General features: G+C 41.4%; 1 protein-coding gene and 1 pseudogene across 1 annotated transcript; both read right to left on the bottom strand.

Moving 5' to 3' along the window:
* Positions 1–76,004: 76,004 nt before the first annotated feature.
* Positions 76,005–76,978, bottom strand: LOC140310328 (uncharacterized; annotated as a pseudogene).
* Positions 76,979–79,186: 2,208 nt separating this feature from the next.
* Positions 79,187–137,512, bottom strand: pdzd2 (PDZ domain containing 2). Its single transcript, XM_072388601.1, has 21 exons — positions 137,166–137,512; positions 119,196–119,550; positions 117,907–118,376; positions 114,305–114,746; positions 113,950–114,095; positions 112,851–112,989; positions 111,244–111,366; positions 110,525–110,624; positions 104,359–104,513; positions 102,429–102,548; positions 98,718–98,832; positions 95,428–95,501; positions 94,935–95,157; positions 93,433–93,550; positions 93,206–93,338; positions 87,114–87,201; positions 86,811–86,914; positions 85,815–85,980; positions 85,219–85,697; positions 84,928–85,072; positions 79,187–80,736 (listed from the first exon to the last, which is right to left on the bottom strand). The coding sequence occupies exons 2-21, from the start codon at positions 119,346–119,348 to the stop codon at positions 80,657–80,659; spliced, it is 3,573 nt and encodes a 1,190-aa protein (XP_072244702.1). The 5' UTR covers positions 119,349–119,550; positions 137,166–137,512; the 3' UTR covers positions 79,187–80,656.
* Positions 137,513–144,179: the final 6,667 nt, after the last annotated feature.

Raw genomic sequence — 144,179 nt, 5'->3', positions numbered from 1 at the left:
CAACAGGACAACGATCCAAAACACACAGCCAAAAACACCCAAGAACGGCTGAGAGAAAAGCGTTGGACTTGGAGGTAAATGGATTATGTGGAAATGAAAAATTGCCATTGATTCAAAACAGCGGAGATGAACAAGCTAACACACAGCTAAGGAGCACAGATAACACAACCAAGAAAGTAGACTCTGTGCATTATAATAAATCAGCTAATAATAATCCTCCCTGGAACTGTCTCGGTGCTAAACCAAAGAGTAAATCATGTCTCCTGAAAGTGGGAGGACGAGAAACCGACTGGCCTTCACTCCCTATGAGACAGAGGAGCTCTTCTACCCCTGTACATAGGAGGAAACAGGACTGGACATCTGTGAATGGGAAGGTTAACAACAAACCTCCAAAACAACAGAGTGTGAAACTGCAGAACAGATTTGCTCCACTATCGAAGGACTCTGGATCTCTATTGGATGACCATCCATCCCAAAGCAGCAAGGCAAGGACTGAAAACCAGTTGGAAAGTAAAAGGCCACAGGGAAAGCTAAAGGCTGGGCCTCAAACTCTGATTGTGGGTGACTCTGCTGTTCAAAGGATGTGCGGTAAGAACACTAAAGTCCTCTGCTTTCCTCGGGATATGGTTAACGATCTAAAGGAGAGAATTCTTGGAATTGCACATGAATATCCAACTGTGACAAACATCGTTCTACATACAGGGTCAAACGATGTGTCCAAGCAACAATCCGAGGTTCTGAAACGGGACTTCATTGGATTATTAAACACAGTGAGCTTGCTGAATGCAGCTGTATTCATCAGTGGACCTGTACCACCAGTCCGAGGAGGAGAGGAAAGATTCAGCAGGTTGCTGGCACTGAATAAATGGCTTTTATTGGCATGTGCTGACCACTCAGTGCATTTTATTAATAATTTTAAAATTTTTTGGGAACGCAGGCATCTTTTTAAGGCAAATGGATTTAATTTTAACAAGTCAGGGGTGAAACTGTTCACCTCCAACATGTTTTATTTCCTACGTCATCCATCTGTGCTCGGGGCCAAGGCTGAGATAAACAAGGAGTTATCTCATAGAGAGGAACAAACAAATCCCTGCAGAAACCTTGAGGAGGAACTCCATCTGCCCCCACCCAAGAGGAACTTTGGAAAGGAGAGACATCAGAGGCAAGAAGAAAGGTCTTTATTTGCCCCAAACCCTCTCAACAGCACTAATGACCAGGACCAGGGACCAGGACCAGGACCTTCCCCAGCCCCCCAAACCCCTGACAGGTCATTGTGCTCCTCACCCTCCCTTTCTCCCTCCTCCTCCCCTCACCTGAAATTCACTGAGGAGATGATGGAACGGGTCAATGCTGGGCTTAGATCTACCCCCCAGCCCAATCCCTTTTCATCCCCCATAAACCCCCCACCAAAGCGGCCAAAGGTTCCCCACTGAGCCCCGCCCCTACTAGAGCAGCCGAAGCGACGGAGCCCAGCCCCACCCCCTTCTGTCCCTTCACGCTGCCACCATGTACTGTCTCCGCAGTCTGATGTGTGAGGGGTCCAGGCTGTGTGGATTCTGACAGTCGTGACTTTTCCCAGGACAAGCTTGGACCTTGTTCATTAGAAGATTTTAAAATTTCTGTACTTTTAGGTGACAGAAGGAGAAATGTGACCCAGTCAAAACACAGAGAGTTGCACTCAAAAAGATCTTTAAATAAAGTAAACATACCTTGTGTGCCACAGACTGCTCCCAAACACGAGGGGGCAAATAATACCTCTAAAACACTTAAGTTGGCTTTATTAAATGTTAGGTCTTTAGCTGGGAAAACATTCTTAATTAATGATTTTATCACTGAGCACACACTGGATTTTATGTTTTTAACTGAAACTTGGTTGGAACAAAATAACAGTGCTGCTGTTCTTATTGAGTCAACCCCTCCTGGTTACAGTTTTATCAGCGAGGCCAGAGTGAGCAGGAGAGGAGGAGGGGTCGCAGTCTTATTCAATGAATCATTTCAATGTAAGCAGTTATCTCCTGGAAGTTTTCAGTCCTTTGAATATATGGCTATACAGCTGAAGGCCCCACCCAGAGTCCTGTTTCTGAATATTTACAGGCCCCCGAAATACTGTGCAGATTTTTCTGAAGACCTCAGTGAACTGCTGTCTATGATCTGTGTTGATTTTGACTGTGTAATTATTGTTGGTGATTTTAATATCCATGTGGACAACCCTCAGGACAGAGGGACTAAAGACCTGAGTAACACTCTGGACAACTTTGGGCTGACTCAGCATATAACAGAGCCCACGCACAATAGGGGGCACACTCTAGACTTAGTGATCTCCAAGGGTCTAAGCATTTCAAAGATTACTGTGTCTGATGTGGGCCTGTCTGACCATTCCTGTGTTTTCTTTGAGAGTACGATTTCAGTGCACACAAATGTCTCAACAGCAGTGATCTCAAAACGGTGTATAACTGAAAACAGTAGTGAGATCTTTAACCAGGTCTTCTCTTTAACACCTGCCCTGTCCGGGGGTTCAGTCAGTGAGCTCGTCAGTAGCTTTAATACTAAAATGTTAAATGTTATGGATACTATTGCTCCCATTAAGGTGAAGGTTATCTCTGGAAGGAAGAAGTCTCCATGGCGAAATTCCACACTGGTGAAAAATGGGAAAAGATAGTGTCGGAAAGCTGAGCGCAGATGGAGAAAAACAAATCTCCAGGTTCATTATGACATCTATAAAGAGAAACTTCACTCTTATAATTTACAACTGAGGAATGCAAGGAAATCCTACTTCTCTGACATCATCACCAAAAACAGTCATAATGCTCGGGCCTTATTTGCTACAGTTGACAGGCTAACAAACCCTCCTGTGTCAGTGGCAAATGAACTCCATTCCACCATGGCCTGCAATGACTTTGCCAAATTCTTCATAGACAAAGTCCAAAATATTAGACAAGCAGTTGGTACATCAGCAGCAGGTTCAGCATATGTACCGTGTCCACCGAAAACCGGTTTAAACACCATGACACTATTTCAACCCATTCACAGTAAAGACCTGGAGGATATCTTACGTCACCTGAAGTCCTCCTCTTGCTGTTTAGACATCCTACCAACAGGTTTTTTCAAAGGGGTCTCAAAGACTTTGGAGTCAGACCTGTTACTGATTGTGAACCTGTCCTTAACGTCAGGTGTGTTTCCAGAGCCACTAAAAACAGCTGTAATTAAACCTCTGCTGAAAAAGGACAATCTTGACAAGACGCAAATGAACAACTACAGGCCCATCTCAAATCTCCCATTTTTAAGTAAGATCATTGAAAAAGCGTTTTTTCAACAGCTTAATTACTTTTTAACGCAAAATAACTGCTATGATACCTTCCAGTCAGGCTTTAGACAGCACCACAGCACTGAGACTGCTCTGACCAAAGTGTTTAATGACATATGTCTGAATACAGACAGTGGAAAAATGTCAGTCTTAGTTTTACTGGATCTCAGTGCTGCCTTTGATACAGTTGACCACAATATATTACTCAAACAACTGGAGAACTGGGCTGGTCTTTCCGGAACTGTACTAAACTGGTTCAAAACATACTTAGAGAACAGGAAGTACTTTGTGTCAATAGGTAACTTTACATCTGAGCAGACAAGAATCACATGTGGAGTTCCCCAAGGTTCCATCCTGGGACCTCTTCTGTTTAACATCTACATGCTCCCACTGGCACAGATTATAAAAAACAACCAAATAAACTACCATAGCTATGCAGATGATACACAGATGTATATAACAATGTCACCAGGAGACAGAGGGCCTGTACAGGCCCTTGGTAAATGCATTGAGGAGATTAATAACTGGATGTGCCACAACTTCCTCCAGCTAAACAAAAACAAAACTGAGGTAATTGTCTTTGGAGCCAAAGATAAACGATTGAAAGTCACCACAGAGCTTCAATCTATAAATCTAAAAACGACCAACCAGGCCAGAAATCTGGGTGTAGTGATGGGCTCAGACCTAAATTTGGACAAACACATTAAGGCAATAACAAAGTCAGCCTACAATCACCTTAAGAATATATCAAGGCTAAAAGATCTGATGTCTCAGTAGGACCTGGAAAAACTAGTCCATGCATTCATCTTTAGTAGGCTTGATTATTGTAACAGCATCTTTACAGGTCTGCCTAAAAAGTCAGTTAGACAACTGCAGCTCATCCAGAATTCAGCTGCTCGAGTCCTCACTAAGACCAAAAAAGTGGAGCACATCAGTCCAGCTCTGAAGTCTTTACACTGGCTGCCTGTCCATCAGAGGATAGACTTTAAAGTTCTGATGCTGGTCTATAAAGCTCTGAATGGTCAAGGACCAAAATACATCAGTGACCTCCTGACCCACTATGAACCTTCCAGACCCCTCAGGTCATCTGGATCCGGTTTTTTATCAGTTCCCAGAGTCAGAACCAGACATGGAGAAGCTGCATTCAGCTTCTATGCTCCACATGTCTGGAACAAACTCCCAGAAAGCCTCAGATCAGCTGAAACACTCAGTGTATTTAAGTCCAGGTTGAAGACACACCTATTTTCAGCTGCATTTGAATAAGCTTGAGTTTCAAAACGGAATCATGTTTTAACTCCTGATTTTATCTTTCATATATATATTTTTTTTTCTGATTTTATCTATTGTTCTTATTTCCTTCTTTTGTTTAAATTTTAAATCATGCTTTTTATTTCTTCTGTTTTAATGTCTCTGTAAAGCACTTTGAATCACCTTGTTGTTGAATTGTGCTATACAAATAAACTTGCCTTGCCTTGCCTATTCTAAAGTGGCCTTCCATGAGCCCAGATCTGAATCCGATTGAACATCTGTGGAAGGAGCTGAAACATGCCATTTGGAGAAGACACCCATCAAACCTGAAACAACTGGAGCAGTTTGCTCATGAGGAGTGGGCCAAAATACCTGTTGACAGCTGCAGAATGCTCATTGACAAATACAGAAATGGTTTAATTGCAGTGATTGCCTCAAAAGGTTGTGCAACAAAATATTAAGTTATGGGTACCATCATTTTTGTCCAGCCCTATTTCATTAGTTTTTTTTTTAATAATTATGTTAATCAACAATTCAAAAGTAATGTCTGATTTTGATTATTTAATTTTCAATAAATTTTCATTTATTGTTACTTTTGTAGGTTTCAAGTGCTTTCAGTGAGAATTGTGGGTTTTTCCTTCTTTAACTGAGGGGTACCAACAATTTTGTCCACGTGTGTAGATAAAATGAATTAGATGTTTCATTTACGATGAAATGAAAAGAGCCATTGAAAATACAAGAAGGAGTGCACCAGGCAAAGATGGGATATGTTACACTATGATCAAACATTTAAATGAGGGCGGGGATTAACAAAGATATTAACATTATTTAATAAAGTCTGGAAAGAGGGGAAAGTACCACAAAGTTGGAAGGAGGCAATAATAGTACCAATTAGGAAACAGGGGAAAAATCATAGTAAAACAATAAATTACAGGCCCATAGCACTAACATCACATATAGGTAAGATAATGGAAATGATAAATGAAAGGCTGATGTATTATATACAAAAAAGGGGATTGGTGACAAGATATCAGAATGGGTTTAGAAGAGGTCGGAACACTATGGATTCAGTAGTGTGCCTTGAAGATGATATAAGAAAAGCTCAAGTAAATAAAGAAAGCAGCAGTGGCAGCAGTGTTTTATATATTATATTTTTATATTGAAAAGGCATATAACATGTTGTGGAGAGAGGGATTGCTAATTAAAATGCATCGAATGGGAATTGAGGGAAACATGTTTAATTGGTCGATCCCTGCCTGGGGCCTTTCTGTGTGGAGTTTGCATGTTCTCCCCGTGTATGCGTGGGTTCTCTCCAGGTACTCTGGCTTCCTCCCACCATCCAAAAACATGCATGTCAGGTTAATTGGTGACTCCAAATTGTCCGCAGGAGTGAGTGTGCATGGTTGTTTGTCTCGTTTGTCTCTGTGTGGCCCTGTGATGGACTGGCGACGTGTCCAGGGTGTACCCCGCCTTTCGCCCGATGACTGCTGGGATAGGCTCCAGCCCCCCCGCTACCCGATTAACGGACTGTCGGTATAGAAAATGGATGGATGTTTAATTGGACTGTTGGATTTTTTTTAAAGGTCGGAGGTGTTGGAGAGCTATATGGTAGAGAATGGTACGCCGCAGGAAAGTGTGATAAGTCCAACATTATTTACAATAAATGATAAATTACATATTCGGCAGTATATCAGCTGAAATACAGTTTAAAATATCCAGGTTAACGCTACAGGGGAGATAAATAGTGTTCATGTGGGTACCAGCTCATGTAGGAATAGATAGTAGAATCTGGTAAATCTAAAGAAGGCAGGAAAATAATTATAGGATTCCTGGTGTCAACTGGAATAATTAAAAGAATATAGAAAAGAAGAGCTATAAACAAGTCTAGTCCAGTAGATGGTGGCATATGCATTAAAAATCAAAGAGGAAGAAGTCTTGGAGTTACATTGTGTTATTTAGGTGTTCCCTTAATTTTTTTGAGCAGTCTATGAAAGAAAAAAAACACTCAAACACTGGAGAAGAAGACACTTCCACAGAAGGTGAGTGTGATGCCAGCATGTTTTCAGCTGAATTTAATCATCTCTTCTTTGCATTCTAGAACTGATTAGTCCAGTTTGGGAACCAGATGATTACTTTTTTTTAGCTGCATAAAAGGTTTCAGTTTGGGACCCTCCTTGTATTTTCGGTTTTATAGTGCAGCAAATGTTCTAAGAGGGTCACATGTCTGGACTGCATGCAGATCAGTTTCTTATAACTTTTGCATCTGAATGCATACACAATGTGATTTGGGATTGTTGATGAAATAAGTAAGCTCTTCCCTAAAAAATGTTAATGTGAAAATGTTGTGTGCACTAATGCATTCTCATATCACTCAAATACTACAAGGAATGAAATATGGCTTCCAAAATAATTTTGGATTTGCCACACTACAAAACAAATTTGGTGAGCTCTAACAGACATGGTAGGAGCATTTTTGGATATTGTTTCTACTTTGTATGGCAGAGTCAACCAAACTATCCCTTTGAAGTTGCATTAGCCAGGTCTTCTAACACCAGTAGGGCAGTTATCCTTTCGTAGGAACATTACACGGGTCTGTTAAATGACAATATACCACAACAACTTAACAAAAAAAAATCAGTATCATACTATTCTATTTAAATAGTTTAGTATTCTGCTTCAGTCAGGAATTACTGTAACAAATACAGAAAAGCAATAAGTTAAATATCTGTAGATAACAAAATATCTGGATCCAGACTGGGAGATAATCACGGGAAACAACCACGATAGGCATAGCATTCAATTTCTAATTCCTATCTCACCAAACCTCATATACCCTTTGAACCCAAATGTGACGCTTTGTTTTGAAATTTTATCTTTGAGTTGTGAGAGACACAAATTTAGTCTCTGTGAGATTTTTCTGATGGTGCAATACCCTTTAATATAACTAGATGGCAGCAAAACACTTGGCAGTTGATCAGACCTGGTCTCTCTTGTCTTTCTCTGATGAGGAGGCAATGCATCAACTTTGTAAAATTATATTTACTGAGTTCACAAATAATTTTATATAATGGCAATTTTTTTAAATGCCAGCAGAAAAACTGAAATCAAACGTAATAATGTGGGAGTTTAAAAAATAATATGGGACATGCTCACATTTTTTGTTGATTGTGTGAAGAACACGGTCAATACGTCGCTGTGTATAGTAACGCTGTGTCTGCCAGTTCTATTCGATGCGGTTGTGTGCTCAGGACCTACAACACAATCTCACATGAGACAGATTAAAGCAGCAAAAAAAGGTTGCAGTTTCCCAATTAAAGCTCAAAAATTGTACAGTTTCTGTGTTATCCACACTCTGTTCCCCACTCAGTTCCAATATGTGACCCTTTTAGGTCCTCACAGAGGAAAAAAATGGAATGGAAAAGTAATGGAAAAGTGTTTATTTGCATTTATTGGAACCATAATAAAAATAATCAATGCTTTAACAAATGGTTGAGATGTCTTTTTATAGTTCAAGTTTGAAAATTTGAAGAAGTCTCATCACATTTACTCTCTTTAGGCATGACATACTCAATGGAGTGATAGAGATGGCTAAGGCAGCTTCACTTACGCACTTCTGTAATGGTCTGGTATGGTCACTGAAAGATGTGCCCTTACAAACATTAGAACAGGACATTAAATATTTGCATGTTTATCAGCTCATCAATGTCCTGCCTCCATATGTCTACTTTCTATACTTATAAGGAGGCAGACCAGAGGAAATGGCAGAGGGTAATCTACATTTGTGGCTTAGTGCGTAAAAGCTTGCTGGTACAAGGCTTGTCCTTGTATGATTTCCATGTGTCCCTGTTCCCATATGCCAGATTTTGATAAATGGTTCTTCATCAGTCTTCTTCAGAACTTAGAGAGCTTACCCATTTGTTTAAATCAGGTGAGTTAGAGAAAGAACACATGGAAAACCTGTAGGGCTGTGTGACCTAAGGACCACGGATAGGAAAACACTGCACAAGAGAATTTAAAGGTTGAATATGTAGAATTTTTATGAAAAGCTATATTTTTTCTTAAAAATAATACATCCACGAGTCATTTAGAGGGTTGCAGAATGACAGTGTAGCGTTTCCTTAAAAAAATATATATTTAGTCTGAATTAAATATTTAAGACATTTTGACAGGTTCGACAATGACTTTGTGTTTACATCGTACCAGCCAATAGTGGCCCATCATTGTGGGTTGCCAAGTACGGTCTGGTCTCTACGTCCGACACAGCTGGCTGACACTGGGTAAAATGGCAGAGACTTGGCGACCAGTGCATTATCCATCCCAGCAGCAGAGTGACCGGAGAAGAGCCAAAACGAGTAAATATCGGCAACGCCTACACTAGATGAACGCAGGTAAAATATTTCCACGGCATCAAGACCCACGCAGTTGTAAATTAAAACGTGACACTCACCATCCGGACAAAAGACAGACTCTTGTTGGAAATAAGGGAAAGCTTCAGAGCCAATTGCAGATGGATTAATGAATCTGTTACCAATATGCCTCATAATTATTACTGACTGTGAAATATGAAAAAGGACAGCTCAAGCATAATTTTAAGACTTTCCACGACGCTGTACGTAAAACACCAGGAAAGTAATTATTCCGCCTAGGTCCCGACTGGCGTGCCGTGGAACCAAAGCACCATCGAGAGATCGTGACAGCGACTCTTGGAATTAGAATCATTCTGTATTTTATACTCCTGTGACTGCAGCATTAGTGCAAATTAAATGTGTTTGTGTTACAATGAACCGGAGGTCCAACCGACGGAATACCGACCGGTCAGTCAATGAACCGTGTGTATAATACATTGTCATTTTAATTGGTCACTCACCATAATCCATCGTCATCTCTTATTTGAACATATATTCAAATAATGTATTCTTTGAATGTGCTTTGGGATGCCGGGATAAGAGAGATGAACTTTTCTTTTATAAAAAGTTAATTTAAAAATGAAGCCCCTCTGTGACGCCCAAAAGCAAACCCACCATCTCATTGGTTGGAAACCAGTGACGAAACTCCGCCCTCGCCCCTGAAAGCGCAGCGTGCAGCCATTCAAAGTTAGATTAAGTTTTTAGTTAGTTTCACGTTTCAAGTTAGAGTTTCTTTGATGTTTTCAGACTCTAGACTCTTTTAGTCACTTTTATTTACCCTCTACTTAGACTATATCACTTACTTTTACTTTTCAGTTGCCTTTTTATTATTATACTATCTCTGCCTTATATTAAGCATTCATCCTTCGATGATTTTTTTTTAACTTCTCCCTGAATCTGTTTATCTCATTTTTGTTACCTTTTTCGGACGCTCATTTCCTAAGCAAAATCCGCGGGGCAGACTTAACCAATAATTCCCCTTTTGACCAAGTTTACTTGAAAACCCAATTTTTGTTGGCGTTATTTTGACTCGACCCCGCTCAAAATCCACTCAGCCACCGGGCCCGCATTCTTCGGCCAAAAGGGGAGACGAGCATCGGGTAGTGTTGGGCAGTTCGACTCTTTTACTCTCGAACAGTAAATTGAACGAATCTTTGAACGAGTCATTTCATTCATTTTTCCAGCAGGTGCCACTGTAGCCCTACTGTGGGCGTTGCACAAAAAGGCCACAGTTCTAAACACTTAACACTGAAGGCAACATAGTTTGCATCAGCTGAGCTGACAAAATACAATACACATAATGCCACAAACAATTCAAACCATGTGAAAACCTGGGAAAGCAAATACAGAGTAAGGTGACTTGTGTATGTATCCTCCCTGCCATTGTTGTACGACAATGCACAACAGTGACTCGGTAGATGACAAATTAACGAACGAGAACGATCCGTTCAGCCCTGTCACGTGACAGCTGGTAGAGGACAAGTAAATGTGAAACTCATTGATTTTGACAATTAGTAACACAATTAAGTGAGAAATAAAGTAACAATAAGTTTCTTAAAATGTGACATGGTGCATTTATTGTGTCTTATCATTATCATATTATTATTGCCTTTATTATTATTAACATTATTATATTATTATTGTCTTTATTATATTATCATTAAGGCATTCAAGAAAGATGGCGAACGAAGAGATAGATTAAACTACGTCCCTGTACATTTCGTTTATGATGAGCTTGGTTATGGCACAAACGCGATGCACACCCCGTGGTGATCTCATCTAGAGAGCCCTGTGGGGAGCCAGTGCTGAGGTTCAGGGCCGTGGATGTCTACGACCAGACGGGAAGCTCCTAATCCATGTACAAGTGGAGTGTGGAACACCCAAGTCCATCAATTTGCCCACCAGTTCATGGGGAAGGATGGTGTTATATGCAGATCTGAAGTCCATGAAGAGCAGCTGCTCGTAGGTCCCATGATACTCCAGATAGGACAACACAGTGTGGAGGGCCGTGGATATTGCATTTTCCGTGGATCTGTTTGGACTGTACGCAAACTGGTGTGGGCCAAAAGTTGGTGGGAGGGGTGAGGTGACATGATCCTGTACCAGTTTTTCAAAGCACTTCATCACCACTGGGGTTAGTGCAACTGGCCGGTAGTCATTGAGACTAGGAGTACTTCAGGAAGGATGGGACAGTGGACTGGGAGAGAGACTGGTTGAAAATCCTGGTGAAGAGTTAGCACATAGTGCCTGTAACTGGTAATCACTACAACCTGATGTACCCACCCCCAGTCTTCATCTGACACTCCACATTGTGGGAACCACCTATGTACAAAGAGTCCCTCCTGCAAAAGATAAACCGGCTTGTCTTTCTTGGCACTATCCCCTGCAAGCACAACAGCTGCAAAACACTTTGCTAAAGACGGGTCTGACTTTTGAGCCCGCGCCAATGCATCCCGGTCAACGGGAGCGTAAGATTGGGAGTTTGATCAACCTTCTCTGCATCCTTAGGCTTTTAGTCCTCACCCTTCTTACACACGTAGCCAAATTATATATAGCCGGCACACGAGGCACCAACATTATAAATACATATATATAGCGGACACACGTAGCGTGATGTAATAACATATAAGGAAAGTTCCCACTATCTGAATAAGCCTTATTTTACCTCGTTTTAGGGCACCACCTTCAATCGAAGGAAAAAGACAGAATCTTACGATTATGGTATGTTAAATCAATAATCAATTATTAATTAATAAATTCCAGTCTCATATAGTCGCTACTCGTGAATTCTTGTTTTGTTGGACTCAGACATACTTAAAGAACACATACACAAAAAACGATTGATTTTATATATGTATATATATGAACCATTCATTAAAATGACATGACCAAAGACATGAACCTTAAGACAACAGGAGAAATGCTTTGAATATGGATGATTATATAAGAAACACTTAGTGAATTGAAAAGAACTAAGGGGAGGGGATGGATGGATCCCGGAATAATTCAAATAGTCTAGGTTTGTCACTATGTGAATTTAAAAGCTAACAACTTGGGTTAATTTATCATTTTAACAGTGAATTCTCTCGATACCCACCACATACCGTCTTAAATGTAAGAACAGGGCAGATCTTACTGTTAGGTTAGCTCCGAACCACAGGTAATCGCCAGCGGGTCCCACTGGGTCTCTCTCGGTTCCGTGTCTCGCGGCGTTCGTTGTGGTTGACTTTCAGGGACTGGACTGATCGCTTTCCTGCGCCGGAGAATGGCTTCCTTCTGGTAGCTCGGAAGACGAACGGGGTGGTGTGTCGGAATTCACTGCAAATAATGATAAAACTGTCCAAGGGTCGAATTGGTTTTGGTTGCTGACCAACTCTGATGAGGTGAACTTAAATTCACCAAAGATTGACAAAAAGGTTGACAAGCTTAACGCTGGCTCCTTTTGGTGATCAAAAATAGGTGAGGAGGCGTATAGCAGCAGAGTTTAAAACGTGCTATAGAGAGGAGACAAGATGACGGACCAACAAAAACGCAAAATGTATCTTTCTACTACATTCTTCCCTTTCTGTCTTTGTTCGGACCTTCTTCTTCCATCTCATCTTCCTCTCCTGCCATTTCCAAAGACTCTCGTTCCATCAATTAGAACTCTATGCTCTTCATCTTCTCATCTGATCTGGACCTTCAATATTCTCAAAACAATATTTTATTCAATATACTGACTTTTCCTTGCGGTCTCCGGAGTTTGATTCGCAGAGGCGGGGCATGACGTAGGCCTACGCTACACTTTCAGCCAATGGTATAACATGATGGTTATGAGTCTCAAAATTCAGATGGATATCTGTAAAGTTATGACGTATGAATAACGAACCAACCAATGTTATTTTCCTGTGTCGGAAAGGGTCGGAAGGGTCCTGTTCTGGTTTTCCCCAATACTCCCCAGAAAGGGTCCATTGTTTGTTCAGCTTCATTAGCACTAAGCTATTAATACATTTACCTAAATTTATGGCACAGGTCTGTGGAAAGAGGCGCTGAGAAAACTCCCCCAAAATGCTTTCGTGGGCAAAGGTTGTTGTAAATTTCTTTTCTTTGATGTAGAGATTCCCCATCTGGTATTTACACACTTACCAGCTCCACAAAAGAATGTTGCAGTCATTTAAAATCTTAAGTTTGCATTAAATTCCACACTTGAGTTCGCTACACACATCAGACGACAGCTTGTCTTCAGAAAAGACCCCAAACACATGTGGACTCTCTTTGGTTGCATTGTTGGGCTCAGAGTCAGGGATGGGCATGCTCACCACCTCTGGTGTGGGATACACTTTCCCACCAGCCAGATCATTTCCCATTATGAAATCAATCCAAAGAATAAATGATTGTGAACCACCTGTGTCCCGCAGCACACTGACTGGATGCTCGTCATGAGCATTTCCAGTGAGTGACACAAACTCTTTAAAAGTGAAAGGTTTAAAACAATCCTCAGACTCATCAAATGGAAAGTGACCATTAGGGTGCACTGTTTCAATTGATCCGACATCATTTGGTTTGTTTGGAGGCGCTGGCAGTTGTTTTTGTTTCAGCATTTTACACACAGCAACCAAGTGGCCTGGTTTAAAACAGTAAGAACATTTCCTTTCAGCATTTGGGAATTTGTGGAGAACCAGTGGTGCGCACACCATGCTGTGATTCCTCAAACTCTGTCAAGATTATGGGTCGGAGAAGATCTTCGTCTATTAAAATTGCCTTTATGGGTTCATCTGCAAGTACAGCAACCTGGTGAAGAGTAACTGCCTTCTCTTAATTTAAATGGGTTACTATTTGCTCAGGGATGAAGTTCTTAAACACTTCAACTAGCAGAAGTTCACATAAAGCAGAGAAGTTGCCCACTTCATCGGCTGAACACCACCGATCAAGCACATGCTTTCCTATCTTGCAAAATCAACATGTCTGATGGGATCATTTTCTAAGATCACGGAGACGTTGTATGTAGGCTTCCGGTACCAATTCATAACCATGAACAACAGCACTTTTAAGCTCCTCATAGCTCAAACTTCAATGGAAAGCGAAGTGCATGCTTCCTGAGCCTTACCCGTCTTGCACTGTAAAAGAATAGCCTTTTGGCCAGCGCAGAGCACTCGCAATGAACTCAGATGCGCTGAAGTAAGACTCTACTTCAGCCTCACGGAAGACAGGGACTAATGCGATGTATTTGCTTACCTCAATCGCTTGCTCAGAGTTGGACTCTTTCTGAAAGTGGACAGATTTGTCTGAAGGATTTCCTGAACCTCCCGATTGCAACTCCAACTGATGAAGTCGAATCACAGTCTCTGCTTCCTACCTTTTGAGTTCCAATCTCTCCCGGAGTTGGAGCTCCCGTTCTGGCTCCTCTTTTTCAATTTCGAGGCGAGCTAAACGGATATTTACACGCGCATCAAATTGTGATCCAATGGAAGATTCCACAGAAAATTGCTCAAATGGTGGCAAAGTAACTTCAGTAACCTTCATCCACACCGCTGGCTTCAGCACCAGGGGAAGCAAATGGCAACACCCATGGCTCAGTGACACTCTCACTGGAGGATGCAGCAGTTTTAATCCCAACCTGCGAGTCAACAAGCTGTCCAACCTCTGGCAAGGTAAGGGAGAGAATAATGGCATCAACCAATGCCTTAAAAATAATCCCTTTTAACGTTACGTAACAGTTACGCTATCAACACATGTTCCACTGTCTCCTTCTCCCCACAGCTACACTGCCCAGTTGGATGTTTCCCCATTATCTTAAGTGTATTATTCAGTTTACAATGACCTATTCTTATCCTGCTAATAATGACTTGTTCTGTTCTGTTCTGTCCATAACACCCTGCCTCTCCTGCTACACTTTGTAATTTATATAAATGTCTTCCTTTTTCCTGATTCTTCCAATATTGATTCCACTGATTGTTTATTTCTTTCCATACTAAACTTTTCCCTTCTGTTTTTGATCATTTTTACTTTCATTTCCACCACCTCTTTCTTTACTGCATCCTTAGCAGCTTTGTCTGCTTTTTCATTTCCTTTTATTCCTACATGCGCTGGTATCCTGTTCTTTGGACCCATCTGTATATATATATACACATATTCTCCATATTTTTCCTCCACATAGTTATAAAATTCCTGCACTATATCTGCTGTTTTATTTATTTCCTTGATGTTCCACATGTTTAAGTCTTGTTTCTCGTAGCATCCATTTTGGTATTACTGTCCACAGAACTGTTGGGCTGAATTCCATATGTTGTATTTTTAGTTGTTCTGCTAAACCCTCACTGACCCACCCAAAACTCGTTTTTTCCTCCTTCCCCTTTTCCCAGCACATCTCCAGAACTGTCTTTGCTGGATGTTCATCTTTGTGTCCTTTTAAATTTATCCAGTAGTTGGTTATGAGCTGTTTTCTTCTGAGCCATAGTGGAATTTCTCCTGCTTCAACCTGTAGTGAACATATTGGTGCTGTTTTTATTGCTCCGAGACAAGTTCTTGATGCTCTGGCTTGGATTTTATCTAATTGCGAGAGGACTGATTTTGCTGCCGATCCATATCCCACACAACCGTAATCTATTCTAGACCTTATTAATGCTATGTATATATATTTTAATGCTGTAAAATCCGCACCCCACTCTAACCCAGCCAAACACCTCATAATATTCAATACTCTCTTACCTCTCTCTACAATTCCCTTCACATGCTCCCTCCATGTTAATCTAGAATCCATTATCATTCCTAAGAATCGAAAGCTGCTTACTCTCTCTAAGTTCTTTCTGTACAAGTTTAACTTTTTATTTTCACCAATTTTCTTTTTTGAGAAGAACATTACTTTACTTTTCTCGACTGAAAATTCAAAACCCCACTCTTCTCCCCATTTCTCCACTTGATCTATCCCTTCCTGTAGTTTCTTAACTATATGATCTATGTTGCCTCCCCTCTTCCATAACGCCCCATCATCTGCAAACAAAGATCTTCCCATTCCTGCTGGTATACTGTCGAATATATCGTTTATCATTATTGTAAATAGCGTTGGACTTATCACACTCCCCTGGGGTGTACCATTCTCTACCACATAGCTCTCTGACACCTCCGACCCTATTTTAACTTGTATAACTCTTTCATTTAAAAAATCCATCGTCCAGTTAAACATGTTTCCCTCAATTCCCATTCGATGCATTTTAATTAGCAATCCCTCTCTCCACACCATGTCATATGCCTTTTCCACATCAAAAAACACTGCTGCCACTGTTTCTCTATTTACTTGTGCTTTTCTTATATCATCTTCAATGCATACTACTGGATCAATAGTGCTCCGACCTCTTCTAAACCCACTCTGATATCTAGTTACCAATCCCCTTATTTCTATATAATACATCATTCTTTCAATTATCTTACCTATATGGGATGTTAGTGCTATGGGCCTGTAATTTATTGTCTTATTATGATCTTTCCCCAGCTTCCTAATTGGTACTATTATTGCCTCCTTCCAACTTCGTGGTACTTTCCCCTCTTTCCAGACTTTATTGAATAATGATAATATCTTTGTTAATCCCCCCTCACTTAAATGTTTGATCATAGTGTAACATATCCCATCTTTGCCTGGCGCACTCCTTCTTGTATTCTCTATTGCTCGTTTCATTTCTCTAATTGTAAATGGTACATCTAATTTGTTTTCTCTACTTTCCTTTCTTTTTAACACCTCCCTGTTTTCGTCTCTTTTTCTTCCTTCCATTTCTTCCCTCCTCAGTTAAATTATTTTAACTGTGCACCGCAACAAAAGTTTTAACCATTAATTCCGCCTTTTCTTTATTAGTTATAGCCACTTCCTCTCCAGAACTCAGGACCAGATAAGTCCAATCCTTCCTCTCCCCACCCATTTTCCTCAACATTCCCCATACTTCTCCTATCTTAGTTTTGCTCCAAATCGATCCAAACAATTTCCTCCAATACGACCTCTTTGCTTGTCTTATTGTTTTCCTTACCATTGCTTGCGCTTGCTTATATTGAATCATGTGTTGTAAGTTATGGTATCTTTTTGCCAACTCACCTAAAATGGCCACCTGGTTTCAAAAGGCTCACATGGGCTGCTTCTCCTTCTCCTTCTTTGGTTTTTAATGGCAGATGGCATCCTTGGTGTTACATATGCCGCCATCTACTGGACTAGATTTATTTTTCTATTTCTTCTTTTCTGTATTCTTTTAATTATTCCAGTAGTTACCAGGAATTCTATTGTTATTATCCTCCCTTCTTTAGACTTAGCAGATTCTACTATATTTTTCAAATTACATTCTCTTATTCCTGCCTTCTGCAGCCCTATCTTCATTATTTCCCTCTCCCTTCCATATTTGGGAAATGCTATCATCACATGTTCCACTGCCTCCCTCTCCCCACAGCTACACTGCCCAGTTGGATGTTTCCCCATTATCTAAAGTGTATTATTCAATTTACAGTGTCCTATTCTTATCCTGCTAATAATGACTTGTTATGTTCTGTCCATAACAGCCTGCTTCTTCTGCTATACTGTGTAATTTATACAAATGTCTTCCTTTTTCCTGATTCTTCCAATATTGATTCCACTGATTTATTTCTTTCCATACTAAACTTTTCCTTTCTGACTCACATGGGCTACACCCTCCACTTAAATATAGCCTGGATTTCTTCCTTCCTTCTTTCAAGAGTCTGTTTACCCTAAGTGCTCCCCCTGCTGGGCCCCCAGCTACTATTGTTTCTCCTAATCCAAATCCACTGACTGGACCTTACTGACTCATCTGACACGTCCTTCACTATTTTCCTCACATTCTGTCCACTTATACCCAACTCCCTCAACAATGAGTCAACAGACTTTGCAACAAATCTTCTACATCCTACTTCCACTGGACATATCCTAACTTTCCATCCTTACTGCTCTGCTTCTGCCCCCAACTCCACATACCTAAGCTTTTTCCTTGCATATGCTTCTATCACTACTTCCTCCCAAAGAACAGTCAGCTCTATGAAATAGACTCTCATTCTACTCCTAGACCACAAGACTATATCAGGCTTTAGATTTGTAGAGGCTATTTCCCGGGGAACAAGAAGCTTTCCTCCTAAATCTACCTGCATCACCCAATCACAAGAATCCTCTAAGCTACATTGCCTCCTTATTGTCTTATTAACTTTCTCCCCCTCTTGAACAAATTGTATTGCCACTCTCTTCACCTTAGACCCTCCTAAATTTAACTGCCTTCGTTTATCTTCAATACCTGCAGCTAAGCTTCTTAATACTTGGTTATGTTGCCACATACACCGGTCTTGTGACAGACAGTAACCTTACAACCTGACAAAATGTGCCCTCGAGTTGCAGTACCTGAACATAACGAACATAGCGGGTCTCCAGTTACCCAGAGTTTTAGGTTCCGGGTAGTTGGCAATACATCACATGTTTCCCTTATCAAAAATCTAATACTCCTTTCCTCCATACTCCACAGAACTAAGCTTTTTCTTCTCTACACCTTCCTAATTCAACCACTGTCCCTGCTTAGCCTGAGCCACTGCCTTTGTACCCCTCAACATTTCCTCCTGTCTACAAACCTGCTCAACAACTAGCTTTCTCTTCTCCTTGGGACCTGCTCTACTCCACACCGTTTTGCCTGGGCTAAGCCCCAAACCTCCCCTGACTATTTGAACATTACCCACAATCTCTGTATGTCTAAGAGTTGCTTCTGCCTCCTGAGCTGTCATTCTTGTATTCCAATTCCTCACCTACCCTTCAACAAAATCCAAATGAAAACCACAGTCCTAACCGAACCTGTTGAGAAAATCAGGAACCTAAATGATAAACAGAACAACCAAAACCAGATGCAAACAATCATTCTCCCTCCAATGAAAGAGTTACGCTCTCCGATTTCAACACACTGCACAAGCTACTGCAAACACACCAATAATAGCTGGCCCCACTGGCACTCATTTGGCATCTTCCTCCTACTTTTAAAAGGTAGCTGATTAGGCCTACTCAGCCACAGCTGGGACAACTCACCTTTTTGCAGCACTAAGAGGAACACACACACAAAATACACTATACGACCCACGAACCGTAACGGGTCATTATTTTTAACTAAATCAATGGACAAATATAACTATAGCTATAAAACTATGAATCAAATATTACTAAAATTCTCAAGCACACTGTAAAACCACACATAGGCTGCTGACTTACTGGCATCCAACCAAGAGAAGACATTTTCCATTTAAAACAAACAAAAAAATATATACATGCTGCTCCTTTGCCCTATGGAGGGTCCTTGTGGAGTCAAACCGGTTGCTATGTATGGGGAAGATTGCAATATAGTCAACAACGGAATTAAAAACCTCAAATATAGACTGACAAAACTTACAGCCCTCCAACTTATCTGGTCTGTTAGCAACTTCTCTCAATAGCTCCGGGGCAGAGTGTCTTCCTGTTGCTTCCATAATTAAACTTTGTCGACCAAAAGCAGGAAGGGCAGGCATGTTTCATACTGTTTCAGTAAGAGACAGGGCATTCTGTTAGAGTTTACATCTGGCTCTCTCTGACTGGCCAACTTATACTGTGAAGGTAAATGGCCAGGGGCCGCATGAATGCGGTAAACTGTGAGGAATGAGGGAGAGCAGACAGTTAATAATGAATATAAGAGCGTCAACAATCCTGCTTTGTTACTGGTTCAGTAACAGAACAGACACCTAGTTTAGGTTTACATTAGGTTATATCAGACTGACCAACTCATACCATGAGGCTGAACTGCCAGGGGTCACAAGAATGCACCATACTGTGACACTGAATGGAGGATGGGGTATTTATAGCAAATAGGGGTAGGTTTAAAATACACAAAAAGGTTTCCCTCTTAGTTTGCACTCATGATGCATTTGGTATCAAGGGCTGATCTACAGAGAATTCATTGTTACCTGTTCACTAATAGACCAGGTTGCCCATAAAGTTTACATCTGGCTATATCAGACTGAATGAGGAGTGAATGAGAAGCCTGAGGCCCTGTGAATGCATATCGAGAGCAATGGCGGGGGTGAAACAGATAAGTAAGAGACAGGGCATGCTGTGATGAGGAGTCTGGGGCCCTGTGAATGCAGTATAGTGTCAGAAACAGATTAATATGGTTTTCATATGGTTCTATGAGACTGCCTCAAGGGTCACAGGAATACACCATACAATGGCAGTCTCTTTTCATGCTCAGGAGAAGCTGTGTAAGGTGATTATTGATCTGATCCAATAATCTCTAACTAATTGTAGGATGCAGCTAAGGTAAGTGTGGAGAAAAAATTAATTGAAATTACCACTTCAAGAAATTTTTAAAACACTCCCTTATTTCTATGGTGGGGGATGTAAAGGACTATATAAAATGGTTCAGGCATTTACTTCGAGGACTCAACCATGACAGGGCTGTAATCATGGACTCTGGTACGCAAAATTCAATTCCATCCATCCATCCATCATCTGCCGCTTATCCGGGGGTCGGGTCGCGGGGGCAGCAGCTTGAGCAGAGAAACCCAGACGTCTCTGTCCCCGGCCACTTCCTCCAGCTCTTCCGGGGGGACCCCAAGGCGTTCCCAGGCCAGCCGAGAGACATAGTCTCTCCAACGTGTCCTGGGTCTTCCCCGGGGTCTCCTCCCAGTGGGACGTGCCTGGAACACCTCCCCAGGGAGGCGTCCAGGGGGCATCTTAACCAGATGCCCGAGCCACCTCATCTGACTCCTCTCAATGCGGAGGAGCAGCGGTTCTACTCCGAGCCCCTCCCGGATGACTGAGCTTCTCACCCTATCTCTAAGGGAGAGCCCAGACACCCTGCGGAGGAAACCCATTTCGGCCGCTTGTATTCGCGATCTCGTTCTTTCGGTCACTACCCACAACTCGTGACCATAGGTGAGGATGGGAACGTAGATTGACCAGTAAATAGAGAGCTTCGCCTTCTGGCTCAGCTCCCTCTTCACAACGACGGGTCGGTGCAGAGCCCGCAATACTGCAGACGCCGCACCGATCCGCCCGTCAATCTCCCGCTCCATTCGTCCCTCACTCGTGAACAAGACCCCGAGATACTTGAACTCCTCCACTTGGGGAAGGATCTCATTCCCGACCCGGTGAGAGCATTCCACCCTTTTCCGGCTGAGAACCATGGTCTCGGATTTGGAGGAGCTGATTCTCATCCCAGCCGCTTCACACTCGGCTGCGAATCGCTCCAGTGAGAGCTGGCTCCGCCTAGAAATTCTGTCCATAAAAGTTAGGAAAAGAATCGCTGACAAAGGGCAGCCCTGACGGAGTCCAACTCTCACCGGAAACGTATCCGACTTACTGCCGGCAATGCGGACCAAACTCTGGCACCGGTCATACAGAGACCGAACGGCCCCTATCAAGGGGTCCGGCACTCCATATTCCCGGAGCACCCCCCACAGGACTCCACGAGGGACACGGTCGAACGCTTTCTCCAAGTCCACAAAACACATGTAGACTGGTTGGGCGAACTCCCATGCACCCTCCAAGATCCTGCCGAGGGTATAGAGCTGGTCCACTGTTCCACGGCCAGGACGAAAGCCACACTGCATCTCCTGAATCCGAGGCTCGATTATCCGACGATCCTCCTCTCCAATACCCCCAAATAGACCTTACCAGGGAGGCTGAGGAGTGTGATACCCCTATAGTTGGAACACACCCTCCGGTCCCCCTTTTTAAAGAGGGGGACCACCACCCCAATCTGCCAGTCCAGAGGCACTGTCCCCGATGTCCACGCGATGCTGCAGAGGCGTGTCAGCCAAGACAGCCCTACAACATCCAGAGCCTTGAGAAACTCAGGACGGACCTCATCCAACCCCAGGGCCTTGCCACCGAGGAGCTTTTTGACCACCTCGGCAACCTCAGCCCCAGAAATGGGAGGCCCCGTCTCCGAGCTCTCCGACTCTGCCTCTTCCGAGCACGTGTTGGTAGGATTGAGGAGTTCCTCGAAGTACTCCCCCCACCGACTCACAACATCCCTAGTTGAGGTCAGCAAAGCTCCGTCCCCACTGTAAACAGTGTTGACTGTGAGCCGCTTCGCCCCCCTGAGACGCCGGATGGTGGACCAGAATCTCTTCGAGGCCGTCCGGAAATCGTTCTCCATGGTCTCACCGAACTCCTCCCAGGCCCGAGTTTTTGCCTCAGCAACCGCCGAAGCCGCGGCCCGTCTGGCCTGTCGGTACCTATCAGCTGCTTCCAGGGTCCCACTGGCCAAAAAGGCTCGATAGGACTCCTTCTTCAGCTTGACGGCTTCCCTCACCACTGGTGTCTACCAGCAGGTTCGAGGGTTGCCGCCACGACAGGCACCGACCACCTTACGGCCACAGCTCCGATCAGCTGCCTCGGCAATGGAGTCACGGAACATGGCCCATTCAGACTGAATGTCCCCCACCTCCCCCGGGATATGGTTGAAGCTCTGCCGGTGGTGGGAGTTAAAGCTCCTTCTGACGGGGGATTCTGACAAACGCTCCCAGCAGACCCTCACAATACGTTTGGGCCTGCCAGGTCTGATCGGCATCCTCCCCCACCAGCGGAGCCAACTCACCACCAGGTGGTGATCAGTTGACAGCTCCGCCCCTCTCTTCACCCGAGTGTCCAGGACATACGGCCGCAAGTCCGATGATACAACCACAAAGTCGATCATCGAACTGCGGCCAAGGGTGTCCTGGTGCCAAGTGCACATATGGACACCCTTATGCCTGAACATGGTGTTCGTTATGGACAGTCCATGACTGGCACAGAAGTCCAACAACATAACACCACTCTGGTTCAGATTGGGGGGGCCGTTCCTCCCAATCACACCCCTCCAGGTCTCACTGTCATTGCCCACGTGAGCATTGAAGTCCCCCAGCAGAACGAGGGAGTCTCCTGAAGGAGCACTCTCCAGTGCCTCCCCCAGAGACTCCAAAAAGGGTGGGTACTCTGAACTGCTGTTTGGCGCATAGGCACAAACAACAGTCAGGACTCGTCCCCCCACCCGAAGGCGGAGGGAGGCTACCCTCTCGTTCACTGGGGTAAACCCCAATGTACTGGCACACAGCCGGGGGGCAATAAGTATGCCCACACATGCTCTGCGCCTCTCACCACGGGCAACTCCAGAGTGGAAGAGAGTCCAACCCCTCTCAAGAGGACTGGTTCCAGAGCCCAAGCTGTGCGTCGAGGTGAGTCCGACTATATCTAGCCGGAACCGCTCAGCCTCGCGCACCAGCTCCGGCTCCTTCCCCAACAGAGAGGTGACATTCCACGTCCCAAGAGCTAGCTTCAGTAGCCGAGGATCAGACCACCAAGGCCTCCGCCTTTGGCTGCTACCCAGCTCACATAGCACCCGACCCCCTTGGCCCCTCCCACGGGTGGTGAGCCCGTCGGAAGGGGGACCCACGTCATCGTTTCGGGCTATGCCCGACCGAACCCCATGGGCACAGGCCCGGCCACCAGGCGCCCGCTGCCGGGCCCCACCCCCGGGCCTGGCTCCGGGGGGGAGGCCCCGGTGTCCCATATCCGGGCAAGGGATCACGAGGTCCAAATTTTTTGTTCATCATGGGGGGTCTTTTGAGCTGTTCTTTGTCTGGTCCCTCATCTAGGATCTGTTTGCCTTGGGTGACCCTACCAGGGGCTTTAAGCCCCGGGCAACATAGCTCCCAGACTCATTGGGGCACGCAAACTCCCCCACCACGATAAGGTGACAGCTCAGGGGGGAGAAAATTCAAAATTCAATTCAATTTTATTTATATAGCGCCAGATTACAACAATTGTCATCTCAAGGCACTTAAGTAATATAGTCCAATTCAAGCCAATTGGAATTCAATTCATTGTAATCATAATCCAATTAATTCATATAGAGCCAATTAAAAAAAATAATATCCTAGCTAAGGAAACCAACAGATTGCACCGAAACGTGTCTTCAGTCCAATCTCCCGTCCTGAGCGTGCCTGTGGCGACTTTGGAAAGGAACGACTCCCTTTTAACAGGAAGAAACCTCTGGCAGAACCAGACTCAGGAAGGGTGGCCATCCGCCTCGACCAGCTGGGGTTTGAGAAGACAGAAAAGAGGGAAAAGAGGGGGGAAAAACACCATAACGCCATTCAAAGGATATCTGTTGGAACAGGGAAACATAGGTTAATAATCACAATAATGTCACATGTACATAAAATCAATTTTGAAATTAAACAGGGGGAAAAAAGAGAGCAAAGTGAGGAAAGGTGTGACAGATGAGGCCCCCCAGCAGTCTAAGCCTATAGCAGCTTAACTATGGGATGTTTCAGGATTACCTGAGCCATCCCTAACTATAAGCTTTATCGAAAAGAAAGGTTTTAAGCCTAATCTTAAAAGTGGAAAGGGTGTCTGCTTCCCGGACATTTACTGGCAGCTTATTCCACAAGAGAGGGGCCTGATAACTGAAGGCTCTGCCTCCCATTCTACTTTTAGAAACTCTGGGAACAACAAGTAAACCTGCAGTTTGGGAGCGAAGTGCTCTGTTAGGAAAATATCTTACAATGAGATCTTTAAGATATGATGGAGCTCGGTCATTAAGAACTTTATATGTGAGAAGAAGAATCTTAAATTCTATTCTGAATTTAACAGGGAGCCAATGAAGAGAAGCTAAAACTGGAGAAACATGATCTCTCCTGTTAGTTCTCATCAGAACTCTGGCTGCAGCATTTTGGATCAGCTGGAGGCTTTTCAGAGAATATGTGGGACAGTCCAATAATAAGGAATTACAGTAGTCCAATCTTGAAGTAACAAATGCATGAACTAGTTTCTCTGCATCACCCTGAAACAGGATGTTCCTGATTTTAGCAATATTACGAAGGTGAAAGAAGGCAGTCCTAGAAACCAGTTTTATATGTGCGTCAAATGATAAATTCTGGTCAAAAATAACTCCAAGGGTCCTCACTGTAGAACTAGAAGCCAAGGAAATACCATCTAGAGTAACTATATAACTAGACAATTTCTCCCTGAAGCGCTCAGGTCCAAAGAAAACAACTTCGGTTTTGTCTGAATTTAAAAGCAGACAGTTCTGAGTCATCCAGGTCTTTATGTCTTTAAGACAGGCTTGTAGTCTGACCAACCTGTAGGTTTCATCTGGTTTCATAGATAAGTACAGCTGAGTATCATCAGCATAACAATGGAAATTTATGCCATGCTGTCTGATAATGTTACCTAATGGAAGCATGTATAAAGTAAAAAGAATCGGTCCAAGCACAGAACCCTGAGGAACTCCATGACTTACTCCAACGTGTGAGGAAGATTCTTCATTTACAAGAACAAACTGGAATCTATCAGATAAATATGACTTAAACCAGCCTAATGCAGTTCCTTTAATCCCAATAACATGTTCAAGTCTCTGTAACAGAATGCTGTGATCGATCGTATCAAATGCAGCACTGAGATCCAACAGGACAAGCACAGAAACAAGTCCGCTATCAGAAGCTAACAGGAGATCATTGGTAACTTTCACCAGTGCCGTTTCTGTGCTATGATGCACTCTGAATCCTGACTGAAACTCTTCAAACAGATTATTTCTATGTAAATGATCACAAAGTTGAACTGCAACTATTTTTTCAAGAACTTTGGACAAAAAAGGGAGATTGGATATAGGTCGATAATTAGCCAACACTTCTGAATCAAGAGTAGGTTTTTTAAGTAAAGGTTTAATTACAGCAACCTTAAAAGTCTGAGGTACATATCCTATCAACAAAGACCGATTGATCAAATCCAATATGGAATTGTCAATTAAGGGGAAAACCTCCTTGAACAGTCTGGTTGGGATTGGGTCTAACATACAAGTTGATGGTTTAGAAGAGACTATTGCTGTTGTTAGCTCAGAAAGATCAACTGGACAGAAGCTGTCTAAATACAATTCAGGTTCGAAAGATACTTCTAAAGCTGCTCTACTTGATGATACATCAGTGATAATAATGGGAAGGATTCCATTAATCTTCTCTCTGATAGAAACAATTTTATTGATGAAGAATCTCATGAAATCATCACTGCTGAGAGTTAAAGGAATAAATGGCTCAACAGAGCTCGGACTCTTTGTCAGCCTGGCAACAGTGCTGAAAAGAAACCTGGGATTATTCTTATTCTCTTATATCAATAATGAATAATAAGCAGTTCTAGCTTTACGAAGTGCTTTCTTATACGTTATGAAACTATCTTTCCAGACTAATTGAGACTCTTCTAAATTAGAGGAACGTCACTGTCTCTCCAGCTTTCTTGCAGTCTGCTTTAACGCACGCAGCTGTGAATTATACCAAGGAGCCAACCTCTTCTGACTGATTACCTTCCTTTTCAGAGGGGCAACATTGTCCAGTGTTGTACGCATTGAAGCTGTAGTGCTGTCAACAAGAGAGTCAAGTTCTACTGGAGTAAAATTTAGGTAGCCGTCCTCTGTCATATCAGCACATGGCAGTGAAGAAAAGGATGATGAAATCAACTCTTTAAATCTGGTTACAGCATTCTCTGACAGACACCTTCTATATGTAGAATTCTTCTCAGAAACCGTGTAGTCAAGTAATGTAAATTCAAAAGTTATTAAAAAATGGTCAGACAAGACAGGATTATGAGGGAACACTGTTAACTGTTCACTCTCAATGCCATAAGTCAGCACAAGGTCAAGGGTATGATTAAGGCAGTGAGTAGGTCTGTGAACACTTTGAGAAAATCCAATAGAGTCTAATATAGAATTAAAGTTAATATTTAGGCTGTCATTTTCAACATCTACATGAATATTAAAGTCACCCACTACAATGACTTTATCTGTACTCAGCACTAACTGGGATAAAAACTCTGAGAATTCAGATAGAAACTCAGAATAAGGGCCAGGTGGACGATACACAACAACAAACACAAGAGGTTTTTGTGATTTCCACTTTGGGTGGGAAAAACTGAGAATCAGAGATTTTTTAACGTAAATGTTAAAGTCTCCTTTAAATCTTTAAATCTCTTAGGTCAGTACTTGTAATAGTAAAAACAACTTTTTTAGGACGGAAAACAAGAGTTGACATCCATACACAACCACCCGGCGGTTCTTCGGGTCTCTTTGGACTATTCAACAGTGAGTAAAAAGATCTGATGATAAACATATGAATGCATGTATACTTAAACTTATACTTATATCACCCATCATGACAGAGTGTTATTTTCCAGAGCCGGATGCCGACGACCTGGACGATTTCATATTGACACAAGCCGATTATGGTACTGTTTCTTCAAACTCCAAGAACCTACAAGTGAAATGTTTCAATGAAATAACATCAGATGTAACTGTTTACAGATTTATTAAACAGCGCGGAGCAAGGGTTTCCCTGAAAGAAGAACCCAGCTGTGTTTGAGGGAGACTTGACTTCCATCGTGTCAAGCGGGGAAAACGGACTTTCCCTGAATAAATCTCGGCTACGACGAAGACTGCTCCCTGTTCGGAACAATCAGTTTTCAGGGGGGCTCCGGGTGCCACTACCCCGCGTGAGGTTTCCAAGACAGAGGACGGGCAGTTGGAATCATCGGTGTTACACACACCACCGAGCATACGTTTCTCCCCTCGAATACGACCGGCTTCAACCCTGAGGCGGCGGCGGCTGAAGGGACACAAGCCATCGGGACACAGGCCGTCGGTGTACTAGGCTGCATATCAGCGCAACTATTCGGGGCACCGGGCCCTGTTCGTGGAGAAGAGGGGGATAAAGTATTTGAAATAAACCTGGACAGCCCCGAACCCCTCGATAAACAGCCTGATCTGCGGGGTAAGTTAAAAAACTCATCATTCTTTGTTGTTGTTTTCTCACGTCTCATTTCTCACTGCATAAGCCAGCAACCGCGGTGAAAAACATTTGAATGTAAAAAACGTGTGGACTTCCTACATGTGCGCGTAAGCGTCATACGTCATCAATACGGATGTGACGCATAGGGAGAGAGTGAGGGTGGGAGGGCTAGTGGTTAAAAAAGCGCAGCATTTTCAGTAGAACTCATGTGAAGTGGAATTTGTAATCCTCTGTAAAATAATTACTGCTCTGTTCACTTTTCCGTGCTGCTTTCAACGGGAGCATTACATGGTAACATCTATGCATATTTCACATAGTGTATACTTAAGCAAGGTTATTTGTTTGTTTGTTTATTTATTTATTTATTTATTTATTTATTTATTTATTTATTTATTTATTTATTTATTTATTTATTTATTTATTTAATGCTATTAAACTGTGTTTCAATTTGACAGAATCTGTGAGGTCCTGTGAGGTCCTGTGAGGTCCATGGTAAAGAATCAACGGAGCATTAGAGTGCGCTCAAGGCTGTCACTCGTCCGAGGATTAATCAGAGGTGCAATTTCTTTCTCTACATTTTTAAAAATTTATTATTATTTTTTTTTGTTTTTGTTAACATTCACAATCACGGAACCAGGTATATTGGTTGGAAAAGAAATGCCACCATCCGACGTGAAAAATCAAGAGCTCAGGCATTCATGAGTAGTGAGATTCTTATACAGAAAATTAACCGTGACTTGAAGGTGATTTCAAAGTAAAGTAAATGTGTATATATATAAGTAAATATATTTTCCCCTCTTAACCATTCTCAATTCTGTGTAAAGATGGATAATCAAGCAGGCGGAGTTGTTCCGGGTGAATTATCTGAGGCCGTGGAAAACTTGCAACACATACCCATACCGGTTCATGTGTGGAATTACTTTACACCACTGCAGTATGCGCTCCTTAATGTAGATTATCTACGGATGTTGAAGAAGATGAAAATGATGAAACCGGCGTGTTACATGAATTAGAACCACCAATCCAAAATTTAAACGGGCCTCCGTCACCCACCCTGAGTTTGCAAAATGAGTTTGAATCACCGAATACTGTTTCACGAAATCCAGCTCCTCGTGCCATATCACTTGATACAGCCTAGGCAAATAGTGCTTCTCAAGCTTTAGCATCAGATACTGTCTCATGAAATCTTATTTCAATACCTTCTCCAGCTGCAGCAGAACAAACTTGGCAGCATGGTAGGGGCTTGACTCAGGAGAATGTAGCCGTCCCTGAACAGAATCAGAGAGATACACCTGATAATAATCCTGAAAGCCTTTCTGGACTTTTTAGAAGAGTTAACTCAATCGAACGCAGAGATTGCCTCTGTTACTAACCTGGAGTCAATCCTCCAGGTAGTAAGAAACCCCACAGGGGGCGCAAAACGGAAGGCTTCAAAAACCTTAAAATGCAAATTAATCCATAAGAAAAAACGTCACTTGTACGTTACAGATAATTGTGACAACTCCGACCATAAATTTACCGATAGTCCGGCTTTGGTACAAGGGAGAGAGTGGCAGCGTCTGGCAGGTCTGACTGATCAGACGCCTGTATCTTTCAGTGATTTTGGAAAATTTGAAAAAATCCTAAACAGAAAAATTGTGGTGTTTCAAAGAACCAAGGATGACCGAGTTCTGTGTAAATTTGAGACTGATTTCATAGATCGATCAAGCCCTCTCTTTCTGTTATTACTCCAAAACCATTACTATGGAATAAAAAACCTCAAAGGTTTTATAGGGTCGAGATACATTTGTGAACAATGCTACACCAGTTACAATGAGCCCCACTCACACTACTGCCCTCTGTGTGTTACAACCCTTCTTGTACCACTCAGAACTTCAGCCCTGTATTTTGTGGTGATTGCAACAGAAGCTGTCGTAACTCGTTGTGCATCAACAGACACAAAGAACCTTGTGAGAGACCCCAAGCCAGAATGCAAGTGAGTGATTGTGATCTGATTAAAAGGTGTCCGACGTATAAGAGATTTTATCGCGTTGCGATGACTAAGGTAAAAAAAACCCACGTGTGTGAAGGTTTAAAATGTACAATCTGTGGTGAGAAACTGACCCCCGGTTCTACAGCAACTCTCAGTGGACACCAGTGCTACATTCAACCTAACAGCGTTGATGAACGGCTTGATGAAAAACTGATCTTTTATGATTTTGAATCCTTAGTCGGTCAGAATGATGTGCATGTCCCCTTTCTGGTCTGTGCAAAAACGCTGAAAGGTGTCGAGTGGTCTGCCTATGGATTGGATTGTGTCAGGCAATTCCTCCTCCATTTCAGGAGACCATGCTACTGAGGATACACGTTTATTGCTACACAGACGAGGATATGATAGTTATCTTATCCTTAACGTTATGGTGCAACTAGGTATGAAGCCCTCTCTCATCACACAGGGGAGTAAAATCCTCTGTTTTACAGACTGTGATTATGGTTTGAGATTCATCGATAGTCTGTCATTCCTGGCTATGAAACTGAGTATGATGCCGAAAGCATTAGGTTTCAGTGATCATACCAAAGGTTTTTTTCCTCACAGATTCTCTTCAGAACAGAATTTGAAATATGTGGGGCCTTTTCCTTCACCGAGTTACTACTCTGTAGAACTCATGAGCCCCAGTGAGCAGGGAGAGTTCTACAGATGATACGGAGGAGTGTGTAAAGGTATCTTTAACTTTCGTGAACAGAGCATGCTTTACTGTAAAAATTATGTTGACATACTCTTCAGGGGGTGTGTCAAATTCCGCGAGCAATTCTTTAACGAGACGCGCATGGACCCCCTGAAATGCATCACGATCGCATCGGCCTGTATGAAGGTTTTTACCGCCAACTTTCTGCAGCCTAAAACCCTGGCTATACCTTCACCCGTTGATTACAGTCAGCGGAGTAAGACCTTCTCAAACACATCCATCCAGTGGCTGGAATGGTTAGCATTTAGCAGAGGGATTGAGATTAGCCACGCGTTAAACACAGGGGAAAAGGGAATCGGCCCTTATCACGTAGATGGGTATGCGGAAATTGATGGTGTGAGGGTAGCTTTTGAGTTTTACGGTTGTTTCTTTCACGGTTGCCCCATCTGCTATCTGCCTCAGGACACGTCCATTGAGGAAGGCGCCATTTGAACAGTTCTATGCAGAGACCTGTGAGAGAGAGAGAGTGCTTCAGTCTGTGTATGGTTTTCGCCTGCAGGTCATGTGGGAACACGAGTGGACTGAGATGAAAAAGTCCCATCCGGAGGTGATTGAATTTCTCAAGAGCTTTAACGCCCCTGAACCTCTCTCTCCCAGACAAGCACCGTACGGTGGTCGGACCTGCGCACTCAGGTTGAGGTACACTGCGGGGGTAGATGAAACTGTGCACTATGCTGACTTTACATCTCTTTATCCCTATGTAAATTGCAGCTTTCCTTACCCCCTCGGCCATCCCAGAATTATCTGCAAAGATTTTGATGACCCTGACAGCTAATTTGGTTTCATAAGACCTGTTGTTTACCCTCCGTGCGGGCTGTTTTTCCCAGTTTTACCTTACAAGTCATCTCACGGAAAACTTGTATTCACTCTCTGTCGCACCTGTGCTGAAATGAATAGCCAGGCAGGTGCATGCAACCACAGCGATGAGGAGAGAGGACTAACAGTTGTGTGGGTGAGTGTGGAGTTTATCAAGGCGTTAAAGTTTGGTTATCGTCTTGCTAAAATCACAGAGGTGTGGCACTTTGAAAGAAGCAGTAGCTCAATCTTTGTAGACTACATACACACATTTCTTAAGGGTAAACAAGAGGCTTCAGGATATCCAGCAGATGCACTTGATGAGGAGAGTAAGTTGAGGTACGTCAGAGATTACAAACTCCATCAAGGTGTTCAGTTGGATACCAGCAAAATAGAGGTGAACCCTGCAAAAAGACAGGTGGCTAAACTGTGTCTGAACAGTTTCTGGGGGAAATTTGCGCAGAGGAACGACCTCCATCAGACAACCATCATCACTGACCCGAATTCATTTTTTAATTTCATGTTCTTGGGTAAATACAAGATCGCCATTCCACTTTCTAAACCCTGATATGTGCATGTTGCAGTGGACTTACAACAAACGATGCATCGCTCCTCCCAACAAGGTAAACAATGTATTCATTGTAGCATTTATCACCGCATATGCATGTTTAAAACTGTATAGCTGTCTGGAAGTAATGCAGTACAAAATTCTCTACATAGACACAGACAGTCTGATCTATGTGGTGAAAAAGGGTGAGACTCCTCTGAAACTGGGAAACTATCTGGGGGATTTGACCGATGAGCTGGGGGGGTGACACAATTCAGGAATTTGTTGTAGCAGGACCCAAGAGTTACGCCTACCAGACCAGAAATCAGAAAAAAGTATCAATGCGCGTGACGCATGAATGCTGAGAGAAGGTCAACTTTGACAGCGTCAAAGAGTTAGTGGAGGGACACTTGGCTGACTCCAGAGAAATGGTGATCGAGACCCCTCAGCATACCATCAGAAGAGATAAAAAGGGGTTTCTGTTAAAAAATGCGACATTCCTGAAAAAGTTCCAGATGGTGTATGACAAGAGACGCCTTTTTCCTGACGGTACAACTCTGCCTTTCGGTTATTAAGGTATTAAGGTGATTAAGAGGAGAAAAAAAAATCATGAAGAAATGTGAAGGAGATTGATTTTGACCCCAGACTAAAGACTCCTTTTTCATGTCTGATTGTGGGGCCCAGTGGATGTGCGAAATCGTTTGTTGTTAAAAGTGTTTTAAAAAAGTGTAACCATGTGATGGATGATGTACCTGATAATATTGTTTGGATTTATACCTATTTCCAACCATTGTATGCTGAACTGCAGTGGCTGAATAAAAACATCAAATTTGTGGAAGGATTGCCTCATTCTTTTGAAGATGAAAATCGGTTCCCTCCTGATCGTAAGCACTTGGTTATTCTGGACGATGTTATTTTTCAGGCTTCAGACCATCCTGAAGTGGTAAAAATTTTCACACAGTACAGACATCACAGAAATATGAGTGTCATGATGTTGACTCAAAATGTATTTCATCAAGGGAAATACAGTCGCACCATCAGTCTGAACAGTAATTACCTGGTGCTGTTTAAGAATCCCAGAGACAGATTGCAGGTGAATATACTAGCCCATCAAATCTTCCCCTCAGAGAAAGCTATTTTCCTGGAGAGCTTTGAGGACGCCACCAGAGAGCCGCACGGGTATTTAATCGTCGACCTGACCCACTCATGCCCAGAACAATATAGACTGAGAACGGGCTTACTTCCTAGTCAGTGGCCAGTTGTCTATGTTCCGAAAGCATAGTAATTTATCATGTCAGCCCGTATAAAAAGGAATGCTCCGTTACTCAGAGCTCTGTACCACGCCACACCTCAGAAACGTAAGGACATTCTCAGCCATTGTTCACCCGACTTTCTTAAAGCTTTGTGTGAGATTGCTCTGAATATTTTAAAGGGTAACATTAAGCTATCCCCTTCCCAGTATCGGAGTTTGAAAAAGCAAAAGAAAGTTATTAGACTGCTGGCTGATAAGAGAACCGGTTTAAAACGTAAACAGTTGGTTCTCAAAAGTCAAGGAGGTGGGTTTATTCTCCCCATCCTAACGGCTCTTGCACCCATAATTGGGGATCTAGTGGCTGGAATCGTTAGGAGATAAGAACCATGTCGCTCAGGACAGCACAAAAGATGTTTCTCATCTCACCTCATCAGTTCAAACACTTGAGTCAGTCAGAGACTTCTATCAGACAGACGGCGGAGGATGATTTGGAGAATAAAATGAGAGCGATACTCGACGAGTCAGGAATGACCTCTTATGAAAAAATTAAGAAATACAACGCCCTGCTGCAAAGATACCTCACCCCAAACATGCAAGGTCAGATGGAGGAGCTACGGGTGACTGTGACTCTTCAGCGAAACACTCTTAATGATCCAATACCTGAATCAGATTCCCGTGAGACGGACCGTGTTCATGAACCCGATCAGTTAGAATTGGATGCAACGGCGAGTGAGGTATTAAAAACCCTTCCAAAGTGCGATCGCAGAAATGGTGAATACATCTTGAGGAAATTATCTGAGAGAAATGGCTGGACCACCAGAGGAGAATTTGTTTATCAGGGGCAGTTTGTGAGAGGATCACATTTGGTTGATTTACTTAAAAACCTTCTGCTCCCTTTTAAAAGAAAAGCCCAAACCATGCAACCAATAGGTTGGACAAGTTTTCTCAATGTCCTGAATGAACTGAACATACCTTTATCCTTACCTTTAGCCCGTGAACAATACCGTCGTCTAAAAACAGAACCGAGCGGAATGGAGAAAATACCATCTGTAAAACTGAAGAAGAAGATAACCCTCTCCCCACATTTTTTAAGATCTGGACATGGTGAGCGAGATGAGGCTGCAGATGAACAAAGTTTGCGTAAAAAGATAAAACCTCCACTCTGGGTCACCTTTTCACCATAAATTTCTGTAAGAAATGAATAAAATGATACCATCATTTGTTCTCCATAAAATTTTTTATTGATCCCAATTTTCAGACTCTACAGAGTCATCACTTTCATTCATTCACAATTTGTAACACTCTTTGAACATCTGTAAAGAACAGGCTCCGTGATGAAATGAGGTAGCACTGTGCTTTCTGATGCATCTCTGATATTTTTGACAATGAGGGTAGTGGTATGAGGTAGCGGTACTCTAAACCTCATCTCCAATCTTAAATTCCCATTGGAAAAAGGTGGCAAGGCGTCGGTATCCTCACCAGGATTGAGATTAAAGACAAACAGCGAGTAACCGTTGTTAAATTCTTCACGTGTGATACTCAAAGGGAGATCTTTTAAATGACGACCGGTAGCTGTAAACACATTGTAAAATTCCCGGACTGAAATGCCTTGGTTGAACTGAGGCTGGAATGCCTTGGCGGGAACTTGTTTACCATCTTGACAAAGAGCTAGATATTCTATATCAATATGTTTAAAGTTGAAGGGTGATAAGTCCCTTCTTCCTGTGAATGCCTCGTGGTGCACCATGCCTAAGACAATATATTTAGGCATCGCTCCCAAAAAGAGATTCTCCTGATTACATATCCTCGAATTTTCAGGGATGGAGTATGTTTTTACATTCACACGTGACAGTGGGTAGAGAGCGTTTCCTCTTATTAAGGCCGATGTGTGGCCTAAACGAACAGCGGGGGAGACGGAAACTTTTTTGATAAAAAGAGAGGCGCCTAATATCATTAATCGGAAAGTCGAGTCTCTGGTTCCCATGAGATAGAAAGCCTCACTGGCCCTGGTTAGTTTAACTCTCATATCCACAGAGTTCAGCAGGAGCCTTTCGCAGAAAAAAATATCCCCATGGAGGGGGCCCATTAGGTGTACTTCTCTGGAATTAGCTGTACAGAGAGCCCTCTGGTTTAGCCCTCTGTTTGGCCCATTATTGGTTACTATAGAGTCTATGGCGCCGGCTGTATCTTTATAATAAAGACCAGCGCTGAACTGACTCTTTAACACGTCTTCAGAAAAGTTTAGCAGAGTCTCGATCATAGTTCTATATGGGTGGGTGGCACTAGACTGTGAAATTAATCTGTCCCCCAGAGTAACATCGCATTGACTGAATAGTATATTGAGAGGATAATTGATGAAACCCACAGGTGCATCGTTCGCCAAGTTTGTGCCGTCTGCATTGGTGATCTTCACGTGTTGATGTAACAAGGTATTGTTGAGATCCTCATACTTTTCACCATCTCCCGGTATAAAAAACTCAATCGGACCATTCTCAGTAATAGCGGATAGAGGCATAATTTCTGTGTAGATCTTATCCTCGATAGAAAGCTGGGTCATAGGGACTGAAAATAAGTCCAGTTCTGCCAGGGTGCACTCAGGGGATTTATGATGCAAAAGAGCCATGTTTTACTCTCTTTCTCTCTCTATTTATGATTCAGTGAAATATATCCCTGCTCCGTGCAGACTTCCTCCCTTTAGGCTTGATCCTTCCAACTGACTTCTTTCTTTTGAGCGACCTCAGTATTTGTGACCCCCTCACACGTTCACCAGGCGGCCGTTTTCTTGGTCTTTGTGACAGAACCATAATACCCGATCTTTCTTGTCCTCCCGTCTCTGCAGGACCAGAGATCCTTCTCATGGCTTTGCCTATGACATCTGAGGCAATGTTTGTAGCTGCTGTTTTCAGATGAGGCTGAGCTATAGCAAAACCTTTTTTAACTAGGGGGGCTACGAAGCGAAATAATTTTTAAAATATAGAGCCTATTCCACGACCGTACATTACAGGTGTTCTGTAAAAGCCAGGCAGGGTTCCTCCGACCTGGTTTTGGTAATAGTTTACGAAGCGATGAGGGTCATCCCTCATGTTTATCTGAACCATGTTGCTTTGTTTTGTTATCCTCCTCCTGACACAGGCGTCACCTCTGACTGAACGTTTGCTTGATAGTGACTAATGAGCCTGTGATCAACCCGTTTTTATATATATATATATATTTACTTCTGATCAGAGCTTATCGGGAGACATAGAATCACAATTCCCACTTACTCTCTCCGTGATATAAGAGTGAATGACCATTTTATTACGCGTTGTGATATCACGGGTCGGAAGCGTAGTCTCACAACGGTTTTCCCATAAGTAAAATTTACCGGAGTGTTTTGATCCGTTTTAATCTCTATTTGAATGTTTTCAATATGCCTCTTTGCTACAGGTAGATAGTTGACCGGGTTAAAAGTATGCGTAATTATATCGCCAAACTTACCCTCTACTCTAACTGTTCGCAAGAGCGGGGCATAAGCATCGCCGACTATCTGAGGAGCAACCACATCGCTGTAACAGTAAAGCTGGTAGAAACCTGATTTTAAATCCATCGGGTAAGGTATCTTGTATCAAATACGATCCATTTACCAGGCTCCACACCTAGCATGTAGCTCAGTGGTGGATAAAAACGCAGGTGGTACTGAGCACCTGACTGATACATGAGTCTATTTTCCACCGTGTCCACAACTAAATAAATATCAGAACCTATTTTTCTAAGGTGACCATCTCGGCTTTGAGCTGATTCAAATCCTTGAAATGTCCGCATCCTATATTCTGGCGGTAGAACTTTTCCAGCCCCGCTTTCCTCCATTCAAAAAAAGCCTGGTCCCTAGGGGCATTATGCCATGTGTACGGATAAGAAATCTCCGTCAAGGCAACCTGCCACGAACTTTCCAAATCGATATGCTGGGCTAAATCCACACGGAAACTGGAACTGGTATTATTCTTAAAGACATTGAGACTAGCGTTAGAGGGCAGGGTGATATAAAACCCCTCATCCTCTACCCTTCGGTTCACAGTCTTATGTTGCTGGCTAGGAGTAGCGATGGCCCCCTTTATACCTCGTGAAGGTCACTGGCTCTGACCCAGCTGTTGAATTTCTCAGGCCAGTTTTTCCAACGGACAAAAACCTGTTTTACACCCCTGATGCTGCATCGTTTTAATATCTTCTCCACTTGATACATCTTGTCTTTATTCAGTTTAACTTTTTGAAGCTCCTCCACGTAAAAGGAACCTTCGATAGGTTCTCCATCAAAATCTTTGAGTTTGTTTACAGGGGGAGATCGTGCAAGCTGCTCGGTCACTATAAACACTTCATCTGTAAAACTTTGTTCATATTTCTTGTCAAACACGCCTCACAGTTTAGATATTCTTACAAGATCTCCTTTTTTAAACTTTATCCTTGAGTCCTTGCAGCGTCGATCGCGTGCAGAGCCATACAGGTTCTGAAAAACTTGAAAGGTGTTTTCTAGAGTCACCTCTACAGGCTTCATTTTGATGCTCGTGTGGTAACTGTGGTTGTAACTTTCCACGAGATCCTGCAGGACGTCGAGGTATCGACGTGTGTTATTAGCAGTAAAATATCTCCACATCCTGGTTTTTAACGTGCGGTTAAACCTCTCAATCACAGACGCCTTTACCTCGCTCGGCGTAGCAAAATGCACAACTCCGTGGTTCTCTAATAATGTCTTAAATTTTTTGTTAAAAAATTCTTTCCCCGCATCAGTTTGAAGTTTTTTAGGGGTCTCGCTTTCTCTAAAAACAGATTCAAAAGCCTTTACCACCTCTGCGGCTGTTTTTCTCTTCATAGTGCGAACGTAGGCCTTTTTTGAAAACACGTCAATGACGGTTAAAAGATAATTATACCTGTCATTGTACTCAGCCATGGCCTGCATGTCACAGAGATCTTCCTGGAATTGTTTTAAGGGGCTGGTGACAAAACCTCTGTTTCTCGGAAAATGTATTTTTGCAGGTTTATGTAGAGTATATGCATCTTGCTCTTATAAGAAGTCTTGCACTTTTTCGCACGCGACTTTCTTACCCGTTTCGTCCCGTACAGCTTTACGCAACCTCTCTACTCCCCCAAAACTACCAGGGTGGTTAGGATCGTAGAAAACCTTTTTCATTAATCTCGTTTCAGCCATCTTACCTTATACGAACTCAGGCTTGTAATTACAGAAAACACAAAACGCAAGTATATTTCAACCTTTTATTTTTTCTCTAATGTATTATTATACATACACATACATGTGATCACAAAAAGCAGGAATGCTAGTAATATAGGATTTAAGAAAAGTTAAATGTTATAACAACATCACATGATTACAATATTAGTCTAAACACATCTAACTGATGGAAAGAAGGAATGTTACACCCTTCTTTTAACCCTCCCAAAACTTAACCTAACCCTTTCTCTTATTTAAACATTCAACAAATATATCTGTCACCTCTGACAGAGTCGGACTAGTGAGTTCCTTCGATGTAGTTTATTGTTAGCTTTTTATATAGCTTGTTATATCTTCATTTGTAAGTTGCTTTGGATAAAAGCGTCTGCTAAATACATAAACATAAGCATAAACATAGACCCGCTGGCGTTTACCTGTGGTTTAGAGCTGACTTAACGGGACAAAAGTCTGTCAAGTAAGACCTACTCTGTTCTTACATTTCAGACGGTATGCGGTGGGTGTTGAGAGAATTCACTGTTAGATTAATCCAACCTTTAATTTCAAATAGCAACAAACCCAACTATTTGAATAATTCCGGTATCCATCCATTCTCTCCCCTTGTTTCGTATATATAATCATTCATATTCAAAGCATTTCTACTGTTATCTTAAGGTTCAAGTCTTTGGTCATATCATTTTAATAAATGGTTCATATATATATACATATATACAATAAACCGGTTTTGTGTATGTTTTCTTTACATATTTGTAAGTCCAACCAAACGAGAATTCACGAGTAGCGACAATGAGATTAATCAATAATTAATTATTCATTTTAACATACCAGAATCGTAAGATTCTGTCTTTTTCCTTCGATTGAAGGTGGTGCCCAAAATGAGGTCAAATAAGGCTTATTCAGATAGTGAGAACTTTTGGATAAATCCGTATAATTTATGACATCACGCTACATGTGTCACTATAACAATCTATGCAGGAGTGCTGAATTTAAGGTAACACCCATGTCAGTTAATTTTAGTTAACATTTATGTTAAATTAGTGTAACAGTGTAATTAGTAAATAGTGTTAAATTAATTTAAATGCTTTTAGACTTCCTACACTGTAAAATCCAATAGCTGCCCTGACATACATTCATTAGTTAACTTTACTAGGTTATCAACAATATGCACTTACAACTGGTATTTATGAAGTAACAGCTACTTGCATGATGAAAAACGCAAAATACTCAGTGTTTAGAGTGAAGATTACTTTGTTTAGAGTTAAGCTCACTCACAATAATAAGTAACCAACACAGTCTCACTCCCACTGCGTATTCAAAGAAGAAGAAGAAGTGTTCATGCGCTGCATCAGTATTCAGTCTCTCCCGCTCATCAACGCACCAACACACTGGAGGCCGGGGCACTGAGAGCAACCTGCTGACTCAAGTTTTGTGCCGTCTTCTTTATTCTTTTGAAAAAATTAAGGTAAGTTATCAAGCAAGTTTTTCTGTGAATATGTTTTAATCACTACTACGCTGTTAGCGTTCGCTAGCTAATGCTAGCGTCTGTTAGCTAGCCAACAAACCAAACGGGCATAGTTAGCATGTTCAGGCCATGGCAGAGATGGGGGACTCGACTCAAGTCAGTCTTTAGTCGGGAGATTGAGGACTTGTGACTTGCTTGATTAACAGTGATAAAATACTTTACTTGACTTTGACTTGCTATCCATGACTTGAGACTTGACTTCGAGGAGGGAGAGGAGAAATAAAAGCGAACTGGCGGCTCAAGGGACAAAATGTGTAGTCAATTGAGGGGCTGTATATTTAATGAGAAATTAGAGATGACAGTTTAGTAGAGAAGCATGGACAACATTTTCAAATGTTAACAATTTTGATTGATTTAGATTAAAAACTATTTTAATTGTGATGTTACCAATGTATTTAATGGAATACTATGGAATGATAACATAAGCCAAAGACGTAGACATTTTGGGGTGCTTCTTATTCGGTTTGGCCTGTGCTTACCACACATCTATTGTTTGGAAAAAATACAGGAAGTTGTTTCACCGTGGAGCTCCAGCAGTGCTAAGAGGGCTAAAATACCTTCACCTGACATCTTATCAGCAAGGGGGTGAGTAGATGATGACCGTATTTTAATTTTTGGGGGAAATATTCCTTTAAGGATTTATAACCACAAGCAGTAGAACTGTTTTTGACAAAGTACTGCACCTTAATTAGATTAAACTGAGAGACCTTTCATACTTAAAATGTCCTTTGAAAATATTTCTTGCAGATGCATTGGAACTGTAAGCAGTGCCTCTTTTCCGCAGACAAAAGAGGACAGTTGTTAAAACACTGTCACCTGAAACATGGAGGTTTTTCTCTGCAACAACCAATACCATGTCTTTATATGGATTGTTTGTACGTTTTTAAATCTTTTAATGCACTCAAAGTTCATTTATCTGTTTGGCATTCTCAATCAGACATTGGACAAGCAAGTAAGCCCAGAGTTGAGTATCATTGCCAGTTATGGGAATTTATGGAGCCCTGCACTGAAGATGAGTTTTTCAAACATTTTCGCAGCCATTTAAAGCTTAAACAAAGAGTTCTATGTCCATATGAAGGCTGCAATTTTCAGAGCAGTGTATATGCAACATTTAATGCACATTAAAGTAGAGTACACTGTGGGAGTGCTACCTCACAGTTTAAAACTGGAATAATGTCAAACATTGAAGGCCCAGATCAGCTGACTGAAGTAGAGGAAGAAAACTCTTTACAGGATGACATTGAGGATGAGTTTGAGTCTGTAGATGACATACAAGACTTTGAAATCCAACTGGAACGTAACCTGGCTGCACTTTTTTTGAAAATGCATGCAATCTTGCACATAACTGAACGTGCTGCACAAGAAGTAATTCAGCAGATCAACCAGATTCATTTACTTTCACAGCCATTACTACAAAGTGCAGTCCAGAGAATTATCAGTCAGCATTGTGGTGATGTGGACAATTCCATATTGAGTGAGATTTTAGGTGTAGTTTCACAAAGTAATGTCCTGCTGAAGCACACCAAGAAAGGAGGATCCCTATATCAACAGCTGCCAGGAGAGCATCTTATATACTGCGAGAATTTCCAGTTGTAATGCCAGTTGAGTTTCTTCTTGACAGAGATAGTCAGTCTGTTGTATATGTCCCCATACTGAAAATGTTACAGGCTTTGTTAAGTAATAAGGATATTTTGGACAAGGCACTGTGTGAAGAGATCAATTCATCAGAAGGATACCAGTCATTCAGAGATGGCTCTCATTTCAAAGAAAATGTTCTTTCGAATGTGGAAGAATTCAGGATTGCTCTTGGGCTTTATATTGGCTAATCCACTGGGAACTTCCAAGAAAAAACAAACTATGTGCCATATATTGGGTACTTGCTAATCTTGACTCCAAATATCGATCAGCTTTTCTCTCCATTCAACTTGCACTTTTGTGTAAGGTCAACACTGTGACAGAACATGGCTGTGCAGAGGTTCTTCGTCCACTCCTTCAGGATCTTGCAACTCTTGAGGAACATGGTGTTTATGTTCATTCTGCCTTGTGACTAAATACTAAATTGCAGTCTGCCAATTACTGTTGTATGTGTGCAGTTTAAATTATTAACAGTTGTGAATGTATTTTTCCACACTGGCCCAACCCTATTTAGTCACGATGCTTTTTGTTGTGTGTTGCAGGTGTTTGCAGAGTTCAATAGGGTAGTCACCAAGAACCTACAGGTGGACTTCTTTGAGGCCCTGGACCGCCACACACCACGCTTTGTCGAGATCTTCAAGGCAAAGAAAGGAAGAGTGGGACAGACCCTGACAGAGTTGGTGCAACACATTGATGCCGGGGTGAGTCTCTTTTTTTGCAGCAGCAGCAACAGTTGTTAGGCGGAAGAAGATGGGAGGACATGGCTAGAGGGGCACCAGTAGTATTGTTGTTTTAAATTCATTAGCAACATATTTCAAATTCATGTCACAACTCAAACGGGACCAAAAGATAATATTTTTCTCCTCAGTCACTGCCATTCATATTTTTTTCTGATCGAAGGTCACATGAGGTCCACCGGAAAGGGTGTGACTGAGGCACTCTATAATGCTATTATGTGAACAGTTGTAATGAATTTGAGTGGGTTGGGATTAGGGAGTCAAACTATTTATTAATATTTTATTAATGTAATGCTGATTAACTGTCGTGTCTACGATGTTATGCAGCCACCCACCACTAGCCGGTGCTACGACCCCCTCCCCAGCCACACTTGCCAGAAACATCTCGTCAGGGTGTATTCTAATGGTATGAAGCTAGTTTTTGGCATTTAATTAATTCTCCAATCAGTAACTTGTTTGCTGCACTGTCAAATAATGCAGTGACACTTGTTTTCGTATAGACCCGCAGACATTTTTGTACTGTAGCTTTTGAATGCTGCTTAATTTGTTCATCATCCACTTCTAGAAACCAGATGTGACAGGAGTACACACTGTTGTACTCCGAGGCCTCCCTGTTCTACTTGGTGATGACCCCAGTGACTTCTACAACACCTGCTTTGTAAGTTCTCATAGGAGCATCTTAAAGGAGCACACACAGTTATGGGGAAATTTGATTTGTATTTACCAGTGTCTCAATGAGAGTGAGATAAAAAAAACGTGATCCAGTAAATCCAGTGGGAGAGTGAGGGGATGACATGCATCAAATGGCCCAGGACGGATTCAAACCTGGGGTCGCTGTGGTAAGGACACAGTCTCAATATGTGATACATGCTCTACCAGGTGAGCTGACAGACCCCACGACCTTGCCTATTTGACTGAGAAAAAAAAGTATTATGTTTTAAATGCAGATGCATTTGGTTTGTCTGGTAGTTCACCTGGTAGAGATGTATCGCATATCAAGGCTCCAAACCACAGCATCTGGAGTTTGATTTGGAAGGAGTGCTTTGGTGCATGTTTCCTCCTCTCTCCCCATGCTATTTGTTTATCTTTACTGGCAAGGCAGTTTTATTTTTATAGCCCATTTTACTAACAGTTTGTCTCAAAGAGCTTTACATAGCTGGCTCAGCCCTTAGACCCTCACATCACCAGAGGAGATGGGGAGAGGAGAGGGCTCTGTGTAACCTGAAGCAGTAGCCGGCAGTCTAAGCCCAAAGCACCGTAGCTATAAAATGGTTCAAAGCTACCTGAACCAGCCCTAACTAAAAGCTCTGTCATCGAGGAAGGTTTTAAGTGGACTTAAATGTATAGAGAGCGTCTGCCTCTCTGACTCATGGAGAGAGCTGGTTCCACAGTCACTATCAAATAAAGCAGAAATGCCTTAAAAAAATAATGTAGGTGTTAATTTAAATGTTTCCTAGATTGATATATTCCAGTGGCTGGCTTCCAGCTGTTAGCATCACAACTTAGCTTAGCGCAAATGATGGCAGTGAATATTTCGTTCACTTTTACCGAGTATGCCACTGACTTTTTTCCACTGCCGTTTGCGCTGAGCTAAGCCGTGATGTTAAGAGCTGAAATCCAGCTACTGGACTTACAGACACAAAAAAGGTATTGATCTTGTCCTTGGGCAAGACACTGAACCCCACGTTGCTCCCCCAGTGTATCATTGGGGGTATGAATGTGTGTGAATGATTAGAAAAAGCACGTAGTTATATCTTAAGACGTGCTGTATGAATTTGTGTGAGTGGGGTGAATGGTGGTCAGCTAGACTAGAAAAGCGCTATACAAGTACAAGTCCATGTTAAGAGCTGAAATCCAGCTACTGGACTTACAGACACAAAAAAGGTATTGATCTTGTTGTCTCACTATAAAAATGAAAGGGTTAACTCCCAAATCGTTGGAGTATTCCTTTAATGCATAAGGCTGGAGGGCAGTGTCGAGCAGGACACAATTGCCAACAACATTTCCCTGTTGTAATGTAATGTTTTTGTTTGGTTTCATCACAGGATTGTGATGCTAATGACACCTGGGCACAAGTATCTGTCGGGGTGCTGACTGTCCTACGTGAAGATGTGCAACTCCTTCCAAATCAGCTCCACCTTCACCCAATGTCTACGGCCATCATTGTTGAGGGAAGTATTGTAATGGAAGATCTCCAGAACCTACCTGAGGGACTTTGCCTTTTGTTTGGACTCTTATATGCTTTGCATTTAGACTACCCTAAAGCCATGAAAAACACTTTCTGCTTCATTCAAAGAGTGATGCTTGGCTTGGGAGAGAACAAACTCCCACCAAAATTGCAAAGTCTGTTGAGTTAAATGCAAATGTTCAAGTGGATTGAGTTGTTTTTTATTGTTCACTAAATTAACACACTCCACTCAAATTGTCAGCCCATAGGTTCATCAGCAAGTTACTAGAGGCTGAACATATATGAGATCCATTGCCAGTTATTACCCTGTCAGGTTTTGGCTCTCATTGAATAAAGCCACTTTGCACTTTTTCTTTGTTTTATATACTTTTATTTAGTGATTTTTGAGTAACATTATTTAGGAATACAAAAGTGCACTTGTCAGCTTGTTGCAGCTTTCCCATGGGTGGGCTATAAACCGTTAGTTATTACAGTTTTAAGGCTATGTTTACTGTATTACTGTATATTACGATATTAAAGCTGTGTTTGTGGATGTCTTTCAAGATAGTCTTTAAAAAAAAAGCTGATATAAATGAAAGAAAAAGAAAAATTGTAAAATTGTACTTTCAACTGTGTTATTACCTTGATTTATTTAGCTGAATTGTAATTCAGATTATTTTAGGAGATTTTAACCTGTTTTCTACTCCTGTATAGATATTTGAGCCACTTAGATTGCTGAAGTAACACTTACTTGCTTTTTTCAAGGCATTCGGTTTACATGGTTTTAGCAAGTAAGTCAGATTGCTGTTCAAGTGAATATAACTTAAAAATGCTAAGTTAGTCCAACTTAGACAAGTGTGTTATATGGACTAAACAGAGTGAATTTAACATGCACTGCCTTAGTAGATTGAAATAGTAATTCTGAGTAGTCTTAACTTAGTCGAGAGTACATCTAAAGTAAGTTATCAAGTACACTTGATTGTTTTAGTTGCTTAAACTCATGTATAAATGTACTCTACGAAAGAAGCACTAGTTAGTACAACTTAAAGTACCTAGTTCTCTTTACTTGTTTTTTTAAGTGCAATCGGTTTGCATGCTTTTTTTAAGTAATGATAACTAATTGGATTTTACAGTATATTTTTTGGAGAGAAGCTGCCAGCATTTGGGGCGGCTGTAGCTCAGGAGGAAGAGCAGTCACCCACCAATCGGAAGGTCTGTGGTTCGACTCTGGCTTCCCCCCCAGGATACATGTCGAAGCGTCCTTGGGCAAGACACTGAACCCCACGTTGCTCCCCCAGTGTATCATTGGGGGTATGAATGTGTGTGAATGATTAGAAAAAGCACGTAGTTATATCTTAAGACGTGCTGTATGAATTTGTGTGAGTGGGGTGAATGGTGGTCAGCTAGACTAGAAAAGCGCTATACAAGTACAAGTCCATTTAAGTATCGTATGAGTCAGGGCCAGGAAATGACAAAAAATCGTCAATCCCTGTAAAGTAAAGATGAGAAAACAATTAGATGTGGGGAAAACCACTGAGAGGGGTTTTAGTAATGGATAAAACCCAGAGAGAAGCCATGTGCGGAGAACAACGCACAGTGTGAAAGATAGCTGGTTCAAGATGGCTAGGACAAGAAGCAGAGTGCGGCTAGAAGAAGAGAAATCTACACAGACAATGGAGAGGGTATGGACTCCTCGGTCTGTCATTTGCGAGACTCCAGTAACGATACATCAAGATCCTCCTCTGATACTAAATGGTCCTAAGAAGAGTATGGTGTTTCTGTGCAGAACACAGCAACCACTGCCTGGATCTCTCCAGGAAGAATGGTCACTGGAGCCCTATGGAATGCGTGGAAGATGGAGCTATGTGTTCAAGTATGTATCAGCTCGACGAGGAAGATGAGAAGCTGATTGGAGGTTCCTCTGAATGACATGGAGCTGGCCAAGAGAAGGGTAGTTTTCACTGCTGTGTGGCAGTCGAGAACAGGTGTTACTTCTGCCGTGCTGGCTACCGGAAATCTAATGAAAAGACGCATGGGGATCTTTTTGTTCTCGAATGCTTTAACTCTGACTGCGGAATGTTTAGAATCTTGCTAGCGATACCTAAAACAGAGTGGGTGGAGAAGATGAATGAAATAGCGGATCGGGTTTCCCAACTCTTCCACGGCTGCCAGAGCTGGGTTGAAATTCTAGCAGTCAAAAAAACACTGGCTTTGTAAACCCGTTTACTGCGAGGTTGCTCCTCCTCCCAGACATTAACCACACCCCTGCAAGTTTAAAAGGAGGCATTCCAAGACCACCACCGACAGGACCGGGGTATTGGAGGAAGCAGAGTCTGATGAGATGGAGGACTCTCAGCTTCCGTCAGGTCAAGGGACCCCGACAGGATCTCGGGATGACAGAGGAGAGGAGGGAGAGGATGAATTTGATGGGATGATACCTTCAGGTTTTATCAAAGTTGTAAAAACTGCAGTGATACACCTCATGAATGAGACCATTAAAAAGTTTATGGTAGAATGCTGCAATGGTTGTATGGTGGACCACCCCAGTTTACGTCAACATCAGTACAAAGACATGCTTGAGGACGAATTCTTTCATAAACATTACTGCGGTCTGATGCGGAAACTTTATAATCAATGATTTGATCTTCTGACTGCACGCAACATTCGTGAGGATGACAGCAGAGTCAGGGCTGTGGTGGAAGCTTACTTGTATGAACTGACAACGATGAAACAAATCAACATTCCTATTCACGACATGTATGAGCAGTTGATTGGAGAAGATGTAAAGAAATTGCAGCAGCTTCAAACCATGACAAAGTTCTGGGAGGGATAAAGGAGGGATGTAACATTTTTTATATATATATATTCCTCTTTAGATTGATATTTGTGTTTAGACTAATATTGTAATCATGGGTGATGCTGTTATAATGTTGAACTAGGTTATTGAAAAAGACTTACTACGATCCTGCTCACCTGGGTAGTTTCGGAGGAGTAGAGAGGTTACATAAAGCTGTGCAGGATGAAAGTGGTAAGAAGGTTATGATCGAGAAAGTGCAAGAGTTTTTATCAGAGCAGGATACATACAAGCTGCATAAACCTGCGAGAATACGTTTTCCAAGAAACGTTTTTGTCACGAGTTTTTGTCACCAGACCTTTAAATCAATTCCAAGCAGATCACTGATCTCAGATGCAAGCCCTGGCGGACCACAATGATGGGTATAATTATCTATTAACCAGCATTGACATATTTTCGAAAAAGGACTACGTTCGTGCTCTGAAGAGAAAAACTGCCACAGAGGTGGTAAAGGCTTTTGAATCTATTTTTAGAGAAAGTGAGACCCCTAAAAAGCTTCAAACTGATGCCGGTAAAGAATTTTTTTACAAAAAATGTAAGGTTTTACTGGAGAACCACAGCATTGACCATTTTGCTACGCCGAGCGAAGTGAAGGCTTCTGTGATTGACTGGTTTAACCGCACGTTAAAAACCAGGATGTGGAGATATTTTACTGCTAATAACACGTCGATACCTCAACGTCCTGCAGGATCTAGTGAGAAGCTACAACCACAGTTACCACTCCAGCATAAAAATGATGCCGATGGAAGTGACTTCAGAAAATGCCTTTCAAGTGTTTCGAAACCTGTAAACGCTGCAAGGGGTCAAGGATAAGGTTAAAAAAAGGAGACCTTGTAAGAATATCTAAGCTGTGAGGTGTATTTGACAAAAAATATTAACAAAGTTTTACAGATCAAGTGTTTACAGTGACCGAGCAAATTACTCGATCTCCTCCTGTAAACAAACTCAAAGATTTTGATGGAGAACCTATCGAAGGTTCCTTTTATGCGGAGGAGCTCCGAAAAGTTCAACTGAATAAAGACAAGATGTATCAACTGGAGAAGATTTTAAAGCGCTGCACCAGGGGTGTAAAACAGGCCTTTGTCCGTTGGAAAAACTGGCCTGAGAAATTCAACAGTTGGGTCAGAGTCAATGACTTTCGCGGAGTATAACAGAACCCTACACCCTGCCAGCGACATCACACCATGAACCGAACGGTAGAGGACGAGGGGTTTTACATCACCCTACCCTCTAACGCCAGCCTCAATGTCTTTAAGAATAATAATAGTTACAGTTTCCGCGTGGATTTAGCTCAGCATATTAATTTGGAAGGTTCGTGGCAAGTTGCCTTGACAGAGATTTCTTATCCATACACGTGGCACAATACCCCGAGGAATCTGGCTTATTTTGAGTGGAGGAAGAAGGGGGAGGAAAAGTTATACCGCCAGAATATAGGGTGCAGACACTTCAAGGATTTTAATCAGCTCAAGGTGGAGACTGGGGGACAGCTTAGAAAAATAGTTTCTGATATTTATTTAATCCTGAAAATAGACTTGTGTACCAGGCAGTCGACCAGTATCAGCTGCGTTTTTATCCACCGTGCTAGGTGTGGAGAGTGGTGAATGGATTGCGTTTGATGCAAGGAAGGCCCCTTATCCGATGGATTTAAAATCAGGCTTCTTCCAGCTTTATTGGTACAGCGACGTGGTTGCACCACAAATAGTTGGTGATGCTTATGCCCCTCTCTTGTGGACGGTTAGAGTAGAGGGGAAGTTTGGCGATATAACCACACGTACCTTTAGCCCGCTACGATGTACCTGTAGCGACGAGACACATTGAAAACATCTACATTGAGATTAAAACGCTCCGGTAAATTTTACTTATGGGAAAACCATTGTGAGACTACATTTCCAACCCGTGATATCGCGACGTGCAATGAAATGATGGTCATTCAGTCTGATATCACAGAGAGAGTAAGAAGGAATTGTGATTCTACATAAATAGAATATATATATAAAAGAGCTAACCACAGGGACACCGGTCAGTATCAAGTAAACATTTAGTCAGAGGTGAAGCCTGTGTCAGGAAGAGGATAACAAAACAAAGCAGCATGGTTCAGATAAACATGAGGGACGACCCTCATCGCTTTGTGAACTATTACCAAAACCAGGTCCGAGATACCTTGCCAGGTTTTTATGGAGCACCTGTAATGTACGGCCGCGGAATAGGATCTATATTTTCTAAATTATTTAGTTTCATCGCACCCTTAGTTAAAAAAGGTTTTGCTATAGCCAAGCCACATCTGAAAACAGCAACGAACATTGCCTCAGATGTCATAGGCAAAGCCATGAGGAGAATCTCGGGTCCTGCGGAGATGGAAGGTCAAGAAGGATAAGGGATTATGGTTCTGTCACGGAGACCGATGAAACGACCGCCTGGCGAACGTGTATTAAACAGTGCGTTTATTACCTCTGCCAGCAAGCCTGTGGTCTATCCCTACAGCAAGTATTATCTTCCTACGATGACGATGTTTATAAAAATGATGCGATGGTATCTAACTTTGTGAAAAAATACATCAAGATGCATCAAAAAGTATAGTGGTACCTCTTTCCATCACGGAGCTTGCTCTTTACAGATGTTCAATGACTGTTACAAATTGTGAATGCATGAAAGTGATCATTCTCCCTCTTTTGTATTTTTTATTATTATTATTATAATTTTTTTAATGATTTTTTTATTTTAAAAAAATTGGGATCAATAAATGATTTATTGAGAACAGAAAATGGTGTCTTTTGATTAATTTCTTTACACACGTCTATTATGAGGAAAAGGTGAACCATCATGGAGGTTTTGTCCTTCTACGTGAGCTCTGTTCGTCTGCAACCTCATCTCGCTCACCCTGCTCCGGTGCAAGAACTGTTAGGATGGGGAGAATAAATCCGCCTCCTTGACTTTTGAGACTAAACTGCTTACGTTTTAAATCGCTTCTCTTATCAGCCAGCAGCCTGATAACTTTCTTTTGCTTTTTCAATTTCCGATATTGAGAAGGGGTCAGCTTAATGTTACCCTTTAAAATATTCAGAGCAATCTCCCACAAAGCTTGAAGAAAGTCTGGCGAGCAGTGATTGAGGATGTCTTTACGTTTCTGAGGTGTGGCGTGGTACAGAGCTCTGAGTAAGAGAGCATTCCTTTTTATACGGGCTGACGTGATGACTACCTTACATTGCTTTAGGGATGTAGACAACCGTCCAGTGACGGAAGTAGGGAAGTAGACCCGATCTGGGTCTGTACTGTTCTGGGCAAGAGTGAGTGAGATCAACGATTAAATACCCATGCGGACCTCTGGTGGCATCTTCAAAACTCTCCAGGAAGAGAGCTTTCTCTGAGGGGAAGATTTGACGGGCTAGTATATTCACCTGCAATTTGTCTCTGGGATTCTTAAACAGCACCAGGTAATTACTGTTCAGACTGATGGTGCGACTGTATTTCCCTTGATGAAATACATTTTGAGTCAACATCATAACGCTCATATTTCTGTGATGTCTGTACTGTGTGAAGATTTCGGGATGGTCCGAGGCTTGAAAAATAACATCATCCAAAATAACTTCGATTTCGATCAGGAGGACACAGATTTTCATCTTCAAAAGAATGAGGCAGTCCTTTCACAAACTTAATCTTTTTATTCCTTTTCTGAAGTTCAGCATACAAGGGTTGGAAGGAAGTGTAAATCCATACAATATTATCAGGTACAACATCCATCGCATGTTTACAATTCTGTAAAACACTCTTAACGAAATCAGTCAAAATCAGTCTCCTTCACATCAGTGAAGCGCGACATTTTCTTTTTCTACTTCTTCCTCTTAATCACTCTAATGCTTTAATAACCAAAAGGCAGAGTTTTCCCGTCAGGAAAAAGGCGTCTCTTGTCATACACCACCCAGAACTTTTTCAGGAATGTTGCATTTTTTAACAGAAACCTCTTTTTTTATCTCTTCTGATGGTACGCTGAGGGGTCTCGATCGCAGTTTCTCCAGAAAGAAATTTCACCCAATTAACCCTCCACTAACTCTTTGATGCTGTCAAAGTTGACCTTCTCGCAGCATTCGTGTGTCTGAGTGACGCCTTTAATGCGCATCAATACCTTTTTGTGGTTTTTGGTCTGGCAGGCTTAACTCTTGGGTCCTGCTGCAACAAAATTCCTGAATTGTGTCACCTTCCAGCTCGTCGGTCAAATCCCCCAGATACTTTCCCAGTTTCAGAGGAGTCTCACCCTTTTTCACCACATAGATCAGACTGTCTGTGTCTATGTAGAGAATTTTGTTTTGCATTACTTCCAGACAGCTGTACAGCTTTAAATGTGCATAAGCACTGGTGAATGCTGCAATGAATACATTGTTTACCTTGTTGGGAGGAGCAATGCATTGTTTTTTGTAACTCCACTGCACCATGCATGCATCTTGGTTGAGGAAGTGGAAGTATTTGATCGTGTATTTACCCGAGAACATGAGATTAAAAAATGAATTTGGGTCAGCAACGATGGTAGTCTGAGCTAGATCATTCCTCTGTGCGAATTTCCCCCAAAAACTGTTCAGACACAATTTAGCCACCTGTCTTTTAGCAGGGTTCACCTCTATTTTGCTGACATTGAGCTGGATACCTTGATGGAGTTTGTAGTCTCTGACATACCTTACCTTGCTCTCCTCATCACCAGCCTCAGTGGGGTAACCTGACGCCTCCTGTTTCCCCTTAAGAAAAGTGTGTATGTACCCTTCTATCAAAGTGCCACACCTCTGTGATTTTAGCAATGCGATAACCAAGTTTCAACGCCTTGCTAAACTCCACACTCACCCACACACCCGTTAGTGCTCTCTCCTCATCACTGTGGCTGCACGTACCTGCCTGATTATTCATTTCCGCACAGGTGCGACAGAGAGTGAACATTAGTTTACCTCCAAATGACTTGTAAGGTAGAACAGGGAAGAAGAGACCACGTGGTGGATAAACAATGGCTCTAATGCAAACAAAGTATTTGTCAGGGTCATCAAAATATTTGCAGATAATCTCAGGGTGGCCCAAAGGGTATGGAAAACTCATTCGGCACTCCGCTAGGGACCCCAATGTTGTCCAAGTACACTCTGTTGTCAAATGGACCTCCAGGCACAGTTGAACGTTTTAGACGTTGCAGTCCCTCTGCAGAGAGCTTCTTACTCAATGCCTTGAAATCCTCCAGAGCTAACAGATGGAAAGGCATCAGTAGTTGGGCCACTGCACAGCTGCCTTGCCAGTTGGGCAGAAGGACTGGCCTCAGTTTCATATCCCCACACAGCCACCAGAGGTCTGTTCTCATGATAGTCTGGTTCCGAAACCAAGATGCTGAGTAGTTACCTGTGTCCTGAGTGACATTGATGGATTCTTGACAATAATTTGACATGAATGTACCCACATTCTTACCTGTACCCCTGTGAATGAAACATGTATAATTACCCTTATAAGCCAACGCTAAGGGCGGTACATCTCTTTTCTTAACTGCTGGGAACAACAAAGAGAGAGTTTTACATTGCTTTGTGTTAGGTACAAAAGATTCATTATACAATTGTAATACACATTGTAAACTAGTGGGGTCAGAATGATGATGATCGCTTAAGTTAAATGGTACAGTTCCCAAGTATGGTCTAGCTTTAGCACATGTAATGCAATTAGATTGATTGTTTTGTCGTGCTGTATACACCATCCATTCCAGCCATTCATTTCGAGCTGTATAACCTGTTTCCAAAGCCAATTTGTCCTCATAAGTTAGATCAGTGAGATTTTTGACAAGGGGAAAAGGAGAGGGCTCAAGGGGTGGTGTATTAATGAAGATGCTTGCATGGTTGTAGGATTTGTTATTATCAGTTCCTGTCTCGATGTCTGTGACTGTAATCATGAAGTTTCCTCTTGGATCAAAACCTTTTTCATGTGAGCCTAACACATAAAGACCTGTGTCACTAGAATTAGGTCTTTTTAAAGTGATTATGAGAGGATTGCATCCGTCAATCTTACAATTTGGATCAAATTGCCCCTTGATGATAGATAAACGATCAGAAAGGGGGTCCGGGCCTGCTGATGCTTTTCAGGGTTTATAATTCCAAAGATGTGGTCCACTATTCGTTATTACAAAATTCCAACTGTCACATTGGCGATCTCCTGGAAATCTGGTACCTGCATAAGTTTCACAAATGTATTTTTCAGAGAATACATGGGCTTTTTGGTTGTCCTTACAGTTAATAACCGAGCAGAAGTCGATCTCAGCCACTCCATCCATTCCTGTAACAAAAAATATATTGACAACTCATCTGTCGAATCTCATGGACCTTGTCTCTCTGTGGCTCATCTGTGTGAAGGAGGTGGGAGGCAGAACAGTGATATTTTCATATGATACGTCTTCTTCAGTTTTATTAATTTGTTTTTCATACCATATGATCGGGAGTACTACAATGAGAGCAATAACTAAAAATACGCAGCTGGTTCCTCTTAATCCATATAATCCCTGTAATCTGAATGGATGCCACGGCCGCTGTCTGTCCATTTCCCCGTTTTATTTTAGCCACACCCTATGTTCTCGTTTTAGCCGTTGTTTTCTTCACTGAGGTTTGTAATCAGATTTCTGCCTCAGAGAACGGTGGTGGTTAACTAATTTTTTCCTACTTCTGCAGGTCATGGCCTTACTAGTTTACAGTGGGATAAGTGAATCCGGGAAGTCCTTTCTGCTATTTTAGCTGCTGTGGGTTTTGTAAGTAATACCTGATACGCCCTTCCCACCTTGGAGTTGACCAGTTATTTTTCTTTATCACTTTGATGAGGATCCAGTCTCCGGGTTTTACTGTCTTCGGAGATTCCTCCACAGGTTCACCTGGAACAGAATTGACAGAAGAGATCTCTCTGCTTGTTAACATTTTCACCATGTAATCTGCTAAAGTTTCTTCTCTTTCTTCAACATGTCTGCAGAATGGTTTTAATTGTAGAAGTAGAAATGGTCTACCATACATAATTTCAAATGGAGTTACTCCTGTGTTAGTTGGAGTAATATGCATGTTTAGGACTACTAGTGGTAAACAGTAAACCCAGTTCTTCTTAGTTTCTTCCATGATTTTCTTCAGTCTCGATTTAATTATTCCATTGTTACTCTCCACCAAACCTGCTGACTGTGGATGATATGCACAGTAGTTTCTGAGATCGGTTAGTTCTTTCTGAGGGTTCTGAGGGTTAGTTCTTTGCCATCAGAGAGATGACATTGTTTACAAAGTGCGTCCCATTATCACTACACATTTTTTCAGGAATTCCAAATCTAGGCATTATTTTATTTACCAATGCTTTTGCTACTGAGAATACATCTGCCTGTGCACATGGAAATACTTCAACCCATTTGGAAAAAACATCGATTATCACCAAGCAGAATTGTTTCCCTTCAAATGTGTTGAAAAGGGTACGTTGGTTTTGGGAATTGTCCTCTCCTTGGTCTTAGATTGCCCTGTGGATTGTGTTTTGCACAGATTAGACATGTTAGACAAAAATTCCTTGAATAATTAATGAAGCCATACGCTGTAAAAACTTTGTTTATTGTTGCAGCCATCCCTCCTGCAGAGACATGACATGGTCTGTTAGAAAAGTTATATAGTTATACTATGAGAAAAGCTACAAGAATAAGAGTTTCTGTGATGTGGGGAGGCCTCCTCCCATACTGGCGACGAGACAAGGGAAACGCAGACTATTTGAACACATGAGGGACCAAGGGGAACAGGTGGAAACACTTGGGAATCAGGGAAGACCATGAGACGCTTGACACGGGAGGAAGGGCAAGATACCTGAAACGAGAGGACAAAATCAGTGAGTTTCAAAATAAGACAGGAAATGACAAGACAAGACATGAAACAGAACGTAGATCGTGACATTAAGTGGATCTTGTCTTTGATGTGGCCTGAAAGAAGAGAGGGGAGTTATACAGACAGGTTTAACATTTTTTATTAGTCCCACATCTGCTGTTCCTTTCGACCACGAGTGTTCTGGTACCCCTTTTATTTCTGCTTCTTCACTTTCAGTGAGTGTAAAAATGGATCAGAATCTGCTTTGCTGTTGCCATATCTGTCCTTGTAAGTGTACATATGGTTTTGCATGCGTGGTCCAATTTAATGGACTAGTATATGCATCCAGTTTCTCAGAATATTCTATTCCTGGTTTCACTTCCTCCCAATCTGAGGCTTCTTCACATGCAGTCACAAACACACCTAAACGCCTCCAGTGGTCGTCTGCGGGTTTGGAGAGTGACACATGAGGTGCATTACATGATCTTAAAAACTTTCTCATGCTGGAGGAGAATGAGCAGCTAGCTGCACAACAACCCTCTGTATGCCAGTATAAGTGTTCTAACTTTAACATGGTCTGTTTTTCTTTGAAGAAATGTTTCTCATATGTTTGTGTCAGGCCCTTGAGTGTATTTGTAATACATAGTGCAGTGTAATTCATCTGGTGACCTGAAGGTGAGCTCTCCTGAGACGTGTTCTTTTGCTTTTTTAAGGAGCGGAAGCGTGATAGAGCTGGGGCCTGTAGAGACAAGATCCAAACTATACCTGTATGAAGGTGGTCTCGCATCATGCTGAATCATTGTTTGAGCAGATTTCATTCGAACTACAGTTAACCCTTATTCTTCTGGAACTATTCCGGGTTTCAATAAATGAAGTATATCTCTTCCCAGCAAATTACAGGGACACAGAGTGGACAAGACAACTTGACAATCAGCACTCACTCCAGTCCGTGTATCAGTTGCTGTCAGGAGTTTTGATAAGCGCTCAGGATGGCTCTTACCATTTGCTGAATTGACCCAAATAATTTATCTGGATTCCTCAACTCCAGGAATGTCATCAGGATGAATTACAGTTCGTGTTGCACCTGTGTCGCATAGAAAAGTTACCTCCACCCCAGAAACATTCAGTGTAATCTCAGGTTTGACATCATACTGCAACATTAGTTCAATTCCCTCTAGTTTTAGCACTTCTTTTCTGCTTCTATCCTGATTACATGCTCAGCTCCTGTTGTTTCCATATCTAGTTATAACTGACTCCCAAACTCTTCCTCTATCTTACTCTTGCTCCTGCAGTCCCTCACCTAATGTCCCCTCCTTCCACACAGCCGACATGTATTTATTCCTTTATTTCTCCTTCTACCTCCTCTATCATTTCTCTTGTATTGGTCTGTGTTTTCGCTTTCCCTCATCACATACATAGTTGTTTCACTCCCTTCCAACAAAAAGTTTTGTCCTTTCTTACTTTTCTTTTTGTTGTTAAAGTGATCCTCTGCATGTCTGACCCAGTCTTTCAGATTTTCTAACCTGGCTGTGCAGTAATCTACCATGTGTTTGGTCACAAAGCTGCTTATCTGTGGCAAACATCCCTTAAGACAGGCATTCTTCAACTGCTGTTTATAAGGAGAGTCAGTATCCCCATCATCTGGCGGACTTAGTCCACTGTGGATGTCAAACACCTCCTTGAGTCTGTGATTATATAGATCCACATCTTCCCCTTCCTTTTGCACACAATAGTTAATTTGGTTCCAATCAGCACGTTTCGTATATTTAATTTGGGTTCGTTTCAGCAAAGCCTCAAATCGGTCGGCTAGATCTCTTGAATCATACTGCAACACTGCTCCATGAGTCGTAATGGGACTCCAATCCCCACAGATCACACACCAATCCACTCTCATCACATTTCTCAATGATTTGTCCAACTCCAACCCATTCATTCTGTAGCTCTCATACATACATACACATACATAAATTCTTTATGCCATCCTCAAACCCCTTAAAATTTACTTTTGGGTGTGGAATGTCCTCGGTTGCTTTTCTCACATCCTCAGCTGTCCATGGTCGGTAAACATACATGAATTGACTTTCCTCCTCCCCATCTCTAGGATTCGGTACTTTGATCATGGGGAAAATTTCAGAGTCCTGTCCAGCTGGATCACGGTACACCTTCCATGCAGAACTAAAGTTTTTCCCTGACCTAGTTATCTGTGTCTTATCTCTCTTAAGGATCTTTTTTTAACTCTCCTGTTGGATACAAAGGATCCAAAGGTGGGGAGCTAGGTTGGGGTCTCAACCCACTTGTAGCTCCTGAGTTACTATAAACTGGTGGGTCTATCGCTGTTGAGTGGGGTTTTGGATGCCTACTCTTATAAACTGCACATCCTCTTCATCTATTAGCGTCAACACCTCCTTTTTGTTGCTTATCTTTCTCCTTTTTCTCTTTCTCTGATTTCCTCTTGTGTGCCTCAGTGAGCCAGGCCTTAGCCTGCACGAGGCCATTCTTTTTATTTTTATTTTTAATTTTTACGGCCTGCTCTCTCTATATCTTTTACTAATTCTGGGCATTTTACAACATTGAAATTCCCTTCAAAACCAAATTTCTTCTCCTATTTGTCTAAGTATTTAATATTATCTGGGTTTTTCTGAAACATGATTTTAGCACTCCCACTTAACTCCCAGTTAGCTTTAAAACAGATATTTCTCATACTGTCCTCTTGCAGCTAATCAATTTTCAGTGGAGTTAATCTGAGTACTACTGAATGAAACACTACTTCTGTAGTTATGTCACGAGCAACAACCAGACTCCAATGTTCACTTTAACTCAATTAAATGGTAAATGGACTTGTACTTGTATAGCGCTTTTCTAGTCTAACTGACCACTCAAAGCGCTTCACTACATGCCGCATTCACCCCACTCACACACACTCATACAGCACGTCTTTTTCTAACACACACATTCATACCCCCAATGATACACTGGGAGGCAACGTGGGGTTCAGTATCTTGCCCAAGGACGCTTCGACATGTATCCTGGCATGTAAGCTAGAGTCGAACCACCGACTTTCCGATTGGTGGGCGACTGCTCTTCCTCCTGAGCTACAGCCGTCAGTAATAACAACACTGCAGCAAAGAAAGAAATAAACAAACAAACAAAGATGGATTTCATTTTTGCGATCTCCCATTGCAAACCCTCTTAAGAAAGATTCCATCTCTAACGTGCAGAGTTATTTATTCCTGTAGTCTTCTCACACAGACTATGGACTGACTCACCTTTACTGTCTGCTTTTATTATGGGTTAATCCAACACCACTACTCAGTTTCCAGTTAAAGGCTAGGCTATGCCCTTATAGTCTTCTCTCACACAGACTATGGACTCACTCATCCTTACTGACTGCTTTTACTATGGGTTAATTCAACACAATCACCACTCAGTTCCCAGTTCCTGATACTAAGCTGCACTTGAAATAGTAACTTTTTTTTTAGGAAAATAGCAATTCCCCTACTTAGTTAAAGGCCTCTTGGTTCTAACAACTGTTTGTTAAATAATCACAAATTTTTCCCTAATACTGGGTTTGTTTCCTTAATAATCACACTATTTCTTGCCAACAATAGTAACACGGGTTAAGGGTTCCTTACCATAAATGCACTGGTAAGTCCAACAACGAAGAATCTAGCGAGTCTGGCCACTGATTCAAAAATAGATCCTGTCACCTTTCCCCCAGCCAGTGGCAGCCGGCCTCTATCAGAAATTCTGCTGAGAGGACTTCAGTTAGGTTTCCTGGACTCCCCCGTGCACGGTTTCAGCTCCGAACCTAGGAGGTGGAAAGGGTTTTTAGGATCCGGCTCGAAGGACCAAGATGTCAGAAAAATTCTCTCAAAATTAGGCTCAGAGTCGCTGGATGCAATTAACACAAAACATTTATTTCTTGCAAGAAAGAGACAAGTCCGCACAACCTGTCAGGAAGCTGGCTCAGAGTAGTCTAACTCACAAAATGGTACTATTGCTATTTATATTGTTTATGTTTGCTGGCCCCACAATATTATGGGAAAAGAACATTCTATGTTATGGTGAAAAGCATTACTAGCCATTTAATGTTATGGGAAGACAAGTTCAGACAGTCAAAATAATTCTGCTTGCTACATATTATTATGAGAACCAAAAGACAGGAGGAAGCCTCCCCCTACCACAGATTCATGCTCTTTTCTCATAGTATAACTACATAACTATATAATTTTTCTAACATTCTCATTGACAAAGCATTCAAAATCATAGAAGATTTTTTTTTCACCGAGTTGATCCTCACCGACGCGATGGTTGCATGTAGCATGTTCACCGAGTTATAGCAGCATCGGCAGGTCATTTCTCCCCACAGATGTGCATTTTAGCCCTTCACACACGTGCAGAGTTTTTTCTTTAGTCATCGCAACATGATAAAATCTCTTACACGACGGACACCTTTCAATCAGGTCACAATCACTCACACACATACCGGATCTGGGCCTCTTCCGAGGTTCTTTGTGTCTGGTGAAGCATGACGAGTTACGACAGCTCCTATTACAATCAGCACAAAACACAGGGTTGAACTGTTGGCTAGTACAAGAAGGATCGTAACAGACGGAGCAGTAACCTGGACAGTAATGTGTGTAGGGATGATTATAGCTGGTGTAGCAGTATCCGCAGATGTATTTTGACCCGATAAAACCTGTAAGATTTTTTATTCCATTCTCAAATCACGAGGTGTTTTATATGAACACGGAGAGAAGGCAGGGTGCCTTCTGGCACACCAGCTGCAAGGTAGACTAACCTCACAACTGATTACTTAGATAGAAGATGCCTCTGGTCAAATGAGAACTGACCCGTCTGGGATCAATAGCAAGTTCAAATCCTTCTTCTCTCAACTCTACAAATCAGTCACCAAACAACAAAGACGAAATGTTAAAAAAAAAAAATTCGAATCAAAACATCCGAAATCTATCAACTGAAGATAAAGATGGCCTGGATGGTCCAATTAATATAGCTGAAATAAGCCATTACATTGATGCACAGTTGAAAGTCACAAGGACCCGACGGCTTCTCTGTAGAATTTAAAATTTTCTTTTTTACAAACAACTTGCTCCTCTATTGTTGGATTTATACAATCTTTGCAACGAGGCACACTACCACCTACTTTCAAACAGGCTGCCATATCTTTAATACCTAAAAAGGGAAGAGATCCAGATAAATGTTCATCATACTGCCCAGTCTCACTTCTCAATGTGGATGTCAAAATACTTGCAAAAGTTTTAGCATGCAGACTTGAAAGTATTCAACCCATGGTCATTTCAGAGGACCAAACTGGGTTTATCAAAAACTGTCACTCATTTACAAATGTGCGGCAACTTCTTGATATAATTTCCACTTCAACCTCAACGGTCACTCCAGAAGGAGTCATCACTATGGATGCTGAAAAAGCTTTCGACCATGTGGAGTGGAACTATTTATTTTTTTCTCTTGAAAGATTTGGCTTTGGAGGGCACTTTATCTCTTGGGTATGTTTCCACTTCATGGCTGCGTGATACAGTGTCTTTTTTGGAGCTGGAAAAGATAAAACTCTCAATCCAGGGTTCTGTTATGGAAGTTTTCAATCGCTTCCTTCCTAATACCTCTGATGAGCAATGAAATAGAGAACTTTACTTTTTCTGCCGGCCGGCTAAGTTTTTATTCTTCGTTGCAAGGAAAAAGATCAGTCCACACCATTCAGCGGGAATGGTATGAAAAGATACAGACAAGGAATACAGAGCATTTATACCCGAGGAGGGGGCTTTGTTCTTTAGGTGTGTAACCACACCTCCAGGGGGGTAGGATGCAGTCTTGATGATTAAGAAACAGGAGGTTAAAACAATTATCTTGTCTGAGTGTTAATTAAGAAGTAAATGATTTTAAACAATTAGCGTGTCTAGGTGATACAAATGGTTAATGTGGATTGGAGGGTCTGTCAGTCCTGAGACATTAAAATTACCATCACAGTTCAACAGACAATTCTACACTTGCTGGCAACCTGTTATCTCTTACTTTAGTGGAACGGGTTCCCTTTCCCCAGACTGATTATTCGGGGAGACCGCAAATACTGACTGACTGATACTGACTGGCAGAACACTGAAAGTTTTATATGAACTTTCTGTACACCACTGAACTTCCCCATTGTTTGTCATTTAATTATTCACTGTTAATTTATTTATTTTGAATATTATTCATTTATCTATTTATTTTTAATTGTCATTTTATTTTTCAACACTAATGTATTTCAATGTGATCTACTAAATGAGGTTGCTATCCAAATGTTATCAGTACTGTCATAATTCCTCACTCAAGGATAAGGGGTCCCAGGTCTGGGGTTTATGCAATGTTTTGTGATGAAATGCTGTACAATATTGTGGTTAAAACAAATGGAATGCAGCCTCATATTAGACTTGTTCATCAACTTAAAATGGAGAAGGTAAAGAAGGATCTACATCAGATTGGACTGAAGAGCGCCTCAGAGTTTATATCACTTTAATTTTCACTTTAAAAAAAATATTTCACTTAAAAAAACAAAGGTCTCACATTGTGCAAAAAAACCCACAACATAAACAGTTTCAAAATGATTTGCAACTAAATTACAACATGAGTCTGATTAACTCTGGTGCTTTAGCAGTCAGTCATGCAGTGTGTCTAAGGAAACTTGGGGCTTGTCCTTCCACTTTCTCTCAGAATGTTTGCGCTGGCACCTGAGAGCATGGATGATGTCATTCATCCAGGGCTGAAAGGAAGTCGAGCAGCAGAGTTTAGTAGATCTGTACAAGTTGAATTGAAAAGGTTGATGAAATCCTTTATACTATGACCATAGCAGAACTGCAAGTTGCAGAGGGCAGTCTTTGAAAGCAGTGGAAAAGTGCATTGTCACTCAAGGGCCATTGTGAATTGCTGATTTCCACCATGCTGGAGACCACAGTAATACAAAATTGAAGACAAATGTTCTAATAGTGTGTCACATTTCCATAATTCCTACATTCAACACAAAAGACAGCACAAGATCAAGCGTGTGACCTTTTTCATAAATAGGTCAACAGGACTGAGGAAGTATTTTAATAACTATCATGTCTCACAGCATACATAAATATAAAATCAACAACAATTAAAAGTTAATCATGTTTTACCATAAGTACCACCAGCGGAATAGTAAAATTATGGATAAAGTGGGATATCCTGCTTGTTTTTTGAAGAAGTCACAACTAAGTCTCTAACCTTTTGGTGCTGAAACGTGAGACCAATTGATAGCTGTGATTTGCTTTACAAGAAAAGATTAACAAGGCAGAGCACTTGAAGAGACTGAATCTAAGCTGCTTTAAGCAGTAGCAGGGGAAACTTGTGATGAAAATGTGAGTTTTGGCAATGAGAGTTGATATAATGCCAGCTGAGGAAAAGAGTCTCCCTGAATTAGAGAAGGAAGCTGAAGGATGAATTGGAAGCAGACCCTGAAAAAGCCATGGATAAGCAGAACAATGTCACTGTAACAGGTATCATAGTCCGGGGCCAGTTGAGAGTAGATAGAGATGGAAAACAAAGGAGAAATGATCCCACAAGATACATGGTCTGTGCTCCTCCAATACTTCTCAGCTTATATTTATTAAACAAATCTCATCATGCTGTTGATACTATTCAATTTATCTTTGAGTATTTCACTGTACATGCTAATTGTCTCTGTAGACAATGTTCACAAACACAATAAAATATGAACCAGCATAACAAATCAATTCCAACATGTCTTTCTTTCTGTCACAATTCCATCATTTAACAAATGCTTTAATTACTTCTGCAATTGAAATGCACTTCTAACAGCATAACGGCTTATTTCAGTACACATTTTAACCCTTGATTTTTTTACTCATGCAATTAATCAGAATTTTAACCTTTTTTAACAATCATGTACAGAAATGCAAAAGATATAAATCAATTTACATTAACCCCAATACACAGGATGTGTGGCCCATTTGTGCTTACAAGTTACTGCTGGTTATAACTAAACAGTTTTACATGCATAATTTGCGTTTGCTTCTTAACTACTGCTAGCGAGCTGACCAGTGCAACTTCACATTTGCTACTTTCTTCGGCTGCTGTTCAGTCATGAAAACAATCTATTGAAACTCTCCCAACAGATTTCTACACACATACTTTTCCTCAAATCATCTATGGGCATTTATCAGCTAAATGCAGTGACTAAGTAGTTTTATAGTTGTTACTCTAACGAACAAATGATGCCATGGGAGACGTGGTCTGTGTCCCTTCAATATCTCTCAGTTTATGAGGGAAACGGCCTACTGGCAAATCATTGTTACTTCTTCTAATCTTTCTTTTTAAATGAAACCAATGTTAATTAGAAATTAAGCACATTTTAGAGAAACTTAAATAACGTTCCACACGAAGGTCATAAAGCATTTGCGAGCTTGCAAATTGCGGATTTTATGACTTGAAGCACAGGCGTTAATATGGCATCATTTCACCTTGGCCAGTAAGGTTTTACATTCCGCCTTTTACTTTTGGTTTGGTTGCACTGGTAAAGGTCAGATGCACCGTAGCAGCAACGTTCTGATGAGAGCGAAGCGCAGCTAACCTCGTGGTAAGATGACAAGCCAATATTTAGTGTAGTTTACATAGTGTAGCGTTCCTGCACCATGTTCAATTATGAATGTGTTAATGTTGAGAATGTTCTGTAGTTCATGTCTGTATGGGTTATATTGAATGCGTTTAGGGCTGAGGTGGGCCTGTGAGTTGAAGAGAGAGGCAAGGGTGCAAGAGCATGTGAGTGATGGGAGCCCGTGCATGAGGATGTGTGAGCGGAGCAAGAGCCCGGCAGAGGACGCACTGAGACTGACTACTGTTCTTGTTTTGATGGTTGCTGTTTGTTTTGGCGCGGTTACGGCCGACAGTAACCAGTTTTGTTTAATAAAGCAGCTGTGCACTGATATCCTTTTAACCTTTTCAACACCAGTAATGCGGACCTGGGAGAGATGCTGTTGCAGGCTCAGGCCCGATGGTGAGTCGGTGGTGGCGTACTTTAGCCAGGTCCTGAATAAGAGGGAGTGACCCTACATTGTCACATGGCGAGAGTTCCTGGCTGGGGTGATGGCGGTAAGACACTTTAAGTACTACCTGCGCGGCACACTGTTCATCATCAGGACCAACCATGCCGCTCTCCAGTGGCTGATGTTCATCAGACAGTCAGAGGGGCAGGTGGCTCTCTGGCTTGAGGAGCTCCAGGCCTTTAATATTACTGAGGTGGTAGGTTGTGGTGCTAAGGTCACTGAGGTCAGCTGTGCTTGAAGCCTGCCATGGAGGCATGGGCTCGAGCCATTTTGGTGTCTCCAAGACCCTGCACTGCTTCCACCAGGGCTACTACTGGGGTCAGCAGTGGATGGATGTGGAGGACTTCTGCCACAGCTGTGACTCCTGTCCCTCCCACCGGGGGTGGCTGGACCAGTCCCATGCTTAGCCGCAGCAGCAACCAGAGAGAGCACCAGTGGAACGAGTGAACATCATTGGCCCGTTTCGCTGCACAGATAGGGGAAACCATTATGTCCTTGCCACCATGGCCTATTTTACCAAGTGGCCTGAGACATAGGCCATCCCAGACTAGGAGGCAAAAACTGTGGCTGACTAGTGGAGGGGATGTTCAGCTGGTTTGGAACAGTGGAAAGCCTTCACAGTGATCAGGGCTGGAACTTTGAATCCACGGTGTTCGCTGCCATGTGCAAACATCTTGGGATTCAGAAAACCCGCACCACCCCACTCTTCCCCAGCATGATGGCCTGGTAGAGAGGTTTAACAGAACACTGGCCCAGCAGTTAGCTATCCTCACCTCAGAACACCAGGCTGGGACACCTATCTTCCCCTTATCCTCATAGTCCTACTGGTCAGCAGTCTAAGACTCAGAGAGAGAGCTGAGGACCCCTGCCGAGCTAGCTTTCAGAAAGCCCCCTGACGCACTGGAGGCACCACAAGGTCCAGACTACGTCAGGAAGCTGCAGGACCGGCTGGAGTCAGCACATTCCTACGACCAGGACAGGCTGGCAAAGGCTGAACTGTGCCAAAAGAGAAATTATGAAGTCACCTCTCTTCCTCGCTGGAGAGCTGTGTGGGTTTACAACCCAAAGAGAAGAAAAGGGCGGTGTCCTTAACTCGATAGCAACTGGGTGGGGCCCTGCAGTGTCCTGGAACAAATTGGGGAGGTGGTTTCCCTTGTCTTGTGCCAGTATGTTGTCTCCTTTTGAGCATCAGTACCAGCCTTCGTTTCAAGTCTTGAACCACAGTTCCACGAGCCTGCAGTGAGCGATTCTCCAGCAGTGCCATCTTGTTCCGTAAGTTGTCCATAGCCTTAGTTTATTTATTGTTACGGTAAGTTTCATAGCTTTGTTTTTCCTCCATTTTCAAGAAGTGATTTTTCGTTGTTACTATTCATAGTCGTCTCCGTTAAAGGAGAGCTTTTCGTTATCGCTAAAGTTTCATAGAGCCTCTGTTTTGTTAAGAGTGCGCCTTTTGTTTTATTCCGCCTCATTTTGAGAGCGTGTCTTTGCTTTGTTAAGTGTTCATAGCATTTCTGTTTTCCTCCCAGTTTGGAGAGATTTTATGTTTTGTAAATTTCATAGCTGCGCTCCTTCTCCACGATAGATACGGAGGAGAGCGCTTAGGAGTTTTATATTTTTTTTTTCTTTTGCGCTGCCGGGAGATCGCCCTGCAGTGCTGTGATCTGTCTTGTGTATTATTTAAATAAAACCATCTTGGAACCACACGACCCTGCATCTGTGTCCTGAGTCCCCTGGTAACTTGTCACTTTCATTACCTAGAAAATCAAAATATAGTATTTTATAGCCTTAAAATTGGGTTAGGGTTTATAGATTTTTTGCTTTTTTTTTTTAAAATTATGTCACATATCAGGTCAGGAAGGACTTATTAAATCCTTTTGTAAATATCTTCAGAATACTGCTATGTGTAGAACTGGAAAGTTTGGTGTGAATAGGTGCTACATGGGCTGAGATATTGATTCTGGAAAAATACAAACTGATTTTTGAGAAAACAGCATTTAAATAGGGGACTTTATAACATTTGTATTGGAAACAATTGCTCAAATACTGAATAAATGCTCAGACCATTAGTAATAATGATACAGAATAATAGAATAATATCAATATAGAATACAAACTCATAAATTGATTATTTAATAACATGGCAGGCATGTAAGGCCTCCAACTGCTGTAACTGAAATAACTAACATTGGCGTATCATGCAAGAAGTTGCCAACAAAAGTTGATAAACAGTATAAACACAGATGTCACATCTTTCTAATTCTCCATTCCAGCACCCTCTCTCTGACATCTCTTGCTGGTGCCTTTTCACTTTCTTGGCTGTGCTCACTGTGCTTGGCTGTTTCCTTTTTCTTTTTGCACTTGTGGACTGAATGGTGTTTGCTTTGGCCACCCTGAGCAGGCCTGCCTGTTTGATGGCATTAACTGTAATAAGTGTGCTCTCCAGCCATAAATTTGCCATCACATTGAGATTAGATTTTTCTTTTAGATTCAACTTTATTGTCATTGCACAAAGTACAGGTACTGATACAACGAAATGCAGTTAGCATCCAACCAGAAGTGCAAAACAGCAGATAAATTTTGCATTTGTTTGCGGTCAGTTTCCCCAAACCCTTCCCACCCAATTTGCGTTCCGCACTAAATTTTCTGAGCATTGTGCCCATTCGCTTGTGAGCATGATTTATACATTCCAGCTTTACAATGTCATGCCCAGGGTATGTATTCAGTGACAGCACTTCCTTAAAAGCAAAGCTATCCCCATCTGAGAGCATCTCTGTGTACCGCAGCTGGTGGCGACTGACTGATCTGGCCCACATCCTTTTTGCTGCCTCCGGCTCCATTGCTTTACTGGACCCTGTGAAATTCTTTGCACAGTCAGTGTGCATCTCCCTCCAGCTATCAAATTCCTCCACGGTAATCTTTCCCTCATTCTTGGCACCTTGCTTTAGGACACAAGCATGGCAGTATGTGGATAAGACCTCAAAATCAATGACCAGTCCTGTGAGAATGTCTATACAAATACCAATGCCATAATGGGAAGTGAACCGTCTTTTGCTAGGTGCCATCAAAAGATACACTGATGTTAACTACAGCGTCAGCATCCTCCCTCAACAACTGTCAACTCTGGATCGACATCTGTGTACGCCTGCCTGATCTGCTCCCTGGCCTGGTATAGTGACTCCAATCCTCTCTCAATTTCTGCCACTAAAAAAAAATGCATAAATTAAATGAAAATGTAAAAATGTTTTGTATATTATGCCAATAACTGTTCCTTTTCTTTAGTTTATTGATACAGTACATATGATTACACTTGAGTGACAAAAACCCAATTTCTTTTGGAAAATACCTCCAAAATCAACATCCCCGTTTCCATAGGCTACCAGTCACTCTCTTTTCATGCCTCTGGTATGTTTTCAGGTGAAGGGAAGGGATCCCCAACACCTTGCTGACCTTCCTCAGTGCAGCATATCCCATCCCTAATTCATGGGCCAAAAGCACCATGCGGAAAATTAACGTCAAATGCGACATCACCTCTCGTCTCGCTTTGCAGCCGTGTGGATGTATAAACGCTTCGTCTATACTGACTCTCTCCTTTGCAATTACTGCACTCTAAAAGCAGACTGCTACAAAAGCCATGGTTAACTGAATCAATGTTAATAAATAGATCCGATGCAGCACAATTGGGGCACAAGAGATCGCGTATCAACTCATTGAGACGTGCTACATGTATAATAAGCCACTGTTGTGTTGCACAGTCAGTGGCACTGTCATTAATTCCCCCTTGGTTTTCTAACGACAGTTTACGGTCAGATGTGCTGCTACTTGATGGCTTATCAGCTACTTGAATGGGTTTCCTTGAATTGCACCTTGCAAAGCGCAATTGTTGCTTTCTTTTCTTTGAAAGGGGCATTTTCTAGTGATGTGTCGTTCGCGAATGATTCGTTCAATATTAACTAATCGTTTATATGACTCGGGAGTAACGAGTAGTCTCAGTGAGTGATTCGTTCGTTTTCACGCAGTACCCTTCCTCCCCATATGACAGGCGGCTGCTGCATAAGCTCAGTCAGCAGGACAGGAAACAGTTTTGATTCGTTCCTCGCACAGGAAACAGTTTTGATTCGTTCACAACTCAACTGCTGCCGGCTAAAAACACTGTGAGATCGGGATGTAGCCTAGCGACAGGATGTCAATAAATGATGTGGAAAGGAAGCTCAAAGAAGGTCTTTACAGCACAAAGACAAAGCAAGGCAAGTGTGATATTTGGAGAAGTTTCTCAATTGTCCGTGAATCTCTTTATTAATAGCCTATAAAATGACGTGTTTTCTCCTGTGGGACGGGAGAAGACACAAAATCAATGCATTTCTTTTATTGTGCGGGCATAAATTCTCAAAGTTTTACGGCTGCGGCCGGGAGTGTAACACACACATTGCGGTGGTAATGGTCAGAAATTCAGCGGGAGCGGGGTGAAGAAAACAGTCCCGCACAGGGCTCTACTGTGGACTGAGAAACGAAGGAGGAAATGAATGATGTCTGATTTGTGATGTTCATTCATTTGTCATGAAATCATAATTAATTAGTGGTCTTCGGTTCTTGTAGATATGTATAGTGTTGTGTGTAAATAGATAAATGATAATATAATAATGTGAATAGATACTTTTGAAAATTATATCAACATATTGATTTTGTGTTATACTCTACCATAAAATAATATAATAATAATAATAATAATAATAATAATAATAATAATAATAAGACACAATAAATGCACTATTTAACATTTTAGGGAACTTATTGTTACTTTTTTTCTCACTTAATTGTGTTACTAATTGTCAAAATCAATGTGAGTTTTACATTCACTTGTTCTCTACCAGCTGTCACGTGACAGGGCTGAACGGATCGTTCTCGTTCGTTAATTTGTCACGTGACAGCTACTGAGTCAGTGTCTCCTTTAAACAACAATGGCAGGGAGGATACAGACACAAGTCACCTTATTGTGTATTTGCTTTCCCAGGTTTTCACATGGTTTGAATTGTTTGTGGCATTTTGTGTATTGTATTTTGTTAGCTCAGCTGAAGCAAACTATGTTGCCTTCAGTGTTAAGTGTTTAGAACCGTGGCCGTTTTGTGCAACGCCCACAGTAGGGCTACAGCGCCACCTTCTGGAAAAATGAATGAAATGATTCGTTCAAAGATTCGTTCAATTTACTGTTCGAGAGTAAATGATCCGATTCAGCCAAAAGACTCAACGTTCCCAACACTAGCATTTTCTGAGATACCGCGAAAAGCTAAATACAGAAGCGTCAGAGTCCACCACGTGATGCGTCTGAGCAAATCACGTTAGCAGAAACGAACAGTAGCCAATGAGATTTCACTATTAGCTATAAATCCGCCTTTAGGCATTCCCGATTGGTTATTGATAGAAAGGAAGTGCAATTATTTGGGTTACATATCATTGTGCAGGTCGTGTCTCACCTTAATGTCCTTGGTGACCCATGGCTTGCTGTAAGGGAAGCAGCGTACAGATTTCAGAAGCATAATGTTATCGACCCAGAAGTTGACGTAGTTTGTGGCGCAGTCCGTGAGACCATCGATGTCATCACCACGCAGCTGGTAAAGGGCCTCCCAGTCTGTCATATCAAGGAATACCTGCAGGGTGGCACAAGGGTCCTCTGACCACTCTCTCACAGCCTTGATAGTGGGTGGCTGCCTCTTCATAAATGGCTCATAACAAGAGAGGAGGTGGACCTGGTGGTCAAATCCGCCCAGGGTGGGATGGCTGTGCAGCTGTATGCCTCCTTGACACTGGCATACAGCAGTGTAGGGCAATTCACAAACTGAGTGAAAGTGTCTTATCCAGTAAAACATGATTAAAGTAGCCAGAGATAAGGATGAATTAAATTAAATTAAATTCAGTTTGATTTATATAGTGCCAAATTACAACCATTGTCATCTCAAGGCACTTAAATAATATAGTCCAATTCAAGCCAATTGGAATTACATTCATTAATTTCAAAATAATCCAATTCATTCATATAGAGCCAATTCAAAAACAATATCCAAGCAAAGGAAGCCTACAGATTGCACCTGAGCCGTCCCTAACTATAAGCTTTATCAAAAAGGAAAGTTTTAAGCCTAATCTTAAAAGTGGAAAGGGTGTCTGCTTCCCGGACATTTACTGGCAGCTTATTCCACAAGAGAGGGGCCTGATAACTGAAGGCTCTGCCTCCCATTCTACTTTTAGAAACTCTGGGAACAACAAGTAAACCTGCAGTTTGGGAGCAAAGTGCTCTGTTAGGAAAATATCTAACAATGAGATCTTTAAGATATGATGGAGCTCGGTCATTAAGAGCTTTATATGTGAGAAGAAGAATCTTAAATTCTATTCTGAATTTAACAGGGAGCCAATGAAGAGAAGCTAAAACTGGAGAAACATGATCTCTCCTGTTAGTTCTCATCAGAACTCTGGCTGCAGCATTTTGGATCAGCTGGAGGCTTTTCAGAGAATATGTGGGACAGTCCAATAATAAGGAATTACAGTAGTCCAATCTTGAAGTAACAAATGCATGAACTAGTTTCTCTGCATCACCCTGAGACAGGATGTTCCTGATTTTAGCAATATTACGAAGGTGAAAGAAGGCAGTCCTAGAAACCAGTTTTATATGTGCGTCAAATGATAAATTCTGGTCAAAAATAACTCCAAGGTTCCTCACTGTAGAACTAGAAGCCAAGGAAATACCATCTAGAGCAGTATAGGCTTAGACTGCTGGGGGACCTCATCTGTCACACCTTTCCTCACTTTTCTCTCTTTTTCCCCCTGTTTAATTTCTCAATTGATTTTATGTACATGTGACATTATTGTGGTTATTAACTTGTGTTTCCCTGTTCCAACAGATATCCTTTGAATGGTGTTATGGTGTTTTTTCCCCCTCTTTTCCCTCTTTTCTGTCCTCTCAAACCCCAGCTGGTCGAGGCGGATGGCCACCCTTCCTGAGTCTGGTTCTGCCAGAGGTTTCTTCCTGTTAAAAGGGAGTCGTTCCTTTCCACAGTCGCCACAGGGACGCCCAGGACGGGAGATTGGACTAAAGACAAGTTTCGGTCCAATATGTTGGTTTCCATAGCTAGGATATTATTTTTTGAATTGGCTCTATATGAATTAATTGGATTATGATTACAATGAATTGAATTCCAATTGGCTTGAATTGGACTATATTACTTAAGTGCCTTGAGATGACAATTGTTGTAATCTGGCGCTATATAAATAAAATTGAATTGAATTGAATTGAATATAGAATATTGAATATAGCACAGAGATTAATAGGGGCATATTTTGGGAAAAGGGCTGAATTTCATCATTGAAAAATGAAAATTTCATAAAAATGCTATAATCCAAGATGGCCGCCACCCCATGACGTCATAATATGCAAATGAGGTGTGTAGATTTGCTTCCTACATGAACTTTGTGTCATCCTTAACATTTCTCTAATTTACAGAAAGTCTCTATCTCTTATGAGTTTTAAGATAAAGCCTTTTGAAATTTATCTGTCAAAATCGAAGATTTTAGAAAAAAAACCTCGCCTGAAGGGTTAAGAAGGCCAGGTAGCCGGAAGTGGAAAGCAAGGAGAAGGCAAATAGATAAGAAGGAGCGTTTGGCCGGCGAAGACGCGGAGAAGTGAGAGGCGGCGGCGGCAGCAGGAGGGACTCGACCGCTGGCCAGAGACGCTGGAACAGTGCATTGGGAGCTGTTGGGACGCAGTCCATGATATACAAAGCACTGTTAGCTGTAGGCTCAGACCCACTGCGGAGGAGAGCGAGTGACCCTCCTGCCCGCACAGTTGTCTGCCGGTCATGTTCTTTGTCTCTTAGGTCCGCGTCCACTGCTGGGACCAGTGGGGAGCACCGGAGACTGGCTGAGCTGAGCAGCCAGGAGACGGTGTAGAGGACGGCTCGCGGGAGTAGCTGGCATGGCGGAGGACGTGGCAAGGACAAAGCTTAGACAATAGTCGTGGGCGCACGGACTGTGCAGTTTTAGTAAAGTTTTTACTTGTGTTTTTAAGGGGGAATCCCACCTCTCTTTTTAAAGAGCGGACATATTGTCTTATGTTTTTTTTTGTTTGTTTGTTTTCTAAATTGTACATCTCAGCTGTGGCTCATACCGCTCACCATCGTAGTTATAGAGAAGGAGCTGCAATTCGGTGGACGGGGTGGTTTGCAAGCCATTGGTGGATTATGGTGAGGGGATGACCACCCCCCTTCTCCCTGTGACAGCTGTCTAAATACAAATCAGGTTCTAAAGATACTTCTAAAGCTGCTGCACTTGATGATACAATTTTATTAATAAAGAATCTCATGAAATCATCACTGCTGAGAGTTAAAGGAATACATGGCTCAACAGAGCTCGGACTCTTTGTCAGCCTGGCAACAGTGCTGAAAAGAAACCTGGGATTATTCTTATTCTCTTCTATCAATGATGAATAATAAGCAGTTCTAGCTTTACGAAGGGCTTTCTTATACGTTATCAAACTATCTTTCCAGACTTGTAGAGACTCTAAATTAGAGGAACGCCACTGTCTCTCCAGCTTTCTTGCAGTCTGCTTTAAAGCACGCAACTGTGAATTATACCAAGGAGCCAACCTCTTCTAACTGATTACCAGTGACGGCTTGTGGTGACATTGAATGGGTCGGCTAATGTATTATAAAAGCCAAGTAGTTGTATTTCAACATAAAAGGTGTCCTGTTAGAATGTATGTTTAAACTATCTCAACAGCATGGGCCTTTTCAACAAACCACCAAAACACTATTTAGAAGAATGCACTGAAGGAAAATATACCATCTACCTATCTCTCTGTAAATACAAATACTTTCACACCATAAAAGGTTCTAAAAAAAGGTCAACCCAGACTTGTGCTAAAAAATTGGTTTCAACTACAGCCTATTGCAATTTGCTTTGGAACACAATAATCCAAACATCAGCACAAAACTAAAATAGTAACTCCAGAAAAACAATAGACGTTAAGAGAGCGTAAGTAAATAATCCACTTCCTTAATGCCGATGCCTGCCATTGTTAAAGTTTCGCCCTACACACGCAATCAAGTAGAGTCGTCTGTGATTGGCCCAAATCTGCTGGCTTTGGGCTGTACAGCTTTAGCCCAAATAAGCCGCAAATGGAAGGGGCGGTACTTGCAACCTGTCACTCAAATGTTGAAGAAAAGTCAAGTGAAACTGAGTTGCTGTAGATAATTAGGCCATTTTCACAGATTTCATGGGTTTCAGTTCAGATTTTGCGCCGCCTCTGATAAAAAATTTAAAAACAATTTGTGTAAAGTTTTTATTGAATTATTTATATATTATATTCTCATTTTTATTGAATAATGTAAGGAGGGCTCAGCCCTGTTAGCCCAATTATACCAGCCGTTCCTGCTGATTACCTTCCTTTTCAGAGGGGCAGCATTGTGCAGTGTTGTATGCATTGAAACTATAGTGATGTCAACAAGAGAGTCAAGTATTGCTGGAGTAAAATTTAGGTAGCCGTCCTCTGTCATATCTGCACATGGCAGTGAAGAAAAGGATGATGAAATCAACTCTTTAAATCTGGTTACAGCATTCTCTGATAGACACCTATATGTAAAATTCTTCTCAGAAGCCGTATAGTCAAATAAAGTCAATTCAAAAGTTATTAAAAATGGTCAGACAAGACAGGGTTATGAGGGAACACTGTTAACTGTTCACCCTCAATGCCATAAGTCAGAACAAGGTCAACGGTATGATTAAGGCAGTGAGTAGGTCTGTGAACACTTTGAGAAAATCCAATAGAGTCTAATATAGAATTAAAGTTAATATTCAGGCTGTCATTTTTAACATCTACATGAATATTAAAGTCACACACTACAATGACTTTATCTGTACTCAGCACTAACTGGGATAAAAACTCAGTTCAGACAGAAACTCAGAATAAGGGCCAGGTGGACGATACACAACAAGTAGAAGAAGTTTTTGTGATTTCCACTTTGGCTGGGAAAAACTGAGAATCAGAGATTCAAAAGAGCTTAAACTACAGTATTTTGTGCAGTATAAGGCTCACCTGATTATAAAGCGCACCCTCAATTATGGGGTGTTTAAGGTGTCAGGGAGAGTGGGGTCACGCCTGACCTGCTGGTTGCTGTCATTGTAGTCCGTCATGGTCCTGATGCCTTTCCACATGTTACGTGAATTGTTGTCGTTGAAGTGCTTCTCAATGCGCTTTGCCAGCTGGATGCCCTTTTTTAGTTCTCTCCAGGCCTTGCTATAAGCCAGCCCGTCTCCAGATCTGTAGGCAGCATCCCGGGCTTTAAGCAGGGCCCTCACTATACTATCTACCTATGGCTTCTCCTTGGGAAACACTATGATCGTGTTTGTGGGTAGGACAGCATCAGTGCAGAAGTTAATATAGGACAGCACAGATGATGTGAATTCCTCAAGATCTGTGCTCTCTTTGAACACTCCCCAGTCAGTGTGCTCAAAGTAGTCATGTAAGGCTGAAGAAGCCTCTTCAGTCCAAACCTGTATGGTTCTGGTAGTGGGTTTGGTCCTTCAGATCAGAGGTTTGTAGGCAGGGATCAGCTCCACAGAGATGTGATCAACATGCCGTTGATGAACTTGTGGAATTTGGGGAGCACAGCTTTTAATTCTACATGGTTTAAGTCTTCAGCCACGATCACAGCAGCCTCTGGATTTGCGTTAATGTTACTGCTTATCAGGCAGTAGAGCTCCTCCAGCGCTACCTTAGCATTAGCTCGCGGTGGTATGCAGGCCGCTACGATCATAACAGAGCTGAGTTCTCTAATCAGTTTGAACGGTCTGCACTTCACTGCCAGGTATTTCAAGTTGGGGGAGCAGAATGTTCCAATAGTGTTTTGTAGCTGTACACCACGAGTTATGAATGTACAGCACCAAACCTCTGCCTTTGGTCTTTCCAGAACCCCAGGCTGGCTGGATGATGGTCAGGTTGATGGTTCACCATCACGTTTCAAACAGATTTTCCTCTCTCAGCGACACACTTAGGGATAAAACTAATTGGTAATTGGCAGCTCTATAGTCAGAAACGTGGCATTAGAGACACCGGCGACCATAGTCAAATGCATTCCGGGGGCCAGAGCGGACGATGTAAAGCCCTATTTGAAATTCAGTTGTATATTCACTTCGGCGGTACTGACACCCGGTTACACCAATCGGAGGTCACTAAAATGAATGTTGCATTGGTGTGTAATTTTGCCAAATCAATGTCGGACTCCGTAGTTTTTGGCTCTCATTTCTAGAAATATGGACGAATTTATTAGTCATCCAAAAACATGACAACCCAGGGTTTTAGATCAGGATGCAGAGTGTAGTCTTACACACTTCTCTGCAGCTTCCCACCTGCTGCTAACCCCCAAAACACCATAATAACTGTCTGCTCCCACACCACCCAAATTAAATAAATCAATAAACACAAAAGGAGTAAATCCAGAAAACCAAGATTAGTTTTAGCTCTTTTGAATCTCTGATTCTGATTTTTTCCCACCTAAAGTGGAAATCACAAAAACCTCTTCTACTTGTTGCTGTGTATTGTCCACCTGACTTTCAGACTGCAAGTTTACTTGTTGTTCCCAGAGTTTCTAAAAGTAGAATGGGGCCCCTCTCTGTGGAACCAGCTGCCAGATTTCCACCTTCCGTGTGGGAGACCAGGGTTCAAATCTTGAAAGTTTCTACCTCCAGCAGGGGTCCTTAGGCAAGACCCCCTTACCTTATCTGCCTACCTGTAAGTTGCTTTGGATAAAAGCGTCTGCTAAATGCATAAACATAATGACTGACCCAGCATAATGACTTACTCCACTTCTGGAGAGAGACAGAGAGATACAAGTATTAAGTGAGCTTCCCACCTGATGGAGCAGGCTGGCTGTTTGGTCTCTGGTGTCCCCTGAAGATCCTCGTCAGTAGATCCAGGATCACAACAGATTACCCTGGTCTCATCCATTTTTATGTTGCAGATAGCGGAAAATGATAAGTCACTCTGGCTTTTGTAGGAACAGTTGAGTGGATGCCAGGATCCAATCTCATGACAGCTCTCTCATGTCCCCTGGTGAAGTCCACTGTGCATAGTTTTTCTAATTCAGGCATACTAAGAGCCCTGAGCTTCCGCAACCTGCTGGTGAGAAATCTGCCATGTTTCCTTTGCAGAACCAGGCTCAGGGTGTGTACCATGGAGGTGTGAGCAGGACGTGGCTGCAATTTGACAATCGTCTGAGATATAGTATTTCTTTGCTGGCTCTTGCAGTCAACAGAATTAACCAAGCCCATATAACCAGCAATTTTTTGGTTAAGAGAAGCTGTATGTGCCAGAGTATAAGAATGAACATCATTCCTTTTAGCCACGGGTTTGTCAAAGTAATCCAGGCTTTCAAATTACTTTATTTTATGTTGAACAGAGAAGGGATTGTAGTCTCCAGATAAGGCAATGTTGGGAGAAAACACAGATGCTAATCTTGTATTCTTGCAGTCTTTAGTGTCTTTTGAAATAAGTGTTTCATTGAATTTCATTACTGGTGATAAAATACCAGATGATGAAGACAGCTGAAGTTCTATGAATTTTCTCTGAATGACGGGTGGGTGTGATTTGGCTGTTGATTTGAAACCTAAATGGACATTCCTCTCCTTTGCCAGTTGTACAGTTTGTAATGTACTTCCTGAACATCCATTCTCGTCAGCAATTTGCCATCGATCACTCGGGTAATCCATGGTAACTGTTCCCATCAGTCTGGATACCAGCATTCAAAAAGCTATTCTCGGCAGCTGTTTGAAATTTTGTTGCCTTTTTCAATGAAAAGGGTTTTCACTCATGGATGTTTTTTGTGAGTCTCATCATGTGGTTGGCTTTTACTCTTAATACTTAAGCCCTTTAATTTTGCAGGACCCATTTTAACCTGAAGTTTAAATATACTACTCCAGACAGAACTGGAGTTGTTTTAGGCCAGATGTCTTCTTATGTAAGGCGCACACAACAGGGTTTAAATGACCTTTTTTCTTGTTTGTCATTGATGGAGAAACTCCTGTATCTGATCTGACACTTGAATTTAAGATGTCAGATCCAATCGAAGGTGTTTGTTTATTCAGATTCCTTGATGAATCTGAGCTCTGTAAGCCATTTGCATGCATATTTGCAGTAGTAGCCTGAAAGATGATGTTTGTATCTGGTTGAGATGTTAGGCTTTGGTTGCTGTATGCTTGGCATACATCAACTGTGGCACAGTTAACAGGGCACTCTGTAGCTGATACAGGTCCTATTCTGGTGGAAGTATGACAAGGTGGCTATGAAGAGGAAACCCCTTCTAACTGATAAAGCTGAGAGTACAAGGTTGTTGCAACAGGATTCTCTTTGTTTGTTAGTGAGACAATATGGGAAGACTCAGACAAAATGGAGGCCTGATTCAGGTTAATTTGATTGCTTACACACTAAAAAGGCAACTGGTTTAAATGAGACTGTCCACTAGCAGAAGGTTAGACCCATGGAGAGTACCATCAGCCATCTTGCTTAGCATTGGAATGCTTTCAATGTTAGAGTCACTCTTTTAATCACTGTCTCCATTTGTGGGATACATACTTTTAGAACCAGCATAGGGTCTTTCCAGACATTTCTCATTTCTTGCATGTAAGGTGGACTGGTCCAGGGAACTGGGTTGGACTTGAAAGGAATTGCCAGCTTCCTCAGACAGGGTTACTGTATGTTGACTTGAACAGGAGGATACAGGTTTGTTAGATAATGTTTTGAAAGGGAGTTTGATGTGTGCAGATGCATCACAACAGGTGCTCACTTCTGATAAAAAAAATGGTCAATATTTTTCATGGGTATTTGAAAGTCATGGTCTGTTTGTTTTGTGTTGTTGGAATTTTCTTGGTTTGCACATATTACTTCATCAGATAACTCCTGAAGAAATTGAGCTGTGTTCAGTCGGGTGGATCCGCCATGGCTCCCTGATGACATTATTAAACTGGATAGTTCATCTACAACTGGGACCAGATATAAAAAGCAAGCAATTTAGTCAAGACTGATTGAAGGGGTAATGATGATAAACAAATTATTTGATTTTATAATGTACTTTTTCACATTCTCAGTGCACAGTGAGGTTATATATAAGCAAATGTACAGTAGAACTTATAACTATGCAGAACTATAATTCATTATGCAGGGCAATGCATAACACTGATGCACTGAGCATCTGGTCAGTCTATTCTTCAATTAAAAGGTTTTTGTAGACTAAATTACACAGATAAGGTGCAGCCCCGGAAAAAATCTAAATCATAAAATATTGGTAAATAGGAGCAATAATAAACTTAGTTCATCACAGGGTGAAATGGGCTTTTATGGACAACTAACTAAGTTAAATGAGAGCCAAAGTCAACTACATTATCATTATCACATTATCAACGATGTTGTAAATTGCTACTATCAAATATTTAGCATGGAATGGACTAATGTATCTTATGGCCTCACTTTTTTAACACGAGATTCATTAAATAAGGAGATCATGCAGGCAAGCTGGAGAACACTAACTACATACTACATTATAAATTGCATCAGAGGTGCTTGATTTATATCACCCTACAGACAGAAAATAATGGTAAATGACTAGACATAGACAGACATTGCTGTTGCATGCTCCCCGAGGTCACATGGATGTGTCAAATAACATAAAAAAGTGGATGACAGGAATTATCCATCCATCCATTTCCTCTACTCCCTTAATACATTTCTGGGCTTGTGGGTGGGGCTGGATCCTATCCCAGCTGCCATTTGGCGAGTAGTGACGTACACCCTGAATGGGTTGGCCAGTATGACAGGAATTATGTGTTTATCAATTTTAAGTTTTCAGTATGGAGAAGGTAGAGTCTGAGAAATTGCCCATTTTCCTTTTATTATAACAACCTGTAACTGAATCCCTGTTCAATTATGTACAAGCTTTAAACAGCCATTTTCAACTGATAGGTAGGTATGGAAAAGTTTTTAAAAAATTTATAAGTAATAAAGTAATTAATAAGGAATAACAAGTTGTTATTGTTACCTCTATTGGTGACCAAGAAAATATAGCTCCACAGCAATGTTGATGTTGCATTAAGAACAACACTAGTGCAAAAAGATGACCGCAGTTGAGACATAGTTAGCATACATGGAGTGAAACTACAGGGTAAATCTAGTGTCAGTAAAATATAGTGCATAAGATAATCACCATGGATAGAAAGTCAGAGGCTTACAGATTACTTTGGGGGAGGGAATGAGGGAGGGTTGACCCTTCATCTTGGTCAGCATAAAAGGGACAGACATGAAATGATATTAAATTAAAATAAAATGGAAAAAAAGAATACTTTGATAATCGCAAAGGGAAAGTATGATGTTACCGTACGTAATTCTTTCTTTTATTAGTAATTAATGGTGAGTAACAGTCATAAGCAGTTGTTGCACATAGCTATTGCTGCTGGCAGAAATGACCTCCTGTACCATTGTTTATTGCAGAGGAGTTTGAAGAAAGCCTCTGACTGAACACATTGTTGTTTCATCATTATGTTTTATAGAGGGTGAGCAGTCTTCTTCCAGTCTCCAGTTGGCTCCAGAGCACTCCCCAGCACAGAGCCAGCCTTCTTTATCAGTTTGTTCAGTTTCTTTGAGTCTCTGGCTCTGATGCTGCTTTCTGTTGTGCTCTCCACAACAGACTTCTAGAAGATATGTAACATCTTGGTGTAGCTCCTTTAAGATTTACATTGTGTTATGTCCCTTCTTGTAGTCCCAGGTATCTGTAGACTTCTACCACCTTCACCTTTTTAACCTAGGATGGAGACACTCTTGTGCATCACTGATACGCCCAACAGCTGCAGATTCATCTGAGTATTTCTGGAGATGACAGGAGTCGTACTGGAAGCCTGAGATGTACAAAGTGAAGGGAAATGGTAAGAGTACAGTCCCCTGTGGTGCTCCTGTGCTGCTGACCACCTTCTCAGACACACACTCCTTCAGTCTCACAAACTGTGCTCTGTTTGTGAGGTATTCTATAATCCAGACGGTTGTTAGGGCATAGACCTATATTTTTTGCAGATTCTTAGATGACGAGCTGCAAGCTGAATTGCATTAAAAGCACTGGAGAAAACAAAGAACATGATCCTCATTGTGCTGCCTGCTTTGTTCAGATGAGAATGGGCTCACTGAACCAGGTAGATGATTATATCTTCATCACCAACCCTAGGATAATTAGCAAACTATAGCGGGTCCCAAGGCGTGTTTATCTGCCTACTGTAGTAAGCCACTAACAGTCTCTGCAGAACTTTCATGACATGGGATTTGAGGGCAACTGCTCTGTAGTCACTGAGGGCAGATGGATGAGATTTTTCAGGTACTGGAATGAGGCAGGATGTCTTCCACAGCACAGGAACATTCTCCTGACTCAGGTTTAGGTTGAAGAGGTGCTGTAGAATCCCATATAGCTGTTCTGTACAGGTCTGCCAGACCCTGGAGCTGACACCATCTGGACCCGCAGTCTTGTTCTGGTTCATTCTCTCAGCTCCCTCTTCACCAAACTGCTGGAGACAGACAGGCTGGAGGGGGAGACAGGGGATGTCTCAGCATGTCCTGATGTGGGGGAAGATGTTGGTGAGGCTGTGTTAACATCCATGACTGATGTGCATGGTGACATTATGGAGGTGTTTTAGGGAGGATGTGGGTACAGGTAGGGTGTGAGGTCTGTGTAGCTGGAGGCAGGAGAGGAGCAAGCTGAGTGTTGAGCTGAGCTGAACTTATTGAAAAACAGGTTTAGCTCTTTGGCTCTGTCATTGTTTAAGATTGTGTAAGTGGGCTTAATTTGTGTGACCAATTAACATTAACTACAAGCAACATTTTTTTTCATTTGGTTTTCAACCCACTATCATCTGTCCATTAATTGGAAACCCATAAGAGGCTAATACGCTTTCACCCACCTCATAATTATAGCTGAATTTAATTTGAGTTACTTGAATGGTGATTTTGTCAGATGAGACTGCGGTTATATAATCAGGATTTTATTATAGCAGATTGACAGTCTGGAAATGCTTTAAGTGATCATCAGTTGACACATAGTCTTAATGGGCTGATTTTCAGATGCTTTTTACAACATATTGCTTTTTTTTTTTTTTTACATAAAGATGGAACTTTGGAGCATGTACAGAGTGCCTTGGCCTATCCGAGTCTAATTTAGCATGCATATACATTAGGGCTGTGCAATTTGATCGATTCTGCTATATAAATCGATATTTTGTTTTCCAAGAAAGTATCGATTTGTAAGCCACGAGTATCGATACAAAAGTCCAATTCAAATCTCCGTGTTTACCCGTTTGCAGGAGGAGCAATTTGGTCAGCCAGCCATTAGTGTCGCTGTAGAGCAAGTTACCCGTTTAGATACTCTCTTTACAAACACGCTGAAGTCTACCTCCTCCTTTTTACGGAGTCAGAGCAAGTAGATTCAAGAAAATGGCAGCGAATATAAATCCAGCACCTTTATGCTTAAAAGCAGATGTGTGGGAACACTTTGGGTTTAAAAAGAAGAAGGAAAGTGACAACTTAGACAGGAGCATCGTGGTTAGCAAACTGTGTCATACAAACGTGAAATACTCAGGAAATACCACCAACCTACGAGCCCACCTAAAACGTCATCACCCGGACAAGGTAATGCTAAGGGAGGACCCCAAGAAGCTGCGGCGTGACCCAAAACAAACCATGCTGGATATTGATGGCAGTTGTTCCCACAAGTTTTCATTTGCTTCACCAAGGTCTATTTCCTACTTTATTTGTCAGGATTTGAGACCGTATTCGGTGATGGAAAACACCAGTAATCCAGTAATCGTCACTGACAATGCGTCAAATATGACAATTGCAGCTGAGAAGGCCACATTCACACTTCATTTCAAATACTATGCTCACACCCTAAATCTGGTTGCACAACGTGCCCTCAAAATCATAGCAGTCGCACGCCTGCTGGGAAGGGTGAGACGCATTGTGAATTTCTTCAGACGGAGCACCACAGCCAACCATATGCTGAAAGAGAAACAGAAGCTCCTACGACTACCAGAGCACAAGCTGAAGACGGATGTAGTTACCAGGTGAGTGTGTGGTTAATTTTCAATAGTTTATTTTATTTTTTATAACCAATTTGTTTTGTCATTTATGTAAAGCAGCATTCTGTGTATCTATGCTGTGATGTGTGAAGGGCACGATAGGTCTATAAATAAAGTTTATTTATTCTATTTAACTACAGGTGGAATAGTGCGCATGACAAAGATTCCTGGAGCAACAACCGGCCATCTGTGCAGCCCTGCTCTCGAGTGAAGTCAGGAAGACCGAGAAGGATCTGTGCACACTGACTGAGTCAGACGTGACAACAGCTGAAGAAGTAGTCAGCGCGCTGAAGCCCATGAAGGAGGCTACACATGTCCAAGGAGGCTACACATGTCCAAGGAGAAAACCCCCACAGTGTCAGTCATTGCTCCCCTCCAGGACACACTGATCAATGGACTGAAACCAACTGAAGGTGACTCTGCAGTCATAAAAGAGATGAAGGCTGCCATGGCTGGGGATCTTCAGAAGAGGTACACTGACCTCAAGGCAACTCTCCATGCATGTTCAGCGATGGATCCAAGATTCAAAAGTCTTCCCTTCCTGACTGAGAATGAAAGACAGGAAGTTTATGATGGACTGATTTTAGAGCCTGCAAGACTGAGCATGCAGTTATCAAAGGTAAGGCAGTGATGGATACTGCTAGGTTTAACCCTTGGCCTTGTACCCTATCTGCCATCTCTTAGTGAGAGAAAGCATAGGCCTAAATAATACAATGTTCAAAGTTTAAAAGGCAAATCTTACAACATTAACAGTTTAAAATAGATAAATATTAATTAGTTTAAAAAGCATAAATACTATCATTTTAAATGGGATCTCCAGTATTTTTAAACCTAGACCTTATTTCTGGCATGAAATACGTTTATTTACTCACCGAGAACAGTTTGGCGAAAGTCGGTGTCCTTCGAAAGCTATTTACAAAACTCGCGATCGGCGTATATCCATATAACGGAGTTAATGGGGCAAGGACGATGCGGCCTCTAAATAAGGCATCATCTGTCTTTATTTCAGTAGTAGTAGTAGTAGTAGATAAACGTATTTCATGCCAGAAATAAGGTCTAGGTTTAAAAATACCGGAGTTCCCCTTTAACAGGTGTAAATATAGTAATTAAAAGATTTATTACAGTAAAAGGTCATGAATTTCATTTCATGTTGACTTATTTAATTTAGTCACTTTGGAGTGTGGATGACGAAGGGACAGGAAATGCTTGCGCTGATGATCAGGGGATGGCATCTAAAGGAGAGGCTGTAGATGAAGGAGAGCAATTCATGGAAGGAGAGGAGTCACAGTCAGTATTACCTATTGTTATCCAGTGAAGCGCATTGTGTTGTATGAAACTCTGTGTAGGAATTATGGAATGTGCTTAACTATAAGTAATGTGTTTTTGTTTAATTATTTGAAGGTCAGCATCCTCCACCCAGGAATCCAAGTCTGTCTTGTCCACTGGCAAGAGTATTCACTCTTGTCACAGCTTGCTAAAAGGTACCTCTGTGTCCCTGGCACTAGTGTTTCCTCAGAGAGGGTCTTTTCCACTGCCGGGGTATCATCACTGCTCAGAGAAGTACACTTTACCCAGAGCACGTCGATCAGATTCTATTCCTGAACAAAAATCTGGAGAGAATGTAGATCACTTGGTCTGCAGTTATGTGGAGAGTAGAGTTTCTGTTTAGACGTTCACTTAAGGCCTTAAACTAATCTGCTAAGATGGGTACAATTTTAAATTGGCTTAATTGTTGCTCCTATAGACTTGAATTATTGACTACCATGGTTTATTTTTCTTTTCTGCTGGCTACCTCACATACTTGTAGGCCTACAGGCCTTAAACTACTCGGATAAGATGGGTACATTTGAAGTTAAATGTTTAAATAATCTTCTTAATTACTTGAATTAAAATTTGAGAATTTAAGGTACTATGTTTACTTACCTGGTGGCTAGACTGGCTACCTCATATGTTCATTGTCAAGCTAAAAAAGTTGTCAAATAATCTATTTGGAACAGGCCGCTTGCTGCACTTCTTAACTCTCCATTGTTAATTGTAATACTCCACTTTATTTACTTTTCAAAGGTTTGTAAGCTACAGTTTGCACTTTTTCAATAAATGGAACAAATTTTCTCAACACATCTTTGATTCATTTAGTCCAGCATTTGAAAGCTGTAGACTCCAATCAGACACATATATTGTGTAATTGATGTTTTTAGTTTTAAGTTCTATTAATTCAATCCAAGTAAATGTAACACTCAGAAGATGTAACCAACATCTCTCTGTCCCTTTTAAATCTTTCAGAAAATTCTGTAAGTGTATTGAATTATATCGTATCGAATTGTATCGTTGGCCAAATATCGTGTATCTTATCATATCGTGAGCTGAATATCGTGTATCGTATTGTGAGATAAGTGTATCGCTACAGCCCTAATATACCTGCAGGAATGATTCCCAAACTCAGTGAACCCCAAGCTCAGTCTCTGGGTGTAGTTATCTAGTTTGAGAAGCTTGATTTGTACATTTTGGGTGAACTGACATGTTTACATTAGCTTTGAAAGTCTGACGTTTTAGCAAAATATGTTTTTGTGTCATGTAGACATGCTTAACATCCTATAATGCAACCAGACCACCAAATTAACCCTTAAAATGGACCTCATCTCAGTTATTTTGAAAGTCTTAATCAAGGTCTTACCTGGGACTGATCTCCTGACTTCCAAGGACAGTGTCATTGGAAGATTTTCCATGAGCTCACAAATTTCCTGATAGCCAGAGGAGCACACTATTTTATCACAAATTTTGACAATCTCATCTCCAGGACAGAGTTTGCCTGTAGAGTCCTAGGAACAACAGCAATATACATCAAATTTAGTGATAGAGTGATAAACCCAGTACTGCTCAATTCTCAATTACCGTTATAATTTAAACAAATAAATAACGAAGAGATTTGGCATAATGGTGTGGATAAAGGATGAATCAAACGTACCCACTCTGCTGCACTGCCAGGCTTTAGCCCAGCAACAATAACTTTCAGAGGAGATGACATAATCTCTAGGTCAAGCCCAAATGATTCTTCCTCACTTCTTTTCAGGGTCACTGTGTCTATTGTGCACACACCCACAAGATCACAAGCATTTCCCTTCCCATAAAGCTGTTGGGGACTCAACCCTGCAGCAATACTTGGGTTTTCTCCACATAGTGTGGAATTGGAAAGGACCTGGAGCAAACTTGGAGCAAGTTCATCAACTTTGGACTTTAGTGGCTCGGGCTCACTGACTTCAGAGTCCTCATTATCATTGAGCTCATCTTCCAAACATATCACCTGTCGCTGGCAGAGCAGTGGGCTTCGTACTGAAGCAGGGCTAGAGGCAGTAATGATTGGGCAAAATGGTTCTACGTGCTGATTGGGAAGGACAGAAGTCTTGTCTTGTGATGAGTTGTACACAGGGTCTCTCTCCATTTCTGCTAGAGAATGAGTGAATGTTGAGAACAACATGCAGATTAAATGCTTATGTTGACAAAAACATTTAACAGATTTTTTTTTTGTCATTTACATGGCTCTATAAGAATAGAAAAATTTACTGTGTGGTCGTGATGAATTGTCATGCACTGAGGTACTGCAGCCCTGCTGGTGGAGCACTTCATCACAGATTGAGCTCTTCAGTATGGATTCAGACTGGAATGAGTGGCTGGAAAGATCCTGGGAGAAGTACTGGGACAACTCTGTCTCTGAGCTCAGGGACCCCTGCTCAATGTTTTGATAATGACAAGGATAAAAAGTGAAGCGAGGATTAAAACCACAATTTAACAGGTTTAAAGTACTTCTCAAAGATGACCATTGAGAATTTAGAAATATGAATAATTGTTTAATAACATAAAATAGTTATCCATCTAAACTGATGTTGTGATATATATAATGTTCTGGTTTTGGACCACAACCAGTGGGTGTGCAACCACTAGATAACTAACACTAGATCCATGTTTGAACATTGTTCTAAATGTCATATATTTTTTGGCATATAACAATACATATTTGTAAATAGTGAAATATATATGGATCCAGTAAAACAGTTTAATTTCCCCTTTTGAGAGTTACAAATACAAAAGTTACAAAAGTTGAAAGAGAAAACAAAAACCAAACCAAACAGATTTTGTTCTGTGACTGGCACTAGTCTGTATTTGGCTTTCAGTTTCCCAAGCTTATTTGAACCCACCTTGATCACTCTTGCTAATTGGAGGGCCAACTTTAAATTTTTTTAATTTTGCTTTATAATACACAGCAAAGCAGAACAAAATGGTTACAACTTATGTCTAATATATGAAAGAGTAAATGTAATTCAGTTTGACTTTGGTCTTTGATTAAAAACTGTCATGTAATCATAGAAAGCAGATAAGAATATTGTGAAGACAAGTTAAAAACACAGAAATAAATATTTTGTTTTGTGAACAAAGCGTGCTTCATCATGAGTCAAAGATATATTTCACTGGAAATGGAAATGGAAGAGTGCAAAGACTGCAAAGAATCAAGAGAAAGGAATTGTGTACTCTATAAAACATCAGTATTAAATGTATACTCACTCGAATGACAGGCTCAAGGAATCTCTTCATGGTCCAGCTGAGTGAAGGGGAGATGTTTCCCTGCCTGTCCTTCACAGTGGGCTGGGGGCTCTTATCGGACAAACCTATAGATTACAGCCAGAGGGGTTGAACCCTAATGAGATCACACACGCAAAGCATAGAAAATATTTTGTGCACCGTAGCCATGCTGCTGAACATTAAGCTGGTATTGTGAAACGGACATCTGTAAAATTACATTAAATGATTCAAGTGTGAGAATGAATAAAAAAGGAGTTTGTCAAAAAGTGTAGATAAAGATAAGACCTTGGGAATGAGATGAGTGTCTGTTTCGGTTCAATTTGTCCTTGTTTTTGGTTTGAGCAATAATGTGATCCATCTCATGCTCTGATACCTGAAAAATGACAAGACATAGGAGATTCATTGTATCACTGTAACAATGAAAAACTTTGGAAAACACCATCTTGGTAGCTACCAAAAGTTAAGATTAAAATCAGATTTATTATCATATAAAGAGCAATAGACAAAAGGTTGGCACCTGTTGAACACCAACGGATTCTCATATTATGGCATAATATGTACGACATCAATGTACATATTATATTATACTTATTATATTATCATCTGAAGAATGTTTTTTAAGCCCTAATTTCGTAACCCTGACCCTAACCTGGAAGCACAATATAAAAACTACAATTTATGAGCCATATGTTTTGTAGTTCGAATGTGTTTCCTCTAATATGTGAAATTGTGGACAGGAAACTTTCAGACTTATAATAGGTTTTGGGGTTGGGAAGCACATCTGTTTGGTCAGATTTGATCTTGCTTATAGTTAAAGGGGTGAAATCACATTTTTTCTGGGTTTTGACCCTATTTAGTGGCGCCCCCTACAGGTGCCCCACAGGTGATGGTAGTAAGAGCTTTCCAAAACTGTTTACAACTGGTCTGTAGCCCATTTTGTTGCTGCTCTGTAAGCCGTCAAAAGTGTCTCAGGTTCAAGGTTCAAAGGTCACCTTTGAGGAGCAGGAGCAGCCCACAATTTCCATACTGACATATGTTACCCCCTTGGTCAAGACCTTTCCAATGATGTCTTCACTTTTGTTCTACACCAAAGTTTAATCTTCATCTTGCTCCAAGGCAAGGCCCTTTGAGGTGTACTTTCTCAGACCATTAAGTTAAAGCTGGATGAAATAATTAAAACATGTCTGCTTAATACACTGTCAGACTTTTAAATTTGGACCAGTGTAGACCTGGTTTTCCCCATAATTTACAGTGATTTCACATTATATTTTCTAATGACCTAATATGGCCAGTTATATCTATAGTATCCCCTTCCCCAATTCATTGTAATCATAATCCAATTCATTCATATAGAGCCAATTCAAAAAATAATATCCTAGCTATGGAAACCAACAGATTGCATCGAAACTTGTCTTCAGTCCAATCTCCCGTCCTGAGCATGCCTGAGGCGACAGGAAAGGAAAGGAACGACTCCTTTTTAACAGGAAGAAACCTCTGGCAGAACCAGACTCAGGAAGGGTGGCCATCCAGGGAAACACAAGTTAATAACCACAATAATGTCACAGGTACATAAAATCATTTGAGAAATTAAACAGGGAGAAGAGAGCAAAGTGAGGAAAGGTGTGACAGATGAGGTCCCCCAGCAGTCTAAGCCTATAGCAGCTTAACTATGGGATGTTTCAGGATCACCTGAGCCATCCCTAACTATAAGCTTTATCAAAAAAGGAATGTTTTAAGCCTAATCTTAAAAGTGGAAAGGGTGTCTGCTTCCTGGACATTTACTGGCAGCTTATTCCACAAGAGAGGGGCCTGATAACTGAAGGCTCTACCTCCCATTCCACTTTATAAATTTAAGTATACAGAGGAAAGTAAAGTTATTGCACACCATATAGACCACATTAAACTAGTTCATGCATTTGTTACTTCAAGATTGGACTACTGTAATTCCTTATTATCGGGCTGTCCCACATATTCTCTGAAAAGCCTCCAGCTGATCCAAAATGCTGCAGCCAGAGTTTTGATGAGAACTAACAGGAGAGATCATGTTTCTCCAGTTTTAGCTTCTCTTCATTGGCTCCCTGTTAAATTAAGAACAGAATTTAAGATTCTTCTCCTCACATATAGGGAACAACTGAGGAAGCCCTGGCCCCGGAAGGCAGCAGGACCTGATGAGGTGTCTCCACGGCTCCTCAGGACCTGCGCTGCTGAACTCGGGGAGCCACTACAACAAGTCTTCAACCTGAGCCTATCCTTCTGTAACAGAAGGACAGAGGGACTGTAGGACGGGTGGCAGTCAGTCAGTCTGGCTAACCGACTGCAATAATCTATGTGGTCTATATGGTGTGCAATAACTTTATGTGAGCTGGGTAGCAGCCGAAGGCGGAGGCCTTGGCAGTCTGATCTTGGCTACTGAAGCTAGCTCTTGGGACGTGGAATGTCACCTCTCTGATGGGGAAGGAGCCAGAGCTGGTGCGCGAGGCTGAGCGGTTCCGGCTAGATATAGTCGGACTCACCTCGACGCACAGCTTGGGCTCTGGAACCAGTCCTCTTGAGAGGGGTTGGACTCTCTTCCACTCTGGAGTTGCCCGTGGTGAGAGGCGCAGAGCAGGTGTGGGCATACTTATTGCCCCCCGGCTGTGTGCCAGTACTTTGGGGTTTACCCCAGTGAACGAGAGGGTAGCCTTCCTCCGCCTTCGGGTGGGGGGACGGGTCCTGACTGTTGTTTGTGCCTATGCGCCAAACAGCAGTTCAGAGTACCCACCCTTTTTGGAGTCTCTGGGGGAGGCACTGGAGAATGCTTCTACCGGAGACTCCCTCGTTCTGCTGGGGGACTTCAATGCTCACGTGGGCAATGACAGTGAGACCTGGAGGGGTGTGATTGGGAAGAACGGCCCCCCCGATCTGAATCAGAGTGGTGTTATGTTGTTGGACTTCTGTGCTGGTCATGGACTGTCCATAACGAACACCATGTTCAGGCATAAGGGTGTCCATATGTGCACTTGGCACCAGGACACCCTTGGCCGCAGTTCGATGATCGACTTTGTGGTTGTATCATCGGACTTGCGGCCGTATGTCCTGGACACTCGGGTGAAGAGAGGGGCGGAGCTGTCAACTGATCACCACCTGATGGTGAGTTGGCTCCGCTGGTGGGGGAGGATGCCGATCAGACCTGGCAGGCCCGAACATATTGTGAGGGTCTGCTGGGAGCGTTTGTCAGAATCCCCCGTCAGGAGGAGCTTTAACTCTCACCTCCGGCAGAGCTTCAACCATATCCCGGGGGAGGTGGGGGACATTGAGTCCGAATGGGCCATGTTCCGTGACTCCATTGCCGAGGCAGCTGATCGGAGTTGTGGCCATAAGGTGGTCGGTGCCTGTCGTGGCGGCAACCCTCGAACCTGCTAGTGGACACCAGTGGTGAGGGAAGCCGTCAAGCTGAAGAAGGAGTCCTATCGAGCCTTTTTGGCCAGTGGGACCCTGGAAGCAGCTGATAGGTACCGGCAGGCCAGACGGGCTGCGGCGGTTGCTGACGCAAAAACTCGGGCCTGGGAGGAGTTCGGTGAGACCATGGAGAACGATTTCCAGACGGCCTCGAAGAGATTCTGGTCCACCATCCGGCGCCTCAGGGGGGGGAAGCGGCTCACAGTCAACACTGTGTACAGTGGGGACGGGGCTTTGCTGATCTCAACTAGGGATGTTGTGAGTCGGTGGGGGGAGTACTTTGAGGAACTCCTCAATCCTACCAACACGTGCTCGGAAGAGGCAGAGTCGGAGAGCTCGGAGACGGGGCCTCCCATTTCTGGGGCTGAGGTTGCCGAGGTGGTCAAAAAGCTCCTCGGTGGCAAGGCCCCAGGGGTGGATGAGGTCCGTCCTGAGTTTCTCAAGTCTCTGGATGTTGTAGGGCTGTCTTGGCTGACACGCCTCTGCAGCATCGCGTGGACATCGGGGACAGTGACTCTGGACTGGCAGATTGGGGTGGTGGTCCCCCTCTTTAAAAAGGGGGACCGGAGGGTGTGTTCCAACTATAGGGGTATCACACTCCTCAGCCTCCCTGGTAAGGTCTATTCGGGGGTATTGGAGAGGAGGATCCGTCGGATAATCGAGCCTCGGATTCAGGAGGTGCAGTGTGGCGTTCGTCCTGGCCGTGGAACAGTGGACCAGCTCTATACCCTCGGCAGGATCCTGGAGGGTATATGGGAGTTTGCCCAACCAGTCTACATGTGTTTTGTGGACTTGGAGAAAGCGTTCGACCGTGTCCCTCGTGGAGTCCTGTGGGGGGTGCTCCGGGAATATGGAGTGCTGGACCCCTTGATAGGGGCCGTTCGGTCTCTGTATGACCGGTGCCAGAGTTTGGTCCGCATTGCCGGCAGTAAGTCGGATACGTTTCCGGTGAGAGTTGGACTCCGTCAGGGCTGCCCTTTGTCACCGATTCTGTTCCTAACTTTTATGGACAGAATTTCTAGGCGGAGCCAGGGTGTTGAGGGTGTCCAATTTGGCGACCTCAGAATCGGGTCTCTGCTTTTTGCGGATGATGTGGTTCTGTTAGCTTCGTCAGGCCATGACCTTCAGCTCTCACTGGAGCGATTCGCAGCCGAGTGTGAAGCGGCTGGGATGAGAATCAGCACCTCCAAATCCGAGACTATGGTTCTCAGCCGGAAAAGGGTGGAATGCTCTCTCCGGGTCGGGAATGAGATCCTTCCCCAAGTGGAGGAGTTCAAGTATCTCGGGGTCTTGTTCACGAGTGAGGGACGAATGGAGCGGGAGATTGACGGGCGGATCGGTGCGGCGTCTGCAGTGTTGCGGGCTCTGCACCGACCCGTCGTTGTGAAGAAGGAGCTGAGCCAGAAGGCGAAGCTCTCTATTTACTGGTCAATCTACGTTCCCATCCTCACCTATGGTCACGAGTTGTGGGTAGTGACCGAAAGAACAAGATCGCGAATACAAGCGGCCGAAATGGGTCTCCTCCGCAGGGTGTCTGGGCTCTCCCTTAGAGATAGGGTGAGAAGCTCAGTCATCCGGGAGGGGCTCGGAGTAGAACCGCTGCTCCTCCACATTGAGAGGAGTCAGATGAGGTGGCTCGGGCATCTGGTTAGGATGCTCCCTGGACGCCTCCCTGGGGAGGTGTTCCGGGCACGTCCCACTGGGAGGAGACCCCGGGGAAGACCCAGGACACGTTGGAGAGACTATGTCTCTCGGCTGGCCTGGGAACGCCTCGGGGTCCCCCCGGAAGAGCTGAAGGAAGTGGCCGGGGACAGGGACCTCTGGGTTTCTTTGCTCAAGCTGCTGCCCCCGCGACCCGACCCCCGGATAAGCGGCAGATGATGGATGGATATTATTATCTTTCTTATCATCTTTCTGTTTATACGGGTGCTGGTGTTTTTCCACTTTCGTTTATTTTGTACATTTCCGTAACAGTGCTGTGAGCGTGAGTGAGATGGAGATTTCAATTTCCCGGAGGGAACCTCCTAAAGGGATTAATAAAGTAATCAATCAATCTATCTATCTATCTATCTATCTATCTATCTATCTATCTATCTATCTATCTATCTATCTATCTATCTATCTATCTATCTATCTATCTATCTATCTATCTATCTATCTATCTATCTATCTAGCTCTTAATGATCGAGCTCCATCATATCTTAAAGATTTAATTGTAAGATATTTTCCTAACAGAGCACTTCGCTCCCAAACTGCAGGTTTACTTGTTGTTCCCAGAGTTTCTAAAAGTAGAATGGGAGGCAGAGCCTTCAGTTATCAGGCCCCTCTCTTGTGGAATAATCTGCCAGTAGATGTCCAGGAAGCAGACACCCTTTCCACTGTTTGTGAGGTTAGGCTTAAAACTTTCCTTTTTGATAAAGTTTACATTTAGGGACGGCTCAGGTAAAACATCCCATAGTTAAGCTGCTATAGGCTTAGACTGCTGGGGGACCTCATCTGTCACACCTTTCCTCACTTTGCTCTCTTTTCCTCCTGTTTAATTTCTCAAATGATATTATGTATATGTGGCATTATTGTGGTTATTAACTTGTGTTTCCCTGTTCCAACAGGTATCCTTTGAATGGTGTTATTTCCCCCTCTTTTCTGTCCTCTTGTTTGTCTCTGTGTGTCCAGACACACAGAGACAAACAAGACAAACAACCATCCACGCTCACACTCACTTCCATACATGTTTTTTTGTGGTGAGAGGAAGTCCGAGTACCCGAAGAGAACCCACGCATACACGGGGAGAACATGCAAACTCCACACACAAAGGCCCCACTCGGGAGTCAAATCAGGAACCCTCTGGCTGTGCGGCAACGGTGCTAACCTTACAGCCCACTGAACATGAAAAAAGAGAGCAGATAACTCTTTCTTATCAGTAGCCGGCATGCTCTTACCTTGGGATCAGGGTGCCTGCCTATAATGAGACTGACTGGTCCTGGGCCACATTCACTGAGAATGGCATAGGCCTCACTAAGAGCAGTGTGACGAAGACTCACTGAGTCCACCTCCAGTATCTGATCTCCACGACTGCAAATAGTGTCAACACAAAACTGTTAAAATATACCAGAAATGCAACGCGCATCAGTTTCTAATAATTGAAATGTGACAGTGAGCTTCTTACCTAAGCTTGCCATCCATCTTGGCAACAGATCCCAGAGCCAAGCTATGGATGTATATACCAGGAGCTGAGTTCTCCAGGGTCAGATAACAAACCCCAATCCCCAAACCAACACCAGACTCTAAAATGATCAACAATCATATCACAATAAGTATTCACGTTAACCATTACATGGAAAGAGGGAATAGAATAAGATATCCTTAAAAGTATGACAACTGGGACAAATACGTGTTGTAATTTGTAAAGAGATGTTATTCCAACATTTCCCTGTGTCTCTGAGCACACAGCCAACATGATTTATAAAAAAAGATTGTCCCAGAGAAACAAGAGAAACAAGTGGAATACAAGAGCGTCTGTGCTCTGACCCCCATCCTTACCTTGACTACATTAACCAGCATAATTTCTTTGCGTCTGAATAGATGCAAACACCAGCAGACAGCTTCTAATGTCTGATTGATTTGTCAGTTCACTCCTCCTGGTGTTGTGATCACGTTTAAGGGGTGCATGCTCACAGGATGGAGTGGTAAGCTACCAATTGAAAGGTTGGTGGTTTGATTCCTGGCTTCTCTTGCTGTGTCTCTGAATTCAACATTGCCTTGATGCATTCAGGGGAGTGAGTGTATGAGTAGGTTATATATTTTTTTTAAAAGGACTGTATAGGCAAAAAAGAAAGTGTGTAGACTAGGGGGTTCTGTGCGGATTAAAGACTGTGTAGTGGTGTAGTGTAAAGTGATGTGAGTGGTCAACAAGAAGTGCTTCATAAATGCAGTCCACTTTACATACATGAAATTGACTGCGACATTAGGCTGAAATGTGAACATTTGTCTCAGCTCTGCTCCCCTTACACATGTGACTGAATTTAGCTGTGAACTGTGACATATCAGTCAGAAGTGTGCTTCTAGTTGTGTTTCATGGTGGTGTCTTTTTTTCTCTACAGCTGCTCCATTCTGCTCACGAGGAGCAAAAATGTAAAGTCAGAGAGGAACTGCCTCTGGTGCTACAGGAATATTTGTGCAGTGTTGCAACTGTTTGTGTGCTTTGCAAAAGAAGCAAGTTTGATGACTCCTAATTTCTACAATGATGGTGTTTGGTGTAATTTCTCCTTTCTGTTGTACTGTGGTAAACTTCTGCTTGTTGGGATTTTCTTTTGTAATTATTTATGATTTAGACTTCTACATATAAATCTACTTCCCTGAATCTTTACTACCTCCTTTCATAGTTAATTCCCTTAACTCTAACCATGTTACCAATCTGTGAGTGCTAAAGCAAATGCATCTAACACAAGAAGTTTGTCTATGAAACAGTAAATATGCTATTGTTGCATTCTAACTCACACAGCTGTGATTTCTCTCTTTCTTGCTCTCGACAACCCTTAGTAAGACAACAAAACAGAAGCACATTTACAGAGTTTTTTATGCCATCAGGACAAGACCAAAATGTACAATCAAAACCAAGGTGGTTATGGTATCTAATGTTTCTCTGAGTTCTCCTTGAACTGAGCTAACCTTTATTAAGTGTAACCTCCATAATGACGCAGTCTTTTGGACCTGGACCAGGGCACCTGTGGCTATATGCCTTTTCAAATCCTGATGGGACAGGTGTGCTCCCGCTGGTGTTAGAGTTGGGTGAGCTGGAGTGGCTAGTGGGGGTGGGGGTTGGACATGGTGTTAGGCTGGGACTGCGCAGACAGGTTCGAATTGTGAGGGTTATAACACCTTTTTTCAGTTGCTGTTGGAAAAGAATAAATTAGGTTAGTTGAGGAAGTGAAGATAAAAAAAGCTTAAATCAGTCATTCTACACTGAGCTTCAGATTTAGTGTTTTCCCAAAGCACCAAATCACATATCTTTGGTATGACATCAAGTTAGTTTATGAAAAAACAAAACACTTTAAAATAGGAAAAAGGAAAAAACGATTTTGCCATAAATTTGAGAAAATATAAAACAGTTTTAACATTCCAAACAATGCTATTGAAAACCCTCTGTAAACATGGAGTCCACCTTGAAAGTTTGGATGGCCTGTTGGTGTGTGAGTCCTTGCAGAGACTCTCCGTTTACCTCCAGAATCTCATCTCCTACACAGACAGGTACACAACAGAATGAGACCACATAAAATGCAAATGTAGAAATAAATTATCATTAGTGGTAAGGATTTGACTTTCTTTATATCCAGTACACTCACTTCATTAACAGTGGGTATGTTTACAGCAATATTCCAGAATCAACCCAATTAGATTCTATTCTGAGACAGAATACACAGAGTGGGGTAAGTGCTGATTGTCAAGTTGTCTTGTCCATTCTGTGTCGCTGTAACTTACTGGGAAGGGATTTACTCCATTTATTCCAGCTAAGAATAGTTCCAGAAGAAAAAGGGTTAACTGTAGTTCGAATGAAGTCCGCTCAAACAATGATTCAGCATGAGACCACCTTCATACAGGTATAGTTTGGATCTTGTGTCTACAGGCCCCAGCTCTATCACGCTTCCTCTCCTTCAGAAGGCAAAATAGCACGTCTCAGGAGAGCTCACCCTCAGGTCACCACATGAAGTACACTGCACTTGTCTTACGAATATACTCAAGGGGATGACATATTTTGTTTTTTAAACAAATGAGAAAGTTAAAACATGCTAAAGTTAGAACACTTATACTGGAATAAAGAGGGTTGTTGTGCAGTCAGCTGCTTACTCTCCCACAGCATGAGAAAGTTTTTAAGATCATGGAATGCACCCTATGTGTCACTCTCCAAACCCACAGATGACCACTGGAGGCGTTTAGGTGTGTTTGTGACTGCATGTGAAGAAGCCTCAGATTGGGAGAAGGTGGAGCCAGGAATAGAGTATTCTGAGAAACTAGATGCATATACTAGTCCATTAAATTGGACCATGGATGCAAAACCAAATGTACACTTACAAGGACAGATCTGGAAGAATGAAGGTGCCATTTACTATGAAATGTAGAACTTATACTGCCAAAGAGTTTGTTTAAATATGCTTCAGTATCGAGCCATGGAGCACGGCATGTCTCTACAGGAGGAATTAAATATTACCTAGATTTGGAATTCCTGAAAAAATCTACAGTGATAACAGGGACGCACTTTGTAAACAATATTATCTTCCTGATGGCGAAGAACTTAAAAAAATAAAATAAAAAATAAAAATAAATAAAAAATTTCTAACATAATGGTCCTTCGAGCCGGATTCTAAGTCCTTTCCACCTTCCAGAATCGGAGCTGAAACCGTGCACGGGGGAGTCCAGGACTCCTAACTGAAGTCCTCTCAGCAGAGTTTCTGATAGAGGCCGGCTGCCACTGGCTGGAGGAAAGGTGACAGAATCTATTTTTGAATCAGTGGACAGACTCGCTGGATTCTTCGTTGTTTAACTTACCAGTGGATTTATGGTAAGGAACCCTTTGTGTTACTATTGTTGCCGAGAAATAGTGTGATTATTAGGGAAAATTTTGATTAATTAACTAACAATTGGTTGAAACTGGAGGCCTTTAAATAAATTGGGGCGTTGCTATTTTCCTAAGAATATTACTATTTCGAATGCAACCTAGTAAAGAAGCCTTTTAACTGGTAATTGTGTATAAGTTATGTTGGATCACTCACAAATGAAGCAGTCAGAAAAAGTTAGCCTTTTAACTGGTAACCGTGTGTAGGTTGTGTTGGATTAACCCATAAAAGAAGCAGTCAGAAAAGGTCATCTTTTTAACTGGTAACTGTGTGTAAATTGTGCTGGATTAACCCATAAAAGAAGCAGTCAGAAAAGGTCAGCTTTTTAACTGGTAACTGTGTATAGGATTAACCCATGAAAACATAATAGCAGTCAGAAAAGGTGATGCAAAGGAAATAAGCCTTTTAACTGGTAACTGTATGTTGTGTTGGATTAACCCACAAATGAAACGGTCAGAAAAGGTCAGCCTTTTAACTGGTAACTGTGTATAGGATTAACCAAGGACAACAAAAATGCAGTCAGAAAAGGTTAGTCCATAGTCTGTGTGAGAAGACTACAGGAATAAATAACTCTGCGCCACGCGTTAGAAACAGAATCTTTCTTAAGAGAGTTTGCGATGAAAGATCGCAAGTTTTAAATCCATGTTAGTTTTTGTTAATGTTATACGTCTGATCGTTTGTTTGTTAAATGGCCTGATTGTTGGATCGTTTGATTGTGAAATTAATTTGTTTGTTTGTTAAAGGGGCTGGTTGTTGAATTGTTTGTTTGTTAAATTGTTTTTTTGCTTCTTTGCTGCAGTGTTGTTTTATTTGCTATGTATGTATAAGAGTGAAACAGCTGCTAGTGTGTGATGTTGCTGATGGTGACGACAGAAAAATGTGTTACTGACTAATTGAGTTGAAGTGAACATTGGAATCTGGTTGTTGCTCGTGACATAACGACAAAAGTAGTGTTTCATTCAGTAGTACTCACAATAACTCCACCTAAAATTGATTAGCTGCAAGAGGACAGTATGGGAAATATCTGTTTTAAAGCTAACCGGGAGTTAAGCGGGAGTGCTAAAATCATGTTTCAGAAAAAACCCGATAATATTGAATACTTAGAGAGATGAGAAAATAAATTTGGGTTTGAGGGAGAAGGTGGAGCCAGGAATAGAGTATTCTGAGAAACTGGATGCATATACTAGTCCATTAAATTGGACCATGGATGCAAAACTAAATGTACACTTACAAGGACAGATCTGGAAGAATAAAGGTGCCATTTATAAAAAGACACAGCCATGTAAAAAGCCAATTCTGATTCTATTAACCCGAATAAGGTCATATTCTGAGTGAGAAATTATCAAGTTAGACTACGTGGAGGATTCACATATCACTTTCGGATTATGGCAAAACAGTAGTCCTCATTAACCTGCTGCTGTTCCTCCTACATGTTTCCCACATACCAAAGTCAGCGTTGTATCAGTGTGTGCTTCTCTGTCTTCTCTGTGTCACAGAATCAGCTGAGTGATGATGGTGATGTAGGTTAGATTGTCATGGTCCAAGATGCCGGCTTGCTCTTTTACACATAACCTGATTTCTCCCCTCTTACTACCTTCCTTGCAGGCTAAGATCTATTTCCACATTTTTTACCCGAGTAAAGGTCGATGTTTGGAGGATATGTGGGTGTAAATCTGACTCTTTTCTTTAACATGTCATTGGGACTAAGAATGGAATATCCTTCCTGCAACTCAGGAATCACAAACAGCAGAAGAAGCAAGAATATAATTTTATATAGAGTGAACAGTGACAATATTGTGGTCTATAGTGGTGTAGCCAGTATGTGAAAAGAAATGATTACCCTCTTTCAGTCGTCCATCAGCTGCTGCAGCTCCATGAGGGAAAATCGTTTTGACAAAAATCCCCATCTGTCCACGTGCCGAGTCCTGCCCACCAACAATACTAAATCCAAGACCCTGTAGAAGTTGCATCTCAGTGAATGTCAAGAAAGACTTCATTGATTCATTATTTCATGCACTCATGTTGTCTATACATAAATAGACTTATTCTGCCTTCATTGCAGACCTCCTATTCCTGTCAGTTTAATCACCTGACCTACCTCCACTCTTCCTGTCTGACCTACCACTCCTCTGTACGCTCTCCAGTGAATAAACCATGTTCTGCTCCATCTTGAACTGTGCCAGATGACTAAATATGACTAAACTGTCTACTGCTCTGTTCTTTGCATGCCCATGTTGATCCCGACAGCATTCCTCCCCTCTATATTATCTGTTGCTCTATTCTTTGCGTGCCTGTTTAGATTCTGGTATCCCTGCTGTTCAAAGTAAAATCTCTACTTTTATATTTGCTTTCTGTGTGTAACTCTGGGCTCTCTTTCAAACTCATTTAGTTCAGTTTAGAACAGTCATTAACATTGAACTCAATTCATGCTGCCTCTTTAAAACAAATAGAGAAAACAGCTTTTCAAATATGGTCCTTCCTTCCTCTTGATGCAGAGTAATGCTGCCTTTGATGCACAACTTAGTGGGAAATTGGAACCTGAGAACAACATTTCCAGCTACCTCCCACCATCCAAAAACATGCATGTTAGGTTAATTGGTGACTCTAAATTGTCCCTAGGAGTAAGTGTGCCTGCATGGTTGTTTGTCTCGTTTGTCTCTGTGTGGCCCTGTGATGGACTAGCGGCCTGTCCAGGGTGTACCCTGCCTTCTGCCCAATGACATCTGAGATAGACTCCAGCCCCCCTGCAACCCTAAACTGGATTAAGCGGGTATAGAAAATGGATGTTTTGGGAAACTTTAATAACTTAAAGGAAATTTGACTCGAAAATATGACTTTTTGGGCCGTTTCCTAATTAAGTTTTTTTTTTCTCGTGTCAAACATCGGAAAATTCAAGTTCCCAGTTGCCATTGAATGCAAAATAACAACAGTAGTGTTTAAGGAAATGAAAGACGTGCTAAAATAAGTCACACACAAGGTTCTGTATTGGTGGATATTATGTGGAAAGTCCAGGTTTAGCTTATAGGAGTGTGAATATGTGAGGCTATTTTGAATAGTTCATCTTGTTTTTAAAGTCTTCACACCCACATGGGCTGGTGTCTACTGAACCATAAAAACTTGTAGTTTTGAAACATCAGCAGAGAGTTCTTTCTCTGAGAAAAATACACAAACCCACACTTCAACTAGGGCACCAGTTCTGACTGAGAGGGATTGCTTTGGTATGAATCCTGTGGTGGAAATTTTAGTAAGGCACAGAGTCAGTTATTTTCTGAGGAGATACAATGCTTCCAATAATATCTTGGAAGAGAGAACAACACAGTACGAAGTACAGAGCTGCACTGATCACTGAGGCAAAAACAATTAAGTTATAATGCAAAATGTTGCGTCATCGCTCCTTAGGTATAGTTGAGTGTTCTTATCCAGCTTTCCTTTCTAGCTACAGCCAAGGTTACACTGACACAGCTCCAAGTACCATCTTCCCTACCCATCCTCCTTAAAATGCAGTTTTATCATATAATGAGCACACGATGCCCTCAAGAATAAAGAGAAAAACAGGGCGGTATCTTGCAGGTAGTCATTACAGGTTATACACAGTAACATTCAATACAATGCATATAAGAATGAATTTTTTATTACAATTCATACATAATTTTAAGGAATATTCTGACGAGTGTGCTTTTGTTCTCACGGTGTGACAAACTGCAAACTTAAATACAACAAAAGTTCAAGTCCTTACATATGTGTTCCACTGTTTGTGAGAGGTGGAGGAATCTGCTGAGAAATCTATCCAGGAATCTACTCAGGAAAAGTAGGATCAGTTCAGTCAAAGATTTTATATATTTTATATCCTCTCTATATCAATCTCCAGGCAAATAAAAATCTACCCTGAGGCCTTCAGAATTCAAAATGAAGTAACCTTTGCTTTTGAAAAAAGTGGACACAATGTCATTTGTTTAAACTCAGACTTCAAATGTCATCTTTGATCATTCTTTAACACACTGGAGCCTTTGGCCTTCTGAACAGCCTGTGAGCAACGCAGCTCATGCTACACTGAATGTTGGTTTTTAGTTGTAGGCGAGGGAGGGGTTCTTTTTTTTAAAATAACTTTTCAAGAAAGCCTTGACATCATAGGGAAAGGTCAGCCAGTCCTGCAGCTAGCAGCCCATCTCAGCCAGAAAAAGCATTTTAATCAAGTAATTAGGAGAGGTGCACTCATCTGTACCAACAGGACTCTGTTAACACTTCATGAGCAACACTAGGTAACACAAGGAATTTTTTATGCATTTACTAACCATGTCCAGCACCTCAAGGGGTCTTGCATGTAATTATGTTTATGTTTATGCATTTAGCAGACGCTTTTATCTGACTTACAGATAGGGTAAGGGGGGCTTGCCTAAGGACGCAGGGGATTTGAACCCAGATCTCCCACACAAAAGGTGGCAATCATACCACTACACTATCCAGTCCACTGGATAGTTAGCATTTTGGTATTGACTTTTTGCCCAGTCATTATGGATCAATAGAAGAATGAATGGTCAGTATTCTTAATGTCATTGTGTGTCTTCCAGGTTCAGTGGAGGCGGGACTGTCATAAGTGAATGCGCAACACCTGGGCCCGGTGGAGCGTATTTATTCCCACGCTGACTGACCACTGGGGTCTCTCTCCTTTTCCATGCACGCCGTCTGAGGGGGATGCCGCGGCGCGGCTTTGCTCTTTTGTTTCGCACGCTCTCACACACACACACACACACACACACCTACACTACTGATTACAACCTCGTCTCCCCTCCCGTTCTTGGTTACAGTCCTAGAGCCGGGCTGTAACACATTTCTAATACTTGCTTTGTATTGTTGCAGTTGGTGTAAATGATTTGTTATTGAAATTCTGTGACATGGCTGTGGCCTTGAGTGTGTTCAGACTCAGAACCAGCAGGCTGGCTGGAATCTGCAGAAAAGCCACTGACTGTGTTGATAAGTTGACAGGTTTTGATTGCTTGGCGGTTACCTGAATAAATCTGATGTTTTTTTTCAATTTGTTTGTTTGGTAATAAAACTGGTACGGGATGTGTGAAACCGGTCAAAATTTTCTCCAAAGACATCCAACACTTCAGTCACATACTGTTATTTCAGGTTATTATGTTGACACTTTAGTTCTCTTTCAAAGAATTTATTATAGCGCCACAAAGTGTCTTGAAAGCCAACGAGTTAACATGCACATGATGCAATATACACCTCATTCTAGCTGCTGTATAATGGTCCAGCACCTTCTTTGGTTCAACCCTTTAACTTCTACTCTGAGAAAAACAAAAAACAAAGGAAGAATGTTTCTTCGGAGCATTAATAATCTAGAATCAATGTTTTTTATTTTCACAAATGGTTGGGTGCGTCTTTATGGTAACAATATGACATTTTGAAAGTTTATTTAGGTTCCATGAATCTCATGTTTCAAAAGAAAACACATGATTCAACTGTTATTAAATCATGTCAGGATACATTAAAACCAGACTCTTTGGACTTTATTTATGCATATGAGTCAAAGGAGTGTACTTACCTTTCCCTGGCCTTTCATCAGCACTATAGTGGAGATAATGGATGGCTGTGCCAGTCGCCATGGAGACTCTACTTGAACGGTGCTCAGGGAGCGGGCTGATTTCTTAATTATCTGATATTCCTACAAGGGAGACGAGTATGAAAAGAAATTAATAATAAAATCAAGGCATCTTTCTGACAAATTCATATTCACAAATTTATTTGCACCCTGACACTTTAGTCTTTTTTCAGTTTTATTCTTATGATGCACTTAAAGATGACTGTACCTTTGCCTCAGATTGCTGCCTTGTTAAGTTTGATGCTGCTACTATATCTATGTGTCTTCAATTTGATTTATCAGATATAATTGTTATTCTCTGTATATTATTCTGAATGTTATTCTGTTGGATTTTATTTCTTTTTCTCATTTAGCCCTTATTAACATGGCAATTATTACAGATCTTCTTGTGATTGTTGTCATGACAGTCTGTCTTTGAGGTTTTCTGTGTGTGTGTGTTTGTTCTTGTTTTTGTTACTCTATTAGGACTTTCTTGTATAATCGCTGACTTTTTAAGGACTAGTAGTCCTTAGTAGTCCTTAGTAGTCCTTAAAAAGTCCAGTCCCCCCCCCAAAAAAAGAAAAAAAGACCAGTCCCATTGCCCAATGTCACTTCTCAGGTCCTGGTTAGGGTTGGGGCAAAAGTGTGCAGGTTAGTAACTGGCTTTGGATTTGTGTTGGTTGGTTAGGCTGTACATACTGAATACAAGTTTATGCAGTGTAATTTTTTTGGATGGCTGTACAAGAATGTGTGTTTGAGTAATGGGGGAGGGGGTATCTATTCACATATCACATGTACATAAAATGTACCTTTAGTATATGTGTGAGGTAGTGCTACTTGAAATCCTTACATCAAACACTGTGCTCATATGTTCATCTCCCTCTTCATCCCTTTTCAGAAATATGTCTGAAATATGTCTGTACACTTGGCACATGTGGCAAACAGCTTTTTCATATTGGTGCCTTGTTTGCAACATAAGATCATTCGTTGTGATTCTTATTCATAAACAATTATTTTCCGATAATTTTTTTTCACAGACAACCAGTACAACCCCAAGACTTGATTCTAAAAATAATTAATGTTTCATTCATTTACTTATTTATTTAATGACTCAATAATTTACCTACTTATTTACTTAAGAAGATGAGTTTTCAAAGTCTGACTCATTTACAAAGACCAACGCAAATTAGTTTGTGGACTCATCCAAGCACACGCGTTGGATATCATCAGCTGAATATTGCCTCTGAAGTAATCTGAAATATTTGAGCTTAGCTGTCTGACTGTGTTCTTAAAAGACAAAATAAACAAATAAATTACATTAACTCCTATTTTCAAATTAGTCTCACAATTTTCAGTTTACCTACATTTAAATTTCTCATTATTTTTTATTATCACTTTGGAAGAAGCTCTTCTCATTTCAAGAAATATGGACGAATCTATTAGTCATCCAAAAACATGACAACCCAGGGTTGAGACCAGGATTCCAATCTGAGGTCTTACATAATGCTCTGCAGCTTCTTTAATGCTACCACCTTCCAAAAACCCATGAATGAACATGAAAAGTACACAAGACATCTGTTACATCTAAACTATTGAGAAGCATGACAATATTTTTCACAATTCTTATTCATTTGTAATTCTGATTAACTGAGATTCGTTTCTTAAAGACCTTAAGATCACCTTTTAGCCTCTAATAAATTCCGCTTAGTCAAATTATTCTTTTTGTCCTCATGATCTTCCTTGAAATAAGCCTTGCAGAGACAAATTTTAATGCACTCTAAATTCTGTCCCAATAGTATGTAATGTTTAGGGTACGTAGAGTGGAGCCCAATCATCTTTCTTCCGTATCATTTCATAATGAAAGAAAATTACCAGAGGTGAGGTATTCACTAACCTGTCTCAATCCAATAGTGTCTAGCTGCTGAGGTAAGGAGTGTTTACGACGGCCAGGCACAGGCTTCTCTGCCACTTCGCTGCTACTCACACCAGTCTCCAAGAACAGCTCACCATCCTCACCTACTGACTGCAAGCGACTGCTTCCCCATGAACCTGGACAAAGAATAAGTTAAAATCTTGTGCAATGAAGTTGTACTTTTTAAAAGATTTTTTTATGTTTTTCCCAAACAAACACTAAAAGCATAAACGTAACAATCTAAAACAAAATGTACAAGACACAGATAAGCTAGAGCACCATCTAGGCCCCTTCTATCCAATTCAGGAAACACACAGAGGGAAACAAGAGAAACAAACATACATGCTCACACTCACTCCCAGAGTCATCCCAGAATCACCAGACAGAAGCCGGAGAAAAAACACACACCCAGCTGAGATTTGAACCAGGAACCCTCTTGCTATGAGGCGACAGTGCTCACCACACCTCCCAATATTTCTGAGCTATGAGGGTTTTTTTTGTATAGGCTTTTATTATATTCCATTGTTTTATTTAAAGTGTTACAGGGTAAGCCTCAGTATATCACGCTCAAGTTAGCTCAGCCTACTGAGTTCTCTGTTCACTATTTGTCTGAGGGCTGAATACTAAAACAGAAATCCAAAAGGAAGAAAGACCTTCAACAACACATTTATTTGTCTTACAATTCAACAAAACAAAGTATCAAATGTCAGAAAAAAGCCTCTTAAAGTACTAAAATCACACAAACCTATCGGCATATGAACATCATGAAAACATAAGAATAGTAACAACAAAAAACTAATCTTTCCCATATGAACATAACGCAATTTAAAATGTTCACAGACTTGAGGGGAATTAGAAATGTAAGTAACATGATAAAAACAATATTCCACTTTCAGGCTCAATGCAGCCATCCCCTTTGAGCTATGCACCACACCCGTCCAACCTTGCCCAAGCATTTGATTTTTTCTTGTCTTCCAAATTGGCAGCTTTTCCATTCCAAACAGGAAAATAATCAAAATAGGAATTTTGCTTTTTTTTGAGTATTTAGGGCTTTAAGATAAAGACAGCTGAAGAAAAAAGCTCACCCAGGGCTTCGACCAGGTCTTGCAAAAAACTAAACAAGCCTTTTAACCTTGAACAAGAAATGAGCAAATGTTCCAGCGACTCCTGTTGATCACAAAAAGGACATCACTCACCAACAGTAGGGTCAAAGTGGGCCTTGTGCCTGTTTGTAGCTATCAATCCATGTAGAACTGTCACTTGAGGTCACCAACCCATTTTTCAACAGATGGCTTATACAGGATACAGCTCCCTCAGCAGACCACAGCACATTAGATGATATTCGCTACCACGCACTGGTAGATATCTCCAGCATTTTGCTGTGCACATTGAACAATCTGAGCTTCCTAAGGAAATAAAGTCTGCTCATCTCTTCCTTGTATTCAGCGTCCACATTGGTACTCCAGTCCAGTCTGTTGTTCAGGTGTACCTGTAAGTACTTTTAGTGCTCCACAGCTTCAATCTCCTTATTCATGATGTCAATAGGTTTGGACTGAGATCAGTTTCCCCTGACGTCAACCACTTTCTCTTTGGTCTTGGTGACAATTAGGGTCAGATGATTTCTGCAGGACCACCACCAAGTTGTCCACCAGTTCCCTGTACTCAGACTCTTGTCCATCTCTGATACACCCCACCACTGCAGAGTCATCGGAGAACTTCTGCAGGTGGTACAACTCAGAGTTTAACTAAAAACCTGAGATGTACGGAGTGAACAGGAAAGGAGACAACAGTCCCCTGTGGTGCACCTATGTTACTAACTGCAACATCAGACAGACAAACTCCTCAGACAAACAAACTGAGGCCTGTCTGACAAATAGTCTACAACCCAAGAGACAGTAGGCGCGCTGACACCCATCCTGAACAGCTTCTCACTCAACAGAAAAGGTTGGATGGTATTTAGGGCACTGGAGAAATCAAAAAACATGATTCTCACAGTGCCACCTCTACCATCCAGGCGAGAGTGATGCAGCAGGTAGATGACAGCAACATGCACCACCATAGTAGATTGATAGGCAAACGGAAGAGGCTTCAGAGAAGGTTTCATCTGTGGTCCAAGGTGGGTCACAGAACCTTCATGACATGTGACGTAAGGGCAACCGGCCTGAGGTTGATGAGGCCAAATGCAGTGGCTTTCTTTGGTAGCGGAACTTAACAGGATGTTTTTCAAAGCACTACTACTCTTTCCTGCATCAGGCGCAGGTTGAAGATGTGTTGCAGGATGCCAGACAGCTGGGAAGCACAGGACTTTAGGACCCTGTGGCTGATGTGATTGGGCCCCACAGCTTTGTTTTGGTGGAGTCTCTCCAGCTGTCTCCTCACCTGGCCTGTCGTCATGTGAGTGGTCATGGCCACTGTTGTGGAGGTTGCTGCTGGAGGATTGTGATTCAAAGAGCTCAGTGATAGTCGAAGTGTGGGATGATCCGGCAGGGGGTCCGGTGCTGACCCTGTTAAAGAACAGATTCAGCTCATTGACTCTGTCTCAGCTGCCCCCTGCTACTGTTGATCTTTGGTGTTGAAGTCTGAAAATGCTTTACTCCCACTGACAGGTCTTTGAAGTTTTCTGGAATTTGTACTCCAGCTTGCACCTGTATGAATCTTTACACCTCCTCAGCCCCACGTTATGTTCATGATGTGTCCTCTTCTCATCTTCGTCACCAGACCTGAGGGCTCTCTTGTTTCATTAAGAAAGAGCTCCAGGGTTTGTTACAGGAGAAACAGCATACAGTCCTGGTTGGGATTGGCATCCTCCCAGAAGTTGATCTAGTGATGCAGTCTGTGACTGAATTGATGTCCTCCCCATATGACATGCAAATCACATCTCAGTCTGTGGTGTCAAAGCAGTTCTACAGAGCCTTGCTGGCTTCCTGACTCCACCTCACAGACTTTGTGGTTACAGGTGCAATCAGCTCAGCAACACTTCAGGCTGACTGGTCCAAGTAGCATTTCGACTCTTAACTGCACAGTGCAGATGACGGACAGACAGCTGTCTTGACTTTCCATGCCGATATCTAATATCTGAATGGGATTATAATAGCTACTGCCCATATATACAGTTGGCTCGCTGCTAGTTCTCACTCACAGCACACTCGGGCACGTCTCTCATTGACTGGCTAAAAGCAACAAACAAAAGAACCAGTTTTTAACATGAAATTACGTACCTGAACGGGAATGCAAAAAGGTATTGGTCATATATACCGTTGGCTCGCTGCATGCAGATCACTCTCAGCACGCGATAAAGGAACCAGAAGTGTCTTAAGCAAAAAGGCCAGTTGGCTTGCTATTGTAGAAAGTGAATTTTGCTCATATTTGGACTATAAAACTGAAAATGGACAGCTAGGGTTAGACTCGTTAGATTTCTGAGAAGCAGTTCAAGAATTTACAATACACTTCAATTATTTATATCAGAGATAAAATTAATAGAATCCTTCCCACTATTGCCACTGATGTATCTTCAAGTACAGCAGTTTTAGAAGTATCTTTAGAACCTGATTTGTATTCAGATTGTTTTTGTTCAGTCAAACTCTCCGAGCTAACCAAAATGATAGCTTCTTCTTAATCACTTACTTGTATTTTTGACCCAATCCAACCAGGCTGTTCAAGGAAGTTTTCCCCTTAATTGACTCTTCCATATTGGATTTGATCAATCTGTCTTTGTTGACAGGATATGTACCTCAGACTTTTAAGGTTGCTGTAATTAAACCTTTACTTACAAAAGCTACTCTTGATTCAGAAGTGTTTGCTAATTATCGACCTATACCCAATCTCCCTGTTTTGTCTTAAGTTCTTGAAAAAATAGTTGCAGCTCAACTATGTGATCATTTACATAGAAATAATCTGTTTGAAGAGTTTAAGTCAGGATTCAGAGTGCATCATAGCATAGAAACAGCACTGATGAAAGTTACCAATGATCTCCTCTTAGCCTCTGATAGCGGACTTGTTTCTGTGCTTGTCCTGTTGGATCTCAGTGCTGCATTTGATACGATCGATCACAGCATTCTGTTACAGAGACTTGAACATGTTATTGGGATTAAAGGAACTGCATTAGGCTGGTTTAAGTAATATTTATCTGACAAATTCCAGTTTGTTCTTGTAAATGAAGAATCTTCCTCACACACCACAGTAAGTCATGGAGTTCCTCAGGGATCTGTGCTTGGACCGATTCTTTTCACTATCTTTTCAATCCATTAGCAAAAAACATTATGAGACGGCTTGGCATACATTTCCATTGTTATGCCGCTGACACTCAGCTGTTCTTATCTATGAAACCAGATGAAACCAATAGGTTGGTCAGACTACAAGCCTGTCTTAAAGACATAAAGACCTGGATGACTCAGAACTGTCTGCTCTAAATTCAGACAAAACTGACTCTGTGTACCTGAGCGCTTCAGGGAGAAACAGTGAAGAATATTGGAGTTATTTTTGACCAGAATTTATCATTTGACGGACATATAAAACAGGTTTCTAAGACTGCCTTCTTTCAGCTTCGTAATATTGCTAAAATCAGGAACATCCTGTCTCAGAGTGATGCAGAAAAACTGCTTGATGCATTTGTTACTTCAAGACTGGATTACTGTAATTCCTTATTATTGGGCTGTCCCACATATTCTCTGAAAAGCCTCCAGCTGATCCAAAATGCTGCAGCCAGAGTTCTGATGAGATCAGGCCCCTCTCCTGTGGAACTAGCTGTCAGTAAACACCCTCTCTAACTTTAAAATTAGACTTAAAACTTTCCTTTTTGATAAAGCTTATAGTTAGGGATGGCTCAGATGACCCTGAAACATCCCATAGTTAAGCTGCTATAAGCTTCAATTGCTACTCTTACGTCATATCTTTCCTCACTTTGCTCTCTTTTTACCCCTGTTTAATCTCTCAAATGATATTATGTACATGTGACATTATTGTGGTCATTAACTTGTGTTTCCCTGTCTCAACAGGTATCCTTTGAATGGTGTTGCGGCGTTTGTTATCCCCTCTTTTCTCTCTTCTCAAACCCCAGCTGGTCGAGGCGGATGGCCACCCTTCCTGAGTCTGGTTCTGCTAAAAGTTTCTTCCTGTTAAGAGGGAGTCGTTTCTTTCTACCATTGCCTTTTGCACGCTCAGGACGGAAGATAGGATTGAAGAGAAGTTTCAGTGCAGCCTGTTGATTTCCTTAGCTTTAAATGGCTCAGTAGGAACTTGACCAAACTGAAATTCAATTCATTTTATTTGATTGGTATATGATTGTATTACAGTGAATTGTATTCAATTGGCTTTAATTGGACTGTATCCTTGAAGTGCCTTGGGATGATGTTGAGATTTGGCACTATATAAATAAAACTGAACTGAACTTGTATTAATTCTGTACATATCAATCACAATAATACACAACTTTTGTACAGAGTGCTGCACTTGACAACCTACCTCAGGCATGTCTCTCATTAAGTGGCATTAAGTATTAGAATGACCAGTGCCATTTGTTTACTACCTCCGAGAGAGGGCACCCCAGAGCCAACAAGGGCTCAGAGGGCTGGAGCCTATCCCAGTGGTCATCGGGTGAGAGACGGGAGGACCCACTTATACACGGGGAGAACATGCAAACTCCATACAGAAAGGCCCCAGGTGGGGATCAAACCTGGAACCCTCTCGCTGTGAGGCAACACTGCTAACCACTTAATCACTGATTAAAGGGGAACTCCGGTATGTTTAAACCTAGACCATTTCTGGCATAAAATACGTTTATCTTCTCACCGAGAACAGTTTGGCGAAAGTCAGCGTCCTTCGGGAGCTATTTAGATAACTCGCGATAGACGTATATCCATACAACGGAGTGAATGGGGCAATGACGATGCAGCCTCTAAATAAGGCATTATCTGTCTTTATTTCACCAATACTGTAAGAAGAATGAATGAACACTGTCATTGCCCACGTGAGCATTGAAGTCCCCCAGCACAACGAGGGAGTCTCTTTCAGGAGCGCTCTCCAGTGGACTCCTCCAGGGACTACAAAAAGGGTGGGTAGTCTAAACTGCTGTTTGGTGCGTAAGCACAAAAAGTAAATAATCACAGGAAAAGCATTTGTTTTATAACATTTTTTTACATTAAGCACCAACCTTGGGATTGGCTGCACAGCTTCATGCTTGTGGAGCTGCAGCAGGATCTTTTGGGTTTCTCCCCCTGATTTAAATCCTCTCGTTTCTCCATGCGAGTCAACTGCAAAGGCACACAGAAAAGTTGTCTTAAACTATTTTTTCTTTAATCAACTAAGGACTGCCACTGACTATGAGTGTGCCTGGTTATTTGTCTCATTTGACTCTGTGTTAACTTTGCGATGAGCTGGTTTTCTTGCACTGTCAGAGGTGAACTTTACCTTTTCCTAAATCAATACTCAACCCTGACCCTGAACAAGATGAAGCGGGAATAAACAGTGGATGGACTGCTTGTTTTTTTTTTATATGCCATATTACGTCTATAAATACAGTTTGATCAAAATTCTGCCTCTAATTATAAGGACCTATTTCAGATTACGCTCCACTTTAAAAAGGACTGTTCTTATTTGTACACACTGACACTAAATAGAAAATGTCTCCACTTCTATTAATCATACCTCTTTTGTCACGGGGTAGTAACAGCAAAATTAAACATGGCAAATTACCTCAAACCTAACAATCTTTCTAGAATGGAAAATTTTATCCCAGACAAGCCCCCAACTGGAACAACTCTGCTTAAGGTAAGCTTTGTGAAAGTCATTGGTACTATAGATAGAAGCACACTAATATAAGGGCTATGAAGACATGCTCTCCAACATCCACAGCATAATATTTGTGTGTACCAGGTAGGGGTTCTGAAGACATGGGGGGAAAGTATGTGGCAGGGAGGAAGATGATCTGCAGTTGCTGATTAAGTCCGGCAGACTGGTGGACGGGAAGTGTTCAAAATCGACTTCTGACTCCTCCTGCAGGGACAGGAAGAGAAGGTGTTTGCATTTGAAGTGTCTGTCATTTTTATTTATGCATATTACATTTTCAACATACACTATATTGCCAAAAGTATTTGCTGATCTGTCTTTACACATAAACAAACTTAAGTGACAACCCATTCTTAATCCATAGGGTTTAATATGATGTTGGTCCATCCTTTGCAGCTATAACAGCATCAACTCTTCTGGGCAAGCTTTCCACAAGGTTTAGGAGTGTGTTTATTGGAATTTTTGACCATTCTTCCAGAAACGCATTTGTGAGGTCAGACACCGATGTTGGATGAGAAGGCTTGGCTTGCAGTCTCTGCTCTAATTCATCCCAAAGGTGTTCTATCAGGTTGAGGTCAGGACTCTGTGCAGGCCAGTCAAGTTCTTCCACACCAAACTCGCTCATCCAGTGCACTGGTGTGCAGTCATGTTGGAACAGGAAGGGGCCATCCCCAAACTGTTTCCACAAAGTTGGGAGTATGAAATTGTCCAAAATCTCTTGGCATGCTGAAGAACTCAGGGTTACTTTCACTAGAACTAAGGGGCCAATCTATGTGCTATCTATCTATGAGGTCTTTAGTCCAAAGAGGCTGTCATCATCAGATTTGGACATTTACAAATTCATGACACATTTATGTGATAATCAAAAGTCTGCACAAAGATCAAGACAATTAAATGATGCAGTTACTCATTGAGGAACATTGGTTGTGTGTTCTTTGGAACTGGAGGAGATAAAATAAATACTGAAAGAGAGCATCTACAGCTCTTTACAAAAAAGCCAACTGAAATTTAAAACTGCACAGACACCCTCACAGACACATTCAATCAACATGTCCTGAATCAAACATCAAGCAGTGCAATGATGCTTATCGTGTGCAAATTGGAGTACAAAGATGGAGAAATATCAAATGAGGAGTCACGACAATTCCCACTTCAAATTAAACATTCCAGTGGTACGTTGTGTCCATCTTTATGCACTGATTTTCACGGCCGCATATGAACATTCAAAAGTTAAGAATTATTATTCCATTTACAGTCCTGCGGATATGGAGTACCTCAGCTGTGACGATCAGCTTGCTTTCATTCAAGCTGATTCAATGACTGAACCTGTACTCAGTTTTTTTTTTTTTTTATGGTTAAGCTTGGGTTAAGTGAATGCATCGTGTGAGCTAGACTAGTTGTTCTTTTAGTGAAACAAGATGTGTGTGTTCTCGTACTTCAGTATTTGACTGGGAGCCCACTATACCTCTATGGTTTAATGGGTTTAATGGGAACCAAATGGTGGGTCCCACATATTTAAGGAAACTTGGATTTATGGTCAGTTTGAATTATGTTAAAGTTATGTTTAAGGTTAGAGTTAAGGGGTGAGGCATTCAGCTATAAGGTACGGTAAAGGGCGGGGGAATGCATTATTGCAATAACATATCACCATGAAGATAGAAAGATGTGTGCGTGCATGTGTGTGTATATACATTTACTGTGGTGGACACCACCAGCTGGACCAGACCAGTAGTGGAGCGGAGGATATCTACAGCCTCCTGATGTGTGAGACCCACCAGAGACTGACCATTAATCATCAGTAACTCATCACCAGCATGAAGACGTCCATCCCTGTAACACATACAACCATGCACATCAGGAAAAAAAACTTATCATACTGACCCAGAAAAAAATATTCTGAGTAATGCTTTAACAATTCAGATACCTGAACTATCTGAACATTTTTGCATCTCTGAGTTTTTGTGATTTGGTTTTACTCTGACTTTTGTTTCTTAGTTTCCCTATGTTATTTCCTGTTTTATTTTGATATATCCTGATCTTTAGTTCACTTCTGCAAGTTTTACAGCTGCCTTGTCACATCTAATTAACAAGGACATTGGTCCTTGTTTCTTATAGTCTTCTGTTTGAGGTTTTTTAATCCTCCCTCGGCAGTGCCTTCATTTAGTTAATTAAACCATTGTTCATCATCACCTGCCTTACCTGCTTGTATGGTAGTCCTGCATTTGTGTCCTTTATCTCCTTCTTCTCATTATGAACCGTGACAGAATGATCTGACCCAGACAGAAGCCAGGGGACTATTCTGTCCACAGCCACCAGACCTATCCATAGCTACAGTCAAAGGCTGACACTAGGAGAAGAGATTCTTTTTGAGTATTTCTGCTAGGTGGCGGCTCATCAGATCTTCTGCCTACAGTGCTTTACCCTTCAGCGCTCCAATCTTCGCTGCCTGCATTCCAGCCCTAGGCTATGCCGCCTTGTTGGCCCTTTAACCAGGTTCTGGACCTGTTTTTGCCGTTTCTTTTTTCTGTTTGGTCATTTTCCTGTTGTTATTCTGTCAGTCTGTGTTCAGTCCTTGTTTCTTGCAGTTTTATGATCCTGTATCAGCAGCACCTTTGTTTGGTTTTATTAAACCATCATTCATCTACCACCTGTCGCGCCTGCTTGTATGGTAGTCCTGCATTTTTATCCTCTTTCTACATCCTCACACTATGAACCATAACACACACACACACACACACACACACACACAAAAATGTGAACCGTACTGAAGCTAACTGGAATGAAACGTACCTGTGAATGGCCCCTCCCTCTTCTATATGAGCTATAATGATGCCATGAGGAGAGCGCTTGGAGCCACGTCCCCCTGTTATGTGTATGCCGAGACCCTCCTGACTCTTTACCATATGCATCTTCCATATGTGGCTACCCTCTCTGGGCTAAGAAAAAGAGCACAAACAAAAAAAAAAAAAATCAGGAAATATATGACACAGGATTGTTTGGCATATGTCACAACAGTATATATTTATTTACTGAAGTAGGCTGGTTTATTCTTTTGTCTTAACAATTAAAGCACAAGTGAGATTGTGAGTAACATAAATCCTTTTTAAATTAAATTCCCACCCTGTATGTCAGTAATGTGTCTTACTTGGCTTGATGGCTCACTGATGTAAGAATTCATTTTGCATTCTAACGGCTGACTGGACCCTCTTGCAGGTAATGTAGCAGCAACTCCCCTGTGCACATGAACAGTTCTTTCCTGAGGAAAAGAGTCTGAGCTTTTCTCTATAAGAACGCAACTATAGTTATTGTAACAACTCTTGACTTCTAAGTCAGTCCTGTCTTGATTAAATGATGATCGTGATATGACACCAAACTTGCGGGTGCGTTTGCAGATTGCAGAGCTGTTGGCAGCCTCAGAGGCAGCTCTTCCCTGCTGCTGGTCCTGTTTGTCCTCACAGTTGTCACTGCTGACAGGAATATTGAGACCTTCACTAACATCACAAGGAGGGAGGGGAGCCTTTCGCTTGACTCTCCGCAACAGGATCAGATAGATGCTTCCTCTGTTCCAGCACTGGTTAGCCAGGTAACTGTAAAAGAGTAACGTCTTGTCATTACATGGAGTACATTTCAGTGAAAAATATAATTCTTATTTCAGCTCTGTATTTTATTTAATAACTAAACTGGAATAAGAAATTGGATGACATGGATTTAGGAATTTGAAACTAAACACTTGTTGGGCTGGTGGCTTTCTCTTTACTGTTCACTGAAAACAACTTTTAGAGTGTTGTTTGTTTTGCTAAACTAACTAGAAAACAAGAGTAAATACGTGGGAATATTTGCACTATTTGCTGTTTTGTCTCAGAATAAATTCTACTTTGCATTTCTCTTTACAGTTTTTAGACAAACAAAGTAACATCCTTACTTAGGGTGATAAAACAAAGAATAAAATCCCACAGTACACAGTGAGGAGTCCCTCACAAAGGAGCAGTCGGTCCTAAATTTGTGACTGCTTTTCCTGTTCTTCCTTATGCAATTGATTGTGTTTTTGTTTAAACTTTGTCAGCCCATCTACGTTCCTGCATCCTGTCATGTGTTCTCACAGTATTCCTACATTGATTAATCTGAGTGATTTCTCCTTTCTTACCTTTCACACATTTGGACAGATTTGCCAACAGTTTGCTCCCAGGTAAATCCTGTTTGTGGATTTACCAAAGAGGTTCAGTGAGTAAGTTAGTGTGCCAATTTTTCCCACCTCTTAAAACGTCATTTGGCTCCTATTTAATGACACCCGGCATATATTAAATACTTTTACAGGCACCACTAGGTGTTAGAAAAGTGTAACACTACCAATGATGCATTTTATGTATTAGGTAGTGTGATGGTAAAATTTATGTCTCAGGACTGACAGACTCTCCAATCCACATTAACCATTTGTATCACCCAGACACGCTAATTGTTTTAAAATATTTACCTCTTAATTAACACTCAGACAAGATAATTGTTTTAACCTCCTGTTTCTTAATTACCATCAAGACTGCATCCTACCCCCCTGGAGGTGTGGTTACACACCTAAAGAACAAAGCCCCCTCCTCGGGTATAAATGCTCTGTATTCCTTGTCTGTATCTTTTCATACCATTCCCGCTGAATGGTGTGGACTGATCTTTTTCCTTGCAACGAAGAATAAAAACTTAGCCGGCCGGCAGAAAAAGTAAGTTTCTCTATTCCATTGCTCATCAGAGGTATTAGGAAGGAAGCGATTGAAAACTTCCATAACAGTAGTTGAAATCTGAGGTAACATCTTCTGTTTAAGGATTTTTCCTCAGACATGACCAACCTAGCACTTACAATGCAGTATCGTCACTCCACTCCAAGCGGTTTCACAACCATTCACATATTGCATCTTGTGACTAAAACTTGTTAATCAAGCACAGTAACAATGGCCTAAATGACTCACAGGAAGGGAAGGTGGATCAGCAACACACTGTTTAATAAACACCAGGTGTTACATTACATTTCTAATTCCAGATGGGGCTTATTTAATATCTAGTGCCACTAGATGCTCTTTTTAACAGATGACCACACCAGATGGCATCTGAATAGCGGGTAAAGTTTGTGAATTATAACCCTCTTGACTTTATATAAGGTAAGATAGTTTTTCAGTTGTTACTTTTGTCTTGTTATATAAAGCACTAAAAAGCATAAAATGAACATTCTGTCATGTTTATTTTAACGCTTCCAGTGGGAGTGATGGCCCAGCAGTTTGGGAGAATAGAACAAACTTAAATGCAGATTTATAAAGAATGATCAAAACCCATGAGTTAGTACAAGCTACGATACATTGCAACGTAAAAAGTAGCACTCAGAAATATTAATATATTAATGCAGCTCAGCAGAGCTCATTTGTTTGAATGAGTTAACATGCTGAGTGGACAGAAATAGAACAAATTTAACTTTAATTCCATCTTGAGGTCTCCAAAACCCTCCATGTCTCAATTGTTGGTTGTTACAGGACTTATCATTTATCTGACCTGAATTTTAAATACAATGGGCCTCATGCAAGAAAATTTTAGTACATTTATTCTAAACTTCTCTCACTTTTTTTGTAAGGTCTCGTACGAACACGCCATGTCAGATTCAACAAATGCTCTTAACTTCGAAAAAGTGTGTAAACGACATGTGTAATTGATGAATGCCACCTGTGCATATTTAAGTTCACGTGCACGAATATAGTAAATTTGCATACTCCAGGCCCAAAATAATGCCATATAAGGCTACGCTTCCTCTCTCTGTGCCAGGAACTGTTGAGTGTTGAGTCGTGAGAATGGCATCAAGGCGCAAAAAGAAGAGGTTTATGGGCCTCTTTGATTAAAGTTCTGCTTTCAGAGATCCAAAAAGGAAAATCTGTCATTTTTAGCAGTGTCAGCGGTGGAATTGCAGGACCTACTAAAGCAAAGAAAGCAATTACGAGTGCTGTTAATTCCGTGTAATTCGTAAACTGAGAAAAAAACGTCTCGCTATGGGCAGGTGCTTGATGGCTGCAACTAAAGTCGTGCAATCAGTTGCCTCATCATGATGGCACTTTGATGGGGCGGTCCATGAGGGGTCTTCTGGCACAACACCTTCTGGTCTGCCTGGGCTGGTTCAGGTAGTGGGAGACCCTTGTTCATGGCAATATTGTGCAAAATGCAGCATGCCTTCTATAGAGCATGACATGATTGTTGCTTTGATTTAATAAATGACTGAATAATGCAGTGTGTGTCATGAAGGGGTGAAGGGGAGGACGCAAATAGCGGCTGATGAGCAGGTGGCAGGCAGTAATCCAAATTTAAGATTTTATTTAGAAAAAAAGAAAAAGCGCTGCAGTGGTAGAAAATGCAAAGGCTGAACAGAAACACTGAATACTGACTTATGGGAAACTAATATGGTGAAGACGAGGATATGGTACTGTACAAGGAAACTAGTTATTTATACTGAGGCAGCTAATGACAAAGAAAGGGTAGGTGGTAGTAGTTTGCAAAATGAATCCAGGTGTACAAGGTGAGCAGAAAACAAGCCTACCTCAGAATCATGAAACAGATGGAGGAAACAAATTACAGTAAATTAAACATAGATCTACTAAGAACTAAATCAAACAGACACAGAAAAACATGGGAATCAGAACAAAGAACACTGAAAACCCATAGACCCCTACAATGACTTACTGTCTTTATGTACTGTTAGGGTACTACAGAAAGCTGCAGTCTTACCTGGCTCCACTGACATCTACTCCCACCATCAGTTGCCCATTCAGTGACAGCAGTTCGTCTCTCAGCCTGATATGCCCACAGCAGGCTGCTGGACTCCTCTTCCTCACTTCTGTCACCCAGATGCATCCCACATCAATGATGGAGCCCTGGTCCCTCCTCTTCCTTGAGGCTCTCCTTTTTCTTACTTCAGGATCTCCAAATATAGGGATATTCCCAAAACTGAGGCCAAATTCAGCCCCATCCCCTTCATTTTTCCTGACAGAAACAGCATGAACCTCAACATCTAGCCCCTCACTGTAGGAGGACAGGCTGTTTGATAGTTCTGTGTCACTCTCCAGGAAGTTCAACTTAATGTACTCTCCCAACTTTTTAATAGCAGCCAGGCATAGGGGGATGTCCTCCATATGATCACTGTTAATGCTGCTGCTACTGCACATACTGTCCCTTTCACCATTCTGGTGGTCCTCATCCTAGAGGAGGAATAAGGGACATTAGCAAACAATTAATATATTCACTCAGAGTTAATCACAGACATCAAGACACATCCACAGAAAGCCTTCCTCTGACTCTTCCTAACTCTGTTAAAGCTTTCACATCAAAGTTGTGCTATGCTAACGCTAATACAATGCATCCACAAAAATTCTGATTTCTGAGAGCTTGATCACCAATTAAGCTGCCAAGATGAAAATCAAAAGAGTCTAAATGATGGGTTGTAGTCATGTTCTAATGTTTCAGATCATTTGAACACTGGGTCAGAAGTAGTTTCTTTGTTAGTTTAGATGTTGGGTTTTGAACTATGCATGTATCTCCTATCACTGGAGCTGTTGGTATAGTAGCATTCCAGTAATGTGATATTCTAAACTTTAGTCCATGAATGTTTTGTTCCAGAAACCCACTTAATCCAGAAGACAAAAATTCTCCTGTTAATTCTCACGCTAAATTCAAGGTTGCCCTGATTGGAATTCTGGAGATGACCTGTCAGTGTGTGTGTGTGCAAAGGGGAAAAAATAAATTAATATAAACTCAATTTAGGAGGAGTTCTGTGGAGCTGGATACAGTTTACTTCATATGTATAATCTAGTTATAAAAAAATTGTGAGTAAAGAGTAACAATAGTTTGGACAAATACCACACATATTCACAAAAACCTGAAAATGTATCAAGAACCTTGTAAAATAAAAAATAATGTTTTTTTTAATAAAGGTTTTTTTATAATAAAGTATAAGTGTAACTTTCTTTGCTTTGGGTTATGGATGAAGTTGAGGAAAGTTGGAGAATGGAATGAAGTACCTTGTTGCCAAAACTGTCCTGATGCAGAGTGTCATTCTGTTGAGATTTTATGGTCTGAACCCTGTGCCAGTCATCCAGCAGCATGAGGATGTTGAGGGCGTTGTCCTTAGTGATGGGCATTCTGGCATTTTGTGCTGGTTGAAGATCACTCATCAACAGCAACTCTGATGCTTCCAACCATTAGTTTTGGCACAGAACCAGGGCAGGCTGATTTCCCCAAATCCATTTGGACAGAATGGGATTGAGGTGAAACCAGAAAAATTTAGAGGAGAGATTTCCAGATGAATCCAAGTCGAGAGACTCAAATTATGGGCACATTATGTCTGCTGTGGTGTCTGCAGCATCAGGCTATCACCTAAAGAAAACATGATAACATGATACTGTGTAGTAGGGTATAAAAATGTACACACAAACAAATAAAATTGGATCTTTAATGGTTCTGTTATCTTGCCGATCATGCCTCTTTTATTTGATTAGAATTAACCAGTTTTGAGATTAAGTAATAATATGTATTCAGAGTTGTTCAAATTACATCAGGAAAATCAGATTTATTCTTCAAGTCCATTAAGTCCAAAAAACAGCTCAAAACATCCTCATGATGAAAAATAAATTCGGACAACATCATCCCTTGCCCAGACGCGGGTCACCGGGGCCTCCCCCTGGAGCCAGGCCTGGGGGTGGGGCCTGGCAGGGAGTGTCTGTCAGGCACAGCCCGAAAATACAACGTGGGTCCCCCTTCCGACGGGCTCACCTCCAGTGAGAGGGGCCAAGGGGGTCAGGTGCAATGTGAGCTGGGTAGCAGCCAAAGGCGGAGACCTTGGCCGTCTGATCCTAGGCTACTGAAGCTGGCTCTTGGGATGTGGAGAAGCGGCAGATAATGGATGGATGGTCCATTAAGTTTTAATTTTATTTGATTCAATATTAAATTCAGAAATCATATTTAAGATGCGAGATATGGACTCCACATAAGGCAGCAGTCTATCCAAGACAATGTTTTACTGTGTACAACAAATCATCTTCATACACATATATTGGCAAGAACGAAGAGACGGTTCAAAGAATGGATACGCTTCACAAAAAAAGGCAATAAAAGCGCTAGTTGTTGTGTCTCCAAGAAGATTATTTCAAATAAGAGTGATAAGACCAGCAACATTCTGAAAAATTTTTCTGTGAAATATCAGATTTACCATGGTGCCATGGTGTTTTCTGTATTTCTGATATTCTTTCCCAAGTGAACAGATCATCTGTAACTAGCACATTTTTCTTTGGCTGAGCTAAATACATGATTCTCTAATTTGCTTGAAGTAATAGTTGACACAAGGAGTGGTGTGGTGGTGCTGAAGGAGGACCCGGATGCAGATATAAACTGAAAAAAAAACGGATTTGTTCCAAAGAGCTGTAACAAAAAGAGCGGCTTAGCTGGAATTCAAAAATCCTAAACTGTGACTATGAAAAAACTGGAAAAACAAAACCTAACGGCTACCTAAATTTTACTCCAGTAGAACTTGACTCTCTTGTTGACAGCACTAAAGCTTCAATGCGTACAACACTGGACAATGTTGCCCCTCTGAAAAGGAAGGTAATCAGTCAGAAGAGGTTGGCTCTTTGGTATAATTCACAGCTGTGTGCTTTAAAGACTGCAAGAAAGCTGGAGAGACAGTGGCGTTCCTCTAATTTAGAAGAGTCTCAATTAGTCTGGAAAGATAGTTTAATAACGTATAAGAAAGCACTTTGTAACGCTAGAACTGCTTATTATTCATTATTGATAGAAGAGAATAAGAATAATCCCAGGTTTCTTTTCAGCACTGTCGCCAGGCTGACAAAGAGTCTGAGCTCTGTTGAGCCATGTATTCCTTTAACTCTCAGCAGTGATGATTTTACGAGATTCTTTATCAATAAAATTGTTTCTATCAGAGAGAAGATTAATGGAATCCTTCCCACTATCATCACTAATGTATCATCAAGTGCAGCAGCTTTAGAAGTATCTTTAGAACCTGATTTGTATTTAGACAGCTTCTGCCCAGTTGATCTCTCTGAGCTAACAACAGCAATTGTCTCTTCTAAACCATCAACTTGTATTTCAGACCCAATCCCAACCAGACTGTTCAAGGAGGTTTTCCCCTTAATTGACACTTCCATATTGGATTTGATCAATCGGTCTTTGTTGATAGGATATGTACCTCAGACTTTTAAGGTTGCTGTAATTAAACCTTTACTTAAAAAACCTACTCTTGATTCAGAAGTGTTGGCTAATTATCGACCTATATCCAATCTCCCTTTTTTGTCTAAAGTTCTTGAAAAAATAGTTGCAGCTCAACTTTGTGGTCATTTACATCGAAATAATCTGTTTGGAGAGTTTAAGTCAGGATTCAGAGTGCATCATAGCACAGAAAAAGCACTGGTGAAAGTTACCAATGATCTCCTGTTAGCTTCTGATAGCGGACTTGTTTCTGTGCTTGTCCCATTGGATCTCAGTGCTGCATTTGATACGATCGATCACAGCATTCTGTTACAGAGACTTGAACATGTTATTGGGATTAAAGGAACTGCATTAGACTGGTTTGTCATATTTATCTGATAGATTCCAGCTTGTAAATGAAGAATCTTACTGACACACCAGAATAAGTCATGGAGTTCATCAGGGTTCTGTGCTTGGACCAATTCACTTTACTTAATACATGCTTCCATTAGGTAACATTATTAGACAGCTATGATGATCATACATTTCCATTTCTATGCTGATGATACTCAGCTGTACTTATCTATGAAACCAGATGAAACCAAAAGGTTGGTCAGACTACAAGCCTGTATTAAAGACACAAAGACCTGGATGACTCAGAACTGTCTGCTTCTAAATTCAGACAAAACTGAGAAATTATCTAGATATATAGTTACTCTAGATGGTATTTCCTTGGCTTCTAGTTCTACAATGAGGAACCTTGGAGTCGTTTTTGACCAGAATTTATCATTTGACACACATATAAAACAGGTTTCTAGGACTGCCTTCTTTCACCTTCGTAATATTGTTAAAATCAGGAACATCCTGTCTCAGGGTGATGCTGCTCCATGCATTTCTTACTTCAAGATTGGACTACTGTAATTCTTTATTATTGGGCTGTCCCACATATTCTCTGAAAAGCCCCCAGCTGATCCAAAATGCTGCAGCCAGAGTTCTGATGAGAACTAACAGGAGAGATCATGTTTCTCCAGTTTTAGCTTCTCTTCATTGGCTCCCTGTTAAATTCAAATTAGAATTTAAGGTTCTTCTCCTCACATATAAAGCTCTTAATGACCGAGCTCCATCATATCTTAAAGATCTCATTGTAAGATATTTTCCTAACAGAGCACTTCGCTCCCAAACTGCAGGTTTACTTGTTGTTCCCAGAGTTTCTAAAAGTAGAATGGGAGGTACAGCCTTCAGTTATCAGGCCCCTCTCTTGTGGAATAAGCTGCCAATAAATGTCCGGGAAGCAGACACCCCAACTACTTTTAAGATTAGGCTTAAAACTTTCCTTTTTGATAAAGCTTATAGTTAGGGACGGCTCAGGTGATATTGAAACATCCCATAGTGTAACGGGTGGTGTATGGACCCAATTGCAGTACAAAGGAGTCAGAAGACAGTGGTAAAATGTTCAAGGCTTTACTGAGACTCTGGCAGACAGACAAACGGTTTAGAAACCGGCAAACAGGAATCAGGAAAGGAGAGGCAAAGTTCGTGGTCAGGGACAGAAGGCTGGGTCGAATTACCAGGAGGCAGACAGAGCAGGGAATCAGGGACAGACGAGGTCGGTACCGGTAAAGCTGGCAGGAGAACGCTGGAAAGACATGCATGGCAAAGAACAATCTGGCAAAGGATAGAGTGTGGAGCTGGTGACTATATGCTGGGCTGATTGCATGTGATGAGAGGCAGCTGTGTGCACAGGGGAGTGGAGTGAACTGATGATTGGATGACTAAACTGTGACACATAGTTAAGGTGTTATAGGCTTAGACTGCTGGGGGTCCTCATCTGTCACACCTTTCCTCACTTTGCTCTCTTTTCCCCCTGTTTAATTTCTCAAATGATATTATGTACATGTGACATTATTGTGGTTATTAACTTGGGTGTCCAGTTCTGGTTAGCAAAGATCTCAAATGTTAGTGTGTGACTTATATTTAAGGTGCCAGGTCAAACAAAAGGAGGCTTGTTTGCATGCAAGATATTAACTGAAGTTAACTCAACTAAAATTAAGCTTACTGTCTAAACATTGTCACAACAAAACCTTTGAAAAGGAAAGTCCATACATGGGACTTTCAGAATAGAGGATTTCCTATTCTTAGTGCCATGTGGCACTGATGCTACTGCTAATGCCAGTGTTCTGTTGTTACCATAGCCCTTGGAAACGGTTCAGTCCTTGAAGAAAAGGACGGTCCTGTTTCCAGATAAGGTCCCGTCTTTGGTGCAAACTCTTTGTGTTTGCTAGAGGAAGGATTCTGGTCACTTCTTTTGGTCTTTATGGAGTTCTCGGTCATCTCTTAGTGGATTCTCAGCCATACACTCACCATGGTCTTGTCAGCTGAGGAGGGTCCATGCAAACTTTGTATTGCTCCTGCAAGAGAGACGGCATGGGATATGGGCCACTGGCAGATGGTGCCAATCCCGAGGACTGAGAGCGAACTGAGCAGAGGTTAGCATACATTTGTTGTCCCACCTAATGGAAAGAGAGACATGGAGGGGAGGAAGGGACTGCAAAGATATTTGGCTTGACTTCTGTTCTCTGAAGTCTAGCATGGAAGAAAGATGAAGCCTGTCATCTCCCAAGGGTTTTACTGAGTGGAGCAGGGGGTGTGGAAAGAAAGCTATGGAATTTCAGAGTAAAGTCCAGTTTACTTGACAGATTCATTAATCTAGTTTGTGAGGTCCCCAACTCTGGGAAGCTGCCACTCAACACAACACTTCTGCCAATTTCATGAGCACCTGGTTGTGCTGCCACCTGTAGCGCCCCTGTCAATGCAACCTTGCACCCTGACAGGATGTGTTGAAGGTCTGCAAAAGTCTGTCGAGCTGCTCTTATCATGGTTGCCTCACAGCATGTCCATGCACCTTGCTGGCCTTGTGACACTGTCTGGACATGGTAGTCTTCATGTTCCATCCATGTGATCTTGTCCATGACCATGGACTTTACTCTGCTACCTTCGAGCTTTAGACCAGAACGGCACATGTTCACCCCTGCCCAGGCTTGCTCGGTTGTCTTGTACTTTTCCCATTATTTCTTTGTGCTGCAGTCTGCAGCCATCTGCAGATTGTTTCAGGAGATTGTGAAGTTGGATAAAATCAGATAAGCCTGCTAAAGGTCTATATAATTTGTGCCAAGAATAATTCTGATCAGTTCTATATAAGTAATATGTCTTGAAAGCAGAAGAATAGCCCACATAGTTGGTAAATTACCTTATTTTAGTTGTTTTCTGACAATATGTTTAGCATAAAAAGCTTTTCAGTCACAATGAGACATCAGTTTAAATTGGACACACACTACCTAAACTTAGTGACTTACCTGAAGACCAGATTTTTTGATGGGATTTAATGACAGGACTGTGGGTAGACTAGCTCAGATGATTTCTCACCCTAAATAATAATAATCTCTCCTCATTCATTTTACAAATAAGTTGATACATGAGTGTGTTGTTATGAAAGCAAGGAAGATACAAACATTTAAAGAAAAAACAAACAAAAAAACAAAGAAGAGCTGCTATAGGGCATAAGTATTTGAAAAATGTGTCTTTTCAGGAATGGCAACATTTGATAAAAAGGATAGTTGAGAAGCTATGTAGAGTGGTGCATCACTGAGGGTTGTTGCCTAGCCAGCAGTGACAAGTATGGAGGGGTAGAAATAAAAAAAATAGGCCTTGAAGGTTAGGCTACTGGCAATGTGAAAAGATTCTTTTGTGTTGTTTTTTTTTAGAAAAGCCCTTGTCTACATTTTGGCAGAAAAAGAGTATACCATGCCTAATATGAACATTGCACCTCTTTCCCTGTCCTACTGTGGCTCTCTCCTTTAAAGATTTAGCGCTACATGATTATGCAGCAGTTTCTGTCTGTGTTGAAACTTCTGTGGAAGATTCTAAGTTGCTTCAGATAGATTTGTCTGCTGAATGACAAAATGTAAATCAATGTAGTGAAAGAAAAGTTAATGATTCAAAATTGTGACTGAGCTAGAATTTTACAGAATATACATAGCATGTGTTGCCACTTGACATCTTTCGATGATCAAACCCTATTCTTGGAGGAGGTTGAATAATAAAAACAAATTACTGTTTAAGACATGGCTTTGGTACTCTGACAATGCATGACAATGCTGTAAATATTCTGAGATACATTCTGTCTTTTTTGTAATGTATACTATACGTTAAAGATGGCAATGGTCATCTTAGATTTGATGTTAATGTTTTGAAATAATAAAACCAACAGATAACTTCAGTGGTCAAGCTAAATAAAAAGCACTCCTGAGGAATCTGGGTTGTTCGTTCATCTACACCCTTAGAACTGAGTGCTGCCACATCTGTAACAGATGTAGACAAAAAACATAGGCTACCATAAGACCACACTTTAATGACTATGCAGAGCTTGGGCTTTAAATAAACCGTTTGGCTTTGTGGTATCATATGTGTCTACTATTCCTCTACATTCAACTCAAGGCAAAAGGCCCTGCCCTGTTCTGGCCAGAGCTGAATCATGGAGGAAAAGTGGTGTGGATTTACAAGGAAGTCCTGGAGAAGAGCTGATAGGAGAATGACTCAAAAAGTAATACCAGGAAGCAAAGTGGTCTGTTCCAATTCCCACTGAATGAGTTACTCAGAGATAATTTTTTGGGAATTAGCATGTTCAGTCCTATAATGTAACCACAGATTATCTACATAAATCTTAAATTAGGAATCACTGAGAATACGAGTAAGATCATTAGCTGGTTTTCTAATGCGTTATCTTACCACATACCATATAATGCTTAGTAAAGACAAAAAGTAAACTGAAGTATCACTTCTAATACGGCATGTTCCGGCCACTAATTAACTTCTTAGCAAACTTTGATCATTCTTAGGGAATCAAGCAACATATTTTTTTTTAACAAAAGGTTCATGTGAAAGAAATAATTCAACTTTGAAAACTAAAGGATCTGCCTCCCAGTCTAGTCCCAGAAAATCTAGGAACAAGTAGAGCAGCATACCAAGAGCAAAGTGGTCGTGTGCGGAGATAGGAAACATTAAGATCTTTCAGATAAGTAGGAAATTGTCAATTAAGGGCTTTGTATGCAGCAAGAAATAGAGGACAAAACTGGAGGGATATGATCTCTCCTGACAGTACCAGTCAATGCTCTGGCGGAGTTATGGATCAACTGAATGATCTTCGGGGAATTACTGGGACACACAGCTCAGATGGTACTGCAGTAGCCCAGCCTATATGTGACAAATGCATGCACCAGTTTTTCTGCATAATACTTGAACAAGCTACTCCTGATTTTAGTGATGTCACACAGGTGAGAGAAAGTTGCTCGCAAGGCTTGTTTGATATGAAAATTATAAGACAAGTCCTGATCAAAAATTACTCCAAGAGTAGTAGAACTGCTTGGTAAAGGAATTCCAATGAGAGGAATATTGTGGTGAGACAGTTAATCTTTTGCCAATAATAAGCTTACTGAGCATCTGCAGCTTTGTCTGACCACACTTAACAGATTAAATTAGGAGGAGCTGCAGTGTAATGTGATGGACTTAAAAAAAAATAAAATTAAAATAAAAAAAAAAGATCTGAGAAGGCGTGTACATTTTGGCATGTGATTCCTGATAACCTCATACCATTCCATAAACAGTTTTTTTTCTAATAAATACTGACTGCCTAAGGATGCCATGATACCAGGTACAGTCTAGGTCTTCCCTTGTTACAGATGGGGAATGTTAGATCACTAGCAAACAAAATGGATGAGCTTGGAACACTCAGGAGGACACAGAAAGAATATTGAGAATGCAGTATTGTGTGTTTCACAGACATGGCTGCAGGAGCATATTATGGACTCAAATGCATCTCTCCTCAGGTTTAAGACACTGAGTTGAAAGAGACATCAGGAGAAAGAAAAAGTGGAGGTATTGCAGTGTCTGTTACCCAGTGACAAGCCATCACACTGAATAAAACAGGTTGAAAGTCCCACATGACACATCAAATCTAGTTTCTACTCAATCACTAGATGGCAGACATGTATCATTTGAATCATACGATGGTGAGGATACAAGATGGCAACTGTGACCATGTGCTCAGTAATTCATGTGTTAGCCAGAGAAGCTAAAACAATATGTATGTGTAACCTATGTGTTAACTGGAGATCTCTAGTCTCTTTGTCTGTGGACATTCTACAGCTACATCATGATAGAGAGCATGCAGAGCGGGATGCTCAAATCCCTGTTTGGGTGTCTGATTCTGGTTAGCAAATATTTCAAATGTTCGTGTGTGACTTAATCAGGTGATTATATTTATTGCCTTAAATTTTGGGTCACACTCAACATTTTCCCATTTTACAGTATCCCTTTATCTCAACCATTTTTAAACTGTTGCCTTTTGAAATATTGTTGTCAAAAAGGGTTTCTTCAAAAGATCCCCAGCACTTAAAAGGTTAACAACAGATGGACATATCACTGTGAAGGAGAGGATCTGTACCCAGGACATTGAACTGCTAGCTGCGAGTTTACATCCATAATATCTAGCAAGAGAGTTCACCAACGTTATTCTGGTAGAGTTTTTTTATATTACCCACAGCTGCGGCAGACAGTCTGTGATATCATCAGCTCAGTCATTGCCAGGCTACAAACATAACATCCCACCGCATCAACAAAGTTGAAAAAGAAAACAACAGTGCAAGGAGGAGTATGGGAAAAATGGAAACAAAGCTCTCTAATATGAGAGACGTATGGTCAAAAAAAGATCATAGGCTTTAAGATGAAAGAGGATAAGACGGACGGAAGCATATATGGAGCCAATGAGCTGAACGTGTTTTTCAATAGGTTCAGCTTAGATCAAGAATCAGCATGTTCCTCACCTGCCTCCAGCTACACAGACCTCACACCCTACTTGTGCCCATGTCCTCCCTGTCAAACCTACACAATGTCACCTTGCACCTACTAGATCTCATGGATCTAAACCGAGCCTCACCAACATCTCACCCTATATCAGGACTCAAGAGACCTCCTCTGCATCCCCCTACTGCTTATGTGTGTCCAATAGTCGGATGAAGAGGGAGCTGGAGAGACACAACCAGAACAAAGCTGCATGGACAGCTGGTGTCAGCCCCAGGGTCCTGAATACCTGTGCAGAACAAGTATATGGGATTCTACAGCACCTCTTCAACCTTAGCTTCATTCAGGAAAAAGTTCCAGTTCTGTGAAAGACATCTTGCCTTGTTTCAGTACCTAAACACTGCCCTCAGTGACTATAGACTAGTTGCCCGAACATCCCATTTCATGAAAGTCCCGGAGACACCGTTATTGGCTCACCTAAACGAGCAAGAGAAACCTTTCAGGACCCGCTACAATTTGAATTTGTTAATAATCCTGGGGCTGGTGTTGAAGATGCCATCATCGACCTGCTTCAGCAAGCTCACTCTCATTTGGACAAAGCAGACAGCACAGTTTCTCCAGTGCTTTTAATATAATTCAACCTGCACTGCTATGTAAGAAGCTGCAGCAAATACAAGTGGATACCTCCACAACCACCTTGATTACTGTAAGACTTAAGGGTTCTGTGTCTGAGAAGGTAGTAAGTTGTACCACATGGGACTGGACTCTCACTCTTTCTCTTCCTTCTGTCACCTAATTTTAAACACAACAATTAATTAAACAAAAGGGATGACTGTGGATTTTAGATGGACAAGGAGTAAACCAAACACTCAGTACAACTCAGAGTCCTGTCATCTCCACATATACTTAGATGATTCTGAAGTTGAAGTTGACACAATTTTCACTGCCTGGCCACAGCCACACCCTTCAGACTTTGGAAAAGATTCTCCTAACTTTTACCCCCCCATGGCTCAAGGGTAACGTGAGCAAGTTTGAAACCATACCATTAAATCTGTAGGAGAAATTCGATCGTATGTGAGGTGTGGAAAAAGGCAAAACAGCACCAATTTTCATCTTCCACTCAAAATGACCGACTTCCTGTGGACCTGACACCATGACATTCCTGGGCTTTTTTGTGCGGCTGGGAATGACAAAGGCGTGTACCGAATTTCGTCTGCCTACGCAAACCTAAGCCTGAAGGCACGGATATTTAGAAAATTTGAGGCATTTTGACACAACTCCAATAAAACGTAATGGCACACGGGAAACCATCGACAAATGTGAACAAAACGCAAAGAAAATAATAACACCTTGAAGAACAATAGGACCTTCACTGCTTGCAGCTCGGGCCATAAAAAGTGACTTGACGCAAAATCTTTTAAGGCAGTGGAAGCAATTTAACCAATGCCCCTACCAGACAAAAGATTAATTTTATTTAACTGAGGTAATAACTTTAATATTCCACCTGTGCTAAATAAAGAGGTGACCAGAGCGGGCTGCTACCAAGAATGAGTAATAGTCAAGTCAAACAATTCAAAGTGCTTTACATAAAGTAAAAGCATTGCAGCAGGGAGTGGAAGAAGCATTAAAAATACATAAAAGAATATAAAGAAAAACAAATAAAATAATAATTCAAATGAATCAAAATTATTAAAAACAAGCAACAGTCGTGATAAGATAAGATACCGTGCAGATTTCATGCATAGACACATGAGAAAAGAAATGTTTTTAACCTGGATTTAAAAATGTCTACATTTGGTGACAGTTTATTCTCCACTGGGAGTTTGTTCCACTTGTTTGCAGCATAACAGCTAAATGCTGTTTATTCTGGACTCTGGACTGGACCAGCTGACCTGAGTCCTTGGATCTAAGAGCTCTGCTGGGTTTATGTTCTCTGAACTTATCACAGATGTATTTTTGGCCTAAACCATTCTGGGATTTGTAAACCATCAGTAGGCTTTTAAAATCTATTCTGTGACTGACTGGAAGCCAGTGTAAAGATTTTAAAACTGGTGTGATGTGTTCAGATCTCTTAGTCCTGGTTTAAACTCTAGCAGCAGCGTTCTGGATGAGCTGCAGCTGTTTAATGCTCTTTTTGGGAAGTCCAGTTACAGTAATTGAGTCTACTGGAGATGAATGCATGGATGAGTTTCTCCTGGTCTTTTTGGGAGAGAAAACTTTAATTCTGTTGATGTTTCTGAGTTGGTAAAAAGCCAGCTTGGTGCCAGCTTTGATGTGGCTGCTGAAAGTCAGATCTGAGTCTATCAACACTCCAAGGTCACGAACTTGGTCAGTGATTGTAAGGGCCCAAGTCTCAAGATATTTACCAAAGCTGACCCTCTTCTCTTTGCTACCAAACAGAATGATCTCAGTTTTGTCTTCATTTAATTGTAGAAAATTCTCTCTCATCCAGGAGTTTATTTCCTGCAGACACTGACACAGTACGTCTGCTGGGCTGCAGTCGCCTGGTGACAGAGACACATAAAGTTGTGTATCGTCTGCATAACTGTGATAATAGATGCTGCTTCAGTGCTGTGATGACGTCGGAAGCCTGATTGAAAGTTATCAAGACTTCAACTTTCATTCAGAAAGTCGTTGAGCTGGTTAAATACAACTTTCTCAATAATCTTGGATATAAAAGAGAGGTTAGAGACAGGTCTGTAGTTGTTCATCACAGAGAAGTCTGGAGTTCTCTTCTTTAGGAGTGGCTTAATGGCAGCTGTCTTTAGTGACCTGGGAAAAATGCCTGATGCCAGTGAGCTGTTAACTATTTGTGGGAGATCACTTTCTTCTGAAGTAAAAACTGTTTTTAAAAAGTCAGATGGTATTATGTCCAGAGTGCAAGTTGTTGATTTCAGATGCCAAACTGTTTCCTCTCGGATTTTTAAATCAACATTATTACATTTTGACATAACAGAGTTATTTCTAGGTTTTAGACACAGATTAGTTTTTTCTTAGTAAAACCTCTTAGTGGAAGACAGCCCTGTCTGCATAGTTACCACTTAGCTCAGCACTACTTGTTTCTCCCATTTTCTTTGAGAAAACTAAATTATTTAACTTGTCATTTTGGGGAGCCAGCAGATATATCCCCACACCACATGTAAGTCATAAGAAATGTTTCATATCGGTTGAAATCAGGCGATTCCGAGTGAGTTGTAGGAAAATTGATCTATAAGTAAGTACATCTCTGTGACGCACACATTCTCACAATAAACCAGGTTGACCGTGTTTCTGATGGAAGAAAGCCCTGAGTTGCTTGTGTTTTTGATTGCTAGACATGCAAAAAAAAAAGAAAAAAAAAGGTGAAAATGGGGCCAGTCCAGATAAAAAATGACTGGATAACTGGAATTTTTTCCCCTGTCCAATCCTGAACTTAAGGATGAAATCTTTTCATACACATAAGGGCCTTTACATTGTTGAGGAACTGAAAGAAAGCACTCATCTGTTGAAACATCAGTTAAATGACAATAGTATTAATATGTTATTTCCAGTAATGACCTAAATCTCTCTAAATGGAGCCCTTCCCCCCATGCAGATAATCTCTGGCCAACTGCTCTGCACTTGTAGAGACCCGCAGACTGTGCTGAAATACATTTTAAAGCATCACTTGTCCATGTTTGTCCACAGGATTCTCTCCAAATTAGTGACAGTGTTATCTATTTCAAAAAGCATTGTTGTCATTGTTGTGTTACAAAAATGTTTTAAATCATTTTTGATTAATTCTTGAATTGTGTGCAGAAGAACAGGACAGGAAAGGTTTCCAGATTCAAGTTTCTCAGACCAAGTGTATTTATCAGCAGAAGGTGCAGATGTTTTCATTTAAGGTATGTAGGCTGCATATTCAACCAATAAAACATTATACCTATGTACAATATGCTAAAACCTTGTTGTATACTCTACAAAAATATGAAGAATATTTTTTTTAAATCACATTAAAATACTAACAACAGCAACAAAGATTTTAAGATGTTTTTCATTTAACTTTGAACTTGTATTCATCTAAAACTTATGTAGCACTTATGTAGCAATATAGACTAGCATAATCAACTAACCACAGTGAAGAGCATTCCACAGTTTATAAATGAAAACAGTCACAAGATGAAGATTCAACAGTTAAGATATGAGAAAATTTAAATTGGTTGATATCCTTGTCACCTGGATAAACAACAGTCAAATGTTCAGTTTTCAAACCCAAAGGAAAAGTACCTTTTAAAAAGTTGAAAATATGAGCAACTCAGACATATGAAGTACACTGCAGCTCCCCTAACTTCAGTCAACTTCAAAGCCAAATCTACTTGAGCTGTGCGTACTATGAAAGCAAATTCAAATTTATTGTGTTACTGTTGGGTGAAATACAACAACAAGGATTAGTTTATTCTTTGTTTCACAGTGCAGGCTGACCTAGATGCTTTACCCCCCCCCCCCCCCCCCCCCCCCCCCCCCCACAGCCTGCTCTTCTCCAAGTGCCATATGGCCAAAGATTAGAAAAAGCCTCATTTCAGTCCATTCAGGATGTTAAATTGTAAAGACTGTAGAAGGAAGTAACACTTCTGTGCTCCACTACAATCTTAGCCCAAAGCTGATGGCACTGACTTTCAAAAGCATGTTTTGGACCAAACTCTACCATAATACACTATCTGTCCAAAAAAAACTCACCACCTGGACTAAACTAAGCAAATAGGTTACAGCTTCCCGTTGGATAATTACTGCATAGATGATTATGTTTCAAGAAATTATTCAACCCTAACTGATGCAGTGAGCAGCTTCTCATTTCTTAAAACATTAGGCTCAAATTGTGTAAGAGTGGTTCACGGAGCACAGGACATTTTCACACCACAGAGTCCAGACGTTAACCCCACTGAGAATCTTTGGGATGTGCTGGAGAAGACTTTGCGCAGCATTCTGACTCTCCCATCATCACTACAAGATCTATGCAAAAATTTAACCCAACAGCTTGCCTTAACCCACATAGCCCATTTCAGTTACGTACCACCTCCCTCGTCTGATCAGGGATGTATTAGTATCAGATATCAGATAGCATCCATGCCACCTCACACGTCATTGATCAGTCCCAGCTTGACAAGCATATATGAAAAGGCCCTAATCTTCAATCTGGAATTTCCTGAGTGTTTGTGAATACATAAAAGTAAATTGAAGAAAAAACATGCTGCCATTTACATGAGATTTTGACAAATTTTGTGCATCTGAAAATTAAAAACCTGTTTCTTGTTTTCAGTAATGTTAAGGTTTCCAAGGACGATGAACCCCACTGATTTTAAGGAATCTTTATTGGTTGATATAGGATCAACCAATACCTACCTTACATTGCATTACGCAACCTGGTAGAGATGCACCACTACAGTACTATTACACCAGGTTGAGAATCATGATTTTAGACCTGATCCATAAGTAGTGTATTTAAACTCCAACATGAAGCCAACAAACAGAAATACATTACAACAAAAACTGAGCCCAACATGGATTAAAGGACAATCAGACTTAATCCAAACAGACTCAACAATAGTGGACTTGGTCAGGCCTGCAGATTAGGAGAACGGAAGAAGGGAGTTTGGGTTTTGCGTGTCAGCTTAGCAAATCCTGCCATTCTCTCCAGTCCATGAGGGTCTATAGAGTCTCCTTGTGGCCAACTTCGTGCAACAGAAATATGTGTGAAAGACCAGACAAGATGAGGAGCCGAGAAACAACATGGACACTTTTTTTAAGGAGAGACTTTGCAGAAGAATCTGAGTTCTCAACCAGTTTAAAACGTATTGTAGACTAATTATATGCCAATGCATGAAAAATGTTGTATAAGACTACGTACTACTGGATAGTGTAGTGGTAAGATTGCCACCTTTCATGTAGGCGCCCTAAGTGCATGAAAGGTACTACCTCCAGTATGGGTCCTTAGGCAAGAACCCCTTACGCTACCTGCCTGCCTGTAAGTCGCTTTGGATAAAAGCATCTGCTAAATGCACAAACATGACATAACATAACGTACACACCTCACTGGCACCGCTGTAAGTAACCTGGGGAGAGAACAGGGGGTAAAATTTGATGCAACATCTTGAATGCTACATAGTTATCAAGCTCCACCCTGCAGTTAAAGAAGGCAGAAAACAGGTTGTTTCTGTAAAGAAAAAAAGTTAATTCAGTAAGTGTAAGCTCCTGAGTAGTGAGGGGCTTAAAATCTGACTGTAAGTAGCTCTCAAGAGTGAGTTGTATTGTTGAGTGAAGGTTTCATGATTACCCTACATGATTTGGAGTCTACGAGAGGTTCAAACAGGAGATTGTCAAGAGGCTGAAATGGGCTAACAGGAGGAACGGCAGAAGCCAGGGAGAAAGAAGAAATGGTGATGGGAGGACGTAGTGTTGTCTCAGCTTCCATGAGACTATTTGACATCATCATGCAGCATCATTGTGGCAGTGGAACAGGACAACAGGAGAGCTGGCTGAGAGCACTTAGCTGTTTGCAGGGTTAGAAAAGTTATTAATGTTTCAGTGGAATGGACAGTAGGAGACATTAGAAGAGTAGGTAGAGGGCCGGACTGGAGGAGGATCACCACTAGAGAACTGGTGGTGCTTGCTAAGTCTTGAGCAGGGGTCGGCAACCCGCGGCTCCGGAGCCGCATGTGTCTCTTTCATCCCTCTGCTCCCTGTGGCTTTGGAAAACAAATTTGTTTTATTTGTTCGTTTTTTAAAAATGTCATTTTTATTTTTGAAGATTACGGTGATCTAATAACATTAAAATAAAACGTATTTCAAATTTTGTTGCTCAAAATATCCGTCACACCCGCCGGCACGCGAGTTATTGAGGTTTTCTCCCTTAGAAGCAGCAGTCTCATAGTGTCAAACCCACTCCAGTCAATAACTCCATATCAAAAGACTAAGTCAAAATCTAACATTAGTTTGACTGAACTGTGTGTGTAACCGCGCTCGGTGTGTGTGAGGTGAGGCCAATCCATTCCATTGAGCTGCAGCCTCTCTGGGAAGCAACAAGTGGAAATGTGGCATTAGGGCTGTCGCTTTTTCTAATTTTGGAAACAAACACATTAACCTTTGAATGTATGCGATGAGTTAATGATTAACGTTCTAAGAGTCAGACATGCACTTGAACTGAGCATTTATAATCATTGGAATTTAATTCAATGAATGGCAGCTCTTCCTTTACAACATGACTGGATGTACTGAATTTTATGCTCATCTCAGTCTCTTCTGCAGACTGATTAATTGATTCAGACCCACTACAGTATATCAGTGTTTCCGAGTCAAAGTCAGTGCTTGAGTCTAGCTATTCCTGCAAACGCTGAGCAACACTGATATCAGTAAATAAAATACACAGAGTTATTTTCTTCTTTACTATATAAACCGTGTGACTATTTCATATGGGAAGATTCGATTTTTGCCTCCTGATCCCACATCTTCTCCTCATCAAAATCGTGTGTTACAGATCTGAATTCAGGTTTCTTTTGACATATAGTTCAAAGAAGCCAAATGAGAATGAAGCTTTTTATTGAGCAGACAGGTAGATGACAACCTGCCGCCACCCATTGTGGTTATGAGGCAGGCTCTTCTTTCTCATTCCCTCCTGATGGCTCCTAAGATAGATGATAACGTTAAGGTCTGGCAGTGTATCTTAAAAAAAAGTTTAAAGCTTGTTAGCATGAAAGCCCATTTAGAGCACAGATACTTTCAAATTTGAAGGGTGCTACAGTCAGATGAAAGTAAGTATCTCTACATCATTTTAAATAAAAATTATGTTTATATTTTATGAATTGGATAAATTAAATCATAGAACACTGTATATGGTGTTATAGTTTAATCTTAATCACTGAGGAACAATTTTATTGTTCATATGATTAAATAGTTAATGGACTGTACTTGTATTGAGCTTTTCTAGTCTAGTTGACTATCATAGCGCTTTCACACTACATGCCACATTCACTCACAGATCGCACAGCACGTCTTAGTCCATATAGGCTACACAGTGCTTTCTTCTACAGTCACACACGTTCATACAGTGATGGACACATCAGTAGGAAACATGGGTTCAGTCTCTTGCTCAAGGACACTTCGACATGTGGTCCCAGGAAGCTGGGAGTCAAACCACCAACCTTCTGAATGGTAGGCGACTGCTCTTCCTCCTATACACACGCAATGTTTACATATATACATATAGATTAATGCCAATTCTAGCTTGTAGGTTTTTTTACTTTGGATTTTTCTCTTGATACCAATAAGTTTGTATCAGCGCACACACACACACACACACACACACACTTTATGGCTTCTATAAAAGGTTATGTGTGGCTGCAGAGTGTGGGAATGATCAGTGAAGTCTGTGTGTGTTAAAACAATCCAATTACCTTAAAGAATATGAGAACAAAACTGAAAGGAGTAGCAGAGTGCATAGATCTTCTAATGACTGATGCAAAAGCTCACCAAGCCAGAGTGTTTTAAACCAGACACAAAGTAAGAAATACAAAGAACTCATTTTTCCTAAAGAGTTCACTTCTGTCTCAGAACAACACAATACATTCATATTGTAAGGATCGCCTTCTTTCTTTCATATCTCAGCAAGTCTCTCACAAAAGCGTCATTGGTTATTATTGGGTTTACTTTTGGTTGAGGTTTAATCAAAAGAATAACGTCTATACCTGCTGAGGTGGGTCAAACAGGCTGTTCCTCTGCTGAGGGTCCATGCAGCTGAAGGTAGCACAATACACTCAGGAGCTTTTTCACTTGCAGCGTGTGACTTTGTTGACGTGAGCCCTTCTGAGCCACGAGGAAAACAGTACACGTTTAACGGACCCTGAGAGGAAAACTGGCACATCCCCATATTCCAATAAGAGATCAGAAAATCTCCCATAGTTTAATTAAAATAAAGAAAACTGTACCTTTGGGCTACATCATGCGGTCCGACGACGCCCAATTCCACTTCAGAAACATTCCATTTTCTAGTTGTTTTTTTTCTATAATGCTCTGAAGTTCCCCACAAACCACGAATCCACTCTTTATGAAAGTATTAGTAAAACGTGTACAAGAATAAAGTGGCGCAAAGCTACATGTAGGCGCTGCTTGGAAAAGTGGCTTTTAGAGGTCTACTTTAAAATTAATTGAAAGGAACGACAGATTACTAACACTATACGGACATTCGGCGTTCGTCTTCCTCAGCTGGTCTGAATTGTTTCACGATATTAAGGTCTTATTCGGCTGCACCGGTCTCCAAAGCGGAGGGCGGAGTCACAATGTCTGGATCTGAAATACGGCTTTGGTTCCCTGAACTCCCCCTGACAGGCACTGCTTCCTCTCCTAACAGGGGCCAATGGTACGCCGTTGTTGCTGTAGTGGTTTAGTCGATCTCTCGGCCAGTTTGCAACTTGCATTTTGGCGATTAATATGATTTTCCAGTAGCAGATGCCGCTTTATTTTGGTTGGACATTTTTGTCCAAGTCTTGACTTGACAAGAGACACACATCCTAACCAAACGTTAGGGCAGGACTAGTTAACATGAAGATGATCTGGTCCTGTATGTCCTTCAGTTTGACTGCAAAGCAGCTTCATCTGGCTTGTTAGGGCAGGACTAGTTAACATAAAGATGATCTGGTCCTGTATGTCCTTCAGTTTGACTGCAAAGCAGCTTCATCTGGCTTGTTAGGGCAGGACTAGTTAACATAAAGATGATCTGGTCCTGTATGTCCTTCAGTTTGACTGCAAAGCAGCTTCATCTGGCTTGTTAGGGCAGGACTAGTTAACATGAAGATGATCTGGTCCTGTATGTCCTTCAGTTTGACTGCAAAGCAGCTTCATCTGGCTTGTTAGGGCAGGACTAGTTAACATGAAGATGATCTGGTCCTGTATGTCCTTCAGTTTGACTGCAAAGCAGCTTCATCTGGCTTGTTAGGGCAGGACTAGTTAACATGAAGATGATCTGGTCCTGTATGTCCTTCAGTTTGACTGCAAAGCAGCTTCATCTGGCTTGTTAGGGCAGGACTAGTTAACATGAAGATGATCTGGTCCTGTATGTCCTTCAGTTTGACTGCAAAGCAGCTTCATCTGGCTTGTTAGGGCAGGACTAGTTAACATGAAGATGATCTGGTCCTGTATGTCCTTCAGTTTGACTGCAAAGCAGCTTCATCTGGCTTGTTAGGGCAGGACTAGTTAACATGAAGATGATCTGGTCCTGTATGTCCTTCAGTTTGACTGCAAAGCAGCTTCATCTGGCTTGTTAGGGCAGGACTAGTTAACATGAAGATGATCTGGTCCTGTATGTCCTTCAGTTTGACTGCAAAGCAGCTTCATCTGGCTTGTTAGGGCAGGACTAGTTAACATGAAGATGATCTGGTCCTGTATGTCCTTCAGTTTGACTGCAAAGCAGCTTCATCTGGCTTGTTAGGGCAGGACTAGTTAACATGAAGATGATCTGGTCCTGTATGTCCTTCAGTTTGACTGCAAAGCAGCTTCATCTGGCTTGTTAGGGCAGGACTAGTTAACATGAAGATGATCTGGTCCTGTATGTCCTTCAGTTTGACTGCAAAGCAGCTTCATCTGGCTTGTTAGGGCAGGACTAGTTAACATAAAGATGATCTGGTCCTGTATGTCCTTCAGTTTGACTGCAAAGCAGCTTCATCTGGCTTGTTAGGGCAGGACTAGTTAACATAAAGATGATCTGGTCCTGTATGTCCTTCAGTTTGATTGCGAAGCAGCTTCATCTGGCTTGTTAGGGCAGGACTAGTTAACATAAAGATGATCTGGTCCTGTATGTCCTTCAGTTTGACTGCAAAGCAGCTTCATCTGGCTTGTTAGGGCAGGACTAGTTAACATAAAGATGATCTGGTCCTGTATGTCCTTCAGTTTGACTGCAAAGCAGCTTCATCTGGCTTGTTAGGGCAGGACTAGTTAACATGAAGATGATCTGGTCCTGTATGTCCTTCAGTTTGACTGCAAAGCAGCTTCATCTGGCTTGTTAGGGCAGGACTAGTTAACATAAAGATGATCTGGTTCTGTATGTCCTTCAGTTTGACTGCAAAGCAGCTTCATCTGGCTTGTTAGGGCAGGACTAGTTAACATAAAGATGATCTGGTCCTGTATGTCCTTCAGTTTGATTGCGAAGCAGCTTCATCTGGCTTGTTAGGGCAGGACTAGTTAACATAAAGATGATCTGGTCCTGTATGTCCTTCAGTTTGATTGCGAAGCAGCTTCATCTGGCTTGTTAGGGCAGGACTAGTTAACATAAAGATGATCTGGTCCTGTATGTCCTTCAGTTTGATTGCGAAGCAGCTTCATCTGGCTTGCTGATGGCGAAGCTGACTGTTTGATTTATACGAACCTTTTTCAAATCAAGATATGATTCATTCTTTGATTCTCCATATTGGACTAAAATCATTGTTGAAAATTATTTAGACCATAAGTGCATACCATTACAAATACGACGGTTTGTACAATAAGTGGCATCCCAGATAGCAAAAGTCGATTTAGGTCGGTGTCTAAGCGTTTTCTTTATTTCTCGCTTTTTTTTAAACAAGTGGTTAAAAATCTCTGACATACTATGATGTTTTAATTTTGATGATTTAAATGCCAGCGTTTAACAGCCACAGTGTGCTCTGCACTGCTGTGCATGCACTTATTTAATGTGAGGGTGGAGGCCTTATACATAGTAAATTAACCATCACACACTGTCAAGATTGGAGGGTTCTCCTAAAGGGAATCTTCCCCATTTTAGACACCTGCCAGTTCACTGTTCCATCAGTATACCACTGTTTGCCTGGCTGTTGCAAAGAAAAAAGGTAAACTGAGAAATTCCAGATACTTTTGAAGTATTTTTTTTTGCCATTTTTTAAGAGATCTTGTATTAGGGAAGTAATACAGATATATTTAATCGGAGTGTGAAACTGATCGAGACTCTCCTTCTTTATGCTGGGTGCAGTTTAGGTTTTAAAAAATACTTGCTGACTTGGTGACCCCATATCTTTCACTTTTCTGAGCCTTAGTCAAGCCAAAAAGCATACTGGTGGCATAGTGCTGCAGTGTCAAATGCTGCCAGCAGCACCAATAGGATGTGTCACAATCTGACCACACGGATCGTGTTTCTTATTGTCACTTTTTAATTGATATTTATTTTAAAAAACACCTACACCACTGTCAGGCTACCATATATCAGTTATTTTCTGACTTGAAAGCATCTATACTTACTGTAATATTCCTACATTTTGTAATTTATACCTCACTTGTCATGGGCCTGTGTAAGTGGGCGACCAGTTTATGTCAGCCTAGTTGTACCATCTAGTGGGATTTGATATGAACCTCAACTATAAAAAGCATAATTACTTTCACATTGTAGATGATTTGTATTGTACGATAAAATGTTTACCATAAGGTTTTCAGCCACATTGAGAAAGTAGTTTAAACTTCTGTGTGGATACACAACTTGGTTACTGACTTGATTGGATTTATTGACAGACCATGGATCGTAAAACTACTGTCATGCCTCAATATTTAATCTATCCTTCTCATACCTTCTAAAAATCTGTAGAAGAAGAGCTGATATAGGGTGGGAGCCAGGATGTAATGTTATAATAGTAAATAACAGAAACTTTTCTGACATGCAGCAAACTGGACCAGTGTGTTCTGCCAATAAAAAGGTGAAGTAAACACTGTTCAGGATACTAATCTTGCAATGCTTTTTTGAGATAACGTGTATGACAACTTGATGGCAATATTCTTCGTTTTAGAATGAAACAGACATTTTCGTTTTAATCTTTGAAAGAATAACAGAGGCAACAAACAAAACAAGGTTGCCACTTTGCCCACACAAGTGTGCCAGTTCACGTGAAGAAGGCTTTGCAGTTTGGTACAATTGTCGTTGTCCTAATTATTTACTTCATTCGTATCTTGTCTTTTTCAGTAGCAGCCCAGGAGTTTTAATCAATACCATTGGTCTTCAGCGAAACGTGGCAGTGTTACAGTCAACCACAAGCCAAATAGTATTTCTCCCATATTCAATTCAATTCAATTTTATTTATATAGCGCCAAATCACAACAAACATCATTTCAAGGTACTTAAATAATATAGTGCAATTCAAGCCAATTGGGGTTTAATTCATTGCAATCATAATCCAATGAAATCCAATAAATTAATTTCAAAATATTCCAATTCATTCATGTAGAGCCAATTCAAAAACAATATCCTAGCTAAGGAAACCAACAGATTGCACCGAAATTTCTCTTCAGTCCAATCTCCCGTCCTGAGCGTGCCTGTGGCGACTGTGGAAAGGAACGACTCCCTTTTAACAGGAAGGAACCTCTGGCAGAACCAGACTCAGGAAGGGTGGCCATCCGCCTCGACCAGCTGGGGTTTGAGAAGACAGAAAAGAGGGAAAAGAGGGTGGAAATACACCATAACGCCATTCAAAGTATACTTGTTGGAACAGGGAAACACAAGTTAATAACCCCAATAATATCACATGTACATAATATCATTTGATAAATTAAACAGGGGAAAAAGAGAGCAAAGTGAGGAAAGGTGTGACAGATGAGGTCCCCCAGCAGTCTAAGCCTATAGCAGCTTAACTATGGGATGTTTCAGGATCACCTGAGCCATCCCTAACTATAAGCTTTATCAAACAGGAAAGTTTTAAGCCTAGTTTTAAAAGTGGAAAGGGTGTCTGCTTCCCGGACATTTACTGTTCCACAAGAGAGGGGCCTGATAACTTTTTAGAAACTCTGGGAATCACAAGTAAACCTGTAGTTTGGGAGCGAAGTGCTCTGTTAGGAAAATATCTTACAATGAGATCTTTAAGATAAGATGGAGCTCGGTCATTAAGAGCTTTATATGTGAGGAGAAGAATCTTAAATTCTATTCTGAATTTAACAGGAAGCCAATGAAGAGAAGCTAAAACTGGAGAAACATGATCTCTCCTGTTAGTTCTCATCAGAACTCTGGCTGCAGCATTTTGGATCAGCTGGAGGCTTTTCAGAGAATATGTGGGACAGCCCAATAATAAAGAATTACAGTAGTCCAATCTTGAAGTAACAAATGCATGAACTAGTTTCTCTGCATCACCCTGAGACAGGATGTTCCTGATTTTAGCAATATTACGAAGGTGAAAGAAGGCAATCCAAGAAACCAGTTTTATATGAGCATCAAATGATAAATTCTGATCAAAAATAACAAAGATTCCTCACTGTAGAACTAGAAGCAATGGAAATACCATCTAGAGTAACTATTTAACTAGACAATTTCTCCCTGAAGCGCTCAGGTCCAAAGAGAACAACTTCAGTACAAGGTCAAGGGTATGATTAAGGCAGTGAGTAGGTCTGTGAACACTTTGAGAAAATCCAATAGAGTCTAATATAGAATTAAAGTTAATATTTAGGCTGTCATTTTCAACATCTATATGAATATTAAAGCCACCCACTACAATGACTTTATCTGTACTCAGCACTAACTGTGATAAAAACTCTGAGAATTCAGACAGAAACTCAGAATAAGGGCCAGGTGGACGATACACAACAACAAACAGAAGAGGTTTTTGTGATTTCCACTTTGGGAAAAATTGAGAACCAGAGATTCAAAAGAGCTAAAACTAATCTTGTGTCTAGGACTGATTAGTAACCCTGATCTGAAGATAGAGACTTGGAAAGGAGAGATCTAATATTCAGCAAACCACATTTAATAGTTTGATGTTTTTGTTCAATTGTTTTAAAAATTTTTTGCACAAAAGGATTTGCTCCTTTTGTGTTTATTGATTGGGGGGTAGCATCAGTTAGGAAGCCGCAGAGAAGTGTGTAAGACTACAACTCTGCATCCTGGTCTCAACCCTGGGTTCTCATGTTTTTGGATGACTAATAAATTCATCCATATTTCTAGAAATGAGAGCCACTCCTTCCAAAGTGGGATGGATGCCGTCTCTCCTCATCAGACCAGGTTTTCTCCAGAAAGATTGCCAATTATCTATGTAGCCCACGTTGTTTGCTGGACACCATCTAGACAACCAGCGATTGAATGAGGACATGCGGCTAAACATGTCATCACTGGTCAGATTTGGCAGGGGTCCAGAGAAAACTACGGAGTCCTACATTGTTTTGGCAAAATTACACACCGATGCAACATTAATTTTAGTGACCTCCGATTGGCGTAACCGGGTGTCATTACCGCCGACGTGAATAACTATTTTAATGTATTTACGCTTATCCTCAGCCAGCAGTTTTAAATAGGATTCTATGTCGCCCGCTCTGGCCCCTGGAATGCATTTGACTATGGTTGCTGGTGTTGCATCCAATTCAGATAACCTCGCCTCCAAAACGACAAAAATACTACAGTTGTTACATGTACCATTATCACTAGAGGAGGCAGAGGAGAACTAAACATATGACACATGGATCAGGTGAAAGCAGGAGATGGAGGAAGAGAACTGGTAGCCATGCTAAGCTACTGAACCAGACACACCGCTAAAAAGTGAAAAATAAAGACTAAAGATCTGTTAGAGTGAGAGTTGGAATATAACAAGTATGCGATAAAGTTAACTGTGCAAAATGTGTAAATTATAGGGAGAAATAAGGTGAGTTTTTAGTAGTCCAAGAGGAGCAAGAAATTCCACAGAACACAAACAAGGTAACAGGAAGTGATACAATACATCTTACCGCAAAGCAAAGCCGCAAAGCACTCTCAGTATCCACTCATCAACAGAAGATGCCCATATTCTACCAGTGAACAAACCTCTTGCTCCATCCCATCAGCGGTGTATTATCACTCCCTCCACAGCCGATGAATTTACTGCTGCTTTCAATGACTCACGTTTTTTTCCCTTGAATGGCTTGGCTTCCCCTATCTGTCCTGATCATTTTCTCTCCTCCTTTCACTCCACCTGTACTGCGATTCTGGACTCTATTGCTCCATTTAGGCAAAAATC

Source organism: Leuresthes tenuis, unplaced genomic scaffold (assembly GCF_036924035.1).
Source record: "Leuresthes tenuis unplaced genomic scaffold, fLeuTen1.0.hap1 SCAF_6, whole genome shotgun sequence".
NCBI lineage: Eukaryota > Metazoa > Chordata > Actinopteri > Atheriniformes > Atherinopsidae > Leuresthes > Leuresthes tenuis.
This window is presented reverse-complemented; position numbering and strand designations above follow the sequence as displayed.

Excerpts from the sequence above, each read along its gene's own strand:
- pdzd2 (XM_072388601.1), bottom strand. The coding sequence starts at position 119,348 with ATGAGTGATCTTCAACCAGCACAAAATGCCAGAATGCCCATCACTAAG. Across the intron at positions 118,377-119,195 it reads AGGACAGTTTTGGCAACAAG|GATGAGGACCACCAGAATGG; the intron begins GTACTTCATTCC and ends TTCCTCCTCTAG. Across the intron at positions 85,073-85,218 it reads CTGGCAGTGCAGCAGAGTGG|GACTCTACAGGCAAACTCTG; the intron begins GTACGTTTGATT and ends TGTTGTTCCTAG.